This window comes from Perca flavescens, chromosome 14 (assembly GCF_004354835.1).
Source record: "Perca flavescens isolate YP-PL-M2 chromosome 14, PFLA_1.0, whole genome shotgun sequence".
Taxonomy (NCBI): Eukaryota; Metazoa; Chordata; class Actinopteri; order Perciformes; family Percidae; genus Perca; species Perca flavescens.
In genome coordinates this window covers 28,367,610-28,511,788 of record NC_041344.1, presented here as the reverse complement: position 1 = coordinate 28,511,788, position 144,179 = coordinate 28,367,610, and the positions used below count along the sequence as shown (strand labels likewise).

The 144,179-nt window shown below is 40.4% G+C and overlaps 5 protein-coding genes across 8 annotated transcripts; 2 read left to right on the top strand and 3 right to left on the bottom strand.

Moving 5' to 3' along the window:
• Nucleotides 1-42,331: 42,331 nt before the first annotated feature.
• zdhhc18b (zDHHC palmitoyltransferase 18b) lies at nt 42,332-52,936 on the bottom strand. Of its 2 annotated transcripts, XM_028598309.1 has the most exons (8): nt 51,951-52,935; nt 50,970-51,130; nt 47,925-48,074; nt 47,552-47,689; nt 45,486-45,537; nt 45,265-45,367; nt 44,743-44,852; nt 42,332-43,604 (listed from the first exon to the last, which is right to left on the bottom strand). In XM_028598309.1, the coding sequence occupies exons 1-8, from the start codon at nt 52,199-52,201 to the stop codon at nt 43,406-43,408; spliced, it is 1,164 nt and encodes a 387-aa protein (XP_028454110.1). In that variant the 5' UTR covers nt 52,202-52,935; the 3' UTR covers nt 42,332-43,405. The 2 variants fall into 2 exon arrangements, with proteins under 2 accessions (XP_028454110.1, XP_028454111.1); XM_028598310.1 differs by lacking the exon at nt 47,552-47,689 and having other exon boundaries at nt 51,951-52,936.
• Nucleotides 52,937-58,426: 5,490 nt separating this feature from the next.
• Nucleotides 58,427-67,990, top strand: kdf1b (keratinocyte differentiation factor 1b). Of its 3 annotated transcripts, none has more exons than XM_028597991.1 (4): nt 58,427-58,475; nt 61,769-62,718; nt 63,770-63,856; nt 64,000-64,374. In XM_028597991.1, the coding sequence occupies exons 2-4, from the start codon at nt 61,788-61,790 to the stop codon at nt 64,173-64,175; spliced, it is 1,194 nt and encodes a 397-aa protein (XP_028453792.1). In that variant the 5' UTR covers nt 58,427-58,475; nt 61,769-61,787; the 3' UTR covers nt 64,176-64,374. The 3 variants fall into 3 exon arrangements, with proteins under 3 accessions (XP_028453792.1, XP_028453793.1, XP_028453790.1); XM_028597992.1 differs by lacking the exon at nt 64,000-64,374 and adding an exon at nt 67,011-67,990 and having other exon boundaries at nt 58,448-58,629; XM_028597989.1 differs by having other exon boundaries at nt 58,448-58,629.
• Nucleotides 67,991-70,330: 2,340 nt separating this feature from the next.
• nr0b2b (nuclear receptor subfamily 0, group B, member 2b) lies at nt 70,331-72,139 on the bottom strand. The gene is made up of 2 exons (XM_028598346.1): nt 71,362-72,139; nt 70,331-70,572 (listed from the first exon to the last, which is right to left on the bottom strand). Exons 1-2 carry the CDS (start codon nt 71,903-71,905, stop codon nt 70,331-70,333), a joined length of 786 nt encoding a protein of 261 aa, XP_028454147.1. The 5' UTR covers nt 71,906-72,139.
• A 2,293-nt stretch (nt 72,140-74,432) lies between these two features.
• Nucleotides 74,433-82,976, top strand: nudc (nudC nuclear distribution protein). Its single transcript, XM_028597403.1, has 9 exons — nt 74,433-74,654; nt 75,390-75,467; nt 75,581-75,790; nt 75,889-75,969; nt 76,063-76,176; nt 77,505-77,699; nt 78,880-78,963; nt 79,161-79,279; nt 82,657-82,976. Exons 1-9 carry the CDS (start codon nt 74,580-74,582, stop codon nt 82,706-82,708), a joined length of 1,008 nt encoding a protein of 335 aa, XP_028453204.1. The 5' UTR covers nt 74,433-74,579; the 3' UTR covers nt 82,709-82,976.
• A 12,142-nt stretch (nt 82,977-95,118) lies between these two features.
• Nucleotides 95,119-99,654, bottom strand: tbxta (T-box transcription factor Ta). Its single transcript, XM_028597949.1, has 8 exons — nt 99,470-99,654; nt 98,619-98,883; nt 98,106-98,240; nt 97,918-97,979; nt 97,772-97,833; nt 97,252-97,422; nt 96,561-96,684; nt 95,119-95,762 (listed from the first exon to the last, which is right to left on the bottom strand). Exons 1-8 carry the CDS (start codon nt 99,652-99,654, stop codon nt 95,501-95,503), a joined length of 1,266 nt encoding a protein of 421 aa, XP_028453750.1. The 3' UTR covers nt 95,119-95,500.
• Between the last annotated feature and the right edge of the window lie 44,525 nt (nt 99,655-144,179).

Genomic DNA, 144,179 nt, shown 5'->3' with positions numbered 1-144,179 from the left:
TTTGACATGTAAGACATGCTATACTCTGGCGTTTTATCAAATTTTTCGACATGCTATTTTATGACATATAAGACATGCTATACTATGGTGTTTTTATCACATTTTTCGACATGCTATACTATGGCTTTTTAATCACATTTTTCGACATACTATACTATGACATATTCAACATGCTATACTATGGCTTTTTAATCACATTTTTCGACATGCTATGATATATTCAACATACTATACCATGGCACATTTTTATCATATGTTGACACGCTTGTACTGCTATTTTATGCCATTTTTATATCACTTTTTTTTCACATGCTATACTATGGCTTTTAATCACATTTTTGACATACTATACTATGACATTTTAACATGCTATACTATGGCGTTTTTTATCACATTTTTCGACATGCTATACTATGACATTTTTTCAATGCTTTTTCTATGCTATTTTATAACATTTTTAACATGCTATACTATGGCTTTTTAATCACATTTTTCGACATACTATACTATGACATTTTTAATCACATTTTTAATTATCATTTTTTGACATACTATACTATGACATTTTTTTACATGCTATACTATGGCTTTTTAATCACTTTTTTCGACATACTATACTATGACAAATAAGACATGCTATACTATGGCGCTTTTTTATCACATTTTTTCGACATGCTATACTATGACATTTTTATGCATACTATGGCGTTTTTAATCATACTATACATGCTATTTTATGACATATAAGACATGCTATACTATGGCTTTTTAATCACATTTTTGACATGCTATACTATGGCTTTTAATCATATTTTCGATGCTATACTATGACATCATTTTTAATCATGCTATACTATGGCATTTTTTTCACATTTTTGTTACATACTATACTATGACATTTTTTTATCACTATTTTTTATCATGACATGCTATACTATGGCGTTTTTTATCACATTTTTCGACATGCTATACTATGACATGAGACATGCTATACTATGGCTTTTTAATCACATTTTTCGACATGCTATACTATGGCTTTTTAATCACATTTTTCGACACACTATACTATTGACATATATCAGACATGCTATACTATGGCTTTTTTTTTATCACATTTTTTAACATGCTATACTATGGCACAATCACTTTTTTGACACACTATACTATGGCATTTTTCTATTTTTGCTTTTTTATCCCTTTTTCGACATACTATACAATGGCTTTTTTTATCCCATTTTCGACATGCTATACTATGGCGTTTTTATCACTTTTTTTGACATACTATACTATGGCATATTTCAACATACTATACTATGGCTTTTTTATCCCCTTTTCGACATACTATACTATGACATTTTAATCATGCTATACTATGCATATTTTATCACATTTTTCGACTATACTATGGCTTTTTAATCACAAACTCGACATACTATACTATGACAAACAATCACATTTTATATACATGCTATTTTTTGATCATTTTTTGACATGCTATACTATGGCATTTTAATCACATTTTTCGACATGCTATACTATGACATACAAGACATGCTATACTATGGCTTTTAATCACATTTTTTCAACATATACTATACTATGACATAAAGACATGCTATACTATGGCATTTTTATATCGCCAGTTAGACATGCTATACTATGGCATTTTTTTAACATGCTTTTTTATGACATGCTTACTATAACATTTTAAGATATGCAATACTATGGCTTTTTAATCACATTTTTCAACATGCTTTTTATCACATTTTGACATGTATAGATGGCTGCTATACTCTGGCGTATTTATCAAATTTTTCGACATGCTATATTATGACATATAAGACATGCTATACTATGCTGTTTTTATCACATTTTTCGACATGCAATACTATGGCTTTTTAATCAAATTTTTCGACATACCATACTATGACAAATTCGACATGCTATACTATGGTGTTTTTATCACATTTTTCGACATGCTATGATATATTCAACATACTATACCATGGCGTTTTTATCACTTTGTTCGACACGCTATACTATGCCATTTTTATCACTTTTTTTCACATGCTATACTATGGCTTTTTAATCACATTTTTTGACATACTATACTATGACATTCGACATGCTATACTATGGCATTTTTTATCACTTATTTCGACATGCTATACTATGGCTTTTTTTATCACTTTTTTCGACATGCTATACTATAACATATAAGATGTGCAATACTATGGCTTTTTAATCACATTTTTCGACATGCTATACTATGGCTTTTTAATCACATTTTTCGACATACTATACTATGACATATTCGACATGCTATACTATGGCTTTTTAATCACTTTTTTCGACATACTATACTATGACAAATAAGACATGCTATACTATGACGTTTTTAATCACATTTTTCGACATGCTATACTATGACATATAAGACATGCTATACTATGGCTTTTTAATCAAATATTTCGACATACTATACTATGACATATAAGACATGCTATACTATGGCTTTTTAATCACATTTTTTGACATGCTATACTATGGCTTTTTAATCATATTTTTCGACATACTATGCTATGACATATTCGACATGCTATACTATGGCATTTTTTTTAGACATGCTATACTATGTCGTTTTTTATCACATTTTTTGACATGCTATACTATGGCTTTTTAATCACATTTTTGACATGACATACTATACTATGACATCATGCTTTTCGATACTATGGACATTTTATCATATTTCGACATTTTTTCACATGCTATGCTATGGCTTTTTAATCACATTTTTCGACATACTATACATTGACATATCAGACATGCTATACTATTGCGTTTTTATCACATTTTTTAACATGCTATACTATGGCATTTTTATCACTTTTTATGACATGCTATACTATGGCTTTTTAATCACTTTTTTCGACATGCTATACATTGACATATCAGACATGCTATACTATGGCGTTTTTATCACTTTGTTTGACATACTATACTATGACATATTCAACTTACTATACTATGCCATTTTTATCACTTTTTTGACATACTATACTATGACATCTTCGACATGCTATACTATGGCTTTTTAATCACTTTTTTCGACATACTATAATATGACAAACTAGACATGCTATACTATGGCGTTTTTATCACATTTTTCGACATGCTATACTATGACATATTCAACATACTATAGTATGCCATTTTAATCACTTTTTTTGACATGCTATGCTATGGCGTTTTTTATCACATTTTTTGAGATGCTATACTATGGCTTTTTAAATACATTTTTCAACATACTATACTATGACATATAAGAAATGCTATACTATGGCGTTTTTATCACTTTTTTCAAAATTCTATACTATGACATTTTTATCACTTATTTAGACATTCTATACTATGGTGTTTTTATGACTTTTTTTGACATGCTATACTATGGCGTTTTTATCACTTTTTTTGACATACTATACTATGACATAAAAGACATGCTGTACTATGGCGTTTTTATCACTTTTTTCACATGCTATACTATGACTTTCGACATGCTATACTATGGCAATTTTTTATCACTTATTTAGACATGCTATACTACGGCGTTTTTTATCACATTTTTCGACATGCTATACTATGACATATAAGACATGCTATACTATGGCGTTTTTATCACTTTTTTCGACAAGCTATACTATGACTTTCGACATGCTATACTATGGCATTTTTATCACTTATTTAGACATGCTATACTATGGCGTTTTTATCACTTTTTTCGACATACCATATTATGACATATAAGACATGCTATACTATGGCTTTTTAATCAAATATTTCGACATACTATACTATGACATATAAGACATGCTATACTATGGCTTTTTAATCACTTTTTTTGACATGCTATACTATGGCATTTTAATCATATTTTGCGACATACTATGCTATGACATATTCGACATGCTATACTATGGCATTTTTTTTAGACATGCTATACTATGTCCTTTTTATCACTTTTTTTGACATGCTATACTATGGCATTTTAATCATATTTTTTGACATACTATGCTATGACATATAAGACATGCTATACTATGGCGTTTTTATCACTTTTTTCGACATGCTATACAATGACATATAAGACATGCTATACTATGGCTTTTTAATCACTTTTTTTGACATGCTATACTATGGCATTTTAATCATATTTTTCGACATACTATGCTATGACATATTCGACATGCTATACTATGGCATTGTTTTAGACATGCTATACTATGGCATTTTTTATCACATTTTTTGACATGCTATACTATGGCTTTTTAATCACATTTTGCAACATACTATACTATGACATATGCTATACTATGGCGTTTTTATCACTTTTTTCGACATGCTATGCTATGGCTTATAAATCACATTTTTCGACATACTATCCTATGATATATTCAACATACTATACTATGGCGTTTTTTATCACTTTTTTCGACATAATATACTATGACATATTTGACATGCCATACTGTTGCGTTTTTATCACTTTTTTTAACATGCTATTCTATGGCATTTTTATCACTTTTTTGGACATGCTATGCTATGGCTTTTTAATCACATTTTTTGACGTACAATACTATGGCGTTATTTTCACTTTTTTCGTAATACAATACCATGGCATTTTTATCACTTTTTATGACATGCTATACTATGGCATTTTTTATCACATTTTTCGACATGCTATACTATGACATATAAGACATGCTATACTATGGCGTTTTTATCACTTTTTTCGACATGCTATACAATGACATATAAGACATGCTATACTATGGCGTTTTTATCACCTTGTTTGACATACTATACTATGACATATTCAACATACTATACTATGCCATTTTTATCACTTTCTTGACATACTATACTATGACATCTTCGACATGCTATACTATGGCTTTTTAATCACTTTTTTCGACATACTATAATATGACAAACAAGACATGCTATACAATGGCGTTTTTATCACATTTTTCGACATGCTATACTATGACATATTCAACATACTATAGTATGCCATTTTTATCACTTTTTTGACATGCTATACTATGGCGTTTTTTATCACTTTTTTTGAGATGCTATACTATGGCTATTTAAATACATTTTTCAACATACTATACTATGACAAACAAGACATGCTATACTATGGCGTTTTTATCACATTTTTCGACATACTATACTATGACATATTCGACATGCTATATTATGGCATTTTTTATCTCTTATTTAGACATGCTATACTATGGCGTTTTTTATCACATTTTTTGACATGCTATACTATGGCTTTTTAATCACATTTTTCGACATACTATACTATGACATATAAGACATGCTGTACTATGGCGTTTTTATCACTTTTTTGTCATGCTATACTATGACTTTTTAATCAAATTTTTCGACATACTATACTATGACATTCGACATGCTATACTATGGCAATTTTTTATCACTTATTTAGACATGCTTTACTATGGCGTTTTTTATCACATTTTTCGACATGCTATACTATGACATATAAGACATGCTATACTATGGCGTTTTTATCACTTTTTTCAACATGCTATACTATGGCATTTTTATCACTTATTTAGACATGCTATACTATGGCGTTTTTATCACTTTTTTCGACATACCATATTATGTCATATAAGACATGCAATACTGTGGCGTTTTTATCACTTTTTTTGACTTACTATACTTTGGCATTTTTATCACTTTTTGCGACATACTATACTATGACATATAAGACATGCTATACTATGGCTTTTTAATAACTTTTTTTGACATGCTATACTATGGCATTTTAATCATATTTTTCGACATACTATGCTATGACATATAAGACATGTTATACTATGGCGTTTTTATCACTTTTTTCGACATGCTATACAATGACATATAAGACATTCTATACTATGGCTTTTTAATCACTTTTTTTGACATGCTATACTATGGCATTTTAATCATATTTTTCGACATACTATGCTATGACATATTCGACATGCTATACTATGGCATTTGTTTAGACATGCTATACTATGGCGTTTTTTATCACATTTTTTGACATGCTATACTATGGCTTTTTAATCACATTTTTTGACGTACAATACTATGGCATATAAGATATGCTATACTATGGCATTTTTTTACCACTTTTTACTACTTGCTATACTATGGCATTTTTTATCACTTTTTTCGACATGCTATACTATGACATATAAGACATGCTATACTATGGCGTTTTTATCACTTTTTTCGACATGCTATACAATGACATATGATACATGCTATACTATGGCGTTTTTATCACTTTGTTTGACATACTATACTATGACATATTCAACATATTATACTATGCCATTTGTATCACTTTTTTGACATACTATACTATGACATCTTCGACATGCTATACTATGGCTTTTTAATCACTTTTTTCGACATACTATAATATGACAAACAAGACATGCTATACTATGGCGTTTTTATCACATTTTTTGACATGCTATACTATGACATATTCAACATACTATAGTATGCCATTTTTATCCCTTTTTTTACATGCTATACTATGGCGTTTTCTATCACATTTTTTGACATGCTATACTATGGCTTTTTAATCACATTTTTCGACATACTATACTATGACATATAAGACATACTATACTATGGCATTTTCATCACTTTTTTTGACATGCTATACAATGGCGTTTTTATCACTTTTTTTGACATACTATACTATGACATATAAGACATGCTATACTATGGAGTTTTTAGCACTTTTTTCGACATGCTATACTATGGTTTTTGAATAAATCTTTTCGACATACTATACTATGACATATTTACTATGCTATACTATGGTGTTTTTATCACTTTTTTCAACATGCTACTCGCCTCGTCACAGCCGCTCTCGATCCCGTTCTTAAACCTTTCTACCACCGATGTGTTGCCCTTTTGATGTATACCCTCCTGTTTTTACCTCTTATCAGTTTCTCCTAATGTCAGCAATTGATGTTTAATCGACATGTCTGGCGTATGGCGTATTTATCACTTTTTTTGACATGCTATACTATGGCATTTTTATCACTTTTTTCAACATACTATACTATAACATATAAGACATGCTTATACTATGGCGTTTTTATTAATTCTTTTGACATACTATACTATGGCGTTTTTATCACATTTTGCAACATACTATACTATGGCTTTTTCAACCAGCTATACTATGGTGTTTTTATCACATTTTTCGACATGCTATACTATGGCTTATCAATCAAATTTTTCGACATACTATAATATGACATATAAGACATGCTATACTATGGCTATTTTTATCACTTTTTTCGACATACTATACTATGACATATAAGACATGCTATACTATGGCATTTTTATCACTTTTTCAACATGCTATACCACGGCTTTTCATCACTCATTGCGACATGCCATACTATGGCTTATTAATCACTTTTTTCAACATACTGTACTATGACATATAAGACATGCTATACTATGGCGTATTTATCACTTTTTTTCACATGCTATACTAAGGCATTTTTATCACTTATTTAGACATGCTATACTATGGAATTTTTATCACTTATTTAGACACGCTAAACTATGGCGTTTCTATAACTTTTTTTTAAATGCTATACTATGGCTTTTTAATCACTTTTCTTGACATACTATACTATAACATATAAGACATGCTATACTATGGTGTTTTTATCACTTTTTTTGACTTTCTATACTATAGTGTTTTTATCACTTTTTCCAACATACTACACTATGACACATTTGACATACTATACTATGCCGTTTTTATCACTTTTTTCAACATACTATACTATAAAATATTCAACATACTTTTTTCACTTTTTCAACATGCTACACTACGGCTTTTCATCACTTATTGCGACATGCCATACTATGGCTTATTAATCACTTTTTTCGACATACTATACTATGACATATACGACATACTCTACCATGACATATTCAACATGCTATACAATGGTGTTTTTATCACATTTTTCGACATGCTATACTATGGAGTTTTTATCACTTATTCAGACATGCTATACTATGGCGTTTTTATCACTTATTCAGACATGCTATACTATGGCTTTTTTATCACTTTTTTTAAATGCTATACTATGGCTTTTTAATCACATTTTTCAACATACTATACTATGACATACAAGACATGCTATACTATGGCATTTTTATTTTTTCGACATGCTTATTCTATGGCATTTTTTATCACTTATTTAGACATGCTATACTATGGCATTTTATCACTTTTTGCAACATACTATACTATGACATATGAGACATGCTATACTATGGCGTTTTTATCAGTTTTTTCGACATACTATACTATGACATAAGAAATGCTATACTATGGCGTTTTTATCACTTTTTTCGACATGCTATACTATGGCGTTTTAATCACATTTTTCGACAAACTATACTATGACATATAACACATGCTATACTATGGCTTTAAAATCACATTTTTCGACATACCATACTATGACATATAAGACATGATATACTATGGCATTTTTATTATTTTTTTCGACATACTATACTATGGCGTATTTCTCTCATTTTTCGACATGCTATACTATGTCATATTCATCACTTTTTTTGACATGCTATACTATGGCTTTTTAATCACATTTTTTGACAAACTATACTATGACATATAACACATGCTATACTATGGCTATTTGTATCACTATTTGCGGCATACTATTCTATGACATATTCAACATACTATACTATGGCGTTTTTTATCACTCATTTAGACATGCTATATTATAACGCCATAGTATTGTACGACAAAAAATGTGATTAAAAAGCCATAGCATGTCCAAAAAAGTGATGAAAACGCCATAGTATAGCATATGTCATAGTATAGTATGTCGCAAAATGTGATTAAAAAGCCATAGTATAGCATGTCAAAAAATGTGATAAAAAACGCCATAGTATAGCATGTCTAAAAAAAATGCCATAGTATAGCATGTCGAATATGTCATAGCATAGTATGTCGAAAAATATTATTAAAAAGCCATGTTATAGCATGTCAAAAAAAGTGATAAAAATGGCATAGTATAATATGTTGAATATGTCATAGTATAGCATGTCGAAAAATGTGATAAAAACGCCATAGTATAGCATGTCTTATATGTCATAGTATAGCATGTCGAAAAATGTGATTAAAAAGCCATAGTATTGCATATCTTATATGTTATAGTATAGCATGTCGTGATAAAAAAGCACTAGTATAGCATGTCTAAATAAGTGATAAAAGTGCCAAAGTATATCATGTCTTATATGTCATAGTATGGTATGTTGAAAAACGTGATTAAAAAGCCATAGTATAGCATGTCTTATATGTCATAGTATAGTATGTCGAAAAAAGTGATAAAAACGCCATAGTATAGCATGTCAAAAAAAGTGATAAAAATACCATAGTATAGCATGTCTTATATGTCATAGTATAGTATGTCAAAAAATGTGATTAAAAAGCCATAGTATAGCATGTCAAAAAATGTGATAAAAAACGCCATAGTATAGCATGTCTAAATAAGTGATAAAAATGCCATAGTATAGCATGTCGAATATGTCATAGTATAGTTTGTCGAAAAATGTCATAAAAACGCCATAGTATAGCATGTCTTAATTGTCATAGTATAGTATGTCGAAATATGTGATTAAAAAGCCATAGTATATCATGTCAAAAAAGTGATAAAAATGGCATAGTATAGTATGTTGAATATGTCATAGTATAGCATGTCGAAAAATGTGATAAAAACGCCATAGTATAGCATGTCTTGTTTGTCATATTATAGTATGTCGAAAAAAAGTGATTAAAAAGCCATAGTATAGCATGTTGAATATGTCATAGTATAGTATGTCGAAAAATGTGATTAAAAAGCCATAGTATAGCATGTTGAATATGTCATAGTAAAGCATGTCGAAAAATGTGACAAAAACACCATAGTATAGCATAGTGAATATGTCATAGTATAGCATGTCGAAAAAAGTGATAAAAATGCTGTAGTATAATATGTCTAAATAAGTGATAAAAATGCCATAGCATGTCGAAAAATGTGATAAAAACGCCATAGTATAGCATGTCAAAAAAAGTGATAAATACGCCATAGTATACCATGTCTTATATTTCATAGTATAGTATGTTGAAAAATGTGATTAAAAAGCAATAGTATAGCATGTCTAAGTAAGTGATAAAAATGCCATAGTATAGCATGTCAAAAAAAGTGATAAATACGCCATAGTATAGCATGTTGAATATGTCATAGTATAGTATGTCTAAAAATGTGATTAAAAAGCCATAGTATAGCATGTCAAAAAAAGTAATAAAAATGCCATAGTACAGCATGTCTTATATTTCATAGTACAGTATGTTGAAAAATGTGATTAAAAAGCAATAGTATAGCATGTCTAAATAAGTGATAAAAATGCCATAGTATAGCATGTCTTATATTTCATAGTATAGTATGTTGAAAATTGTGATTAAAAAGCCATAGTATAGCATGTCAAAAAAGTGATAAAAACACCATAGTATGACATACTATGTCGGAAAAATCATTGTAAATGATTGAACAAACTGCTCTAGCAGACTTTTCTGTCACATTCAGCGCTTCATAAAAAATTCCAGAGTTGCTCCACATCTGTGGGCTTTAGGGCAGGTTTCAGGTTATTAGCATGTCTTGTTTGTCATATTATAGTATGTCGAAAAAAGTGATTAAAAAGCCATAGTATAGCATGTTGAATATGTCATAGTATAGCATGTCGAAAAATGTGATTAAAAAGCCATAGTAAAGCATGTCGAAAAATGTGACAAAAACACCATAGTATAGCATAGTGAATATGTCATAGTATAGTATGTCGAAAAATGTGATTAAAAAACCATAGTATAGCATGTCGAAAAAAGTGATAAAAATGCTGTAGTATAATATGTCTAAATAAGTGATAAAAATGCCATAGCATGTCGAAAAATGTGATAAAAACGCCATAGTATAGCATGTCAAAAAAAGTGATAAATACGCCATAGTATACCATGTCTTATATTTCATAGTATAGTATGTTGAAAAATGTGATTAAAAAGCAATAGTATAGCATGTCTAAGTAAGTGATAAAAATGCCATAGTATAGCATGTCAAAAAAAGTGATAAATACGCCATAGTATAGCATGTTGAATATGTCATAGTATAGTATGTCTAAAAATGTGATTAAAAAGCCATAGTATAGCATGTCAAAAAAAGTAATAAAAATGCCATAGTACAGCATGTCTTATATTTCATAGTACAGTATGTTGAAAAATGTGATTAAAAAGCAATAGTATAGCATGTCTAAATAAGTGATAAAAATGCCATAGTATAGCATGTCTTATATTTCATAGTATAGTATGTTGAAAATTGTGATTAAAAAGCCATAGTATAGCATGTCGAAAAATGTGATAAAAATGCCATAAAATAGCATGTCGAATATGTCATAGTATAGAATGTCAAAAAATGTGTTTATCAAGCCATAGTATAGCATGTCAAAAAAGTGATAAAAACACCATAGTATGACATACTATGTCGGAAAAATCATTGTAAATGATTGAACAAACTGCTCTAGCAGACTTTTCTGTCACATTCAGCGCTTCATAAAAAATTCCAGAGTTGCTCCACATCTGTGGGCTTTAGGGCAGGTTTCAGGTTATTTAATGGATACATAAATGGTTTACAATATATTAAAGAGTTTTGATTGGTTATCTGTTAAGTGTTTAAGATGTTTTAAGAGGATTTAAGGGGCAACAGAAGGAAAAGACAATCTGTGTTTGAACTTTGTTTCTCTGCAGGTTGACGAAGGTGAAGATGAAGGTTAAGTGTCTTCGTATTCTCTCTGGGTCTTAGTGATGATCAGTTGAGTCATATTTCTCACGGTACCTGCGTTCCCCGAAGGCAACAAGGCCTCAGCCTTTTTTGTTATGCTGTGACTCATGATTCTACGCCCACCTATGCCATATCAGGGCCAAAAGTCTCAAGCTGATAAAAAAGATCTGAAACAGAAAAAATAAGACTGGAAACTTGAAAAAAGATCTGAATCTGAAAACCAAAAATCTGCACAAAAAAAATTTGACCTTATATATCAAAATAAATATGAAAGGGAAAAATAAAAATAAGCCGAGCATTTTAAACTCGCAGGGAAGGTGTAGAATTTTAAGGTACTGTAAAAAAGTATTTCTCATTAGAAAATTCTGAGAATTGTGTACTTGGTTAAGACAACATAGAGATGCCTGTAATTTATTTTCCAAAGATCAATAAATGCCAAACTGATGTTTAAAGATGCTCTATTTTGATATGCGTAGATGGGGACAAAATAAAAAAAATATAAATTTAAATTCACTTTTTGAGATAAAATACTGACATTTTGCACACCAAATCTACAGTCATCTTCAAATGTTGTGATTTTTTTCAGTGAACATCAAAGATTTAGTTTGGAAGAAATTGCAGTATTTTTTTACACTACCGTATGCAGTAAAACTTTTTAACGCACTGTGGGCTAAATTTTTTATAAATCAAAAATTTGTTAAATTTGTGGAGGACATTCTGAAGTTGAACTTGCCCAAATTTGGTGTCAATTGAAACAAACGTGGGAGGAGATAGGTTTATAAGTTTTGCATTTTTTGCAAAAAGTAGAGTGATGGACTTCAACATTGCTACAAGGTAACAGAAGACCATAGTTGCTGCTCTATTGGGGCTACAGTTTGGCATAAGTTTCGATGTAGCATGTACGGCTGATTTGTTATGAATTTTTAAAGTTTCAAATTTTAGATGGCTGTTGTAGCGCCACCATCAGGACAATTAGCACACAAATTGCACTGATTAAGTTTAGCATAGGACTGGACTTATGTGCAAAGTTTGGTGAGTTTTCGTGCGGGAACATGGATTTCTTAGGAAGAAGAAGTTCACACACCCTCCACTATAAACAACACTAGGTAACTTCTGAATGTAGAAGTACCCGTAGCTAACTGGGAGTCACTGTTCTCCTCTTTTGGTAACCGCCACTCTGAAGCTAGTCTCCATAAGGTCCATCTTATCTCCACAGTACTGTGGAGTAAGGTCTGGCTTCACCACAGATACACTCTAGGAAAGGAGTAAAAACGCTGGGTCTCCCAAAAACGTCCCAGTTAGATAGTAAATGCCGTAAACATATTCCTTTTAAATTTTTACGACCATTCCCTGAAAGAACCGAGCAGGTCTGCCATATTGCACAATCAAATTTTTCTTCAAAACTTGACATTTTCAGCGGGTAGCTTGCTTGGTGTTGTTTCGGCGGAGGGATTGTAAGAACATCAACACATAGATAGCAGCAGCTGAGGGACATCAGGCGCATAATGCTGGAAATGTACTTCCGTTAATCCAGACAACCCTAAGGCTAACCCGTCTTGGACAGCGAACAAGCGGTTACTGGGCTTAATAGAGAGATTCTATGAAGTTACAGAAATTGGTGGAAGCTAGTGAAGGCGAGAGGAAGCTAATGGAAGTCATCCGGTCCTCTTGTAACTTTCGCCAAAATGCATCCTAGGGTCTTTTTGTGAAGGTACCCGAGTCAAACTTTCGTTTAAAAGCATAATTAGGACGGAAACACCACTTTTAGGATTTACCATATTGTCGTTTTCGGGCAAATGGCCTTTTGAATGGGAGTGCCATGGGCACTACTATGATCGCATCAAAATCATTATTTTAAAACACTAAGAAGGCTCGACACAACATGAAACTTTGCTCCAAGTATCACCAGGGGCTCTCCAGCATTGAAATCATTGTTGATGTGCACAGAGTTTACTAAAAAGAAAGGTTTTCAACAACAATTCAATTCAATTCAATTTTTTTATAGTAATCATAACAGTTATCTCGAGACACTTTACAGATAGAGTATATCTAGACCACACTCTATAATTTACAAGCCCCAACAATTCCCCCAAGAGCAAGCATTAGCAGTGGCTATTGCGACAGTGGCGAGGAGAAACTCCCTCGGTAGGTGGTGTCTGAGGGTGCCGGTTGGGGTTATAATGAACAGTGGCGTAATAGTCACAATAGAGATAATGCAACAGTGACTACAATGGTAGTTGTGGTAGTTCATGTCATAGCCGGGCACAGCAGGGCGTTACAGGATGTAACGTGGCACAGCAGAGCATGGGTGACGCAGTGGACGAGAAACATAGAAACATAAGGACTCCGGGGAGTTAACTCCCCAGAGCTAGGTTAGTAACAAGTTTTTCTGGGACAGGATGCACATAAAAGGAAAAAAAGAAAGGAGAGAGCAGCTCATTGTGTCATAAGAAGGAAGGAACTTCCCCGGCAGTATAAAATAATAACAGAATAACTAAGAGAGGCAGGTTAAAGGGAGATGCCTGGTCGGGCTAGAACTCTCCCCAACCGGATCGGGCTGTACTGGCCTGCCTCCCTCTACTCTCACTATATTATTGATTATATGATAGGTAAATCTGATGACTATAAAGAGAAGCAGAGAAAAGAAGGGGTGCTGTGTCTGCCCCGCCAGGCTAGGCGTACACTGCAACTCCTCACTCCCTAACTATAAGCTTTATCAAAGAGGAGAGTTTTCAGTTTAGTCTTAAATGTGGTGACGGTGTCTGCCCACCAAACCCAGATTGGGAGCTGGTTCCACAGGAGAGGAGCCTGGTAGCTGAAGGCTCTGGCTCCCATTCTACTTTTAGAGACTCTAGGAACAACAAGTAACTCTGCATTCTGGGAGCAACACACTTTAGCTGTTGGTTTTTCCGGTCACAACCATCTTGCCATTCAAAAAGAGTCTATCTCCGAATGCAACGTAACATGGAGGAGAGTAAAGCTGGAAAGCTCCTAAGCTTGTAGATAATTTGTTGTTTTGTCGATAGTGAAAAACAATTTTGACCTTGTAGTTGAAAAAGGAGCCTCACATAAGAATGACATTTCCTCCTATGGAGTCTGTTCATTCGCATTCGGAATACGGTAAATCTTAAAAGTGGCGTTTCCGTCCTATGCTTTTAAACAAAAGTTTGACTCGGGTATATTCACAAAAAGACCCTATGTTGCATTTTGGGAAGAGTCACGCTTTAATTATTATTATATATTTAATTATGTAGTCTATCGTTTTGGTATCGAGTACTGTGATACTAAACTTGGTACTGGTATCGTGACAACACTACTACAGAGGTGTGGCCATTAAATACGCCTGAACTGACTGAGACAAAAGTTAGCAAAATGGGTGTGGTGGCATATAAGATGTTATTAACCAAGGGTGGGAATTAGTAGTGCTATTGTAATAAACAGGAGCATCACTTTTTACAATATGATAATTGGAGGTTTTAATAGGACATGAAACCAGCACCCATGGCTGTGAGAACACCCTGCTGAACAATGCACATTCAGTTGGGGATTGCATTCTGTTGTGTATGTTCTGCCCTTCAGGAACAATAGTGTCTCCATACCTAAAGAAGCAAACATGTCACTCTCATGTAACTCCTTAGGGTCTGGTCTGCCTCTTCTTTCCACTTGCGACTACTTCCTCCCCAGGAAGGAAAGAATGTGTTAATGTCACAACATTTCAAGCAAGCCCTTTGTTAAATGTGATGAATGCAAATTGCAACAGATCTGCTTATCTTGTCATGATGATTTCAGCTACTGGCACCCTGACATTCAGTTAGAGTCCCCACGTAACATTTATATTAGCAATTCCATTTCCACTGCCCTGCCAATCATATGTTAGCCCTTTTGACCAAGTAACCATCAAAGGAGTCCATTAACAGAATAACACAGAACAATTTAACCCCTAGTTTTAGTGCATAACTGGTCTTCATGCGTCATGATATAATGAAGTGTTGAAGAGACAACTTTCCCTCAGAGCTATTTCCTAAAGTACTCATTTGTGACGGCTGTCACTCAAATGACCCTCAGCTATTTACATTCACTACCTCTCTTACATAACAGCCTGTGTGTTCATGACAGCACGGAAACTTTAAGGCAGCCCCACTGACATAATCACCCTTGTAAATGTACATTTACTCAAGCTGTTGTTACTGCATACTTTGTGGCTGTACAGCAACACTAAATCAGCCTCATCTCATAAGACTGAAGGAGACGATTATGGGGAGGGCTGCTGTGCTTCCATCATGATGGGAAACGTTACAGCCTGAACACACTTGTTACTGGTAGCACACATTCATTTTCCATTGCAGGATCATACCATTATTACCAATCAGATAAAGCAAGATAAATAGAAATATGAAAATATACACCATATGCGATCACACACATATTTTTGTAATGACAGTGGGACAAATGATTGTGTATAATGTAAAAGGGTGTCACTTGTAGTAATGTTTAAGGACAGAAAAACAAAGTTAGCAATTAGCTGGTAGTGCTGAACCAAATAGTTTGAAGCTTCTTTCATAGCATTGACATTGAAATTCTAACAAACACAGGATTTTAATCCGGGAGGCGAGATTCATTTTTATATACCATGGGGAATTGAATCGAAAGCAATGGCTGCCTGGATGGTGGGGAATCTAAAAATGCGCATTTTTTTGACAAAACCATTAGCAGTAATATGTAGAATGCAATTTGTAATTAATGGGGTAAAACATGCAAAACCACCAGCATATTCCTTTAATATGAACCAACCGTAACGCCTCGTAACTGCTACAAGAAATGCTTTTTTTAAACTGCTGTATCCACCATCTACTAAAAGCTAGAAAAGCCAGAGTAGTCTTTTAGATTCAGACTTATATAACCCCTACAGGGGTCAAATACAACACTTAATCTGGAGGAAACTTAATGAGGAAACCAAATGGCTGTCCATTACCGTGTTAAACCATGCGTTTTTATAGGCTATTTAACATGCCTTAAATATACCCAAGCATTACGTTCGTACATTATTTTAAAGTGAGAAGGACATTCTTCTGTCTGTGACAAAAGGGAAAATATGTCTATTCACCAGTCTGACATCGAAGTAACGATCAAATAGATACCTAATTTTGGTGTGCAGGTTTCTGTGTCATTTAATCTATTGTGATCTATTTTTCTTATCTGGTTTGATCTTACCTTTGTCCCTGTCTGTCACTACATAAAATTAAACAATGGACACCGAAATAGGTCTAAAATGTGATTTATTCGTCAACCATATCATCAGTATGTTTAGCTTCAACTTTAAGCAATGTTGCACCAGGCCACATGTGAAATAGGTCAAATGATAATTTGCGAAAATAAAAAAAACCAGACCATTATCAGTTTATTAAGTGTATTTTCATTATAGGGACAATCTACAAAAAAAGATTAATCTCAAATTAATCTCAGATATAGCTACTAGCTACTTTCCATTTGTAGTCCCTGGTTGAAAGGACACAATAAAAAACTGAACAAAACCTATAATTTCCACTACAAAGGGACCAATAATGCATACACAAGCGTCAAATACACACACACAGATGCACATCACACACACACACACACACACACACACACACACACACACATCTCTCAATACAAATATCAAAATAATTTGAAAATACCTTTATTCAGATACTTGTAACAATACATGTGTTTTAATTTAAGATTGGCTTTAGGACCAGGTGTCCTGCCAGTTGAACTGTTCTAAAAGGAAGTAACATAAAGTACATATAAAGTGGTAATACAAAATGACTTAAGAGTTACCGGTATGATGATTCAGGAAGCAATGCTAAGCACATATGTTCCACAGGCATCATACTTGTGATTTATGGCCACGTACTGCAAAAGATGAAACCTATTATTCCAGTTAAAAGGAAGTAAAGAAGCGCGGTGTTTATCCTCAGTGCACTAAATAGTTTCCTTTTATATCTGGGAACATTCTAGCCTCCTAGCCTCTGTTGTGAGGTAATGGCTTCTACTATATTAAATCAAATGATATACTGTAGAAGTATACTGTAGAGGGGGCTTCTTAGAATCGTATCACACAAACATCACATGTTGCATTACAGTAAATTCAATATCAAGTCACATTGTTGCATTTTAACATGCAACAAGTCCAGTATTACACTCAGATCAATTGAAAAAGGGCCAACACACAGAGTACCCATTACTTGGAATTCACACCACATGATCGGTAGAGATCAAGACATGCTTTATGAGGTGCAATGGCAATAAAAACTAATGAATGCACCATTAGGGGTAAAGCCTTTTCCTCGATGGCATTAAACAACCAAACAGGTCTAGTTAGACCCATGGCAGCTCCAGCTCCACCCCAGTGTGGAGGAGCTGATGCTGGAGGCTGATCCGTGCACACCTGCCTGGGCCTTTGAAGCAGCAGAAGCACTGCTTCTGGCCCACTTCCAGGGAATAGGATGTGGCTTGTGTCGGGATTTCCACCCTATTACAAAAACACCTCCGAGGGTTTGATTTTGTATCTACCTGTGGGGTTTGGATTATTAACTACCCAGCCACTGGCTTTGTGGACTTTCTATCAGATTACATCTTTATTCAGATGGGATTAGTTTTATAGTAGCATGTGAAGCAATGTAATCATTGCCAGCCATGGCTGCAAATCTAGTGCTAATCCTGTTCAAAAAGAGAATAGGATTCTTTTCGTCCTCAACTACCAGCTGTCAGCGACATCTTTGATGCCCGCTGCCGAAGCAGGGCCACTAACATCACCCGTGACTAGGATTGGGCATCGAGAACCGATTCCTACTTGGAATCGTTTCAAAAATTACGATTCCATTAGAATCGTTTCTCTATTGGAATCGTTTAGAGGATTTGGTTTCAAATCCGATCATCGCTTCCCAATTTAATATGCACAAGTTTTCCGAAGCAGCCAGGAGCTTGTTGTGTTACAGCCTGGGAGCACAGTAAGCAGCGCTCTAGTGTGGCTTTATTTTACGTTGAGAAAGCCCTGTAAAACTGAAAACCACCACTGAATCAACTCCACCCCTCAAAGAATTGGAATCGAGCATCGATAAGAACCGGAATCGAAAGGAAGAATCGCAATTGGAATCAGAATTGTTAAAATCCAAACCATGCCCAACCCTACCCGTGACCCCACCCACTCTGCCCACCATCTCTTCAGGCTCCTACCATCTGGTAGGAGATTCAGGAGCATACTAAGGCCCCGTCCACACGTACCAAAACAATCTTTTTTTTACCTGTCTTCCCCAAGCCCCCAGGAGGAGCGCTATGTCTATATGCCAACATGGGCTTAGCGGATAACGGTGGTACTGCACCCCATGGCCCAGAAAGACTTTTCACATAGACAATGCATGGCGAAAAAAAACGTCTATATTTCAGCGGATCATTTGTTTCGGGGTATGTAACTTACCAGCTTGAACAATGAAAGGGTCCTTGTTTAAAACGTTACGTTTTTAACATTTTTAACATTCACTAGAAGCGAATCCAGAATTATTAAATTTGAAATGATGAACGCGCATAATGGACGCAAGCAGACCCACGGGACTGCGCACGTCCGCTCACATGACTGTTCTGCCGAGCTCATGACGTTGCTAGCTGTAATAATGGATATAGCTAGTGGTTGTAATTCATCATGTGTTCTATTAATATGTCCATGGTATTATCTTATGAAGTTATGATACATCCGAGGGATGTATGTATGTTGTAAAGCCTGTTACGTGGATGTAACGTCATTAGCGTTTCCCAAACTGGCGGGGCTATCAGCTAGCTAGCTAGTTACTAACATCAGGTTTAGCTAGCATGGCTGTATTAAGATCATGCCTACATAACGTTACTATAGACATAGTGATTACATCGCCCTGGTTCTCTCTTATGATACATCCGAGGGCTGTATGCTGTAAAGCTTGTAACGTGGATGAGAGATGAAGCCATGGATGAGCTCTGTTCACGAAACTGCAGGCTAACTGCTAGCTAGCTAGTAGCACGACATAAGTATTAAATGTCCTTGGTTGTCTAAATACATCTATCGTTTATTTAGCTAAGCATGTAAACGACCGGGAACAACGAACACACAGTGTTTAACGTTTGTGAATATTATAGTATAATATAATATTTAGTGAATATTTTATACAATCAAAACGGCGTGTTCCTGAGTTCGCCACTTGTAAGATAGACGAGAGACACTCATGAACGAGCATGTTGCTACCGGTTGCTAAGACAACACAAACAAATTGTTGCTAGTGCGCGTGTCCATCGTGACGTCAGGGGCCAAGAATGCGGAAGAGCCGAGCTCCATGTTGTCTTAATGCGCTTTTGAGCACTCTCATTGGAATGTACGGGGCTTCCCGCCGATCACTGTATCCAGTTCTCTTAATACATCCATGGTCTTCCCTGGATTCGTTTCAAGAATAGTTGCGTCCAAACGAATCCACTTGTAAATGACTCAATACGCTACTTCATATGCCAGGCCTATAAGCGCTGTTTCTGCTACAGAAATTCACAAAAAAACAGAGAAGAAGAGCATAGTCACTTCCACTTCCCATCATAACATGACTAGCTAGATTATAATTTTCTCTTAATACATCCGTGGACTATAATAACTTTCACCACTGCTCATTTTATAAAGGCCGCCGCAAGAAAATTTGTCTTTGTTTACGTTGTATAATGTGCTGTTGGATTGCTTTTTATTTTGCATGATTGCAGCGCGCTAGCAGCGGGCTAACGTTAGCGCGCTAACATTCGCTAGCTCTAACATCAGCAGTCAAACAAACATCAATGATCCATGAATGATGTCTTTTTAACACTAGAAGTGCCGGAATTCCATAACTACTAGAACTGCCGTGAGCGGTCATTTTGACCGCCACATTCCAAACTCTTTAATCTCTAACAATAAATACCTAATTGCAATATTGTATTATGTATTGTGTTAGGATATCTTTAGAAAAACGTAATAACACCAAAATGTACATTTTAACGAGTTTAATTATACATTTGAGTAGTAATACGTGTTTCAATAATTCATTTCACGGTATAGTAAACCATACATTCATATCTCGAAAAATATGGAGTGGAAATTCATTCAACTTAACTCATAACAGCCAAATAACAATTATAAGTATCTTATTTGAACATTTAGCTATAACCTAATCTAACCTGGCTCTGCTCTGGTGCGCAGCAATGTTCGGACCGTGCCCCGCTGCCCTTTTTTCCTCCATAAACTCCGCTCTCAGCTCCTCTGCCAGTTGCTGCATGAACTTCCTCCGGACAGTTTTACTGCTGGTGCAATCCTTGGAGAGGATGTTTGTAATGATTCCAGCCAGATCGAGGATGTATAAGTTATATGAGATAGTAAACAGCCACCGGCCATCTACGTGTTTCACAGAGCGAGTGCCCGGAGCTTGCCTTCTGATTCAGAACCGAGTCCATCCACGCCGTAGTAGCCTACGTTACCGACTGTGGCTTTGCCTTCGGCCCATCGGTGATGCCCACACTTGTTACCGCTAGTTACGTTTCTCTGACAGAGACTATGGTAGTTACTAAGCAACCAAGATTCAACCGCGCGAAAGATTAAAAACAATACCGCGAAAATCCAAGCGGTCAATATGACCGTGTATGGCCGAAATAGGTAAAAGTGATTGTATTTTTTTTGCCTTTTGTGTAATGTATGTAAAAACAATTTTAAATTAAAATACAGACTAATGTGCATTATGCTGGGACTTCTTCACGTCAACTGCCTTTTATATTGTTTTTTTCACATTTTTAGTGTTTGTTGCGATTGTTGTGTTCAACGTATCAACGTAATTTTGTTGTAATACTGTCAGACAGTGGTGCAATGACAATAAAGCTTGTTATGTCTTGTGTCCTGTCTAGGTGTATAATTGTAAATGCTGGCGTCATCCTTCAGCTTTGCGGGAAGGAAGCTGTAACAACAACAAAAAGAAACTGAGACAGCTGGGCTTCACTCCAGCATTGCTGGAGGGTAGAGTTGAAACTGTAAGAGAAGATTACCTGCAGTTTGACAGCAAGCTTTTTATATACTTTGCTGACAGGCAACAATCCTGAATCTGATTCAACGAACCAAAGTACTAATGCTTGTACAAAACCAAATTCTAATAACACTTGAAAAAATTGATCAGATTTTCTGTATCTGAATTATCGGTGTATAAAGTTTATGAATTGTAAGATGTCAATATTAAATCAAATTACTTTAAGGAAGCAATCATTCATTTGGGGGAAGTGGAAAAAGCTGACACAACATTAAAGGTGCAATATGTAATACTGACTGATAAAATAGTTACTGTAGTACAAATTCAAAATACTGGAGAGAGTCGTCTCCCCCGCCCCCTCCTCCCCAGACTCAAAGTTCACGGAGGTTGCCAGGCTGAGACCGCAGCATCCACAACAATGTTGGTAGACGCTTGTCTCACATAGCCAGACATTATTTCACAGCACAGCGGAGTAGCTAATGTTAGATGCTGGCTATATTGACAGTCATAAAAGCCCGTGCTCACGCGGAGCTCTTTACCCAACCGACAGACACACTTTTTTGGCTTAGAATTACATTAGGAACCGCAAAAAAACCCACAACCTTGCCGTCCTCTCCACACGCCATCCAGGCACACTTCCTCGGCTTAGAATTACGTTAGCGACCGCTAAAAATACCACTACCTTGCCGTCCTTTTCCACCCGACTAAAATACACACTTTATTGGCTTAGAATTATGGCAACAATCGCTAAACACACCGCAAACTCACGGTCCTCTCTTCCCGATTTACAGCCCCCCTTTCGTGGCTTAAAATAACTCACCGCTGTCGGCTACGGCTTTTGAACTACACGTTGTAAACAGCAACAATGTTAGCAGTTAGCAGGGTTAGCATGGCGGCCAGGACCAGTCGGGATCACTTTACTGGCTGTGTCTCAATTGTTGTTGCGAGTAACCAACTCGGGTACTCTAGCTAATTCAACGTGAGTACACGAATATTGAAATGACATAAAATGCCCGTCCCTAGTAGCCGTGATAAATTAGCCTGAAGCTAATGCTTCAATTAGCCAAAATTAGCCAACTTCGCTGTGGAAAATTCATTAGTAGTAGATGTGATAAATGTGTTTAATCAGGTATCCTTTTGGGCTCTAAGCTGTCTCCTTTTTGAAATACATCTCCAATTTCTTCAATTGCTGTTTTTCTCAGATTTTATTCTGTCTGACAACATTATGGAAAGGATCCCTACAGAGATTTCTTTAACCAGAAACCGCTTTCAAAATCACTTTCCCCCAAACCTACAAGACTCCATTTAAATAAACAATACTTTCAGCGTGGATAGAGCCAGCATATTTTCATGTGTAAATGGATGAATTAAGGGTTTATTTCTACCAAACCACAGTGGTGATTGTTTATTTAAATGGAGTCTGGTGGGTTTGGACATAGCGATTTCAGGTTGTGTTTCATGTTAAATAAAAAGGAACTTACTATTTAACAGAAGGTTGACCTCTGTAGGGATCCTTTCCATAATGTTGTCAGACACTAAGAATAAGCCTCAGTAGCAAAACCAGCACTTTTGGTGGATGTAAACTGATGTTAACGTTACTTGCTTGTTTCGCTGAGGACGACTGCAGTGGTCTCGCTTAATACTGGACCAATTTCAAAGATGTTGTTCCCATCAGTCACTAAGACAAAAAAAGTTAGGCTACCCATTAAGTGCAAGGCTCGAGGCTGACCTACTGACCCTGACCTACAGTTTTAGCTGTGAACAAGTTACTGTATATACAAAACTATGTCAGACTCAGCTGCACTCATCTGTGATATCATCTGTGGAAGATTCCAAACCTTTGCCCAGAGCCAAGTCCTGATGATGCAACCACATGGTCTAAAGGCCTCCAGTAAGACCCCCAGTTCAGCAGCAGAGCCTTATATTCTCCACAGCCCTCCACTGATGTTTTCCATTAGCTTTAAGTATACAGGCTTACCTGAGCTTCAGGACCCCTACCTGGCTCCTTCTTTACTCTAGGAGAGAACAAAGACCCTGTGATCGTCATTACACGCCACGCTGAAGATTGAGCACAGATGTGAGGCCGTTTACGCTCAGCCCAAAAGCCTCTTTTACAGCCACATAAATTCATCAGAGTCCATTCGTTTGATGTTAGTAGAAAGCAGTATCCGTCACAGGATTGACAAAGTATAGGTCTTTGAAGTCTTGCATTGATAATCCAGGTATTTCAAAGGTTATTGGATTAAATCATTGCTACCACACCTATATCACATCTACAAGTCTGTGCAGAGAACATTTTTCAAGCTGTTCAACGATGAATAGCTGACATGTTGGATGCAACTAAAATGTACCCCACATGTGTGCACTGTGAAGTGCAACCAATGTAAACAACTGTGGAAAATTCATTAGTAGTAGATGTGATAAATGTGTTTAATCAGATAATCTGAGACAATAGTTGTTGTAATATGCTGCAACAATACACCTTTGTGTAGTTTTACATATGGAAAGTGACTTAGCAGGGTCTTTCAGGGGTGGTCTTCCCTCATTAGAGCATTGTGGGCAGATAATACAGTATGGGCCATGGCATCACACTGTGTTCACAATAACACAGAGAGCGCATGAAAAACAAAATGCAAAAATGTTGAGAATAAAGACCTCCCCAAGAGGCTGTAGCTTGGGGTCAGCATTTTTTTTATAACATTATTTTTTGGGCATTTTTTAGGCCTTTATTTATAGAGGACAGCTGAAGACATTAAAGGGGAGAGAGAGCACAGGGCTGAGTCAAACCTGTGGCCGCTGTGTCAAGGAGTAAACCTCTATGTATGGGCGCCCGCTAGACCCACATCAAGATGTAGGGTCTGGCAACACACCATTGGCAGGGCTCAATCCGAGGGGCGGGATGAACGGCTGTCTTTCAAATTCCCTCTGCACGCAATAGGATAGCGCTACAACCAACCAGAGCAACGAAGAAGGTATCCGGTCGGCAAAACTCCGAACACATCTTCCTTTTTTAAGAATGACTTCACTGCCGTTCTTTGTTCTTTTCTCAAAGAAAAGCCTAACTCCAATTCTCCAGAGTCGCCGATTCGAAAGACCGCTATTCGCCAGCAGCAGCAGCCATCGTCTTTGTTTTCAAGTAGCAGGGAATTCACGCGGAACCGTCGCAACTCATTATGTTAAGCCCGCCCATCGACTCAATACACGATGTGATTGGCCCGTCTGGAGTTTGGCTTTTCCAGCTCGCAAGCCAACGGAGAGTTGCAAGACCCCCTGGCTGCAAATTACATTTGCTGCCGATAAGGTGCGTCTAGATTTCTAGGCTAGGTGCTTGCTCTACCAGGCGAGCTAACCAGGATCCCCAATACAGCATTTTTTAAAGACGATATGCTAAAATCATATCAATATCCCATTAATTTCTACGTAGGGAGATTTTAAAATTAAAAGTTCAGACAAGTAAAATAACTCTGGCTAAAGTTTGGGCTAAGGTTTGGCAACTGAAACAACTATATTTAAAGCTTGGGCGAGGCTATGGTTACGCTTTGGCAACTAAAACAAGTTTGGCTAAGGTTAGGGAGAGGCTGGTTATGGTGAAACAACAAAACCTTTAGGTACAAATTAAAACTTGACTCACAGTGTGTTCTGGGTAAAAGTCATGAATTAAAGGCCAATGTATCTGCCCATCCACCCTTGACCACAACACCCTTACCGCACTTTCTGTCCTGCTGTTTCCGTGCTGGACTGCTCCTACACATTGTCCCTCTACGGATGGATATCATATTTTTCTCATTTTGTGTAAGAATGAATTAGCAATTTTAGATTTTACAATATTTCTCTATTTAACTATGTTTTTAAGTTTTGGTTTATTAGGGTTAAATAGCAGTTGCATTTGTTCATTGTTAGATTTCTGGTCACATTGAATTCCACCTACTTTTCTTCAGCTCTCAACTTGGCTTGAAACAATTCCCTTTTTTTTTCTTTGGTAGGCTATGTGAACTGTGTATTTTGAGCTGTGAACTGTGTATTTTGAGCAACTCTCACCGAATACTGACCGCTGTGGGGACCCTTTCCTCACCCAGTTGTTTTATTTTGACTCGAATAAAGTCAAATAACGATAAGGAGAGGGAGCCCGTTGATTTCCCCACTGGATTATTTTACTTGCATAACACGGCTCATTGACAGAATTGCAGTCCTGTGCTCTATTTTAGGCCTCTTATTTTTAGGCCTCTTATTTTCTCGTTCTTGGTTGTAGCCTTTATGACCAGCAACCTTCCCAACAATCTCCCAAGATCAAAACAAGCCCAACATTATGCCCTCTTTCTTCATAGCGCATTTAAAAACACCTCTTTTATTTTTCAGCAGTTGGAATGACTTTTTGGTAATAATGTTATGTGCTCTTCAAATCTTGTGATGATGATCGATACTTTTCAGTGATTGAATGAACAGTTGTATCTTTATATACATTGTGAATTTATATAAACCTGTGAAACTGCCCTCCAAAAATGGAAAAGGTGACAGAATAGAGGAGGAAATGGCTCGCGAAAAGCTTAAAATGCATTGACATGACACGCAAAAATGTCCTAAAAAGTGGCAAACTAATTTAAAAAAGTGAAAACACAGCCTTATTCACATACACACAGTACAATGTAGTGAAACTCAATTATTGCATTCAAACCATCCTAAGTATTCGGAGCAGTGGACAGCTGACAGCATCAGGAGCTGCAAGAAAAAAGGCTAGGAGAATCATTACAGATCCAAACCACCCAGGTGACAGCCTTTTGTCCCTGTTGAGTTCAGCAAGAAGGTACTAGATACACCAGGCCAGCACTGAGAGGCTCAGGAGGAGCCACAAGGATCCTAAAAGAGTGTGTGTAAATCACTCCTTCATTATAGTTGCATACAGTATATGACATTCTTCGGTTAATGTTGGCCAATGATCGGAGGCCTTTTCTAGCTGATGATCTTGTAATGAACGCTTCTTTTTTTGTGTGGTTAAGGGAAACCGCGCAAGCAATCTCTCACATCTCGCCTGTAAAGTAAAATCAATTAATTTGCAGCAGCAGTTAAGCGGCTGCATGTGACTTCTCAGTGCAGGAAAGAAAACACCTTTCTCTCGCCTTCATTCAGCAGGGTTTCACGCTGGCGGACCCCACACAGCGTTAGAGGCTGAACAGTTGGTGGTGAGGCCGGGAGGGCAATGCAGTGCCAGCCCACACTGTGAGTTTTATAACTTATAACTTATTGTACCACAGAAAACCTGACCTGCTGTTTCTGTCAGTAAGGGAGGAGGCAGGGATCCGAAAGTTGAAGGAAAAAGGTAAGTGAGGTTATCCAGCAGCACCTGGATCTGAAATCCAAATTAAGAAAGCACTTTTTCCTTTCTCATCTATTCCTTCAAAAGTCACAGGTTCACAAAAAAAAATAATACTCTTTCCAGCTCCGATCCAGTCAACACGTGGCCTCCAGGTGCTCCATCATAATTTCCATATGCCAGCTGTCAGACAGCCTGCCTCTGTCTGAATATCAACCAGTGCAGAAAAATATGACAGCAAGACCAAACACTTATCTGTTTTTGGATTCACAGATTAAAAAGACAATGTCAGTGTGTAATGGAATTCAGTCAGCAGTGGATTTGTGATCCGAACTGAGCATGAATCTTCTCAAAGCGGTCGAATCCCGCCAGCATCTGTGTTGACGCTTTGGACATGTGACAAATCAACCATTTCCTTCTGGGAGACAGCGCTGACTGGAGGAATTTCAGAATTGGACTGAACCTTTCTGAATCACACACTCTAGTTAAAACATTCAGTGAAATATAAAAAATAGAACTCGCGGAAGCTTCTTCAAGCATAGATGATGCACTAATCAGTGCCTTCATGCTTGAAGGAAATTATTTAAACACCTGGCCAAACAGGAGGTGCAACTGGCTCTGCTGGGGTTTAACCAAGCGGCAACTTCCAGGCCTAAAAAGTAAAGCCAATGCCAAAGTGCCTTAAACCTGCATTCTATCTAATTTCGACTCCACTAGCCCCCAAAAAGAAGTCAGTCTCCATAGAAGTCTATGGGGAAATGATCCTACTTCTGCCTTGATTTATTACCCCAATAAACATTTTCATTTTGAGTTTATGGTCTCAATCAATAGTTTCAAGTCTTCTTCAATTCAGCTTGACGTTCATTTAGTAAAATGATGGTCCCATTTATTAAAGCAGGGGTGCTTTAGGGGCGTGGCTACACGCCGACCTGTCAATCATGACAGAGGCATAGCAATGCTAACTAACCATGGCCCTGTGTACATAAACATAGCTGTGAACCTGTTTTGGGGTGTTGTCTGTGTTTTATTTAAAGACCCAGTGTGTAACGTGTTTAGTTGTTCATTATCAAAATCTGTGCCCTTCACAAACTTGTCCTTTTTCATGAATATTGACCACCACCATCAATTCCAAGTATTCCTATTAGCTTGGAATTTTACATTTGCGCTTGCATGAACTGGGGTAGACGCTCCATAATGATCATCTTGAAATACGTTAGCCGGTAAGCTGCTGCTAATGCTGCTTATTGGTCATCGTCGCTTCCCGGCCCCGGCAAGTTTGAAGAAGGAAACATGGAGGACCACACGTATTCAAAATCCAAATTTCAGGAACAGGAGTCTTCTAATTATTATTATTATTTTGAGGCGTGAAGGCTACCGTAGCTGCAATACTGCGTGGCGAGAGAGATCTGATTGCGATATATGAACTCAACGCTAGATGGGAGTAATTCTTACACAATGTAGCTTTAAATCGTTGACTCTCTCACTGTGTGTTTTCACTTCATCAGAGTTAACTGTGTGTTTTCACTTCATCAGAGTTAATTGGAACATTTTTCTTGTTTAGCGTTCTGACAACCAAGCTAGCTAGGTACCGCTAGCGTTAGTTGGTTAACTTAAGGAAAAGTCTATTTCCAACCAGCTCTGTGTACTGCCGGTCATTCAGATGAACGGCAACAGCCTGAGGTCCGCGTTTACCCACCAGTAAAACTCAACAGGGTGACTGGTGTTAGAAGGATTGAAAAACGGCAGTCCACAAATCTAACTGATGCTACGTCCACTATTTTTTTACAGTCTATGGGTTTAACAACATCAATTGGCTGGCTACTGACTGCTAGCTGCTCACACCAGCTACCTCAAAACATTTTCTCAACAGATTCACGTATACAGTATAATACACTATAGTTATATTCACAATTGACCTATTTTCAGATCTTTCAGAAACTTACTTTGCACTTGTGTTGTGTCACCATTGTTGACATTATCTAAACAAGACTAAAGCCCCATTCGGGACAGGATTGAAATATTCACTGTGGCTCTCTGTCATTTACAACCATGGCCTCAGACTCGGAGGTGCTGCTGACTTTCATCCCGACCGCTTTTCATTCGACTGCAAAACCACCCCATGCAGCATGGCTCCACCCATCTCACCCTCCAGTTTTCATCACAGTCAGCCCCAGTGTGTCCGGACAGATTTGGGTCTGTCCATCATAAGGAAAAGCTCATCAGGAAACCTTCTCTCCCATCCAATTTTTCCGCTGAAGCCTCGTGATCTTCAGATTTTCACCACCACCAGTCTCTAGATTCTGTTAGGGCATATTCCAGTGAGACACCTGGGGACCTTGGGTCCAATTGCACACTATATTAAAGACATTAATTTCATAATGGCTCTCTAAGCTCCTCTTTCAATTAGTCTTCTCTGATTGAAATGGAAGATATGACGGATAGAAATCTGGCAATCTGGCAGGTCAGTTTGTCACGTCACATTTTCCGTTCCTCTCCACTCTATTACTTTCCAGTCATAAGCTCAAAATGACAGCCCTTTTCCAGCCATATTTCAATGCTGACTACACATTCATTCATTTACTGACTAATACTGTATATTATCTTTTTTTATTTAGGTAAGTCAAAGCACCAAATAAAGTTGGGAAACATTGGGATCACAAATGGGAAAGATTAGGCATTCCAAACACTTGGTTACGTCTGGGGAAGGATCGTGGACTTTGTCACATATTGAAAAAGTCCTCAGTGTCAGCGTTGCGCTTTGTGCGCCGTTACAAAAGAAAATGATCAAGTCTGTTTCCTGTTTTATTTGTCACATGTGACAAATTCAATCCCTGGTGGATGTGGTCCGTTTTGCCTGTAACCACACCCACAGTGACGTCGCAGTGTCACATATTAACACACATATGTGCAGAAGTTAAAAAAAATACATTCCCATTCATGCCTCACTTTTATATTTGTTTATCATCCTACTTTTTTGTATTTTTTTTTTTATCTTTGTAGCGTGTGAGACATTTTTTCTTCCTCATCTAAAAGATTCAACGTTTACTCCTTTTGCTGATTTACATCTTTGTTTTACATTTGTTCTTATCTTTATCTTTGTGAACATGCACTTCCCCCTCAGTTCATACTTGCTCTCTCTAATCTGAAACTGATTTCTGGAGAGACTCTTTGGCACTGTCTGTTGCAGAAGCCCTATACCTCTAAATTAGAGTCAGTCACGTCGTCTGAAAAGATGCTATCGGTGCCAAAAAATGGATGCATATAGTAAAGGGCGATGACATTTTTTAACCTGAAGCCTAAGGCGCAGACAAAGACCCCACTCATTAATCCAATCCAATCCACCTTTATTTATAAAGCACTTTAAAAACAACATAGTTGACCAAAGTGCTGAACACAATCTAAAATAAGGAATAACATATAGTAGTGACACAATAGAACAATAAAATAGCAATACAAAAGAATTCTAAAATTATCCCTCAAACTGAGTTAAAAGCCAAAGAAAATAAATGAGTTTTAAGATGAGATTTAAAAAAGGGAAGAGACTCGGTCAATCTGATGTGCAAAGGCAGTTCATTCCAAAGTCTCAGAGCTGCCACCGCAAACGCACGATCACCCCTGGATTTACGTTTGGTCTTAGGGATGACCAGTAGTGCCTGGTCCGCTGACCGGAGCAAACGAGAGGGGGTATAGGGTACAATCAAATCGGATAAATACTTGGGGGCCAAATCATGCAGACATTTAAAAACAAATAAAAGAATTGTAAAATCTGTGCGAAAATGCACAGGAAGCCAGTGGAGAGATTGGAGGATAGGTGTGATATGATCAAATTTCCGAGTTCCAGTTAAAAGACGAGCAGCTGCATTTTGAACCAATTGTAATCGTGCCATATTAGATTTGCTAATGCCAGTGTAGAGTGCATTGCAATAATCTAAACGAGTAGTAATAAAGGCATGAATTAAAATTTCAAAATCATGTCGCGATAGAACCGGTTTCACTTTAGCCAGTTGCCTAAGCTGGAAAAAGCTGGTCTTCACCACTGCACCAATCTGAGCATTGAGTTTTAAGCAGAGCATGGAGAAGGGGGGGATCTCCTTGGCAACAGCGCTGTGTTTCCATGACAGGGCCATACACAGCAGACAAGCAAGGGGAGATCAGCGATGTTAAGCAGCGGCTCTCCATAAACATTTATTTGTTCTTCCGAGGACCTCATTAAACATGGCAGACTCTTTTGGCCCGGAGCAACCCAATTTGTCTTGACATTCCTGAGAGCATGTGGCGAGAGGGGAGCCCCGCTTCCCTCGTAAGCTGCACACATGTAAGAAAGACAGGTAAACTACCAGTTAGATAGCTGGAAGAAAAAAAAAAAAAAAAAAAAAAAAAAAAAACTTGTTAAGATATTATACTGCTGATGTGCAGTGTTTCAAATGTTTCTAGATTCCTGGCTTCTTTACGGTATCTGATCACCGTTTTAGTCATATGCTGTTTAGACAAACAAGAGTCCTCATACATGACGTCATATGAGGTCAGTGTTTTAAGCTGTAAACATAGGGATACATCACGTTGGCCAAAAATGTGTTTGTTTAAATAATGGGGGGGGGGTTATAGGCAGTTTGGTTTGCAGTAGAGCCTCTGTGATGATTAGAACACATGTTCGCTTTAGCGTCGAGTGTTGCACTTCATATGTCACTAAATAATTTAGAACTCTTAGCAGATTCAGACCCAGACATTACCAGAGGTCCTTTAGATGTCAGATGGCATTATTTTATGTATTGCCAGGGACAAAGCACATTGATCAACATGATATTTGATCAACCGAATACTGTACGTGCCTGTGTTAGCCAAATGGCTAATTCTCAACTGTTGTTACTTGGCCAGATGTAAAAGTAGCCATTTATAAATAGAAATTTATATAACTGTACACCTTATCTATTACAGCATAAAGCCAGGGAGTCAAGTCAAGGTAACTTTATTTATACCCTAAGGTAGATTTGGTTTACAGTGAGTGTTGAGTGGGTATGCCTCCTTTTACACACACACACACACACACACACACGCACGCACGCACACACACACACACACACACACACACACACACACACACACACAATCAGCAGCACACGGTAGGCTGTAACGTGACAAAGAGATAACATTGCTCAGTACTGTGGCCGGGTTAGCTCAATCGGTAGAGCAGGCGCATGTGTATAGAGGTTTACTCCTCGAAGCAGAGACCGTGGGTTCAACTCTGACCTGCTGCCCCTTGCTGCATGTCATCGTCCCCTTTCATGCCTTCACCTGTCCTGTGAAAATAATGGCCTAAAAATGTATCTTTTAAAAAATCACAAAAACCATTGCTCAGTACTACTAATAAAACACAATAAATAAATAAATAAATAAATAAACAGACCAATAAAAAGTAATAAATAAATAAGGCAGCAGACCTGTATTGCTATTAGTTATTGAATATACTGATAGCCACTGGGCCAAAGCTGTTTCTGTATGGCTTAGTTTTACAGGCTGGTACTTTGTACCTGCGTGTAGATGGTAGGAGCTGAAATTCACTATGTAAATAGATGTGTAAATAGATGTGTAAATAGATCCAGCTAGCCTCTGTAACTGTTTGGAATGCAGGGGTTCTGGGTTGAGCTGTGGCTTTCCCATCAGCTTACTGGACCACTTCACAATTTGGTTCAGACGGTTCCTATTTTTAACCCCCGTTGTCTTCCCATGCAACATGTTGTCCTCCCGGGTTAACCCTTTTTTAGAATCTTTTTTCAAGGTTTCTTTCATGTTTTTTTTAAGGTTTCCGCCGCTTTTTTTCTGTGCTATCTTTTCCACTACCACCAGATTCACCACTAACATCAACTTATTACCACTAATTTTACAATAGTTTATAATTCGTGGTCAATAAACCTCATTTATATGAAATTATACCTTATTTTTGAGTTTAAACAAAGCTCAAGTTGTGAATTATTTTGACAAATAGTTACGATTGAGTGGATGATCACAGTTTAGTCAGGATACTGTTTAGAAACCATTTCATTGTTTATTTCAAATGTTATAAAATTTTGTAAAACACCCAAAATTCAAACAAAGTAGTGAACTGATCATTCGTTTTACCTGCCAAGAGCATTGCATGGAACCACGGCTGTTATTTTGGGGGCAATTTGCTTGAAAGAAAACCATATTTCTGATGATGATTCCTGATTTCTGACTTTGAAATCAGGTCAAATTTGACCCGAGGACAACAGGAGGGTTAAGAGACAGGTTCCCGAATCATAACACCAGGCAAAAAGACAAAACGGATAAAAAAAGCGTGATAAAATAGGGAGGGAGGACAGCTTTCTCAGGCAAAACAATCGCTGGTTTCCCTTTTAATACACAGCGTCACAGGTTCCCTCAAAAGTCAATAATCGTTCCAAGATATTTGTAGGTTTTCATATTGGGCAGGGTGGTGCTGGTCAGGGAGGTCTGGTACAGTCGATCTATCAGAGGATCTTTTCTTTTTTGCAGTTTGCAGGCCAGAAACACCACATTTTTCCAGCATTAAACCCACCAGGCAACATGAAGGACAGCAAGGTCATTTATTCTTCCTGTTCATCATTCTTTCTGCATACCTGTAGTTAAGATGCATCATGGAAAGATGGTGTGCAATGCCCACACTCTTTACATGTTATACAATGAGTAACATAATGCCATAAACCCATACAGTATACCTTGAGTAATGAGTGACGACAGGGAGGCATGCCATAGAATAAAAGAAAAACAAATGCAGAAAAACCGCTGTGCTTTCAGAAGAGTGACACTGTAGACAGTTTAATTTTAAGTTGACCTCGACAGTTATAAATACAACACACTACGCCGGCAATATTGAAATGCCAAAAGGTCATAGAACATTAGCTGGTTCAACCCTTTTCACAGTATTAGCATTAGCAGTATTTTTACTGCTAGACCACGACAATCACAAACTGGTTTTGCTGCGTATGCTCAGGGGTGTCGGACTGGGGGGGTGGAAATGGGACTGAGTATCCATGGCCCTCATTGAGGAAGGTCCAAAAAGCAGACTGATGACTGTCATGACATTGCGTATGTATGACGAGCCAAGAGCAAATGAAGCATGAGCTTGCAGATTTGTGTGCTTTCAAGGCTAGGATTTAGTAATATCAGACTCCAACTCTGACAGTCTCAACATGGAAGTTGATTACATTATGTATCATGTTATGATTAGGACTTTTTAATCATATATGATTTATTACTGTGTTACATTAAAAATTGACTGTTGTTGGGTTTCCTAATGTTGCCAGGGAGACGCCATAGTCAATCGAATCGGACCAAACCACCCCCACCTAGTTCTGATAAGGAGGATTAGCTGGGTGTTTGAGTATTAATTACTCTTAATAAAAACATCTGTAGGGTTTTCTTTCTTGCTTATTTAGCCATGTGAAAAAAAACTCTAAGATTTCAAATGAGATTTTCAGGGGCTTTAACAAAAGAAAGCAGCCCACACAACTATTGGATTCTCTAATTTAACATGACGTAGGTCCTAAAGACAACGCAGGAGAGGAAGACAAAGTGAAGCGAAGTCATGAGAGAAGAGGCTCGGTGAGAAAGGGGAAAGTGCTAGAAGCGCTTGCAGCTCGATACCCAGTAAATAGAACACCGGCTGGCTGTGAGATCATTATCTGACTGCAGCTCTGTGTTTATAGGCCATCGCTGTCATCTAGTGGTCGACTGCAAGCACTCCAGTGGCATAAAAAGAAACAGCCTATTTATTTCTCTGAACTTTATTTTACCTTTCCTTCACTTTGACAGGAGCATTGTGTTAAATCCATACAAATACAGTGCAATGTTGCAGTTTGCAATACTTGCATTTACTCTCACCAATTTCCAGAAGGTGCTCGGGTGACTTTTGACAATGGCGACACAGTGCACAGGAAGTGATGTTGCTCTACTCAGTTTAGGTGAACTACAGATGATTGGATTGTTGTGCAGCTAATTGCCATCAGGTTTCAATGTGGATCAACATGGCATATGTCACCAAGAACTTGCATAATGAGTACCTACCCCCTGCAGATTTCCACCTGAGAACAAATCAACACACCCGGCATTCTTAGATCTCTCCAAGTGCACAAAGTAAAACAGTTTGGTTACACTTTACTTGAAGGTATCTACATAAGAGTGACATGAAACTGTCATGAACGTGTCATAAACTTTATAAACAAGTCATAAAGTTTATGACATTTGTTTTTTGTCATGACAGGTTAGGGTTAGGGTTCATCTGTTATGACTGTGTCATGACAGTGTCATGTCACTCTTATGTAGATATCTTCAAGTAAAGTGTTACCAACAATTTGAAGGAGTAGAGAAGAGGGCCACGTTCAGCCCCGACAAAACGTAGCAACGCGTTTTTCTAAACTGAAACAGGGGTGCGTTAAAACACCCCGTTGTGTGTGCAAGCGCTTTGCCTTTTCATTACCACAAGTTTACAGACAAGTCTCTGCTGATTGGCTATCACCTGGTACACAGCCAATAAACCTACCAAACGAGAGAAAACACATCTCGAGGCCGCTGAACAGCGTTGCAAGCCGATTCGAGGAAACACGTCGTTCAACCAGGAAACCGTAGCAAAACTGTGCACACTGTTTTTTGAGATTGAACGTGCCCCAGGTATTGCTGCTGCAGATACAAAGTGGGAGCAGGAAGTGGAAGCCGTGTGATATGTGTGATAACTCAAGCAGGAGGCAATCTAAAATCTAAATCACAGCTTTCCTACAAAAAGTGGCAAACGACCTCTACGGTGTACAAAGTGACATCTGAATTCAATAAACGAAAAGAAAATATGTCCCTAGTCATTATCATGCAGTTGCATTCGCTGCCATTTTTACACCACGTAAATCTGAACAACAGTACACACCGATACAACCGATACACACGGTGCTGTTTGTGCTAAATTAAAGGGAAAATCCACACAAAATCAGAATTCACATGTGCAAGTTTAACATTTAGTTTAACACCTTTAAGCAAAGAAAGGGTATTTAGGGTGGGCCCATTCATGCTGAATAACTTACTGAAGTCAATAGACCTGTATACCTTTGTTATTATTTTAGATGGGCGAAAAAGGAAAACCTGAATAAATGTGTGGAGAAAGAACAAAAGCTGGGGCTTGAAAATGACGTGAATCTTTGCAATGGACTTCACAGTTACTAGAATCAAAGGGGTATTAAAGGTCCCATATTGTAAAAAGTGAGATTTCCATGTCTTTTTTTTATTATAATGCAGGTTAAGGTGCTATATAAATACAGTGAAAGTATCATAACCCTCAATCCAAAGAGAACGGATTGCGATTGTCTGTACGGTTGTGATGACACAACTATACTATATATAGGTAGAAAGTGCCGCTACAGCACCGTTACAGTCATTCCCCAGCTGCGATGACGGTGCAGAGACACCTAGAGTGTTCATGCGGAAGACCCGGAAACGCTGAGCAATCAGAGCAGAATGGGATTTTTCGGGAGGGGGGCTAAAGCCTTAGCGTTTCAGACAGAGGGTGAATACATGTATATTCAGACAGACACTGTGAGGAAAAAAAAAAGTGTTTTTTGGACATTAAAGCATGTAAACATGTTCTAGCAGAAACCCAAAATACAAGTACGAACCTGGAAATTAACACAATATGGGACCTTTAATGGGGCTTAATGTATTTTTGCCCGCTCTCTTTAAGCTTAATGTATCTATAGAAAAATAGCAAAAACAACTAAATGATTGGCCGAGCTAGCCTACATGTGATTATTGCTTAGCTGTTCTTTCAGAACAATGGATAGTATGGTGATATGATAGAATGGGCAGGACTTTGATGCTCCATCGCCCGATCACTACTGCGCAGACTCTGGCTCCAAAATTACAAGATGGCAGCGCCTGTATCCCCGTGTTATGGCTTCATGTGTAGACAGTGTTCTCTGCCCAGGGCCAGATCAACCTGCTAAAGGGGCCCAGGGCAACATAGCTTAAATTTGTCACCCATCTGTACAACCAAAGGAGTTTGATTTGAACACAGAGCTTTTAGATATGAATGGCAAAATGTACGCATATCCTTGAAAATGCTCCATGGCTGCTGTCAGAGTCCAATTGACACCGCTTAGACTATGTGTCTCAAGATGACATCATCGGTACAAACTGTCTCTCTGCTGTTCAACTTAAGGAGTAACTAGCTCACACTACTAAACTGAGCCGCACAATGTTAGAGATGGGACATACGTGAATTCTATATTTGGGGTGGACAATCCCTTTAAGACCATACAAAGCTTTTCAAGCTCATCAAAGCCATGCTGGTAAAATTCATGTTTGACATGAGAATCATCAGGAAGGCATATGGCTCTATCAGTACATCAGTTCCTCAATCTTACAAATATTTCCGTGTGTGTGTCATTCTACACCAAAGTTGCACCCTTTACAGCCAGAATAGATGCTCCTATTTCCACTACAAACACAAATGCATATCTTTGTGACGTTCATCCTAAAACACAATGACTAGACCTGGAGCTTTCAGGGAACCGACACTTAATAACGATTTTTGACATCATACCGTGTGCGTCTGACTGTGTGCAAGCATGCAAGCTTCACACAAAAGTGTGTTTTTCACTTTGGAAAGCTGTCATTTCAGTCAGCGCAAAGGGGTGAAGCTGCCCCTGGCTTTGGAGCTGGGCCCGGCGTCCGGAGACGTCGGGGAGACAGGAACGTCAAAGGAAGGGTTGGGAATATGCAGAGTCTCTAGTTTGCGTTTCTTTGACCGAGTCTTGGCGTGACGTGGTGGAGGGGCATCGCCCTGGGAGCTGGCGGTATGGCGGGCCCCGCAGCTGGTGGAGAGCTGCGGGGAGGGGTCAGAGTTCACCGCGGGGCTGCTGTCTGGGCAGGTATAAGCTGTCTGAGGTTTCATCTGAGGACACGAGGTGGACAGGAGCGGAGGGAGAGCGGCCGACTCCAGCAGATCTTTAGTTCCCTGCATGTGTGCACGGGAAAGAAGAAGGGGAAGGGAGGAGGAAAAAGATAAGAAGTGATGAGACAAGCCAGTGAAGTTCAAATGGGGAACAGCAGGGTATTAAATCACTTCAGTGAACGCAGCAACAGCTGTGCGAGATGAATGACAGGCATACTGGGAGTGTAAGCAGGCCACACGAGTTCCATTCCACAGATCTGCACGCAGAACATCTGAGTGTGTCCAGCTTGATCAGAGGTGCCCGAATATATATTTTTTATATAAAGGGCCAAAAATGTATCTGGATGAAAGGCAATGGGCCAGAAATGAATGTTGATTTTATGTGAAAATGTAATATAGGCCAACTTTTTAGAAAATGAACATTCCAAATCTAAAATACAATTTTGAAATAATAACACTGCTCTTTAATCTGCATATGGTTGTCCCATATTACAGAGCTTGTACTACACACTTCAATGCCTTATAATTACTATTCATCACTTATATACACAATATCAATGGAAGACATGAAGCCGGTCTTTGTTTTTTCAAAAGTCTTTTCAACAGTAGGGTTCCAGCTGATCTACTACATTTCCTTTTAACGCTCCATCTTGACTGGCTGACTCAAAGCCAGTGATGTAGGCCCGGCTCACAGCACATTTATGAGAGAATACTGTAATTTTTTGTAATCCGATGTAGATAACACTTATGTACGTGGGTTTGCCAGAGCTTTTTTCACTGAGAACATCTGTCTGCTGCTGCTGGAAACAAAGCTGATGTAAGTGAACGGTAATGTTGCTGTCCATAAAAACTAAATAGTTAGTTGAAAGGCGCCAAAGCGCTGCGTAGAGCCGAGGGGACCCGCAGACATTTGTAATTATATTGATTAGCGCAGCTTTAAACACAGCTCTTCGCCTGATTTCAGTTTAAAATGTCCTCAGCCTTGAAAGCTACGAGACACTCAGAGCATGAATAATGGATGGGCTTCAGGAGCCTTGAGGTTCATTTTTGTATTCAAATTTAAAACGTTAACTGTTAATCAAGGTTCAAAAACTGCCAGTTCACTATTCCCTGTTTATAAAGCTCTGCAACGTTTCAGCTTTAACTCCAGCTCCGTGCTGTCAGCTTGTCCCCAAAGATAAGCACACATGTCAACAGCACTTTGTAATTTGATTTTCCCTATATGGAGCTGCTCGCCCTAGACTTAAAAATGTGTATCCATCAGATAATATTAAGTAGCTACTGGTTTATTCCCCACAATTAATGCCATTGTCTTAATAGGTTATCAGTAATTCCATGGCTAAAATGACAGTATATACTGTACAGTTTACTTCTCCCATCACAGCCTAAATGCTATTATGAATATGTATATAATTAAACTTCTGGCAGTAAAAATGTCACATTTTAAAGGTACAGTATAGTGGAATTGTTTCAGCCATCTACATGACTGTATATACAGGGCTGCAAGTAACAATTGTTTCTATTTACTATTATCTACTTAATCTGTTGATTATTTTCTCGATTAATCGATTGTTTGGTCCATAAAATGGTGAAAAAATGTGGATCAGTGTTTCCCAAAGCCCAAGATGACGTCCTCAAATGTCTTGTTTATCCACAACTTAAAGACATTCAGTTTTTACTTTTTTCATAAACAAAGGGACTCAAACCAATTAATCGATTTTTATAATAGTTGGTGATTAGCTTAAAGCTCCCCTGGGTTGAAAATTTGACTTTATGAGGTTTTTTAACATTAATCTGAGTTCCCCCAGCCTGCCTATGATCCCCCAGTGGCTAGAAATGGTGATAGGTGTAAACCGAGCCCTGGGTATCCTGCTCTGCCTTTGAGAAAATGAAAGCTCAGATGGGCCGATCTGGAATCTTCTCCTTATGAGGTCATAAGGAGCAAGGTTACCTCCCCCTTTCTCTGCTTTGCCCGCCCAGAGAATTTGGCCCACCCATGAGAGAGAGACATCATGGCTTTCAAACGAGCAAAGCAGTTGGTCAAGGCCACACCCCCCACCCTCCACCTTGCCCCCCCCACCTCTCCTCCTCAATAGCTACAGACACAGAAATGGCACATCCTAAGGAAAGCTCATTGTGGGACTGGCTCTAGTGGCTGTTGTTCTGCACCAAGGCTGAATTTCGGGAAAGAGACTTCAGATACAGTATTAGGGGACCACTAAGGTCTATATAAAAGAGACTTCAGATACAGTATTAGGGGACCACTAAGGTCTATATAAAAGAGACTTCAGATACAGTATTAGGGGACCACTAAGGTCTATATAAAAGCATCCAAAAAGCAGCATGTCATAGCACCTTAAATAGTCAACATCTAATTGATTTTTCGATAAATCATTGCAGCTCTACTGTATATTGTGAATACATTTGACATAGAGTACACACTGTATTGTGTTCAATTATGCATTGTGTATTCAACATGGCAGCAGTATGAATAAAGCCATGCTTGAGTACAGCAGCCAGCCGAGAGGACATGCAGACACAGCAGTGGGCACGGGAGACTCTGCACTCGCGCTTTCCCCCCTTCTCTAAAACAGGCTTACCAAGCGGCACTAACAGTGGCTAATCAGCCAGTGCACGACACCGCAAAGTCCAGACATTTCACCTCCTAGTGTTGGTGGAAGGACACAGGCACAGAGACAGAACGGCAAGTTAGGACCGGGTGAAGAGACACACAGGGAGCGTACTGATAGTTTGGTGCTTTTCTTCCCTTGGAAAATACTTCAGCACTCCAATACGTACATGTGGGAGGGTGGACAAAACTGCACAATGAAAAATGAGTACACACAGATGATGAATTGCATGGACAAAAATGCATGTTTTTATTATTTATTATTTTACATTTCAGATACTGACAAAATAGAAATAATAAAAAAAAAAAAAAACAGGATGAACAAATCAAAAAAACATGTAATAAAAGGCATGAAGGGAAACTATGTTGATTGATTTGATGAGTCAAATCATTTGGCACTTTATATGCAGACAAATAGGACTGTTCACATGAGACAGGAGGAAAAGGGAAACGACACACAATAAAAATAAAAATAACTTTCCTCACAGCTTCAACAGTGCATCAACGGAATTCAAAAAGACTATTTTTACACACTCGCCAAACCCAACAACAAAATACATTTCAGGCTAGAAACACGACAGCTTTAACTGGCTTTCAGTATCCGTACACGCACACACACACACACACACACACAAATAAAAATAAAGATTTTATGGCTGTGTTTGTTATTTTTCGGTGTAAACAAAAAAGCAGTGCCAAACAGCAGCTACTCTACCACTGGATATGAGAGTGGCTCAGACCGCAACTCTAATCTGAACCGCAGTTCACGTCTTGTAAACAAAAACTCTCCAGGCATCCCTTTCTATCGCTTCGCAGTCAGAGAAAACCAGGGAGGACGACGAGCTGAAAACTCTTCACTTCATTCACTTCTTACAACTCCTGCTCTCCTCCTTCCTCATAAAACAAACAAACACCCTGAGTGCACACACTGCACACGAGCAATTGAGGTGTAGATGGTGATAAAAAACAACAAAAAAACAGATAGCATAACATATATAGTTAATAGCATCCCTGCTGCTTATATTTCAAAAGAAAAATGTCCCTAAACCTGATTTGTTCATTTCCACGCGGTAAACATGACTCAGCTGTTCAGAAGCATGAACTGCACGAAGCGGGTGTCTAATCTCAGACTATAGAAATACCGTGAGATGAAAGGATTGGTACCCCTCTCATGTCTGTACTCTAATAGTGCGTTCCATTTGTACTTGGAAGCCGGATTTCCCAAAGTCAAAGTCGGAAACACGCCCCCTGACCTCGGATTTCCGAGCTCGGAACTCGGGCAACCACCGAGTAACCCCGAGCTAAAAATCCAACATGGCTGCCCCGTGCATCAACAGTTGTGAAAGCTGTAGTAACATGCAGTTATTAGCACGTCTGTGTTATTAGTGTCTCACTGAATCAGTCGTACACGCAGCGCTGTCCATATTCTGTGGACATGTTGTTAAGTGGTTTGTATGCACAACAAACAGCCGTAATGCGTTATTAGAAACTGGCATTGCTAACAATGGCTAACCTGGCTAGAGCTAACGAAGACAATGAAAAAAAATCAGACTTGTAAATGGAACGCGTTCAACTCGGATGGGACGTCATCTCCAGCTTCGGCTTTCGAGTTCCGAGGTAAATGGAACGCACAAGAAATATGAAGCTACGGCCAGCAGCCGGTTAGCTTACCTTAGCACAAAGACTTGAAAACAGGGGGGAGAGACTAGCTAGTCCGGGTCCGTCCAAATGGGAAACCAGGCCTAGCAACACCTCTAAAGTGCCTGGTTCGGAAAAAGTTCCAGCTCAATAACTCCATAAAAATCACAAACAAGATGAAACATGTTCATCTGTGAGGTTCTGGGCTGCTGTGGGTTACTTGATTCACTTTGGCCAGAGATATGCTAGCCTACGCTAAACTTGTCCTGACTCCAACTCTGTACTTAAAAAAAGAAATGACAACTCCCTCTCACAAATAACAAGTTGAAATCCTTAGAAATAAAAACACACTGCTGCTACAGCCTTACTTAGTCTGGAAAGACCAGTAGCTTGCTGTGGCTACTGTTAGCAAGCCTAAAAAAAGTGCTATTGCTGCATAATTGACATTACTGAGCCAGTTTCACTTGTCCCCATTGGTGCTACTGTTGCACCGTGTTAGCATTTACCATTACGATAAAGTACTGCCGGTGGGCCCATTTGTGGAGCCTGGGCTGTTTTTTACAGTGTGTTCAGGGGACAGGCAGCTCGCGGATAGTGAGATGTTTGCTATATGTGACAAAAAAAATGTTGTAGCCTAAAAACAAACGCATGACTTCGCTTAGAGCACCTTTAACCTGCTTTGCAATTTGATTCAAACTAATTATGATAGTGTACACCAAGTTTTCAACATATTTTGAAAAATGCTTTTTAAATCTAGTTTGCGCTGAGGGGAAAGTAATAAATGCTGAAGCTCTGACTGCAGTGTAAACACAGTATATGTAGGGATTAACCCAGTCGGCAGCAGGCAGCAGACAGATGCTGGGTTGGAGCTACAGCCCGGCAACAAGGCTTCAGTCAGACAGAGGAAGAGTTTTGGTGGGAGTGGGGGGGTGCAGGCACAGGGGATGGGGACTCCGGCAAGCCAGAAGCCGGCTGGGAAGACCCTCCTACCACGTTTATCTCGCTTTTAGCGGCCAGAGCGGGCAGCTCGATGCCCGCGCCGGCTGTCTGGACAGATTCATCTGTGGGCAGGAAACCCCGTCTGTCGATCAAGCTGAAAAAGACCGAAATAAAGAAGATACATGTCATTACACTTACATACATAGCCATATTCTACTGCTCTTCATACTATTCATCCTGCACATACACTTATTCTTACTACTCTTATAATATTACGGTTTCTGCACTACAATGGTACGGTTACCACACTGCATTGCACTGTACATATCTGTCTATATGGTTCATACTGAATATCCATATTTATTCTGTTTTTCTTTTTCTTATAATATATTCTGTTAACACACTGCATACAGTATATCTATATTATTCTTACTACTATTATAATGTTACTGCTACTACATTGCACATATCTGTACATGTTGTTCGTACACTGTTCATAATACATAGCCATATTTATTCTGCTCTTATAAGGTAACTGCTAATACACTGCACATATTTATATTTAATTTATAATATTAGGTGTGCATGTTCATCTTTATTTTTTTTTTAATAAAGACATCTAATGAGTCTCCATTCTGCGCACAGAAACTGTCGAACTACAACTCAAACTTCTTCCTGCATCCCATAACACATGCAACTGAGAAACACCTATTTGAATCACTATCATAGAGCCGGTTGGGGCTTAATGATGATAGTTGAACATTTCATACAAGTATACATTTTCAACAAATTATAATTTGTTAGTCATAACAAATGGCTGACAGATCAGCTGACAATGAAGCATCTAAAACATAAACATCAAGACATGATCCTGTCTGATTTCTTTTGTCATGCTAAAAACAGAAATATGATATTAAAATGCACATCTGATACATCGATAAAACCAAATGTACCAAATTAATTGATGGTAAATTTATCAATTTACCATCAATTAATGACTAACTACACTTTAGTCATCAGTTCTTTCACTGTTAAGCAATGTGATGATGTTATTATGTGTGCATCAATAAACTGTTAAAATAAAATAAATGATAGCATTACTAATAATTAGTAAACATTTGTCATCATTTCATTGTTTGTAAACAGTAAAATGACTATTAACGAGTGTGTAATTAACTATCAATTTACCATTTATTGGCGATGGTTATTCCTGGAGCCCGTGTCTGGATGGGACGCGTGTATGGAGGAATTCCTTTGGTAATATCAAAGCGTGTGTGAGATTTCAGACTGACCTGGGTGGCATGGGTCCACAGAGCACAGAGCAACAGTTGATGAAGATGTTTTTATGGCTGTATGGGTTGGTGACACCTTCTCCACTCTTCCCTGACCAGGAACCTTTAATCTGGAACAGAGAGATGTGTAAAACCTAGTAATTGTGCAACATTTCACTGTTTTTTTTGTTTGTTTATTCAACATACATTTCATTCGATTTTCGGTTGAGAATCTCTTCAAGGTGATCTGATTTGGAAGTATTCATTAACTCCTAAAAATGTAAAGTCTTTGTATAATGTTTGCAAAGAGACGCTTCCCTCTGCAATAAGCCATTCGTGCGTATTATTTTACACATTTTTCATGTGCATTTCTTGAAATTCTATTCAAATGTGATATTAGTGTCGTATTAATATAAGTCAATTAACACTTTCTTTTACAAATATTACAAATTGCCTTACTGTACAACAAGACACCGAGAAAAATCACTTTCACAGCTACTCTGTAATAGCAGCGTAACAAACTCAACTCAAGGCAGTACTCACATCTTCATTAGTGGTGAGGTTGGAAGCAACCAGGTACGTATGGAAGCCTGAGAGGCCCAAGATGGACCAGACTGAGAAGAAACATATCACCAGCTCCACTGCAGTGGAAAGTTGAGTCAAGGAGAGCATTGGCACATTGGAGGAAGAAGAAATCAATAAAAACAAAATTAAAAATAAAAAGGGGACAGAAATCTTAAACACGTTTGTGATTAAAAGGATATCTGCCCGGACTCTCTTGCAGAGCAAACACCAGGCCTTTTCCACCTTGAGCCCCTGAAAGAGAGGAAAGAACAACACGGACACAATGCCCAAAGTGTTTCCAAGGCCATGAATTGTTGGGTCTATCTGTAAATTATAGAATGGGGTCTAGACCTACTCTATCTGTAAAGTGGCCTGAGAAAACTTCAGTTATGATTCGACACTATCAATGAAACTGAATTGAATTAAAGAGAAAAAAAAAAAAAAAAAAAAAAGAGTGAGTAGTTCCAACCATACCAGAGTTGAGCTCAAATGTGTTCAGATCGCCAGACACTTAATACGGTCACAAAAAAAACTGAAAACAAAAAAACTGTCTGTCAAGGAGGTTATGTTATTGGCTCGGTTTGTAGCCTGTAGTCTGTTAGCAGGATTACGGAAAAACCTTCTAGCCTGATTTTATTGAAACTTGGTGGAATGGTGAAGCATGATCAAGGAAGATCCCATTAAATTTTGGAGTGGATACACAAATCATTTTTAACTTTTGTTAACATTGCGAGATAGGGTTAGGTATCGAGATAGAGACAGGTTATTCATCAGGGTTCTTGCAGGTTTTAGTAAGTCAAATTTAAGACCTTTTTACGACATTTTAATTGAAATTCAAGACCTACACGATGCATTACCAAAGAAATATTCAAATCAAAGAAATTCTGAAAAAAAAAAAAAAAAAAAAAATGTAAACAAAGTTTGCAGAAATCTGGCCATTTTAAGGCCTTAAATGTAAAGTTCAGAATTTTAGACTTGGTTAGACCCCGCGGCAACCCAGATTCATGCCGTGTCGGAATAAACGGAAAAATTTGCTCCCATGAAAATACACACTGCATTAACATTGTGAGATAGGGCATGCACCCTCAGGGGCCATCCACACGGAAACGTTTTTTTTGTGCAAACGCACGTTTTGAATCGTTTGGACCGAATCTGAAAACGCACTTTTTTTTTTAAACCTGGTCCCAGGGTGAAAAAAAAAATCGAAAACGGCTCGTTTGGCTTCGTTTGGACGGTGAAACCGCATACCTTCGTATCAATGATGTCATCGCCACACCCCTCGACCTCTTTTACACCCTCTCTTACCCACGGCCGCTGACACACACAACTGTGGTGAAGCTAAGCGAGCATATCCCATCTCCATGGTCAAACCAGCTCACTTCATCTAAATACTTTGTCTCTGCTCCCTGACCCTTCCCTCAGCTACACAAGATATATTGCTAACGTTATGTAGCTAACATTAAACATCGCTGAAGTAGCTGACCGCTCCAGCAGCAACGTAGCTAACGTAGCTGTTATGGGTAGCCATTTATAAAGTGGAAGTAGACAACTTAGCAACTAGCTAGCTGATCTGTCTGCTTATCAACTCCTTGAACGGATTATAGTAACTTTTACCACGGCTCATTGTAGAAAGGCTACTGCAAGAAAAAAGTATAGATTATAGATTATCAAAAAGACATTGGATCATTGAGGTTTGTCTGCCGATGTTAGCTAGCAGAGCTAACGTTAGCGCGATTCTAGCGCGCTGCACTTATGTCCGAAGGCAGACAGAATTGCAAAATAAAAAGCAATCCAACAGCAAATTATAAAATATAAAACAGAGGTTTTCTTCTTTATAAAATGAGCAGTGGTCAAAGTTATTATAGTCCATGGATGTATTAAGAGAACGTTAGTCTAGGTAGTCATGTTATGATGGGAAGTGGAAGTTAACTATGCTCTCCTTCTCCGTTTGTTGGTGAATTTCTGTGGCAGAAACAGCGCCACCTAGTCATTTACAATGGATTCGTTTGGACGCAACTATTCTTGAAACGAATCCAGGGAAGACGGGTAAAAAAAAAAAAGATTGTTTTGGTATGTGTGGACGGGGCCTCAGAGTGCCCTTCTAGTTTCCTTATCAGACACCTCACCCGATCCGGTGTGGTAAAACCCGCCTGGCCGGTAGTCCCAGCGACACAAAACAAACAAACACTTACAGTAATAATGCGGGTGCTGTTTGAGCCAGGTGTGTTTTTTCTCTAAACATGCGAACCAGAGCAAAAACACGTACTCAGTGCTAGATGTGTGGTCACACAGCCGAAGATGAACGCCGTCAGGAATGAGAGCGACACGATGAAGGTGTAGAAGAACCGGTAGTTGCGTTTTCCCACACAGTTCCCCACCCAGGGGCAGTGATGGTCGAATCGCTCTGAAAGGGGAAGAAAAAAAATAAAACAAAACGCACCAAAAAAGGAGAATTCAGCACTGACATTTCGATTTCGTTTCAGGGAATACTTCCAACGGCTTGGGAAGTGCCAACCCCGATACGTCAATAAAGTCAGTCCAGCCTGAACCAGAGTCACGGGATGACGTTCACTGAGGCCTCTATTTATTATTTATCATGTGTAAATGTCAGCGTGTCAGCGTGTGTCCACACAGCTCACCCACACAGTTGTCACACAGGCTGCAGTGGGAGGTGCGCGGAGGCCGGAACATCTTGCAGGAGAAACAGTACTTGAGCTTCACCACCTGCTGGTTGATGAGGACTTCCTTGGTGCGCGGCGGAGGCCGATAGCTGGCATTTCCAGTGTTGTCTGAAGAGGCGAGGACAGTTAAAGAGAAACAACGGGACAAAATTAAAAATCGGGGTCGCTGAGCAACTGATCTTTAGCGATTGTGGGCTGGCCTTTTATTATTAGCACCTAAACATTTGCCATTTAACATAAACCACTAGGGGTGTGAATCTTCGATTTGATTCTCCTGTCAACGATTCGAATAGATTCCATATAACGATGCGTCACCTCCTCAATGTTATTATATATTGCTACACACGGTTTTCTTTGGCAAATTCAAGCAGTGATAGATATATAGATAGATAGATAGATAGATAGATAGATATACACTTTTCCCGCTTCAGTCCCTCTACAGGTTGGAAGCGGAATTGTCCATTACATTGTGCAAGTTTGCCAGATCGGGTAGCGGATCTGTAGTGCGAATGAGACATTAATGGACAGTTCTGCTTCCAACCTGTAGGGGGACCGAAGCGGGAAAAGTGCTTTAGTGTTGCTTTAAAAAAAAAGGAAAGACTAAGATACTTCTTGAATGTAGCAGAGTCTGAACACAACAGACACAGAAGTCATATGCCAGCTGATTGAAGCATCATTCCTATCAGACGTACGCACCAATCACAGCCCCTCTCACATCAAGACGGTCCTTTCAAAGACTCCGTCCTCACCTGCTACACCGACGCTGCTTCACTCACTGCTGCTGGCAACACTCTGCCTCCACCACCCCAGCCTCCGCCTTTCTAGCTCAGAGTAGAGCTGTAATCGGGCCTTAAAAGTTAGGACCGACAAGGCCCTAGCCCGACAGAATTCGGACCGAGCCCGACAAGTACATTTTGATTGACAGCTTTTTAAAAGCCCGAACCCGTTTACAGGCCGACATTATTCAAATGTGCGCACGCACACAGCTCTTTTGCCAAGAATGAGCCATTTATGCATTTTTTAACATGATTTATTCATGACTAACGTAGGCTACATAGGCAACTTGGAAGTTGGAACAGAGAAATAAAATAAGTCCTCCAGCGGCAGGCCTCCATTTCACCTCCTCAGCATCCATTTTCGCGCTAATCGAAACGCATCACACTTTTTCAGTGTGGACACACTATGCGGTAGGCTACACAAAACCTGCTTAGAATCAGTATGAAACTGCTGTGCAGCTCTAGTTTACGCTTGGGTTTCCCCAATTTCCACATCACACACACTGTGCCTTTTAAGTGAAATTGTATTGGGCTCCGTGATTACATTCAGCCGAACACTAAAAAGAATACGGAGTCAAACTAAATGTCCAAAGCATTTCCTTAAGATAGTGTGGTAAGAGGTAAATAAATATGTAATGCTTATATCAGAGTCTCTGGTTCAAAAATAGCTGGTACAGTTGGGTAATATGAACACCTTACATCATCACTGCCAAAACTTTGGTGATGAGTAGGAGGCAACAAGGTGCATGCACAAGCCAGCTTCAGACACAAAGGTCATTAATTGAATGCATGCCATATAAAAAGCAAAGATACCGTTGGCAAGACTTCAAACTGAAAATTGAGGGTGACGAAATCTTCAGCTCCCAACTTCAAAACTCATACAGGACACACTCCTTCCACAAAAGATCCCACTAATGGCTGCCAGCGCGACATTCATGACACAAGATTCACGGCAAATGGGTCTTTTCAAAAATTCTACTCAGGCCCTTTAATGTGTCGAAGGATTCACCATCTCTAAACTGAACTGGCAACACAATAACTGGTGACTGCTCATTAGAATCTGCCGTACGTTCCAGTTTCAGAGTAAAAAAAGTAAAAAGCCGACGCTAGCAGAACAACGCTTTCAATCTCAACTGTGACTTGTGCTCGAAAGCCAAATAAACGGTGTAAAAGCTAGGACAGTGACAAAAATAAGATGTCCTTGAAGTTTGGCATAATTGATGCCACTGAGCGGAGGGAAACTTGTGAAGAAATGAGCTCAGCTTAATTAGGCGGTTTGAGTTTAGGGATCGCATTTCTTTTAGGAAATATACAGGACACATGGAGAGTTCTCGTGCCAATGGTGGTCTACATTCAAGGCCGTAAGCATGCAGGAATATCAAAAACTAACATTTTCGTGTATATATATATATATATATATATATATATATATTTTGAGGTGGTGATGGCGCAGTGGATATGACACATGCCTTTGGTGTGGGAGAACAGGCAAGACTTAACCCCTAGTTGCTCCAGAGGCGTGCAACCTCATGACATATATAGCAATTGTATGTCGCTTTGGATAAAAGACTCAGTTAAATGACATGTAATGTAATATCCAAGTCAAAAGCACTTGAGACAACCATAGTTCTGACTAGGGGTGCATGATATATCGACTCAATATCGTTATCGTGATATCACTTTGCGCAATATTATAGCAAAAGTGTCACGATAAGTATGCTACATTTTGTGGAGCGCTGCGTCCCGTCCGTTGGCTGTGTGGCTTAGTTGGGTTCGATTTAGAGCTCCCTTAAAACGCTATAATGATCATCATTTCATTGGCCAGTTACCGTGCCACTCGCACGTTAGTGCACATCAGCTCACGGGTCCACTACGTGACAAACCCTATGGAGCGTACCACATGTGTGCATATTTCAAGAGAGAGATGGAAGATGGTGTAAGTGAAGAAATAGATAAGAGACCACAAAACAGAACGAATCAGAGAAGTGAAAGAACAGTTGTGTCCTGTTCTCTTTATTTATTTATTTTATACTGTCCAACCAGTAAAACATGTCCTGTTCTGTAGACATGGTCCGTGTGTTGTAAGAAAACTTGTTTTATTTGTTATGAATCTATTTTGATGCGTTTTTTTTAAATATTTTAATTAACATTGATATCGCAATATCACATATTGTCTATATTGTGCAACCCTAGTTCTTACCCCAGTTGTGACTGAGTTGGCCCTTACCAATCTGCTTCTCAATGTCTGCAGCCTCATCTGGTGTTGCTCTGGGCAGGATGCCGGGGTCAGTGAGGCTGGTCTGGAGCAAGGTGATGACCACAAATACAAAGAGGCCTCCTCCGATAACAGGTATGCAGCTGGTCAGGTGTTTGACCAGGAAGGGACAGCTGTGACGTGGGGCAGCCACAGACAGAGAGAGAGGATGAATAACTAAGAGATGCGGAGCAGATCAAAGGCTGCGAAAGGATAGACTAAGCCCTGTCTCATACCCACCAGGGGACGTAGTTTTAATTAACATTCTGTGCCTTTAATCACCATTGGAAATCCATGGAGACAGAACACACTTTACACTACACTGTAGAAATAATGCAATTTTCATAGAAATTTCCATTCCAGACAGAATACCAGCTGAGATCAGTTGCATTGTATTTTTTAATCAGGGCAGCAGTTAAAAGGCTAACTGAGAAAACATTGGAGAACCCTTTTGCAATTATGTAAGCACATAATGTAATCTGAAAACTGCTGCCCTGGTTAAAAAACAATGCAACTGATCTCAGCTGGTGTTCTGTCTATAATGGAGTGGAATGGAAATTTCTAAAAGACTCCAAACTTTTGACTGGTACTACCGGTCCGGTGTGTATCCACACATCGTCAGGCCAATTGTAAATGTAAAACCTTGTCAGGCTACATTATGAAATCTGACCTTTTTCTGTTGATCTGCGTATTAGTAAATAAACTGTTCTTGTGAAACATGAAAACAATACTTTTTATGAATCAGTAGAACCTACTCTACGGCTCGGCTTGGACCTATACCGGTAATACATCAGACAGGAGTTAAATCTAATAAAATGTTAATTTAACGTTACTGTTGTAGAAGCTGGGATGGATGGATAGAAATTTTGTCCCTTGGCTATATTCCCCAGAAAAAGGACTGAACTCACAGGTGAAATGACATTATCGCTGACCTAACATGAAACACGAACTCACTCAAATATAAAGAACAATCCACTTGTGATGACAATAAGGCCCAGAGTGAGGGGCAAGACCCCACTCTGCCGGGCCACCATGATCCGTCCATCGCAGTAGAAACGATTCTTTCCGGGGAAAACTTGCCACTTTCTCCTCGGTCTTTTCGGCTCCTCTCTCTTGTCACGGTCGTTTCCGTGATGAGGTGGAGGGGCCGGGGTTGGCGTCGGAAGTGCCTGGGGGTCGATTTGTTGATACTCGCAGCTTGTCATGGTTTATAATGAAGTTTGGGTGCTCTGTCCCAATTCGGACGAGCGGGGCATTTGGCCAGCGGTCGACAGCATCACCGACGCCCGTGTTTGAGGCAGCCGAACGAAGCAAACGTCGTCATTCCACGGAGCAAACAAGCGTTGCCCTATACATATATCGTTATCCAGTTGTAAATAACGCTAGGAGCCCGTGCTCGAAATTACATCCCTGGTAACTTACTTTCCACGCCTCTTCACTTATTCTTTAAATCCCGGCTCCAGAAAGTCTAACGTCATGCACATATTCAGGCGTTATATACTGTGTATGGTTGAGCCGCTGGTCATCGTTAGCTTGTTCAGTGTGCAATTCCAACTAACGTTAGCCAGAAGCCAGAAGCCAACTGCAGACTATTAAAACATCAGTGAACCCAAAATACCGTTACCGCTGCTAGCTTGTTAGCTCGCTCGTCTTGCACATAGCAAACATGGTGCTACTGTCCAGAGGTCCTATGCAGAAACTAAGAGGAGCACTAAAACTTCGTAATTATGATGAATAGTGCTCCCATAGAAAGAGTCCCGACACATTCGTGATTAGCGTTATATTGGTTAGGGTTAGCATGTCAACTAACCTTAGCTGTTGTCAAGCTTAACGCAAGAAAAGGTGTATATCCGGTTTCTTTCAAAATAAATCTCCTAATAAAGCATCCCGTTTAAGGCATGATGATGATGATGATGATGACGACGACGACGATGACAGTTATATGAATGGCCACATAATGTATTATTTCTCGCACTTCATTATTATATTTTTTTCCCATAAATGTCAAATGTCTACAAACTGTCAAATGCTTTGGCAACATTTGACAATTTAACCCTGATATTGCAATGTCCGGCAAATAGGCCTACAGCCACTGTGGATTACTTGCTTGAAGAAGGTTCTACAAGCAGGAAAGCTGTAGAGTTATCATGGATGTATAAAAACGGGAGTTATCAACAATAGCCTTTATAGAGGGGTGTTATGCCGAGTGCTGCCTGTTTGCCGATTAATGCATAGCTACACCTTGCTTATAACCTTATAACCTTAACAATGGCTCAATTCCATCAAGTGTCCCAGTAAGCTATTTCAGTGAGTCAGCATGAACAGTACCAGGACCTCTCCTAAGTGGAATGCAGCCATCAGTAATGGTTTTGAATACACCTGTGCTTTTCCTACTATGACAGGGGTGTCAAACTCAACTTCCCTAAGGGCCACACTAGAAAATGAGAATCACATCATTATTGCATGTTTCATGTAGTCTGCTCACTTACAGTTTGATCGACAAAAATGACGAAGAAAATACCCAAAACGCCAAAAATGTCGAAAAAAAAACGTTGTGAAAAGTGACAAAAAGTATTTGGGCCAAAATGTATTGTGAACCTAAATGTATATAGGGGCCGGAGCAAAATTAGCAAGGGGCCTGATTTGGCCTGCGGGCCTTGAGTTTGACACGTGTGTACTATGACATGTCAACATGTCTGCCGTGAAAAAGGTCTATAGAGCTGGTCGGCACATAAGCTAACTACGCAGGTTAACTTCTCCCTGCCGGCCCTTGATGCAGGCTGATACAAAGCTTCTCCTAGGAGATGCAGGCCCTGTTTACACAAAGGGAAGACACAGATATTTTCCTGCGGTTTGGCCTCTCATTTACACGAAAACCCCGTTTTTATCACAGAAAACGATTATTTCTAAAAACTCCGGCCAAAGTGGAGATTTTGGAAAACAAACGGAGGTTTAGGCAGAAAGCGATTGGTTGCTGTTGTTGCTATTGTCGGGATTCTGATTGGCTAACGTGGGCTTGAGCTTCTCATTACACCGCCACCTACAGGTCTGGCTTGCTCTTGACTGCATTGACGGCATATATACACGGGTACATATAAACGAACACTTTTCTGAAAAAGGAGAGGTTGAAATGTCCGTTTATGAAAATAGCCGGCCACATGTAAACGTAGCAACATTCTTTAAAAAAATGAACTTGTTACATGCCACAGCTTTCTATTAGTCAGAGTAATAAATAGACTCCTTTAGTAGCCTAATTAACGACTGCTATAGCCTATAGACCTACATTATATTCATTTTCAAATGTAATGCTCATATGACCAGAATCAGATAGTTTACAAGCAAAGTATGCTCGTCAATTCACTTTTACACTTTCATATTTTTTCACGAACTTTGCAATTGAGGGTCCATTATGACGTTATTTTAGTACCAAATGTTGAAGCTCTCGACATTTGGCACTAAAATAAGGCCTGTGGAACGATGTGACAGTTATCGAGGCATAGTATCGCTTTTTCTTTTAAAGCCAACCCCCCTTCTTCCCCCCGATAACCCTCGCCCTCTAAGCCCTCTTCTGCCGTACAGCCGTTACAGATACTGTCAGCGGGGCGGATGGTTAAGTCTATATTAGAGGAGTTGTTTCGGATACTTCCCTATATTTAATACTGTAGCGATTAAAATATTAGAGGTTCAAATATTATAAATATTGTATTATAACTATTAATAGGTTCAGATGAATTAATTGAGATACTTCCCTATGGTTCTTAGATTATTTTTAAAGAGACACACACACCCCCGCACTGGCGGGTTCTCGCTACAGTGGAAACCCAATGACGAGACAAGAGGCTTTTGATTGACAACCTAGATGTCTCCCGTATGTGAAATACACAGCACACAGCAGATCTTTATAACCAAACAATTACAATTGATTACTCCCACTCGGACAGCTGCCTCTGCCGTGGTCACAGAGGTTTCCGCTCAGCTGGAGAATCAAAGGTCTGCTTGTCAGGTCGGTCCCCGGGGTTGCTGCAAACCGCACGGTTAAAGAGGAGGCCCCCACTTCCCCTTTCGGGGGGTCCCCGCTCACGCGGGCAAGTGGCAAAAAAGAAGAAAAAAGGAAAAAAGGAAAGAAAGTCTTCTAAAAGAGCAAAAAAAGACTCACAAGGTTTTTTGGGTCACCTTCCTCAAGACGAACACAGGTGGTTTTATTACTTTTTTTTTAAAAAAAAGCAAAAAGTTAACAAGCAAACAAAATAAATGAAAAAATGAACAGAGTTCAATCACTCAAAAATGCTCTAAGACACAGGAGGTCCCTACTCGTAGAGTCTTGGTCAAAAGAGCAGAAAACGAACCCAAGGGAGAGAGAGCGCTTTTCGGCAAAGCACCCATTTTTAAATGTACATTTCTTGGGGTTCAACCCCCCATCACAGCAAGGTGTGTTTTATCGCATTTGTTTCACCTTACATGGTAATACAGTCTTAAAGCAAGCATCAGGTTGGATATACGTAGAATACATCTCATATGACGATATTTCCTTTATACATATGCATGTTGCTATCTAACATAGAATCTAACGGCTCAGTTCGACTGCATTGATCAATAGGTCAGAGCAGTAACCTTTTCACCTCTTATGTGCACCCAGAGTCTACCCCTGTACACAGGGCCCCAACAGCACTTCCTCTTTCCAGCTGTGCAGGTTCAGACAGACAGTTACGCAAAGCAACTTATGCATCTGACGCCTCTTGCAGACACTTCCTCTTTCCGACTGCAGGGTCAAATAGGCAGCTTCACACCGCAACTCACACTAAAACGTCTCTAAGCATGTTTATAGTAATATCAGTAACACAAAAACTTAGCATGATTATATTTCTAAAGGCACATTAGCACTCATAAACCAAAATCAAAGGCAGTATTATAGTCTCAAGAGCAGAAATATATTTTAGCTGTTTTTGGGTTAACTCATGTCAAAAGCAGAAGCACAGTCTCCACTGTCCTTGAGCTGATACATTTCAATAGCAGAAGTATAGTTTTAGCTGTCTTTTGGATTAATACAAATACATTTCAAAAAGCAAAAATATTTCAAAAAGCAGGAATATAATTTGTAATTGTTTTTGGGATTTTCACATACTCTCGTTCAACAGGCCATAGTCCATGTTCCGAGAATGACGACTAACTGGTTAATTAGCAAAGCAGCCAACTAACACGCATTCACTGTGACACAGCTGCAATTTACTCTAGTCACATTTATGCCACACCTATGCCTACTTGGAAAAATCAATGTCACACTTTAAATTATTTTGTGATGCAGGGTGTAGGCGCAATTATAAGCACAGCATGATAATCATAATAAAGATGAGGCCGAGATGAGGATGATAACATCCTCAATAGCGTTATAGGCTATGCCTGATCAAGTTAGTGGTATAAGTATAATCTCATTCTGAACATTTTTAATGTTTGTTGTTTTCATTTATTTCGACTCCTAATTGCCCAAAGCTATACATTGTTAAAGAAAAACGTCTTCATGTGTTTTATTTCTGCACAAATAAACCTGCTCCGATTAAAGATAAAAGTGCTTCAATGCATTATTTAGGCATTAATTGCATATGCTGCTGGGAAAGGGAGAAGAGACCATGCAGGCATACAGGAAAACCATAATCAAAAAAGGAAAATAGACAATCTGTCAGACACTGGCTGTGAGCTGCCCTATACTGGGACTGATAGCTGATGAGAAGCAGCTGCAGGCAGGTGACAGAGAGAGTCAGGAGGAGGTTCACTTATTGGTGACATTGTGATTGGTGACAGAATCAATAAAAGACAGGAAGAGAACGCAGGATGCACCATAAAAGGCAAAAACCCACCTCTGTGGAATACTGCAACCGCTTTCTCTCTAGACACCTGGGAGTCAAATGGTTCTAACAGCACATATTTTGGTCTGCTTTGGCTTAGCCTAGTGATCATTGCATACATGTAACACTCACCTTGTCTGATAAAGGACGGGATGCAGTTATCAGCAGGTAACAAAAAAAACGCTTGACAGCTTGGATTTCATACATATTTACCTAAACTGAAATAATGGGAGACCCACTCCTCGGCAGGTAATCAGTACGCCTACCTACTGCCAATAATACATTGACTCTTTAACAATCAGTTGGACGCTTCAAATCAAACTGTGATAGGATGGAAATGGTAATATATACAGTACAGGCCAAAAGTTTGGACACACCTTCTCATTCAATGCGTTTCCTTTTCATTTTCATGACTATTTACATTGTAGATTCTCACTGAAGGCATCAAAACTATGAATGAACACATATGGAATTATGTACTTAACAAAAAAGTGTGATATAACTGAAAACATGTCTTATATTTTAGATTCTTCAAAGTAGCCACCCTTTGCTTTTTTATTAATAAAGGAAAAGAATTCCACAAATTAACCCTGACAAAGCACACCTGTGAAGGTAAAACCATTTCAGGTGACTACCTCATGAAGCTCATTGAGAGAACACCAAGGGTTTGCAGAGTTATCAAAAAAAGCAAAGGGTGGCTACTTTGAGGAATCTAAAATATAAGACATGTTTTCAGTTATTTCACACTTTTTTGTTAAGTACATAATTCCATATGTGTTCATTCATAGTTTTGATGCCTTCAGTGAGAATCTACAATGTAAATAGGCTAGTCATGAAAATAAAGAAACACATTGAATGAGAAGGTGTGTTCAAACTTTTGGCCTGTACTGTATATTTACATATACATTTGCATATAGCCTACATATTTGATCGACTTTTAGTTAAGTGAATTTGATACCTGGCGTTTATTTTTACGAATTTAAAATCCTTATTTTAGAATAACACTTTAGCACAGGCCTGAAATGCTTAAAACACATGGATACATTACACCAGAGTTGGCCTTCAGAAATATTGACCAATCACAGGCCATCAAGGAAACATTACTTATAGGCCTACCGAATCTAATAAAGCATTGATGACTCTAAACGTTCAGTAACTATACACTTTTTATCATATGTCATCATTGATGAACAAAGAAGACTATATCGTTTATTAAACAGTACTTTGCCTTAGAAATTATAGAATCATTAAAATGTCAATTGTAGCCTAGCTTTCGCTTTTGCCGTGCGCGCTCCCTCGATGGCTATGCGGTCATATCATATCATATTATGCTATTCTCGGAAGGCAGTCAGAACTTGGTGTAACACCGGGAAATAAATGTCAAAATAAAAGTCTATGTTGACTTTGGTTTTGGAGGGTTATGTTATGAAAATGTTGTATATTGGCGAGCTTCTCGGCTAATTGCTACATGATGCAAATGCCTTCACAGTGTGTTATTACTATTGTAAATACGTAAAATACATAATTCTGTGGTAAAATCTCAGTGGTGATTTAACTTTTGTTTTATTTCTGAAGTCATAACCGGAAGTCCAACCTCTTGTTGTAGCTACCTGGGGCTTTCCTCTACCTTGACGCTCAGGTACGGATCTGGTCGAAACTTTACTGAAAGGGACATTGTTCAGCGGAGTTGATTTATGGGACCTTCAAAATGGATTAAAAACAGAAATGTTTAACGTAAGGTGGCGAAGACAACATTAATTCGGAAGTCAAATTGTGGACGCACCGTGTATACTGTGAGTAATGTTTACTGTAAGTCCTCTAATGGAGGAAAGAGACGCGATGAGAAGTCGCCATGAAAGTGAAAATAATTTGTATACGCTAAAGGGTTTGTGGCTTTGTCGAACGGTAACGTGTACCTTGATATTAGTGGAAATAAAAGTGTGTGTGGGGGGACAGCAAAATATAATTTACTTCTCACTTTTTTGTTCATTAACTATGGCTCATACAACTATCCTTCACTACTTTAAACTATGTTTAGGCTACTACTGTAAACATTAGTCCCAACACATGACGTCATGTCACGGAACGCCATTTGTGAATACGGCAATTTTAAAGCTTATTATGTTTTCAATGAATATGTATACATAACTTCAGATTCATTGAGACTTTATCTTGAACTCGGTATTCATGATGCAACCTACAGGCAGGTGCATGTTTTTCTTATCTCACAAAAAAAAGTGCGTTTTTACATAAGTTTCCTGCAATAATAACTGCCATCAAGCAAGCAAGGGTGGCATTAACTTCCTATGGTTATACATTTAATTTGGTGTGATTGGTGTGTTGATTCAGCATCACAGTGTAAACACAGGAGATGGGTACTTGGCATGCAATACTTGTCTTTGACTGTGTGCTCACACATCCTCCAGAGAACCAGTTGGGTTACTTTACCTGCCACCTGGGGATAGTAGTTTCAGAATTGTCTTGAAGAGAGATGCCCTCAGGTGGCTTCAAGTGATTGTAGGTTTCGCAAGCGTTGATATCTTTTAATTATGCGTTTAATTATGCGATTTCAACTAGGGATGCACCAAATCCAGATTTTTGGGGTTTGGCGGAATACCGAATCCACTGGTTAAGATTCTGCCGAATCCGAAACCAAATACCGAATCCTACTCCCATCCTCATCCACAGTAAACACATTAATGGAGTAAACAACGTCCACAGTCTCTAAAATAGTTAAAGGTCCCATGACATGGTGCTCTTTGGATGCTTATATATAGACCTCAGTGGTCCCCTAATACTGTATCTGAAGTCTCTTTTATATAGGCCTTAGTGGTCCCCTAATACTGTATCTGAAGTCTCTTTTATATAGACCTTAGTGGTCCCCTAATACTGTATCTGAAGTCTCTTTTATATAGGCCTTAGTGGTCCCCTAATACTGTATCTGAAGTCTCTTTTATATAGACCTTAGTGGTCCCCTAATACTGTATCTGAAGTCTCTTTTATATAGACCTTAGTGGTCCCCTAATACTGTATCTGAAGTCTCTTTTATATAGACCTTAGTGGTCCCCTAATACTGTATATGAAGTATCTTTTATATAGACCTTAGTGGTCCCCTAATACTGTATCTGAAGTCTCTTTTATATAGACCTTAGTGGTCCCCTAATACTGTATCTGAAGCCTCTTTTATATAGGCCTTAGTGGTCCCCTAATACTGTATCTGAAGTCTCTTTTATATAGACCTTAGTGGTCCCCTAATACTGTATCTGAAGTCTCTTTTATATAGACCTTAGTGGTCCCCTAATACTGTATCTGAAGTCTCTTTTATATAGACCTTAGTGGTCCCCTAATACTGTATCTGAAGTCTCTTTTATATAGACCTTAGTGGTCCCCTAATACTGTATCTGAAGTCTCTTTTATATAGACCTTAGTGGTCCCCTAATACTGTATCTGAAGTCTCTTTCCTGAAATTCAGCCTTGGTGCAGAATTACAGCCACTAGAGCCAGTCCCACAATGAGCTTTCCTTAGGATGTGCCATTTCTGTGCTGAGGAGAGAGGGGCCACTTTGCTCGTTTTGAAAGCTATGATGTCTCTCTCTCTCTCTCTCTCATGGGTGGGCCAAATTCTCTCAAAGGCAGAGCAGGATACCCAGGGCTCGGTTTACACCTATCACCATTTCTAGCCAGGGGACCATAGGCAGGCTGGGGGAACGCATATTAATGTTAAAAAACCTCATAAAGTGAAATGTTCATGCCATGGGACCTTTTTAAATGTAACAACTTAATGTTGAATTCACACGCTCTTTTCACATCGTAGGAAAGCACAACGCTATCGCCAGATGAGTGACAATTTAGTTTGGCAAATTTTCGCTAACCAGTGTATGATGAAGGCATGTTGGGTGGGTGAAATTAGAAAAAAGCCTACGCTAGCTAACGAGCAGCAGCCATTTTTAGCTGTGACTGTCCTTCCTTTTGCCGTACCTGGAGTTGCTGCTTTTTGGCTGCTGTCTGTGGATTCCTTCATGCGCATGCAGTTACGCTCGTATTCTTTCGGAGATGTTTCACATGCAGGTGTTTTGGCAACGCCGATGTTGTGTGTTGTTTGGGGTCCTTGCCACTGCGGGACGCAAAATTACGAATCCCACTATGGCCACGCCAAGACCCGCCCTACGAAGCATCTCAATTGCTTGGGGTTAGGCATTTGACCTCGAGTGGTTAAGGTTAGGATAGCCGATAGTTCGGGGGATAGGACCTGAACAAATGGGGTTACGTTACCTTGCGTAATAGCCAATAAATGCTATTTAAGGGCGGGTCTTGGTGTTGCCTCGCCTTCTTTTGGCAGAGATTTGGCAGAAACCGAACCCCGTCAAAAAGCCCAATATTCGGCCGAATCCGAACTAGAGATGTTCCGATACCGATACCAGTATCGGTATCGGCTCCGATACTGCCTAAAACGCTGGTATCGGTATCGGGAAGTACTGGAGTTTATGCCCCGATCCGATACCACGTAATAAAGCCCTAAAGAAAATCTACATTAAAGTAGTTTATTTATGTTCTTTTTCTGACTGTCAAACTGGAGAATAAAAGAAAGTTCTATGGCATTCATTGTTTGTGTTTGTTCATGTTCACAAAGAGTTTAACCTGAGCCAGACCGACAACAGAGATAAAAATCATATCACATCCATACAGGGATAGTAGTATACAGCTGTTAAAACATAATAAAATATATGACACACTGGTATCGGATCGGTACTCGGTATCGGCCGATACGCAAGTTCAGGTATCGGAATCAATATCGGGAAGCAAAAAAGTGGTATCGGGCCATCTCTAATCCAAACCCGAATCCTGGATTCGGTGCATCCCTAATTGCAACGCCATTTAGTTACACCCTCGATTGACCTAATTTTGACCTAATTTTCTCTCCTGCTTGTCCAGATCTTGGAGGCAGTAAGTCATGTCCGTCGGCAGCCCTGGCTGTCTGAGACAAAGCTCCGGGCCCGGCAGCTCCAGGTATGGACCCAGCCGGAGCAGCAGCCAGCGCTCGTCCTATGAGGAGCGCTGTGTGGACCCAGTGGAAGACAGGCTCCCGACTCCAGAGCCAAAGACAGTCCACAAAGCTCACCTGAAAGATGCTAACGGGAAGGAGTCTGAGACCATCGGCTTCATCCCTGGCTCAGCTGAGCCTCCCTCTGCGACCCAAACCTGCAATCCCTGCGCTCCTCCGAGTAGCTGCAGGACCTTTGTGTGCAGCGTGCTCACCTGCGGCCTGTATAGGGTCTGCCAGCGCTCCGTCCTCGCTCCGAGCCTGGCGCCAAACGAGAGCTCCCCAGACGAACCGGAGAAGGTGAGCCTCGGGCCTGTAAAGCCAGGAGACGACAAAGAAGAGGACTGCGCGGACTGGCTAGGGGACGTCCGCATCGCCGGAGTCAAAGTCGACAGTCCGGGAGAGTATTTAGATGTTGAAGCCAAATCTCCATCGTACGCGCCTCCGCGCGGTGGTCAAACACCGCCCAGGCACGCGTCCCTGCACGACTCCATGCGGTTTGAAGACTGGGAGGATGGCGAGGAGGACGTGGATTCTCTGATCACGAAGAAGCTGCTGGAGCTCTACTCGGAGTATCAGATCGAGGAGTTGGCCCGGTGCACCTCGGACTCTGTGTTTCTGAGAAAGAGCAAGGCCATCAACCAGCTCATCAACTCCCTGGCAGAGGAGCACAAAATGGGCGAGCAAGAGGCCGAGTGCCGGCTGGTGCGCGGCATCATCCGCATCAGCACCCGGAAAAGCGCGAAGAGGAGGCCGCACATCTCCAGGAGGGAGAGGACGCTGTCGGACAGCGGGAACGAGACAATGAGGGAGAGCGATTCCTTTTCGTTCAGCAACAACAGTGAGTTACAGTTCTTCACATCTTGAATCCAAGAAAGATCAACGTTGCCTCTGAAACGTCATAGAAGTGCTTTACTGCCATCTGGTAATGCAAAAGCAATTTCATTTATAGTGTCAAATCACAACAGGAGTTATCTCAGGACACTTCAGAGATAGAGTAGGTCTAGACCCCACTCTATCATTTACAAAGATCCAACATTCATTTCAATTACCCACGAGCAAGCATTGGCAAAGCGACAGCGGCGAGGAAAAACGTCCTTTTTACAGGCAGAGACCTCGGACAGACCCAGGCTCTAGGTGGGCGGCCATCTGCCCTGGGCTGATTGGGACACAGAGACGCTGAACCTGCGTGAAGCTGGCCCCCCCCCATGTCATCCAAAAATGATGAAAAACACTGCTATTCGTTTGTGCCGTAACAATGATCGTTTGTGCTGTTAAGGGTTTTAAGTAATTCAACTTTACATTTTCTGGCCAGTGACATCACCCAGCCCCCCCATTAATGTCCAAATCTCCCCGAAATGGTCTCAATCGTTTGTGCTACGTTTGCGCTGATTTGTGCTACTACGTTTTTTAAAGGTGCTCTAAGCGATGTTTGGTGACGTTATTCTTGTTGACGTTGAAAGTATTTTCAAACAAAACGAGACTAGCTCGCTCCTCCTCATCCCGTCCCCTCCCCCTCCCTTCCGTGCTTCAGCACGCTAACCTCCCCCAATCGTTTGTGCTACATTTGTGCTGATTTGTGCTGTTTAACGGCACAAATCAGCACAAACATAAGACAAACGATTGAGATTATTTTGGGAAGATTTTGACATGAATGGGGGGGCTGGGTGATGTCACCGGCCAGAAAATGTAAAGTTGAATTACTTAAAACCCTTAACTGCACAAACGAATAGCAGTGTTTTTAATAGCAGTCATTTTTTGGATGACATGGCAGCTTCACGCAGGTAGACACTGATGCAGTTAAATACAGAAATTTGATTCATAATAATTATAGCAGTTTGTACCATTACATTACAAATAACCATTACTCTCTTGTACTCCGTCACCTCCAGATGACTACAAATCAAATCCGAACATCCAAATATCCGAACTGACCTCCTCCGACAAGTATGCCAGAGAGATGTGGAGGACCAATGGAGGTAAGAAATCTGTCTTTATTATGTTATTAAATGCACGGTATACTGTTACATTCATGCTTCATTCTGTTTTTAATGACAACAGGATGTAGTAGTAGTTGGGTTGGTGGCTTTGTATTGTTTACACAACTTGTCTGTTATAACAGGGGAAGTGGCTGCCCACATCTCAGTGGCTGCCCACATCTCGCTGATCCGGCTGATACCAGTTTGTATGAAGATGCATGCTTTTGTCGGGATTCGATTTTACATGGGTGCCGATTTAATTTGTACTGCGATTCTGGAAGTATTGAGTGTTGCGATTTTCTTTTCCTTCTTCAACTAAATTCAAAAGTTGAATGATACACTTCTAAAGACAAGATATCGTGAGGCATTTCTAAAAACCAATTGTTTTCTAAAAAGAATGCACTTCACATCTGACATTTATTTCATAGCTACGTACTTGTAGCCGTTACAAGTACATAACGTGGATTTTCTGAATTTTCTGCTTTCCGTCTGTTTTGCTGGAAACAGATATGATTAGGATTGAGTACCGAAACGCGGTGCCAATAGGGCACCGGTGCCGACGTTACGGTAGTAACGAGACCGAATAAGAACAAAACTTTCAGTGCCTCATTTCGGTGCCTGACTTTACACTACACTTGACAGCAGGTCACGTTAGCCTACCTTTAGCTAGCAGCTGGATTAAACACAGTTAAAATGTTGACAGCTAACGTTAAGATGTGTAAATTCAATTCAATTTTATTTATAGTATCAAATCATAACATAGGTTATCTCGAGACACTTTACAGATAGAGTAGGTCTAGACCACACTATAATTTACAAAGCCCCAACAATTCCAACAATTACAGTAATTCCCTCAAGAGCAAGCAGTGCGACAGTGGCGAGGAAAACTCCCTCTTGGGAAGAAACTTCGGACAGACCCAGGCTCTTGGTAGGCGGTGTCTGACGGGCCAGTTGGGGGTGTGATGAACAGTGGCAATAATAGTCACATTAATACGTAATACTTTTTAATATAAAAAGTGTGACTGTATTTCACTGTAGAGGATTCCAACACCGGGACCTAACAGTCTGCAGCTGCCGTTGTCGGAATCAAACAGCACACAAGGTGCGTTCACTTAAAACAGGTAGCCTCGTGGTGCATTAAAAGTTATTGTAAAATACCCTTTTCCCATCTGGTGGTTGTTTTTGTCGTTTAACAGCAATTTACTGGTGAAATAAGTTATTGTTTTAGTTATTACATTATTATTAAATCTTTAATAATTGACCATGGCCTTAGCAATAAACAAGTTGCCGAATGTTGTCAGTACCCTTCTTTTTTTTTTCTTCTTCTTCTTTTTTTTTACTTTATTAAAAAGTATTGGTTCAAGCACAGTTTAGGCACCGGCACCGTTTTAAAGGGGGCCAATAATATTTGAGAGGGGTGGCGGGTGCCACCCCGTGCCCCCGTCTAGCCCCGCCCCTGCTGCAGCGCACTGCTGTCCTTCACAACTGAGAACGGAGAAATGTCTGGCTAAGTGGCGTTCTAACCGAGCAGTGTGATATGTATAGAGGTCGGTGTGGTGATACTGGAGCAGCCTGGTGTCGTATTTTTTCAGGAGATTTAATAAAGGTAAACACAGTGAACTGCCGTGCGTAATGCCACTGCCCTCTGGCTGAGTTCCTCCCAAGTCATGCAACACACACACACTCAAAACATTAATAGAGCAGTAAACCAATATTTGCTGTGACAAGATAGAGTGTGGCGTCCTGAGCAGAGAATAGGTCACACTCCCTCCGTGTGTGTTGTAACGTGTTCTTTGGTTCGATAGCGGGTCCGGCCACGCCTGCATCGGTGTGCCTTGTGCAACGGTTTCTGGTTTCTGACACCGAGGGCCGCGGCGAGTTGGAGAACGGTCTGCGAGAGCCGTGTGGAGGCAATCCCAGCCCACTTTTTTTTTCAGTGATTCGAATGCAGCACCTTTTGGGGGAAGGAAAAAAAATTTAAAATAAAAAGGGTTCTGTGCATTGGCGTTGTACATATTGACTTGTTGAATGAGGTTGCGTGGTTGTAATGCATGATATAATGTGAGGTAGGGCTGCTCAATTATTCCGATTTATTTTGGTAAATAGTGAAATCACGATTATTTAACATAATGATTACTCATTGACTTTTGGAAAGATGTTGCATTTATTGAACTAAAAAAAAAAAGCTATTGAACAAATGAATAGCGAAAACACCTCAAACTGCGAAATTTCCCTTCATACGTTTCACGTTTGAACTTTTTTTTTTTTTTTTTTTTTTCATCAGAACACGAGACAAAATAAGAGTTTACTTGCGAAACGCAACGTGCAAAATGATCGATTACTCTGTGTTTGTGATCGTTGGCAGCCAAAATCTTAATCGCAATTAAAATTTGATTAACTACACAGACATGCCTTTATGGGACGCTTCACACTACCTTTACCTGAAACTAATGCCATAAAGAAAACTCTAATGCATAGGGCGATGTCAAATTGGATGCATTACCACTGCATTTAAAGGCACTGACACACCAACCCGATAATCGGCCGTCGTACAGTCTGGCGAGGTAGGTGACTCGATATTATCGGCCGATAACAACAGGCATCGGTATCGGCATTTATAAAGGCCGATAAATTAATATTTAAAAAATGAAATAAAAACAGACGAAACCCCCAAGTTTGTATTTTTTTATATTTTATTTATCTGAACTTTAATATATTGTGATTATCATTATTTTAGTGAGGACTCCTAAATAACTACAAATAACTAATGTTAAGGAAGTCTGTTTATGTTTTGTTACGCGTTTCTGGATTTTTTTTTTAAATATATATTGGCCGATATATTGGAATATCAAATTTTTAAATCGCCAAACATTTGTATCGATATTGGCCTTAAAAATCCTTTATCAGTCGGCCTCTATTTTAGATTTTGTGTGGACCACAGGAAGAATAGTTGTTACGACGGTAACAACTAATGGGGAGCCTTAATAAATAAAATAAATCAAATAAAAAATGAGCAAGCATACATTTTTGCCCCAAGTGCCCTCTTAAAATATCCCAGGTGCGAGGGTGAAGTGATTTCTAGTTGCAGTGCTCTGAGAACAGAGTGTGAAGCATATTAATGCTAAGGAACCCTGTGTTTTTTTTTTTCCCACAGGTCATACTTCTACTTCTCCAGCTTCCTACTCGTCCTCTCACAGAGAGACTCATTCTTCAGGTGTCCCGCTGATGCGCACCTCTGTGAGAACATGATTTTGGCCCACCGATGGCGATCTACGCTCAAAATGATTTCATGTCGTGCTGTATCCACGAGGTCCCGTACGGGACATTAAAAGGCGACACTCCTTGCACATTCGTCTCTGGCTGAGCCGAGCTCTTTGTAGAGACCGTGGCTTTGCCGTGGAAAAAGAAAATGTGAATGTTCCCGTTGTCTGAAGGACTTCAGGGATCTCATGGCTCTGTGTGTACATATTTATGCTCGATACATAGTGTGTGTGTACGTTTTGAAGGGTTGCTTGTTTGAAAGCTTGCCCTTGCAGGCAGATGTCGCCAGCTGATCTTTGTGGCTCTTATTGTACCCCGATTAACCGTCCCCTCGACCTTTTTTTTGAAGGAGAACTGATTTATGTTCATGAAACCCGACTCATTTTGGCTGTTCCGATTACTCTGCTGTTGTTATGCAAAGGGCATTTGGATTTTTGGGAGGGGGCACATTTCATCATCTTGTCATCATCATAGATTTGATTTTAAACTAATTTGTGTGATTTTGATTTGTGTGAACTGTATTCATTGCTTTCAATTCAGTGGTTATTGTTTCAGATCAGAAATGATGTTCTGATAGTTTTCAGAATTTGCCATAAGAGGTGTAGTGGCAACACTGTGAAAGGATGAAAGAACAGTTGTCAGGAAGAGAAAGGCAGTTTTATATTATGGCTCAAATCCGGTAATATTGGGTGGAGTTCTTTATGTGTGCCTGGTAGTAGACTAGAAATAAGAATTATGTCAAAGGAACAGTTTGACCTTTTTGGGAAATTTGCTTATTGGCTTTCTTGCAAAAGAGTTACACGCTACAGCTTAGCATAAAGACTGAAAGACTTCTGTTGCACGACTAAAACAACTTTTGAACGTACCACCAAAACAAGTTCCTTCCAGAGGCTATTTTGCAGAGGCACCGTTGATCCGTCCGGCGCTCAGCACCGCCCAAGACGATTGTGATTGGTTTAAAGAAATGCCAGTAAACCTGTGAAGCTGTGTGGACTAGCCAGACCTTCCTTTGCGGCGCTGTGGAGGAAGGTCTGGCAATGTGAGACCGGTCCGAAGGTTCCAAGATCTGCCTAGCAAAGCCTCAAAAGCGTACTAATTAACACGTGATATGTTGTTTGTTTATTCCACACAGAAACAAAAGTGTAAAACCGACAAGATGTGTTTTTTCAGGGAGTTATGCACCAGACTATTTCTTGGTCCCAATTTGTTGTTTTTACAATTTTGCTTCTTTACATATTTGAAATGATATACAACATGTTAATAAGTGTGCTTCGAAGGCGCTAATAGTATTGTGTTACCTTTTGACTGAGCCAGGCTAGCTGTTTCCCACAGTTTCCGTCTTAATGCTAAGCTAAACTAACCGCTTGGGGGCGTTAGCTTTGTATTTATACCATCCGGTTTTTGATTGTAGTCTGTTTGTAGTTTGTGGTATTGACCATTTGCGTTTGAGCGGGATTTGGCTGCACGCAGGTAAACCGTCTGTGTGGAGAGCAAAAGAGCCAGAAAGCATTAGCCGAAATGCAATCTCAGAGCCCGTCGGCTATCGTCTTTAGCTTTCTATTAGCATTTTTTTTTTTTTTTTTTTTTTTTTTTCTGCATTCATATGAAGATATCTGTTTCTTTTTTACCATTACCGATAGCCGACGGGTTCCGAGATTGCCATACAGATATGAGAGTAGTATTCTCTTGGCAAGAAAGTTAGTTTTTTTTCCCATGAGAAAAGACGAGCTGAAAGCTACGGAAAAAGTTAGCAAGCAGACCTTGAGTTTAGATTTGTTTAGAACGTTAAAATGTTGTGCTTATAATCATACAATGTGAAGTGTGATGTGTGATTTTTTTTATTTTATTTTTTTCTTCTCTTCATAAACAGATTATTATTAGTACAATAATATGAAGCCAATAGCTCTTTACATTGACCAGGTGTTTGAGGCATTCTGGACGCTGTCCTGTCTGTAACTCAAGTCTCCGATTGTAAGATGTTATGAAAGCTGGTGTGGACTGCAGCTAAACTTCAGGTCGTACCATGTACTGTACAGTTACAGTACATAGTGACATTACCCCCACCCTCCCCCAACCTGACTCATGAAGTGAATGTTTTCTTACCCCAGCAGCATGCATGCTGTGTTTGCTCCTGGGCACTGATGGGAATTTGGCCAGCTGACTCAGTGGAATTTATTTAGGTGTGTGTGTGTGTGTGTGTGTGTGTGTGTGTGTGTGTGTGTGTGTGTGTGTGTGTGTGTGTGTGTGTGTGTGTGTGTGTGTGTGTGTGTGTGTGTGTGTGTGTGTGTGTGTGTGTGTGTGTGTGTGTGTGTGTGTGTGTGTGTGTGTGTGTGTGTGTGTGTGTGTGTGTGTGTGTGTGTGTCTTCTTATCAGCATTCTCTTATGGCCCATATTGTAATACAATGGCTGCAGCTAATCCACATAAAACCTGTGGCTTAACTCTCCCAGGATCTATCCTCTTGTGCCCCATTTTAATTCAAAGTATCTTGTGACAGATAATAAACAGTATAGTTTTAGTGCGTCAGAAATTTGGCTGCAGCACCAGCGTGGTTGTAATGAAATGGTGTGAAACTGGTTGCTCGGGTTCCGACCAAAAAGCAGAAAAAGCAACTAGACTATTGATGAAGTGATTCATGTGTTTGTGTCATATACAACTGTAATTGTCCTAACATTCTTCTTAATTTACTAAACTGGTTGAATGATCTGCTGAAGTTTAGCGTTTTGTTTTCATTCGCACATCAGATTTCTCTCAGGTTTCCTAAATTCCAAAGTATAATGCTTGGGCCTCTCGCCAAGGTATGTTACTAATGGTACTTCCGGTATATTGACAGTAACCCATTGTTTAACTGATATCTCATTGTATAAACAATAAAGTTAATGAAGTGAAACAAAAATAAGTCATTTTTTGCTTGTTATTTGCCCCATATGGCCACATGAGGGAGTCAAAGTACGCACCTTTTTTTTAAGGTCAGGCCCTGCTGCTTTGAAAACCCCACGCTCCGTTAGGACACTTGAAATAATAAGATCATTTATTCACAAGCGTTGCTGATTTTATTTTATTTTTTTTTTTTTTTATGCTTTCACAGGAGTCATGAAATTCTCAAAAACTATAACTTCATCAAGCCGAAGGAGATACTTACAGGTTTATTTTGTGTGCTTTTCAACCAAGTGCTCACTGTATAGTAAGTCTACATTACAACACGTTCTGGTTTCTCATTGCACAAACAACATGTCTGTTAATAAATGTAACATATTGGTGTTGCCAATAACTGGCTTGAAGAAGAGCTCTGTGACCATGCCGTGGCTGACTGCCTGGATGCTGGAAGCTGCTAGAAGGACGTGGCTGAGGCGAGCGGGGTCCTCTGGGTGCAGGAGGTGGACGGCTTCTCGGAGAGCTCTCTGAGCTTCCTGTTGGAGGCCTTCGACGGACAGCGAGGCGCTCAGTCCTTGCACAGCTGCAGCACATAAAAGAGAAGTTTCTGTTTAAGCTCATATCTGACAACTTCATCATAAGGGCTATGGAAACACAACTAGGGCTGGGCAATAATGAATTGTAATTTTATCGAAATCGCAATATGGACTAGTGCAATATCCAAATCGCAGCAGGGTGCACTATATATTAAAGGCAAAATATGTGTCAAACCATTCTAAAATAAAGTATTGTGTTGCTGCAGAGAACAAAATCACACTTCAATCATTTTGATATATATATATATATATATTCTTTTTTTTTTTCAATGAAAATGAGAATAATGATACAAAAACGATCATTCCCTCCAATATCGTGAATCATATCGCAATTGCAATATCAGTCAAAATAATCGCAATTAGATATTTTCCTCATATCGTGCAGCCCTACTGGGCCATATATCAATATAATATCGACATCGATATATGAGGCTGGATATCGTCTTAAATTAAGGATATCGTGATATGACACAAGCATGTCTTTGCCTGGTTTTAAAGGCTACATTACAGTAAAGTGATGTCATTTTCTGAACTTACCAGACTTACACGCTGTTTTTCATTTCATCATTTGCCTTTACCCACCTAGTAATTGCTTTCACATTATTGGTGATTATTTATCGAATCTCTTATTGTGTTAATATTTTGTGAAAGCACGAATAGTCAACCCTACAATTTCGCCATTGATGTATTTGGTCAAAAAATACCCTGATATTTGATTGTTTTTCCCTACCGCCCAGCGCTAAACACTACTAATAAAAATTATTTTTTTTTTTTACCTGGGTTGAACAACCAAGCACCCTTCAGGTAAGCATATTCCTTTGGACTGAGATCCAGATTCCACAGCTGATGCAAGCAAGATCTTAACTTGTGGACTCCAGCCAGAGTTGGTTGATCAGCCTCCTTTCCAGTGAGTCCTGGTCCAAGCAGAATCTGTCTGAGGATGCTTGAATTTGGCACGTCGGTCACTTCAAACACTATCTTTTCTTGTGCAAGACCCAGGACCAGTAAAGGAACCCAGCAGTGTATCAACAACAACGACTGGTCTTGCGATGGAAGCTGACCGAACGATGGTAAACTTCTCACGAAGCAGACGGTTTTCTCCAGCACGCCGGAGGCCACTTGGCCGGTGGCCTTTGGGTCCTTGAGGCAAACTGTCCTCCTCTGCCCACAGTGGCAGTTGTGTGCCGTGGCGTTACCCTTCAGTTTGTTGTCGAGGTAGCCAATCTCCCTCCCGCTCAAGATGTTATAAAGGATAGCGTGAGGATGCTGAGTCCGGTAACCAGAGCACGTCCTGTTTGCAATCTCTTCCAGGGGAAACATTATGAAAAAGTAATCCGCAAAAATGCTCCAGCAAAGACAAAAAACAGGCCAGTAAGCTCCAGAAATAATGAACAGCGTCACTCCAGTGAACTCCACAAGCTCCAGTCCTCGCAGTATTTATCCAGGATGTCACCTGCCATCTACTGTACAAAGTCAGTCTTGGCCCTCCTTTTAAAGACCCTGCATTAAAGGAAAGAACAGGGACGCTGGACTTGCCATGCAGATGGGTCTTGGTTTCCCTCCACGTGGCGGCGATAAGGCTAGTTAAACTCTGCAGCTGCACAGGGAAGGGAAATGCAGAAGCTGGTGGGGTGAATGACATTTATCATGTTTACCTCAGTCATTAACTCAGCCTGTACCAGTCTATCAAGGACTGACGGGGTCAACGCACAGGCTGCCACCTGACCTGTGCCCCAGTTACACCTTGGAACTGCATGGAACGGATGCAATGATTGTTTTTTTTTTTATAGGTTATGAGGACTAAAACAGTTTTCTGTTTCAGAAATGACTTGGATAGGTCATTTATTTCACTGACACATCTGACTGTCTTAATCAGGTTTACCTGACTGAAATAATTCAATGTTTTCTGACATTTTCAGAATTTTTTTTCTTTCTGTATTTCAAGATGAAAGCACCAAACTCTTAAAAAAAGAAAGCTTAATTAAGGTTGAGTCAGTTCATGTGAATTGCCCTTGTATGTTATCTGGGCCCAAGACAAAGAGCTGTGAACCCCATGGATATCACTCCCTAATAATATCTGTGGTCTCTAGTGGCACTAAAGTCATCGTCAGTGAAAATACTTTTTATGATTTATAACAATGTTAATAATACTTGTAACATCTTTAAAATGAGAGCTGGTTTATTCTTTTACCTAACCATTACAGTGGCATAAACTGCCCAGCTGCCTTTGTTGACCGCATCCATAATTGTTATTTAGGCTGCACAGTATGAATGTACAAAATCTGATCTCAGACATTGCAAAGTGGCTGGTAGATTTGCTTCACTCACCGGCCAAAACAACAATGGTAATACAACTGGGTGGCTAGTACAACTTGAACATTCACTAGCTGGTGGACAAAAAAAATATTTTTTGAACCCTGTATATGTGTCATAACAATAAGCACATAGTATACCCCTCTCCACAGTACAGCCGTTCAGATAAAAAAAACATAACATATCTATACTAACCATTTTCTCCCACTTGCATACGACAAATTTATTTAAATAAGAAATGTATAGGAACTATGAGAATTATGATACACTATGATCCTAAATGCAATGTCAGCGAGTGACCAGCAATTATAGAGTATTATGATACTTTGTACCTTATGTTGATTATGTTGATAGTGTTCAAATCATGATGCATTATAGACACAGGCTTCATAGAAAATGCTAGGTCAATATAAGTATAGGTATAAAATTGCACTACAAATCATTGTTGCTATTCATCTGGCCAACTGTTCACCTATTTGACAACCCAAGTGAGGACAACATCAGCGAATGAAAAGTTATGTCCCATTCTTTTTCTTTCAGAAAACACATACATTACAAGGCTTGAGGTAACATTTTAAAATAAGACTAACTTGACTACTACTCACAACTACGTGCTTGGCATTTAAATTTTAACATTTAACAATTGACTTAGGTTGTGGAAGTATATGTCTTGGGGAATAAAGCCATTTCTCTTTCTATATTATTATTACTATTTTGAAATGTGCATGGACAAATGTGTACAAAACTATGTAGCTTTTAGAGAGTTCTTGACTGAATTCAAAAACAATTGATTCTCACTGTTTGAATATTGTCATTACTGATGTCTTTCCTTTTGTGTACTTTCAGAGATAGAAGATGACTGCCAGGGGGAGCCAGGCATTGTGACAATGACACTGCTATACAAATTATTTATTATAAATATTAAATGTCTATTTTTATATTATTATGAATAAATAATGTAACTGTAATTCCTTGTGGTTGGGTTTGTTTTGAGGTCTCTGACATTTTCCATTACATTTTTTGCATTACTTTAGGTGGTACAGTTTTCTCCAGCAGTGAAAAAATATATTTTCAAAGTATGGAAGTATACATTGTGTGAAATAAAACAAATCAAAGAGACGGTAAGTGGTACTATGCTGTACTCTGGTCCTGACCTGTATGCATATGTGGTGTCTTGTAAGCCCATCCATCCTATTGCTATTGTTAAACAATTCTATTATCTCTCTCTCAGTGACAGTGTAACCTATGTACATCAATACAGCTACTGCTATTAATATGTAGCTAGTGTTATTCGGATGTGCAACAAGTAGTAGTCACAGAGTCAAAATTTCTTGCGGAATTTTCTAGTCTAATATTATTGTCCACAATTACACCAATGTGTGTGGCGTTTTATAGAGGTTTAACATTATATTTACAATAAAATCATATTTCTTTTTTGGTTTCTGGAATATTCTTCCTGGGCGCCTCTTTCTCGTCTGAACAAATGCTCTCACTTCATTGGATTTCTCGCCTGTCATTTAAAATCTTTTGTTCCAATTGGTCAAATCTAGAGTGGGCGGGGTTTGTTTCCAGGAAGTGAGTGGCGTGACTCTCTTGTCTATGGTGACTAGGGGCCTGTCACACTTTTTGCTTGTCATTCGCACAGCTAACATTTAATTCAACGGTTTCTTAATCCACCAATATGGGTGATGATGAGGAAAAGTATGACGGCATGTTGCTTGTTATGGCGCAACAACACGAAGGAGGGATACAAGAGGTAAGTTAGTGTGTCGCTTAGCTACATGTTAACGCTAACGTGCTAATGTTGAAGCTAACAGTAGCCTGTAATGCTAGTAGACACGATGGATGTAGCTAGCTATAATATGACCGTACACCTCGCCTTAAGCTTTGACGTTAAGAAACGGCAGATGTTTTTAACTATTTACTACAGGTTTCAGCTAATATTGTTATCATTATTAATACTGGACCTTACGTCTTGTATCAATGGACTGTTCTGTTGAATTCGGCATACATGTGACTTAACAATGCAGCACGAAATGTCAGTCAAATCACATTTTAGTTCTTGCTAAAGTCATTTTCTAAAGAAGCTATTTCCCTAGAAGATGTTATGAATATTCGTTACTCAATTAAATGTTTGTATGTATGCAGCACTGAGTTGCTGGGCCCAGGCTGTGTGGGTAGTGTCAAATGGCTAAAATTTCTAGAAGAATCAGAGTTTTCCTTCCACATAGGTTTCTAATAATAAAATATACGTTTAATTATGAGAAGGCTGAGACAGTTGAGTAAAAGGAAGGATTATCAAGCAATAAATAAAAGGAGGGTGTGGAGGATTGGAAGAAAAAAAAAATATAATGTTCACATGCAAATCAGCCATGAAGCTGATAAATATATCCACGCAAACAATGCTCGAGTCCAAATTAAACTGGGATGGAATTTGTTACAGCCTCTACTTTTATTTTTTATTTTTATTTTTTTTTCTTCCCCTCAACAGTTAGTAAACACATTTTTCAGCTTCCTCCGCCGCAAAACTGATTTCTTCACCGGTGGAGATCCAGGTGCCGCAGAGAAGGTGAGCGATGTTATTGTCTGCAGCTGCATATTTAAGAATATGTACTGTCCTATGTCGTGGCAGCAGCGGCGGCATACCTCATTTCTGTCTAACTCTTCTTTTTTTTTCTTCAGCTTGTCAAAGATGCTCTCACCCACCACAGTCAACTGGCGCTCAAGTCCCACAAAGAGAAGCAGATGAAACAGGAGAAGGAAAAGAAAGAGAAAGCCAAGAGAGCTGCCAAGCTAGCGGAGGAAGAGAAGAAAAAGAAAAACGACGACGGCCCCAGAATTCAGGAGCTGACTGACGAAGAAGCGGAGAAACTTCAGTCTGAACTTGACCAGGTGAAATGTGGGAGCCTTGATGTCAGACGTGAATCACTGCTGCTGTTCTTAGTACGAATGTCATTAATGCATTCATCTGTGGTGTTTTGAAATTGTAGAAAAAGAAAGAAGAGGAGAAGAAGGAGACCGCTACAACAAACCCAGAAAAGTCACCCGACAAAGTAGAAAAAGAGAAGGGGGTGAGTGGACAAATTTCGGTTGGACAGTTTGGTGTTGCTGAGAAGTAAAACCCGCTCCTGCCGACGCGCTCATCTTAATTTCCATTTCCCCAGTCCGACTCCGATGGAGAGGAGGATGAGAAGGACAAAGGTAAACTGAAGCCCAACGCAGGAAACGGAGCTGACCTGCCAAACTACAAGTGGACACAATCCCTGTCTGAAGTTGATGTGAGTGCCTTTTGACCGATTGTTGATTTCCGTGGAATGCTTCGGCATCACCAACTTGTCTTTCCCCAAGCGCCTCAGAGTAGGTGTTTTTTTTGATCATCCTCTCCTTCTTTCGTGACTGTTTTTGCTGTAACAGCAGACCCAGGTGTGCTGCAAAAAGCTTCTGTTCTGTCAAATATACAATCATCGTCATCATATCATTGTCATGCGATTTGATAAAGGTGCAATGTTGATTTTTTGTAGTGGCGGCCTGCCGTGGCAAAATTTCTGCCACCACGGTATCAGAAATCGGGCAGGCGCGCAATGTAGTCGCGGTTGCCTTTTCAAATGATCCTGCCGACATAATGCACCCCTCCCATTGGCTGCCGCTCACATTGCAATTTAACAACAAGTAGAACTATTCAGTGGTTATTGGGCCCATCCAATTTACCTCCACATACTGTTGTGTTGATGTAGTTTATCGTCAAAACGTCCGCTTTCTTCCGAGTCGACTTTTAAACGAACTGCTCCGCCAAAAACATTCATATCAAACATTTGGAAACGGTGAGTCAGTGTAATATAATATCAATTGGAAATAGTCTATAGAAGAATTTCTTGTGAAATTCATTTTGTAGACCTATAGTATATATAGACCTATAAGTGCCCTATAGTTCCTCCAAAAAATACAGTTCAATCACAACTGCAAATATGCCTCGTTGTGTGTGAATAGAGGTGAATGAATATATTTTTTTGTGTTGCAGCAAAGTGTTAGTTCCATTTCATATGTAAAACATTTGGCGGCGCGGTGGGTGGGGTGTTGTTCGGACAGACCTGCCCCCCACTGCTAAAACAAATCCTAAAGGAAACACTGAGTTAAAGATAGTAGCGTTATGGCCATGCACGATGCCAATACAGTGAGGCACCGGCTGGCTGAGCATTTATTCACACTCGCTGTCCCCTGACGTTACAGTGACGGGGAACATCACTGCCTCTTATCGCTGCTACGAAAAATAAGTTTGAAACACTATGAAGGTAAAAAAAAAAAAAAAAAAAGCAAGTACTGAACTGCCCAGGAGTTTGTGTAACAACAGCTGACGGTTTCCTGCAACCGTAAAGCATTCGCTTCGTCTCTTCTTTTTTTTTTTTCCTCTCTCTTTTGTCCGTGAAATAAAGCTGCCTTCAGGTGCGGTTGGAAATGTTGGTTTCCCGACGCCGCTGCCCCGGAGCTTTGAATATTCGCTGTTGAAAAGCACCGAAGCTTCGAAGCTCCAAAACTGGTATTCGGTACAGCCCTGCTGTAAACAAAACCGAATCTAACAGCAGTGTTCCGTTTGAACATCCTCCTACAGCTGGTCGTGCCTTTTGACGTGAAGTTCCGCATCAAAGGGAGAGACGTAGTGGTCGACATCCAGCGGCGCTCCATCAAGGTGGGCCTGAAGGGCCACCCTCCGGTCATTGAAGGCCAGCTTTGCAATGAGGTGAAGGTGGAAGAAAGCTCCTGGCTCCTCGACGACGGCAAGGTTGTTACAGTCCACTTAGAGAAGGTGAGAACCCGGTTAGTGTGGCTCACTGTAGGTTGGAACCAGTGTTGTCCTCTTAGCTCAAGTCCCAAGTAAGTCCCAAGTCATTTTGTACAAGTCTTAAGGCCGTTTTTACGGTTGTGCGTCGAATCGACTGCGTATGCCCGCAGACCCCTCTGCGTCTACGCCGTAGCCTGACGTGCACCTCTCGAAAAATGTAACTACACGTCGCAGTGACTCACGTTGCTCGGCCGTGGCTCGGTAGCGCTGCATTTCCCCCCCCCCCAACTCATTTCCTGGTTCTCCTTCTCCATAAACAACATGAGATCAAGGAGAGGGTGAACGTTTCCTGCTCCAGATCTCCAACCGTGGACAGAAAGAACAGGGGAGAAACTTTGTTTCTCTCACTATGACTCTAGAGTTGCTACTCTTTCCAAAGCTAATCGCCGTCACTCTCTCACTTCTCCCTCGCTCTATTACCCACTCCCCACACACACACACACACATGCCGGCTCGACGCACACACCAACGCACAAGTATAAACATCAGGCCACTTACGTAGGCTACAGCGAAAGCTCTGCGTGGAGCCTACGCAGAACTGTAAAACAGGCTTTAAGCAAGTCTCTAGTCCTTTTTTTTTTTTTTTTTTTTTTTGTCAAGTCCCAAATCTTTGTTATATGTTGCCATAGCAAGGAGTTTGACTGTCAAATCATGACAATCGCATCCCGGAGAGCTTTTTTTTGAGTCGTCCAATCATGATTCACAGTTTGCTCTGCTGCCACTGCATAGCACACTTGATAGTAAGACAGCACACGTGAGAACCTTAAAGGACAATTCCGGCGTAAAAATGAACCTAGGGGTTAATAACATAGGGTACCGAGTCAAACCTGGAACTGGTCATGACTGTTTCCCCGAGATGGCGCCCGCCTGTATATGTGAACGGTACCGTCTTTATAAACTAAACTATCTTTTTAATAAACTGTCTGTTCACTTATCAATGCTTCGGTTTACATGTAGGGACCCTCCTTATGCTACCGTGGAAGTGTGGTGCTATTTGGAGACTTGTTAGTGGTGTAGAAATAGCGTTTTCTTTTTACTTTTATCCGTGCCCCGACGACTAGCTTTATAAAATAATTAGCGGTTTGCGCTAAAACTGGTCCCATTCAAAGTGAATAAAAGCACTAATCCTATTCTTTAATTTCAGATTAATAAAATGGAGTGGTGGAGCCAGATTGTTACCACAGATCCAGAAATCAACACGAAGAAAGTCAGTCCAGAGAACTCAAAGGTAAAGTGTGTGTATTCCGCCTCCCATACATCTGCAGCAACACCTTCCTGCCTCATCCTCCTAAGTGTGTGTGTGTGTGTGTGTGTGTGTGTGTGTGTGTGTGTGTGTGTGTGTGTGTGTGTGTGTGTGTGTGTGTGTGTGTGTGTGTGTGTGTGTGTGTGTGTGTGTGTGTGTGTGGTATTTCTCCTGCTGAGCAGCTGTCAGACCTGGACGGAGAGACTCGCGGTATGGTGGAGAAGATGATGTATGACCAAAGGCAGAAATCGATGGGCCTGCCTACGTCCGAAGAGCAGAAGAAACAAGACATTCTTAAAAAGTAGGTTTCCAGTCGTTGCGTCAAAAAATCCGGCGGGTGCAGTTTAGCTCGGTAATCGTAAAAAGATCTGACGTCAGCTGACATCTTTTAACGATGTCGACCGCCTCTCCAAAAGCAGACGCTGCATTCGGTGTCCGTTTCACAGCAACTTTATTATGTATGAAGAGTGAATTCGAAAGCTGCCTTTCAAGTTTCGCCCCCGCCGTTACCTATTTGTGCTCAAGGCCAGGCTCGTCTGCTGTAACAGAAGGTAATAAAATATAGAGTGGTGTTTGGACCAGCCTCTGCCGTGGTTCAAGGAGAGAGAAATAAAAAGGAAAAGCCCAAATGAGGTGTGAACTTTCACTCACTGTCGAACAACAAAAGTAAGCAGTGCCTTGACCTGCCATATTATCTTTTTAATAGTTTTTATACACTATAGACCATCCCGTTATGATGGTGGTGCATGGTAACTAGGGTTGGGTATCGTTTGGTTTTTTTTCGATTCCGGTGCTAAATCGATACTTTTAAAACGGTGCCGGTGCCTGAACCGGTACTTTTCAATAAAGTTAAAAAAAAATAAGGGTAGTAAACAACAGTCAGTGACTTGTTTATTGCTAAGGCCATGGTCAAAATTAAAGATTTAATAATAATGTAATAACTTATTTCACCAGTAAATTGCTGTTGAACCCCAGATGGGAAAAGGGTATTTTACAGTTACTGTGAATGCACCACGAGGCTACCTGTTTTAAGTGAATCTGTGTTGTTTAATTCCGACAACGGCAGCTGCGAGTGAACGCACCGTCTGTGTTGTTTAATTCCGACCATATAAACATACTGTATATCTATGAATTGCGACAACGGCAGCTGCTGCGCAGACGGTTACATCCCGCTGTACAGTCACACTTTACACTGTTTAACGTTAGCTGTCACCATTTTAACCGTGATTAATCCAGCTGCTAGCTAAAGGTAGGCTAACGTTACATGCTGTCAGGTGTAGTGTAAAGTTGAGCACCGAAATGAGGCTTTCCGTGCAAAAATATGCGGGGTTTGCATGATTTCATAATCCCCGCATTTTCGTTGCAAAAAAGTCACATATATCTTAGCAGAAAGTTGAAAAATGTTGCGTTTACTTCACACAAGAGCAGCCATTTTCCCCTGTTGCCATGGGAACGTTATGAAGTGACGTAATTACACGACGTGAACATCATTGAAAAGCAGGGTGTTGGGGAATCACTTTTTTTCTCTCTCTCTCTTTTTCATCAAACCGCAGTTTTTTTTCAAGTTCCTGCAGTTTTTGCAATATCCCGCATAAAATTGCATAAATATCCTGAATATTCCATCGCATTTTTTAAGAAAACATGCCGCATAATCAAGGATTTTTGCCCGCAACAATCACAAAAAAACTCAGCATTTTTCTGGAACGACTGATATGTTCCTCTCAAACATGCTATGCTAAAATGGAGCTTTTCAGTCAGCCATATTCAGACGGACAGTATGAGGGGGGGGGGATGTGAACATTAAAGGTAAACGTGTTCTAGGAGAAACCCAAAACGCAAGTATGAACCAGAAAATGAGCATGATGTTGGACCCTTGAGTGTCTGCAGGGCAACAACTAGCTGCCTCTGTTTTTTTTTTTTTTTCCTCAAGGTTTTGACAAATGGTTGTAATACCGTTTGGAGGTGTTTAAATTAATCAAATAATCCATTCATTGAATCGTGGACATAAACGATGCTGCATCGATAATCGGCAGGCTCGCAATCGATTATTTAACAACATTTCTGTTTACATATTCGGTTAGGTTTTGCACATTCAGGAAGTGCCATGTGCTCAGTGCTGTAGTTTTATGTATCCAATTCATTTAGTATTAGAGCACTGCAGAATGTTTTGTTTTTGAAGCTTGAAAAGCTATGAATTGCATATCCTACATGGCTTTAATAGAAAAATGTATTTGACGCATCGAGATATCGAATCGAATCGCTGACATGATAGGCGTAATCGAATCAGGAGATCAGCGAAGATTCGCACCTCTAATAACCGAAGAAATAAATACGACGTCTTTGGTTCTGCTGTGTGGATTTTGATCCTTTTTTTTTTTTTTTTTTTTTTTTTTTTTTTTTTTTTTTTTTTATGTTTTTGTTTTGAACTGTCCATTGTCTAAAACATATATAGGAGAACTCTTAAGGATTGTTTCCGTTGAATATAAATGTAAAATATTACACAGCAGTAGTTAACTGCGATAAGACCTGGATGTGAAGGACGCGCTCTTATCACTGCTGGCTCAGTTCACACCAGAAGAGACCTGCTGTTATGTTGACCTTCCACTTCCTCTCCGCGCTTGTTAAAGCTGCCTCTAAAGATCTCGTATAGTTTTTATAAGGGTTAAACCATATTACTGTGGTGACTGTAGTCGGGATATAAAGTTGTTTTTATAGACACAAAGTTCACACTGTGTCTTTCCAATCCAATCTGCTATTGTCATCTCAGAGGGATTACGGGTCTTTTCCCTGTTCACACGTTTAAAAAAATAAAAATACAATTCACTCCTCGGCCAGATGGAGGTGCAATAGCTAAAATTAGAAGAAATGTTTTCTGTCTGTGCCCTGCAGGAACATGCGGACTATCCAGAAACCTACCATATCTCAGACTAGGGCTGCAACTAATGATTATTTTCATTATTGATTGGTCTGTTGATTATTTTCTGGATTAATCGATCAGTTGTTTGGTCCAACAATTTGGTATACAATGACCAAAAAAAGCCTAAGATGCCGTGCTCGAATGTCTAGTTTTGTCCACAACACAAAGATATTCCGTTTACTGTCAGAGGAGTGAAGAAACCTAAAAATAAATAAATATTCCCATTTAGCAAGCTGCAAATCAGAAGGTTAGACTATTTTTTTAAATTTTTTTTTTTTTTTTCTCCTTATGAAAAATAACTCAAACCGTGGCCGGGTTGGCTCAGTGGGTAGAGCAAGGCGCACGTATGCTTCGGGGCTTGTGCCTCGACGCAGAGGTCCGGGGTTGGGTTCCGACCTGTGACGGTGTTCTGCGTGTCTCCCCCCCCCCTCTCTTTCGCTCTCTCTCTCTCTCTCTCTCTCTCTCTCGCTCTCGCTCTCTCCCCTTTCTCACCTAGCTGTCCTGTCAATTAAAGGCAGAAAAGCCCAAAAATAATCCCAAAAAAAACCCAACTCAATCTCGATCATCAAAATAGTTGCCGATTAATTTAAAAGTTGACATTTTATCGATTCATCTTGGCAGATCTATCTCAACCAGCTCTGATATATGTAAAACAGGGGGAGAGGATTAAACAAATAGAAAATGATGCTGTAAGGTATGTAACAGAAAGTAAACCGATAAAAGACTGACTGCGTGTGGTCGTGTTGTGTCCGTCTCTGCAGGTTCATGGCTCAGCACCCAGAGATGGATTTCTCTAAAGCCAAATTCAGCTGAGACTCGCCGCTGGCGAGTCCACATCACTGTTCACGTGCATCATATCCGAGTCGACGTCAGGCACCAACGCCAGCTTCATCTCTACTCTCCATACTGGACATGGTTTTGCTGACCATCGCGTCTTAAGTGCATAGGCTTCTGTTTTAGTTATCATTATTACACGGTTGATGAGTGAAATGCCCACGTTCTCCCTTTGCATGTCGTCTCAATATTTAAAGATGTCTGGATTATTTTTTTGTTTTTTTTAATAAAGGAATTTAAAATTAAAGTGATGTGATGCATGAGTGCTTACAACAACAAAAGTAGTGAAAAAAAAAATCAATATAGAATGTAACGGAAAATGATTGTAAGCAGTGAGATTTAATTGTTTAGCCTTTTTTCCTGCTCACTTTTGTATTTTTCCTGGCTGTGAATTATAACGTTAGCAACCTTGAAAGAGGTCGAGGCCAAGGCTAGTGATTTGACCAGCCCTCGGAGTCACTGAACTCAGCCATGTGTTGGGTTTGGATCCTATCCAAAGGCTACTGGCCTACAATGAGAACCGGTTTAGTTAACCCTCACGTTGTCCTTGGGTCAAATTTGACCCGTTTTCAGTTTTTTTTTTTTTTATATCAGAAATATGGGTTTCTTAACAACCAAATTGCCCCAAAATAACTTGGATGAATGCATTTATGTTGAATGGAACCCATAAAACATATATACATCCGTGTATCCATGTTCTTCGCAGGTAAAAATTAATGATTACTTCCATTGAATTTTGGATGTTTTGTTTTCATGGCTTTTAGGAAAAACTTTTTTTTTTTTTAAATAGTTTCAAAACAGCATCCTGACCAAACTCTGACATAAACCAGTCTGCGATTCACTCAACATCCTCTGGTCTGAACTATTGTATTAGAATAATTCATAATATCTGGGTTTTTTTAACTCAAAAATTAGGTATAATGTCATTTTATTAGGTTTATTGACATGATTTTAAAAAAAACATTGAAAAGAGGTATAAAAACGTTTAAAAAAGTGCCAAAAGCATCAAAAAAGTTCCAAACGGCGCATTTGTTTTTCAATTTTGACCTGGAACGATAAGTTCATGGACGACGGTGAAGACAACAGAAGCGTTAAGAGTTGTCACTATTCAGGGTAATTGTAACATACTGTCCTGATGTGGATGGCAAAGATTTCTAAACGCTTTTGGTGTAAACATATTTGCAGTTAATTTATATTACGTGTATGATGCACCTTGCACAGGGTGGAAAGGTCTTTAATTTTGAACCACAAGGTGGCAGTGTTTTCCTAAAAGTGGATAGAGTGCTGCTGGAAGGTTGCATGTCATATGTATGTATAGTTTATTTACAATGATTACCACACTTCTACAACTTCCCACCATATTTATAGTGTACGACTTTAATTAGGAACTTGAAGAAATCAGTTTATTTCAGCTTTAGGTGTATAATTCAAGATCAGGACGGCCTGTGAAGTCTAAAATAACTTGAAAATGCACTAGAGAGTCAATTTAAGAGTAAAAACTTTTTTGTAAGTTCATTTTATTTGTATGAAAGAAATATTTCATGTTAAAATAACAATAATGGAACATACTGCATGTATGCACTATCACCACCTATGTTGGTGATAGACTGGCCAAATCAACCAATCAGATCAACGAAGCGTATGAAAATACAACCACAAGCCCGCCCCTGCTGCTGCAGGCAAAGCATAGCTCGTTAGCTCAGCAAGCAAGCAACATGTCGGTAAAGGATATTTGCCGTTTGTGTAACGAGAATTTAGGAATAAAAGACACCCTTTCAGGTTCCCGGTCCATATTCCAAAGAAGGATCCAAGAGAAAAAAAGCATTAGCGAGCAGCTAACAGAATTAGGGCTACCGCCGGCTGAAAATACTGGTTAGCTGATTGGATAAACCATCTGTCTATCACCCCCTACACCCGTCTCAAAACCAACGCTGATTGGCCCGGTCGTTTGGCCAACGGCTCCAAATTTTCTCTATCTCAAGATGCCAGACTGATCTGCGAGTGGAAAACTGGAGCTCGCCAGATCAGGACGGTGTCACGAGGCTAGTTTAGCAGAAGCACCGTAGCTCCTTCTGGTGCTTAGCACCGCCCAATGACGATTGTGTTTAAAGAAATGGCAATCAACCAGAACACGTTTTCCTCCCATCCCGGTAATGCTGTGTGGAATAGCCAGACCCTCCTCCGCAGCGCTGTGGAGGAAGGTCTGGCAAAAGCGAGACTAGGTTGACAGTAAAGCAGTGTTACAGTCCCTTTACAGTGAAATGGAAATGCTGACCAATAGCATTGATTCATGAAAAAGAATTAAAATAACAAAATATGGTGATACAAGGTTTTTGCCCGGCAGCGATATCTACACACATACTAAAGCGAAAAATACATGCACACGCACACACAGACAAACACACACACAAAAAGGGTCTCTGGGTGTTGTAATGAGCTTGGATTAGTTAGATGTTGTGTTTCTTATTCCACATGTTCTTCAGATATAATGTAGCCTCTAGCCTCTAGCAGAGATGAGCAGAGGGCTACAGAGTAGAGCTGTAATCGGGCCTTAAAAGTTAGACCCGACAAGGCCCGAGCCCGACAAAATTCGGCCAGAGCCCGACAAGTACATTTTGATTGACAGCTTTTTAAAAGCCTGAACCCGTTTACAACCCGACATTATTCAAACCACTCGCCATTTACGATATTAAAAGTTTTTGCAGCAAAAGCTGACACACTTCTTCGTCAACGTTTGTTTCACCGTTGCAGGGACGGGTTTTGATGCTGTATAAGAAACGATGTGATTATAGGTTGATCCTGGGCGCTGGCGGGTGTTGAACAGCTTCGATCAACACGCCTTATCGGCGACGAAATCCCTGTCGTTTTGCTGTCGTACTTTAACAGAACGTCGCCTCTTTTGCATTTCACATAACCCGCTGGCTCATCATTCTCATTACGCACCTCCGTTTCACCTCCTCAGCATCCATTTTCACGCTAATTGAAACACATCACCCCAAGCCCGGCACCAAGCCTGTGTAAAATGATAGAAATTGGACAAAGATCTTCAGCTCTACTACAGAGGTCTGGCAGGCTCGCTTCTTTCTAACTCTACACCTCCAGATTTTGATTTGTTTTTTGATTTGCATTTTCAAACTTTGCTGACTGCAAGTAACATCACTTGAGCTTGAGGCAACTCGTTAAACTCCACGCAGCTCCCTGTGGAGACACAAAAGGCCTTTCCACATATGTAGTAGTAGTACTCCCCAATAGTCTACGTGTATACATACTTTAATGTGTAACATCTGTAATGCTGTATTTTCACTTTAAATTTGAGGCTAGAAGTAAAATATAAGGATTTCAGGTGAAGTTTGCTGCAATCGTCATTCAGACATATTAATTGTGTGAGTGATTTACTCTTTTCAAATGGAACTGTGTGTGAATGCAGTGATTGACACACCGGCTGAACACTGGGGATAATCAGCATGCTGCTACCAATGAGTGAAAGACACACTTTCTCACTCAGACCACACTGGATATCATGCACCTCTGCTAAATGTTACTTCAGTGAGGACCAGTTTGCTTACAAGTCTTTTCTGCTCGTGTGACTGTCCACAGCTAACTGGACTGGCCTGTCAGGATGGTGAGAGGCTGTCGCCATCCCTGTGGTGACCAGAAGAAACATACATTAGCTTATGCTGGCTAGCAAGTCTTCCTAATGTGTGAAATTGCTCATGTAGTTCAAAAACACTGCTCGGACATCTGTCTCATTGGGGCAATATGTGTTTTTGCAAAGGCTGCGATTTGCCGATTGCAACGTGCAGCTTGCCATGTTTGACGTTGGATTTTTAGGTCGGTATATTACCATATAGTGCGTGTCACAGGGATCTGAAGCAGTGGTTCCCAACCTTTTTTTGTTATGAGGTGCCCCCAGAGCTTCCCAACGTATGTTCCAAATGTATAACACTTTTCATGATATAAAAGTAGATATTGTTAATTTTTTTATGTCTGTTGAAATGTCAATATTTAGATTGCTAAATGTTTGAACTGTTTATCCATTTCTTTTAGCTAAAGATTTGAACTGCTTAGTCAGTAGGCCTACTTTCAGATAACCATTTCAGCTGCTTATGCAATACTTTTAGCTAACTATTTCAACTGTTTATCCATTACTTTTAGCTAAAGATTTGAACTGCTTAGTCAGTAGGACTACTTTCAGCTAACCATTTCAGCTGCTTATGCTTTCTACCATTTATGCATTACTTTTAGCTAACCACCTGTTTAAATGGCTGTGCTTGCTTGCTAACTAACTAGATTTCAAGCACTCATACATAACTGCAACATCTAGTGTTCAGGTGATACAGTGGTACAGCTGATATATTCTTTTCATAAAATCATTTCTATTTATTTTTTTTTTAATTAGTTGAGCTGCTCCACAATCTTTCCACATACCCCCTGGCAACAGCAGAAGTAACCCTGGTTTGGAATCATTCTTCTAAAGCACTGTGGTATCTGTAAAAATGGTCCCACTTGATGATTCCAACCTGTTCTGAACACATTCTGGTCCCAACAAAGTGGCAGGTTTGGGCTCAGTTTCGCTTCGGGCTCAGGTTGTGTTTGAGTAGGTTATTTTCAAATGTAATTTTCTAACAAAGTTTCTCCATTCCTCTCTCTGACTGTGCCAATCAATTCCGTCCATGCGGGTTATGTGGTCAAAAAAAAGCCCAGAGGGAAAAGGAAAAGATACAGAGCCAGACAGAGAGCCAATGTGTTGCGTTAGCCTGGCAAACTAACAGTCAATAATGGACATAATAAAGAAAATATATAGATTCGGTTAGTTTTTGGTCTCAAATTTGGCATTACCAGTCATTTCTAGTCAGTCTGGGTCTCTGTTTTAGGCCACTGCAGAACATTAGTATGAGTTGATTTGCAAAGTACAGAAACTATTCAAAATCCAATTTGCCTCTATGGCAACCAACATCTAATAATCACATTAACAACCACAAACATGTTGTCAGCCTTCAGTTGTTGGCTACTATGTTCAACGTACTGAAAATATGTGAAATGCAAGGATTCTGCATAACCCTGCCACAGATTAGGAACATTGTAGCTTCCATTAACTGCAAGGGAGGTGAAGCCAGAGGCCTGATGGGATTGCGTATGGGTGGGGCAGCCGTATGACTGTGCAGGGGTTGAGGGCACCGAGGAGGCAGAGTCTGCTCAGCTGAGAGCAATGTCTCACCAAGGTACCAGAATTTCTTCATTAACGAAGACACACAGACATCAGAGGGACGGGGTTGGGGTTTTGGGGCGGACGAGGGGGCGGTCTGCAAACACACCTCCCTGCCGCTGCGCTGACTCGCTGTTCCAGACTTGACAACTTGTTTTTTGGCAGCGGCCCCTCGTAAATCACCCGCAAGGCCTTGCACAATGTGACTCACCATCATAATCGTGGTGTTTGCGGAGGCCGCTTCGCCCTTCTGTCGTCTTCCGTGAGGCTGCTCGGTGGCTTATTCCTGGAAGTGGAGGGAGGGATACGTGAGGGGACACCAGGACGAAGATGAGACAGGAGACTGGCATCTTCCTCATCTGTCAGATTTAGATTTTCCCCATTGGATGAAATCACAAGTCTAACTTCACTCCCTGTCAGTGTCTGCTTTCTTTTTCTTTCTTTGATACTTGTCATTTATGTAATGAATAAACTCCAATTCTGTCACTAAAACAGATGGAACATGTAGTTTCGCTGCCTTTTACCCTACATTACCCCTCTGCTACAGCTAAAACTAATAACTACACTCACAATAAGGCAAGAGTGAGCCAATCCAACATCTGCATCTGCTGTTTAGAGTCCTCCGTCCTCCACACCTGGGTGCTGGGCACACTCTGTAAAGCGTATTTGGAACACACACTTCCAGGGGTGGAGAGAAGGGCCAGTGTGCAAAGTCCATCTCCAATTGTCAATTAGTGAAGGCCAACACAGGCTGCAGTCTGGGGTGTACAGAGCAGATCAGCCATCTTGAAGAACAAAGGCTTCAGTGAGCTCAGGGTCCTCAGATTAACACACACACACACACACACACACACACACACACACACAAACACAAGTGTAAGTGAGAGAGCAGAGATGGCTCTGGGCCCAGCAGGACCTGTTTATCGCTCCAGACTGAGCAAAGACCATCAGCAAACATCCTCCCCACTAAGTCTGGACAACTGCTCATAAACAGGTACTCTCACACAGACACACACACGCACACACACACACACACACACACACACACACACACACACACACACACACACACTGGAAGGTCTCAGTGACTCTTTTTGGCTTTTTTTGGTTCCTGAAGTCATTCCACTTTCCATATCCAACCCTATGAATAATAGCTATAATAAAAAAAGCTATAGTCACTGTACTATATCTGGTAGAGCTTGTAGACACAGCAGTGTTACATACTAGTGATAGCCCGGCGTGATTTACAAATACTGGCTAATACCAAAATAATGTCAGGTGTTCATTGGTCCAGTGAATCAAATATTACAAATATGAGAGGATTGAATACATATGAGATATGCATAGAAAGACATGTTAAATACAAATCAGTTGGATTGGTGTGCAGAAACTCAAGATGATACATATGCATACTGTACATATGTGTAAATGTATGAAAATACATGTAATGGGGTCAGTGATATCATGGCAAATGCTTTGCATCAAGCCCAACAACTGTTACATAAAGTTAAAAGATATAAAAGACATAAAGATTGACCTTATTTTCATTTTCGGGTCAAATGGGAGTGCTACTATGATGATCACATCAAAATCGTTATTTTTAAAACACTAAGAAGGCTCGACACAACATGGAACTTTGCTCAAAGTATCACCAGGGGCTCTACACATGAACTCGAGCATTGAGAACATTGGTTGTGTACACGGACACGTTTTGACTCGCAAGATGGCGGCGAGCGGAAAAAACAAGTGCTAAAGTGAGTTGTTCAAAACCTTTCTTTTTATTAAACTTTTAAAAATAGTGATTTTGATGCAATCACAGTAGTGCCCCTAGCACTCCCATTCAAAGAGCCATTTGACCGAAAACGAAAATACGGTCAATCTTAAAAGTGGCATTTCCGTCTTAATTATGCTTTTAAACGAAAGTTTGATTTCGGGTACATTCACATAAAGACCCTAGGTTGCATTTTGGCGACAGTTATGTTTCAACTGTGTTTATTATTGAGATTTTGAATTTAAGTACAAAAAACTACTACAGCTGGAGTATGTGACAACGTTAGCTGTTCACTTCGTTTCACATTGCCAGACCTATTTCCACAGCGCTGTGGAGTAAGGTCTGGCTACATCACACATACATTCCAGGATAGGAGGGGCACAATCTGCGGTGGCTCTGCAAAATAGTCTCTGGAAGGAACTAATGAACAAATGATAAGCTTAATTTAAACGCAATATAGTCTCGCATTGCCAGAACTATCTCCACAGTGCTGTGGCTACATCACACATACAGTCCAGGATGGGTTGTTTGCATTTCTTTAAACCAATCACAGTTCTCTTGGAGCAGCGCTAAGCTCCGGACACAGCGACGGTGGCTCTGCAAAATAGTCCCGGGAAGGAAGTTTTTTTGGTGGAACATTTGCACCCCGCAAAAGAACACGCCACATACAAGACTAAATGAAGTTAACTGATCACACAATACAGTAAGGTGAGCTATATAAATTAGCTGGATACATGGTTAAACCTCATCTACTTTTACCAGTGTATCGCCGTGTGTACTTCGTCCACAGCAATCCCACCAATCGGTCCCAAACTGTCCCATTTAGAGAGTAAATTGCGTAAACATATTCTTTGTAAATCTTTACAACCATTCCCCGAAAGAACCAAGCAGGCCTGCCTTGTTGCACCGTCCAAATTATCTTCAAAACTTGCTAGCTCGAAGTTTGTTGTTGTTTCCCGAAGAGATCGGAGTAATACAACGGCAACACACGTCACCGCCGGATGTTCCGGCGATCATCCTGGAAATGAACTGTCGTCGCCAAAGTATTACTGTAGGTAATACGCTGACTATGGGTGAGTACCTCATACTATACATTTTCGTGACAATATGTGGTTCAATATGATGGAATTACGATACTATTTTATACATGAACTACCCACGTAGGTAGTATTGACCTCAACCGCAACCCACGACAAGATTAAAATGCGGCTTGAACATCAATGCACCTGTATTGATAATACAAATGTATGATAAAATAATAATACAACACTTACTGCTTAATGAGTACTTTTGTACTTTTGTTCTGTACTTTTACCTCAGTAATGTTTTGTGTACAAGTCATTATAACGCAAGTAAGAGACCACTGCTAAAAAGGACCACTGCCTTCTTCCAAGTAGAAATGAATACTCTCAATGTTAATTTGCTCATCTGAATAAATATCCTTAATCCTCAAAGGAAGGGTATCACAGAAGTCCACATCTCATTTGACAGTTTAAACAAAGACAACTACTGTATTTTGCTTAAGCTAACGGAGATAAATTGCTACATTTACAGAGGCAGTGAAAGGGAGCTTTTCTGAAATGTCAGCGTTTAATGAGGGGACCTTTGCACGGCCGTGATCGGCCCCACCAGCTGCAGGTCACATTGCTGCTTCATTACTATTTGCCCGAGGCCCCCGTGACCCTCCAGCCTTCATTTGCACCTGGGTGAGGACCACTCCATCACTGCTCAGGGGCCGAACCTCTGTGGGCCTGACACACACACACACACACACACACACACACACACACACACACACACACACACATCACACCACTGACATCATGAGTGCACGGCCAAGCCGCTGGCCTCAGGTATGAGCTGAAGCAACCATAAAATACTTTTGCTGTATATTTTAGATTTTTTTTGCCTTTTTGTTTTCAACTCTTGTTAATGGAGCTTGGTGCTGCATTTTATGATTTTTATTTTATTTGATGTGTTTTTATATGCTCTGTAATTCCAAATATAAATATGTATGACCGTTTTTAAAAATGAAACTTTTATGTAGCTTTTATATGTGTATGTGTGCTTTTGCTTAGAATAGAATAGAATAAAATTGAAAGAATACACTTTATTGTTCCCGAGGAGAAATTGGTCTTGGTCATAGTGCTACAATATGTTACTTCACAACACAAACATGTCACAGAGTAACTACTCTAAATTACATCAAATCAACATAAAATCCACCTGAGAACAACGTAAGCTATACATAAGACATCTTAGGACATGAAGGACACATCTGACTATACAGACATTAAACTTAAACCAACTTAAAAAGTGACTGTTAGAATGAAAGTGTATGTATTGCACTTGCTCTGTTGTGCTAAGATTTAGTATTGGAGTTCAGCTGCTTGATAGAGCTTGGGATAAACGATAACTTGAGGCTGTTTGGGTAACATCTCGGCACCTGGAATCTTCTCCCTGATGGCAGAAGTTCATATTCAGGAGAGAGAGAGGGTGTTGAGGGTCTGCAGTCATTTTGTCCCGCTTGTTTCCCCACTGCTTGCTCGTACAGGCTCTGTATGGGCTTGTACTTGTACTCTTTCCTCCCTGTTATCCTCATAGCTGTCTTGTGTGTGCTGACCAGCCTGCTGTGATTCCATATCTGATGATGCTCTCTGAATTTTCTGCTTTCCGTCTGTTTTGCTGGAAACGTATATGATGAAGTTGCTGTCGGCGGTACTGTATGAACAGAAAATATTTAGGTCAATCATTGGTAAAAAAATAAAAAATATTGAATCTAGGGAAATTAATCAATTTTAAAAAGGTTGCCAAAAAACTCCTAATATATATGATTTTCATTTTTTTTCTTCTTTTTTCTAATTATTTTTATTATTTCCATCAAGAAGCAATACATATATCAGCATACTGTGTAATTTCATACTTCAAACAGGATACATTTCCTACTGGTATCAGTATTCTTTTACTCCACATTTTTGACACAAACACACACATTTTTACACAAATCCACCCACATATCCACCCACATATATGTAATATATATGATTTTCAATCTATATATATTTTTTTTTTTCACCTCTACTCTCCAGGAACGCCCGGTAATCTGGCTGCTCACTCCGTCCAGCCTTCAGCCTGATGTTATGGTACTTTTTGACTAGAATGGAATACTAGAGATGTGTCTGTATACATTTTTAGCAAATTAAATACATTCAAAGTTGTGTAAACTGTGGCCTCAAGTCAGTGGTGCTCAAAAGTTAAATAACCACTTGGCACTATAAGCTAAAGTCTATTACTTTTTGAGTCATTTTAAAACCTTGTGAATTTTTCCTTGAAAGATCCTTTCTTCATTTAACTTCATTAAACACACGTTTCAGCTCTCTTCATAATAATATGTAGAATGAATAATCACATGATAACAAGGTGTTTGAAAATAAGAAAAAAGTGTTGCACACTCTTTTTTTTTATTGAAAAGATGCACTATACATAGAATCAGATGAACAGTAATAGCACATGAACATCAAGTGTACAGGCTTATGATGATCAAAATAAATAAAACATACAAAGCAAAACAAATGATAATCATTACATAGAATACAAATAAAAAGTACATGAAAACATAAATTTACAATTAGTCAGAGGTTTTAGGGGACAAAAGCTCTACAGTTTCCACAATTTTAATACTTTTGTTGTTATTCAACGATCTAAGTGACTTCATTAGAGATTTAAATTCTATGAGAAAAGGTACAAAATTAAGAGATGAATTAGAACATTTCTGCTTGTGAATATAATATTTGGCATTCAATGTTGCACACTCTGCAGAAGGCCTGAGGGCCGAAAACGGCGTCAGAATGAATAGAGATATGCATATGGAGCCAGAGTGTGTGACACTTTTTTCTTATTTTCAAGTCAACCCCCAGTGATCAGCACTACAATGCTACAAGCCTTGGTGTGCGTTACTTTATTAATAATAATAATAATGTATACTTTATTAATCTCGCAAGGGGAAATTACAGTGTTTTTCTCTCTGTTGTTATTACACACAGGCCTGAATGACACACACATGCTCAGTACCTATACACGCACTAATGGAGAGATGTCAGAGTGAGGGCAGCTGCCCATGTAAAGGCACCCCAAGCAGTTGGGGGTACGGTGCCTTGCTCAAGAGCACCTTGGCAGTGCCTGGGAGGTGAACTGGCACCTCTACAGCTACCGGTCCACCACCATACTTTGGTCCGTACGGGGTCTTGAACCAGCAACCCTGTGGTTCCCAACTTAACTCCCTACTGACCGAGCTCCTGCCACCCTAACAAGGCGTTTAAAGTCACGGCGTGCAAATAAAAAGGTCGGTAAACTGAACTGGGTTTGATTTGCGTCCACTGTGTTCCTGCCAATAACGCGAACCTGACTTTGGAGTAACAAGCTGTGCTAAATGCGCACACTTAGTTTACTCTCTTCGGTCCCAGGTGTTAGCATTTTGGGTCCGTATTCAGTACCTTTTGACTTTCCTCGCATGAAGATCCGAATGTGTTAGCCGTATGTCGCACCACAACGCAGATTGTAACAAAAGGGTGCCGGTGATGGAAAAGCAACCCCGAAAGATTTCTTGAACTGGACTTTTCTCCATCACCTTGTTATTTCAATTACATGTCAGAGAAGCCACGTTCACTTAGCGTGGCCGTGCGGACGCCGTTATTTAAAGAAAGCTCATAATGTGGGGCCAAACGTTTGATGATTGAGGTTTGATGCCCGAGGGCGACGTGAGAGTTACACCTCCACTCTAAACCCGTGCGGTTCGAAATGAGAACGCACGAGATGTTGTTACCGTCTTTCTTGTTGATTAAACCGCAGTGGCCCTTTGTTTGCCCTTTGACCTCACAGATTATAGGGCCTCGGTGTTAATGTACATGGCGCTTTATTTTTATTTTTCTCTCTGCGTTTGAAAAGCTCTGCGTAAACTTATTATAAAATAGTGAGTCAATACGTTCCTGGAGTTCAACTCATCTGAAAAGGTACTGAGCGACAGACAAACAGACAAAATGCAGCCCATGTTTTTTTTTTGAGAAAACAAACAATTTTAATTTATTATTAAATGACATAAATAAAACTCACAGCGAGTTCAAATACAAATAGATAGTTATGTACACTTGTTTGTGCATGGGGTGGGTGGGAGGGAGGGGGGAGGGGGGGGGGTCTTGACAGAACCCTGCCGGGACGCAGAAGGCACTTGTGTCTCTCAGTCCGATCTTGGAACATTTATTGCATTATCAGAAAAGGCACATTTATATGGAAAACACTGGACATTAATTTAGTCTATTTACACACATATACACATTTATGTTAGCAGAACCACTTTTTTTTTTTTTTTTTTTTTTCCATCTTATATATTTAAGACTAAAAAGAAAAGATTGCTCAGTTGAGTTTGGTGGTGTAATAACATGTTTTAAATGTGTAATAAGCATGTTGGGAAATTCGAAGAGCAGAGGCGTTGAGTTGTGACCATGCAGCTATTCTAAGGCTTAACATTCTACGTGGGAAAGTGTCCAACATGGAAGGATATGGATTGTCTTTGCACATCAACTGTTCTGTTCAGTGTGACTACCGCTTAACTTTACACCTTTGATAAATTAGAGGCTCTGGAACAAGTGATCTAAGCGAACAGGAGCCAGAGGAGATCCTTGCAGGTCTTGTGACATCTCATCTTCTTCCCCGCACCTCCAGCACACATACATTTCATACATTTCTTTGTATGTCTTTAGTCCTGCTCCTAAAGCCTCCGGAGAGTCGCAGTTTGAGCTCAGTAGCTCTGAGCCACCGGAGCCCAGGACGCGGTCAGCCTGGCGATGGAGCTCTCGAACTGGGCCCCGTCGCCGACGCCGACCTCGCCCAGGCTGGGGTCGTACATGGAGGAGGGCGAGGAGACGGGCAGCGAGGAGGTCAGTCCCGTGTAGGAGGAGCCCCTCAGGAACTGGGAGGTCAAGCCTCCGGGTATGGAGCCGGAGGCCGAGCCTGAAGGGGTCAGGGTGTTGCCGGTGACTGACCACAGGCTGGGGTACTGACTGTGGACCAGAGGAAAAAACAGAGGGTTATTATTATTATTATTATTATATTTTATTTATTGATATTATTTATTTATATTATTATTGTCCCATTCTCGGACCCATTTGTTGTTTAGATGTACTGTACGTGATTCCTAAAAAGCAACCTGAAACACGTGTTATGTTTTGAATATGCAGAAAGTTATGAACAATACAGGAGAACAATTATTTAACCCCTATAATAAAACAAAAAAATCCCCCAGATCCCCCGGTAATAATGTGTCCGTGAAATTGTTACTTATTTAAAAGTATGATCAGAAAAATATACTTAAAGTATTAAAAGTAAAAGGACTCAATGCAGAAAACTCCTCACATTTTAGAAAGTGGAAAGGATCCAAACAGCTATATAGTTGGGTCGTTTGATTTATAATAAAACATTTTTTGTGTGCAAACATCTTAATGTGTAAAGTAACTAGTAACTAAAGCTGTAACAGATGAATGTAGTGGAGTGAAAAGGACAATATTTCTGTCTGAAATGTAGCGGAGTAGGGGTAGAAAGTGGCAGGAAAAGAAAAGACTCAAGTAAAGTGCCTTAAAATTTGTACTTAAGTACAGTACTTGTTTAAGTCTACTTAGTTACATTCCACCACTGCCACGGGGACACTTTGGCCACCATCACTGACACATTAACTAATAAACACAAGAGATGCAACATCTCATGCTGATGTAATTCAACCTCAACTCAATCGTAGAGCAAGGCTTTGTGCAGCCACTGCTTTCATAGCACTGGTTTCAACTGTATGTGGTTGGGAAGCTCACCCGGAGTTAGATGTGGAGTTGGTGGTGTGGGACAGAGTGCCCATTCCTGTGGAGTTGGGGATCTGAAGAGCAGACCAGCTGTCATGAGTGGGCAGAGACCCTGAACTGTTGTCCATGTAGTTGTCTGGAATAAAAAATAAAATAAAAAATGAGGTACAGACCACAAATTAATGCAAATTCTCCCCGTTCGTTTTTGACTCCTCGCGTGATACTAGGGGCGGAACGATGCATCGATCTGGATCGATATATCGATATATAGTCCTCCACTATCCAATATGATCGATACAGGGTGAAAATATCGATACATATCATCTGTAATATTCCCCTTCTATTTTAGATTCCCACTTTATATTTATTCTTTTTATTAAAAAGAATAGTTTGTTTTTCATTTAAATGTGTTGGAAGATCTCAGTAATAAAGATGTCTAAACGTATTTTAGGTGTTTTTGTGGGGGGGTTGCTTTAAATGTAACTGTGTTAAATGGGCATATGTATATCGCCTCATATCGGCTGCGGGCCCCTGAATTGAACCAAAATCCTATCATGACAGACTTAGATAGAGATATCAGTAAATATCGTGTTGTCGTCCAAAGAATCAATATAATATCGTATCGCGATACAACCCGTGATTTACACCCCTCCGCTAGATTTTGATACATGGATGTGTTTTTTGAGGCTAGAAAAGGTCTTACTTGTGCTGGAGGTGCGGTGGGGGTAGTGGCTGGGGTACGGGGCCGCTCTGTGGCTCCTCAGGCTGGAGTAGCGCTCGCAGTAGGAGCCCGAGTGGCCCGCCGAGCCGCTGAACTGAGGAGGGCTGCTGCTGGGACAGATGGGACTCTGGCCTGGGAGGAACCAACCTCCAACTGTGGAATTTAACAAACCAAAATAAGTCTTATAACACAGCACAGTTCTCCGTATGAAGAAAAAAACTTTTATATAAAGTGTACAATCTACAATTGCACTAGCTGTATATCTTTTGCATCCTGCACTCAACCCATTCCGCCTCCTTTCTCTTATGCTCATGATGTATTGCTTATTTCTTATTTATGTCTAATATGTCTGCGTGTGTATGTACGCAGCAACCACCAAGGCCAATCCCTCGTAGGTGTAACCTACTGTGGCAATAAACCCTTTTCGGATTCGGATTCGGATTGGGATTTTGCCACCATGCCACTTCAGAAACGTAGAAAGAAAATGAGGAATGAAACTCACGCTGAGAGTAGCCAGACTGCTGGCCGTCCGCACTGTGATCGGGCATGTCTTTGTGGTCGCTCCTGCCAATCAAAAACAACAACGTTAGATGCCATGCTGCCAGTAACTCGGCTATTTGTGGAGACATTCGAGCTTCAGGCCTCTACCTTTCTTTGGCGTCCAAGAAGGCTTTGGCGAAGGGATTGTGCTTGATCTTCAGAGCAGTAATCTATAGAGAGGACGTGGCAGATGTTAGCGTTATCCAATCAATATCACCTCCAGACCCTCACCTGGGAGCGTTGATATGTTTCATGTAGAGCATATACAGTATATGCCCCGTGCGCACAACACTGACCTCTTCGTTCTGGTAGGCGGTGACTGCGATGAACTGTGTTTCGGGGAACGACTGGCTGCTGATCATCTTCTGGATGCCTCCAACCTTCACGATGTGTATCCTCGGCTCGTATTTGTGCAGAGAATTCAGCATGATCTATGGGGAGGGGGGAATCCCAACATTATAACAAACTGCAGGACTATTTCACCCAGTCAGTATATAGTACTTTTCTCAGATTCAAGTGGAGGTCCAACAGGAAAGAGACATAAATCCATAAATTGTTTTTCTCCTGATACTTTCTCCTGAGCCACCTTATTTGGCCATGTTTCAAAATAAAGGGAAAAAGAAATCCAACAGTTCCTAAAGGAAGTGGAAGGATATTTCATATTCCAATGGTAAAGTTGAAAGCGTAATTTTACATTGAATAGCCTCTTTAAATGGATATATCTTTTCTTTTCTTTTTTTTTAAGTGTCAGAAACGCTTTTCATATCACCCTAATTCCTGATATTCTTCCCATCTAACAGTCTCCTCACCTGTCCGCCCCCGTTGAGTTTATTGGAGAGTTTGACTTTGCTGAAGGAGACGGGCGCTTTCATCCAGTGCGCTCCGAAGTTGGGGGAGTCCGGGTGGATGTAGACGCAGCTGGGGCTCTGGGGCTCCGGTTTGCCACCGGGGACCCACTCCCCGTTCACGTATTTCCACCGGTTGTTGTCCGCCGCCACGAAATCCAGCAGCACCGAGTACATGGCGTTGGGGTCCAGGCCGCTGACGCTGGCTCGGAGCACCGGGAACATCCTCCTGCGGAAACAACAAGCGCGGAATCGGTGAGGATTTGTTTAAGGGCGTCTGCGAGAGCATTCTGTCATTCAAGTTTTTTCTAAAACACGTCGTTGTATTCGAGCTCAAACACAGAACCAAGTTTCGTTAGGTGACCTATTTTATATATATATATATATATATATATATATATATATATATATATTAACCTAAAAGGCCGCTCAGGCCTCGCGAGCAGACAGAGCACTTGTGTATTTATAGTTTATTTATTTGTATTTTACTTCATGCTGGTTGTGTTGTTCTTGGTTATAGTTTTTTTCTGGAAAGCACTTTGTAACCTTGTTAGGAAAAGTGATATAGAAACAATAGTAATAAAGTAATAGTAGTTTATTATTATAAATTGTATTATGTGCGAGCCTGCAAGATATCAAAATAAAAACCCGCTTTACGGCTATCACAATTAAAAACATTTTTATGAAGTCGTTTAAACTCATCACACTGAAAACCCCCGTGCGTAAAATGTGCCCGGCCTGTGCGCAAAAAGGACAACCATCGCCGCCACGGCTTCTCCACAGCCTGCTGCTGCTGCTGCTGCATCGGGACCTACCTTCCAGTTTTGGTGACAATCATCTCGTTGGTTAACTCTTTGAACTTGTTCCATAAGTCTGCATCATCCAGCGTCAGTTTAATATCCCTCTCGGACGCGTCTCCCTTCTCGCTGCCCTTCTGGAACTCGCTCTCCACGGCGCTGAGCAGATGCTCCAGGCGCTGGTCACTGTTGGAGGAAGTCATATTTCCGAGCAGTTTGTAGATCGATCTAAAAATCCAAGAGGTCTGGTGCAAACGGGTTGGGGGACGGGGGTGGGGGGGTGGCTCACTGACTCAGAGACAGCCGCTGGCAGAGAGAGAGAGAAGGCCCGAGTGATTAGGACTGCTTTCTAAAACCCTGAAGGCCTCATCATTTAACGGCCCCCAGGGACCTCATGGGGATGCGGGGGCGTGGTTTGTGCGCACACATCTCGCCTCTTTGACCTGGTTCGACGTCTCCAAACGCCTCCCCGCCCCCAGTCTGAACCTCTCTCCACAATATAACACAACTTTAGATGAATAAATTAACAATAAAACCTTTTCAATTTCAAATGATTTCCTCTCCCAACCAAACTCCCTCAAAAAAATGTACTTTTTACAGATGTCCTAGATCTTTAAAGAACTTCGCTGTAGGACATGCTGCTGGAGTGAAGTTTGGTGATTTCTATTTTTTGATACTTACAAATCAAGTGTGTTGCATTTGACGCCCAACACATTCAAAGCTTGGCGTCGAGACAAAAGAAGGGAAGCGAGGCCACAGAGCCGTGCCTTTGAACTCAGTTGTATATTTGCAAATAGTGCTAATCTTTTGTTGTCTCAAATCCACATGGGAGAGGGCTTGTGTTTACTGAGCATGGGCCATTAGGGCAGACTCTGTGTTCCTGTTGTGCCAAAGTGTGGACGGCCCACAAGTGATGCCTGGATTTACATAATGGGCCTGCATGAATCCCTCTGATATTAAATATTTCGGCCAGTTGGAGGCTGAGGGCCTCGGCACAGGCCATTTCTCCTATTCAAATAGAGACATTAACTCACTAAAGAAAAGCTGTGGAAAAGTCCCTAAACTTCTCAAATCTGCTTCTGTTTACTGGCTTGAGTGCTCTGTAAATAAAGATTATGGTTATTATTACTGGCTACACTTCAGTGTAGTGGGAATGTGACTTTTTTTTTTAATAGATTCGTGCCCTCTTTTGCTCTGACTGAAAACAAAGTTGCTTATTTTCAGTATTTGCACGCTATGCAGCTTTATACTTCTACTCCAATACATGCCAGAGGGAAATGTAGTTGAAATTGAAAATAGAACACTCTGCTGCTCTTTTAGTGGCCGTTCTGTTTGTTCTTTTCAAATGAACAGAACCACAAAGAGATAAAGCCATTGAAGTTACAGAAATATCTACACTTACCGGTATTTTCTATTCCAGTCTAGTGAATACAGTTTTTTTTTCCAATTGCTAAAACACAATTTTGCAAAATTCAAATTCACAAAACCACACACCCAAACTGCAAAATACCTCACATATATCCTGCAAAATGAAGCACTGCGACCAAAACTACATATAGCATGATCAAAATCAAACTTTTGCACCAAATGACACACACTTCACTCATATTACCAGATTTTTGTCTAACCAACTACACACTGTTGGGCATAATGAAGAGCACTCTAAGTGTGCTTTGCCATAATACTAAAATAGTTCAAATTGTAGAAAATTCTTCAGATAATGTTTTTTATTATTATTATGATTTTTTATGCACAGCAGATATATTTACATTGCACTGCACAAAAATATGCTCACCAAAAAAACTGTAAACTGAAAAAGAAAACTGCAGAAAAAATGTGCAGAAAAAATACATAGAAAAAATATATAGAAAAGAAAAGGTGCTCACCTGTGGTCTTTGCATAGTGCTTACTTCCTGATTGAAGTGGTAACAATGAACCATTGAGGTTTTTGGCCAGGTGGCACATATGTTGGCCAACTAGCTCATGTAGTGTCATTTTGAATGGCAGTGTTTTTTGAAATGGAAAACCTTTGTGACTTTATGTCAGATTGTTGTGTCTCATGCAGAGAACCGTGTTCAGTGCATTTAAAAAGTGCCACTTTGAATTGCAAAATGTGTGTTAAGCAGAAAATGTGTTTCGACTATTGGAGACTTGAGAGGGGCTTTTGCTCTCTGTGTGTGCAGTTGAAATAATTGTGCTATGCATGTCATTTTTATGTCATCTTGGGCTTTAAACATGCCCTGCCACACGTATTTCATTACTTTGTGGTAATGTCTGAAGTTCCACCATGGACTCTGTAACATTTTTTGTGGAAATAATGCCTTGGTTAACTTGTTTCAAGCCATTCTAGCGTGGTATAGAAAGCCTGCAGGAAGACTCAGCTCGATTTCTGCCAGTTCTCATTAATATTCAACAAGCTAAGCTGTTTGAATATGATTGGCTAACAGCTAGCCAATGAGAGCCTGGCTGTCAGAATCCTTTACCCAGCCCAACTGGGCGAGCTAATGAATAGTAATGAGCTCAGGCAATATGATGCCAGACTGACCAGCTTTTGTAATTGGCCTGATTTCTCTGCTTATTTCTTTTCAGTGGCTAGAGCTGACAGAGGAGGTAGCAGTTCATTTTCACATTCACAACATAACACAAACACATATGGACCTAACATATTTTAAAAACCCTGCTGATTAACGTTTTTCGCCGTTTTATAGACCAAAAAAAACTAATTGATTACAGAAAATCGAGAAGAATAATCGTCAGACTAACCGACAATGAAAATCCTGGTTACTTGCAGCCCTAGAATACTCCCTCCTCCAGTTGCAGGCCACTGTGTATTAATACTGAGCCGATACAGTATTCACTGTTCACACTCACGTTGTGCCCGTTCCGATCCTGAGAACGTTTTTTTTACGTTTCACGTGTGAGCCGTGTGGCTTTCTTCCCGTCGCCTGCTTTTCCACTGTCTGTGATGTACTTGGAATTGAGTGAGGGCTTTGGAGCGCGACTCCACTTTACTACACCACTTCCTCCACTTCTACAGAGGCCATAAATGTAAAGGGGTTCTCTCACACCTTTCCATCCCGTATCATTCAGTAGCCTCTTCCTTTTCCCTGTGTGTGTGTGTGTGTGTGTGTATATGTGTGTTCTTGTTTAATTATATTCGTGGAGTCCAATCACCGGGATTCCAGTATACTTGTGGAGTCCCGACAGCTTTGTGGGGCCAAAATGCTGGACCCCACAAGTTTAAAGGGCTGTTTGAGGGTTAAGACTTGGTTTTAGGATTAGAGAAAGAATTAGGCTATGGTTAGGGTGAGGGTAAGGGTTAAGGTTAGGCATTTAGTTGGTTAGGGTAAAGGGCTAGGGAATGCATTATGTCAGTGACGGGTCCCCACAAAGATAGTGCCACAAACCTGTGTGTGCGTGCATGTGTGTGTGTGTTTGTTTTTTTAAATTTTGGGTCTGAGAGAAAGAGACAGAGAGTTTTAAAAAAGTGTCTGCATGTAGGACCTAACCCCCGCAGGCCGGGCCTACAGGCCCTGCTGACCCCCGACAGACAGTCCCAGTCACAGGAAGCCGCCTCAGAACTCCAAATTAAGATACAATCCACTCATCGTGCCTGTTTGATAAATCAGAGATGAGTCGCCTGTAGCCGCAGCAACAAAAACAGCGGCGTGTTGTGGTTGTCAGGTGTTAACTGGTGATCGTTATTAAAGCACGAGGCAACACAAAGCGAGGCACAGGACGGGCGCCTCGGTCCCGTACGGTGAGCGAATGTCTGCTCTGAAATGTGAAGTTTACTTGGAAAAAGAGCCGGCTGAGGTTTCCCACAGCTTTGTCTCTCCTCAGGCCGCTCAGTGCTGCCGCCCGGCGAGCCGAGGGTTAACCGACCGAGGCAGGCCTCGCTCTGGCATCGGCACACACTCACCTAGGTGAGAAATATTGCAGAGGTCTGGTGCTTCACAAAGAGACAGTTATAACGATGCATATTTTCCAGAGGACTTCGCCGGGCCTAAATAAGTAAACACAAGTAGGCGGGTGAGTCAGCCCTGGGAAGAAAAAACACTCACGCACGCACACACACACTCTCACAAAGCCATTTTTTCATGTATTATGACATAGGCTGGTTATTAGAAAAAACAACAAGCTCAAATTTTACTGATAAAGACCAAAAGTAAGAAAGTCTCAGAGCTGTAAGCAGCCTAAAATGATAAAATACATCTGATAATGTGTCTGATATTAAAGATCAAACAGCCCAGTGATGGATTATATATATATATATATATATATATATATATATATATATATATATATATATATATATATATATATATAATGTGATGTGAAATGTGACATGCAAGCAATCTCTTATATGATTTTTATTGGCTTTTTCTTAAGGAGCTTTTGATCACACTGTTGTTTAATTCTCATATTGCGGCCTATTTTGCGTTATCTGTGTTGTGTATGATATTAGTGTGTAACTCACTGTTGTTGCTGTCAGGGTTATAAGCAGGGTCACTTCTTATACCACTCAAAAACATTTAAAGTGCTCATATTATGCTCATTCTCAGGTTCATAATTGTATTTAGAGGTTGTACCAGAATAGGTTTACGTGGTTTAATTTTCAAAAAACACCATATTTTTGTCGTACTGCACATTGCTGCAGCTCCTCTTTTCACCCTGTGTGTTGAGCTCTCCGTTTTAGCTACAGAGTGAGGCATCACACTTCTGTCCCATCTTTGTTGGGAGTCGCACATGCGCAGTAGCTAGGTAAGGACTACTAGCCAGTCAGAAGCAGAGTATGAGGGCGTGCCACGCTAGCAGCTAGGCTGGACTACAATAGAGCTGTTTGGAGCAGTTGGTGAACAGTGTTTTCTCTTGGAGATGGTAAGTCCCTTTGGGGTGGACTTTGGGCTTTTTCACTTTGTAAACCTACAATGTGCACAAAAAGGATATATAACACAATAAAGTAAAGGGAAAAAGCCAAAAAGCATAATATGAGCACCTTAACCAGACATTGGTTTTTAATGTTAAATTATTCTGTTATATTTTTTGTTAATATTTCTTTGAATTCTGGTGAAGAAATACTGAATTCTTTATTTATTATCGGCCTGGAAGTAGTCAAATACAAAACAAGTTGAGGCTAAAAAATACAGTAAAATAACCCATAAAATATCCACCATGTGTATGTCTGTAATTGCACAATGTAAACTCCATCCATCCCTTGTTAAAAGAATTACATAAATAAAAAAGGACATGAGTTTGTGTCCTAAATGGTAGCTACAGAAAAGAAGGCACGCTTTAACTTCTCTGCTTAAGTAAAGGTTGAACCACAAATAAAGGATCAGACTGAAAACGATTATGCAAATGTCAAAATAAAAGCTCTTTCTGCTTCTCTGTCGCAAGCTATCATTAGATCTTAGACAGTTGTGGAAGACGTACTCAGATTATTTGCTTTAAGTGAGACTATGTAACTTTTATTAACCAATGTCACAAGAGGCCATTGCAGAATAACATTGTGTAGAATTTCTCTTCATTTCCAGACTGATCTCATGAATTGGCGTATGTATGACACGCCAATTTGTATGCCGTTTTTGCGTGTTATCAAGACGCATAATCGCATTTTTGCGTGTATATCAACGCAAATCGGCCGCCATTGACCTACACTGCGATTGAATTTCCGCCGTAGCAAGTAGTATAAAGGAACGTGTGATTGCGTAAGGAAGTAGTTTCTTTCCTAAACCTAACCATTTATTGTTTTCCTAAGTGTGTTTTTGTCGTTATTTTCCGTGTGTTTGTCACTGTTTTCTTACTAAAGCCTTTCCCTGTGTTCTTTTCCTAAACCCAACCACTTTTTTTTTTTTTAACAGGCGTGTGACGTTGTTCTCGCGATAGTACATCGCTTTCTCGCGATAACACGCAACTTGGCGAGGCCAAGTGGTGGGTATGTTTACATCAGCTGTATACAGCGTAGACATACACGTGGATAGCTGAAAATGCGTACAATAACACGCCATTTGGCTTTATGAAAGTGGCGTGTATATATACGCAAAGTTATGATGCCATGTTGTTATTTCCCAACATTTTGGAAAGTCAGTTGCTCTAAAAGGCGCCATCATTAGGCCACCTGACTGAGCTAAAATGTTGTGTAACAGCAGCACTAATGGAGAAGAGCCATAACATCCAGCTACGTGATCCAGAAATAACATTCACACAGCGATATCTGCAGCAGCTAACGTTAGCTAACATTAGCTACCGTGAGTTTCTGGTCATACCAGACCATGTAACTGGAGCAAAGTTGTGTTTTGTTGCGTAAAGTCTGGATTACAGGAATTACATTCCCATGACGTCCGCTCTCTGTGCACAAAATCCCTTCGCTTTGGGGGGCGGGGGGGGGGGGAGGGTGAACAGCCTCCAAGCTAGCATGCTACACGCTGAAAATGTCCAGTTTTGAAGACAATTTGGATCGTGCAACAAGGCAGGTCTGCTTGGTTCTTTCGGGGAATGATTGTAAAGATTTACAAAGAATATGTTTATGATATTTATTATAGAACTGGGTCGTTTGGGGACCGGTTGGTGGGATTGCTGTGGACCAAGTACACACGGCGGTACACTGGTAAGAGATAATGTTGTTTAACCATGTATCCAGCTAATTTAAATAGCTCACGTTACTGTATTGTGTGAACAGTTAACTTCATTTAATATTGGATGTGGCGTGTTCTTTTGCGGGGTGCAAATGTTCCACCAAAACAACTTCCTTCCCGAGACTATTTTGCAGAGCCACCGTCGCTGTGTCCGGAGCTTAGCGCTGCTCCAAGAGAATTGTGATTGGTTTAAAGAAATGCAAACAACCCATCCTGGACTGTATGTGTGATGTAGCCACAGCACTGTGGAGATAGTTCTGGCAATGCGAGACTATATTGCATATAAATTAAGCGTTTAATTTGTGTAAGGAAGATTGTGTTGGGTTTTTTCTTCTAAAAGTTACATGGCCTTGCTTTAAGTAAAAGTATTAATACCGGAGTGTAAAAGCATGACAGAAGTAAAAGTCCTCCGTCAGGTTGTAATTATTATTACTTATTATTACGATAAGTAAAAAAGTAAAAAAGTAATTGCACTCTTGTAGCTAGTGGAGCTAATACTAACTCTTGGCCAGTTTCATCTATGGCAATGCATTATATTTCATTTAATTATCATGTGTTTGTAAAATCTCAATATTTGAAGAACGATAGCTGTCATATTCACGTGATGGAGTAAAAAGAACAATATTTCCCTTTGAAATGTGCTGAAGAAGTATAAAGTAGAATAAACTGGAAATATGCGAGTAAAGTGCAAGTGCAGTACATTTATTTTTTTCCGTGACCTTTGACCCACGGTTTTTTAATAAAATGTGTGTTGTATTTCATGTTCATTTTAACAGAAAGAAAGAGCAGCAAGTGAAACATCCACCAGCCACTTACATCGCGTAGTAAGCCTACCAGACACACACACACACACATGTGCGCACACACACACACACGCGGCCCCTGCCCTCCATGATGTGGATTGAGCCCTGAGCTTTCGTCTGTCACTTTTGCGTTTCCACTTCAAGTTCAGGAAATCTAAACTTTCCTCTTCTAATCACCCGTCCCTTTGAAAGGGATAAAAAGAATTAGCGGGGACAGTAATTGCCCCCCCTCGGCCCCCACCGGCCCTCATCTAGGTGCCCTACAGTAGACCTGTGGACCTTTGGCATGCTAATGACGGCAGGCTCAGCTTTGACACTACAGGGACAGACCCAGCCAGGAGGACTGCTGGGAGGAATCTGTTATTATCTCAAAAGAAAAAGACAGCTCCTGTGTGAGAGACTGTTTAACTGTCACTCTGAAGCAAAGCATAGCTGGTCTGAATGAATAAAGGTTGAAACATGTCAGGATTTTAGAAACCAACTTAAGAACATTTAAGAAATGATGATGAATTAGAGACTTTGGAAATATCCTCATTAAAACTCTTTCCATTGGACGATTGATAGAGAGATAACTTTATTGTCTGTCCCAAGCAGTCACAGACATTTTCCTTCAATAAGGCTTATTAAAACACACACATTTATATTTTCATAAGGCCTAGGCACAGCACCCAAGCCGTTTTGGGGACCAAACTAAATTACTTCATTAAATGACTCTGATGATTTTACTTGGTCCCCAGTGGACTTCTTTGGCAACATTTTGTCTTTATTATCTTTTCTAGTTTTTCCAACGTTGTATACACAGATGGTTATAATATATTTATATAAATAATAGTCCAAAATGATGTCAAATTGCATTTATTTTTTTATTTAAACCAACTATGTGCACTTAAGTCTTCCCCAAACCTAGGGAAAACCCTGTATGACTTTACACTACAAATAAATTCAATTCAAATTAAATATACAGCCATACAAACACAGAAAACCATTGTCATTAATTCATGGTTTCCCACCCTACGAGATAGTGAAGTTTTATTTCACACACTTTTTTCTTTCTTGCAGGTTTGTTTTTGCCTGTTTCCTACTCTCTCTCTCTCTCTCTCTCTCTCTCTCTCTCTTTTTTTCCACAGCGATCAGTGTTGCCTGATGTAAATATGAGCAGCTGAGGTCAGCAGACACCAGTGTGTGAGAAAACAGTTAAATCTCCTCGCTGCAGCCCCCAGCTGTGTGCACATGCACCCACACACACACACACACACACACACACACACACACGTATTAACAGTAGACTCTGCGGAGTGAGATCACACTTCAGACTATCTCCTTCTGACGTGAAGAGGGATCGACTTTGGCTGTGCTGCCAAGCTGCGAAAAGACATTAGCAAATATTAGCCGATATTAATCATGACTTTTGGGTGGATCATCATAACCGGGGCCCGCTGTCTGCTCGGGGGAAATACTTTTTATAACCACCTCAGCCTCTGTGCTCTGACCTGGGTGGGTGAGTGTTTTTTAGTGGGAGGGTTGAATGGGCAGGGGAGGAGTGGGGGGGGGGGGGAGAGATCAAAAGAAGCGAGGCCAGTTTCCACTGACAAACAGTAAGTGTTAAAGACAGAGGATTAATGATAGGTGCAGCCAGGAAGATTATTTACCCAGAGTCAGAGGACGTGTGACTTCAGAGCTCATCACCCTCTTCCTCTGTCGGCACTTCCTCTCTATAAATGCACAATTAAAATGAGATGGTCACACAGCACCGTGTCACCTTCCGATGCGTGGCCAATGAGCCGTCAGCATACTACTTGCTTGTCATGTTGCCAAGCAATAATATGGATGGCTAATAACAGCCAAACAAAGTGCTTTGCTGTTTACTACAGGTGCCATTGTTACTTGTTTTGATGCACTTAGTGCTGTCACTGCAGCCACAATCCACAAAAAGGTTTCTCTTTAAATCTAACCCAGCGGTTGTCAACCTAGGGGTCGGGGGGCCCTGCAAGAGTCGCGAGGTGAATCTGCAGGGTCGCGAGATGATGAACATTCTCCAAAAGATGTTCCGGTTCCACTCCTTTATCCCGGTCGCCATGTATCCTCCCCGTTTTCGAGCTAACCCATCTTCAATGTTTTGTGTTACAACCCAACGTCAGCCAATAATCTTTCGTTCCATTACACTCCGTGGTCCTCATTGTTGGGACAGTTTACCAAGTCATGTTCTCAGTCAGTACTATAGTCATCTTCTGACAGAAATGTTATTTCCTACAGTTTCCTGCCCAGGGGACTACAGATGGAAATTAGCTTAAAGCTAACTCTGGTACTGCTAAATGAAATCAATTCAAACCTGCACGAGTCTAAATTGATATAAGAGGCAAACCGTCTCTGTTGTCCCAGTTAAAGGGAAATTTCACCGCTGGAAAGCTGAATATATCTTTAAATTGGGTCACTTATGTAGTAGAAATGTGAAGAAAAAAATTGAAATTGGTGCCTTCTATGCCAAGATAAGACAGAAAATGTGTTTTTGGCTCATATGGATGAAAGACACCAAATCCCAGAATGCACTTGCTTTGCTGCTGTATGAGGCCACTCCCAAGCCACGCCTGCCCTTTACAGACAGACAGTGAGACGATCAACTCAACAAGTGTGTTTTATTGTCATTTCAACCATATACACGAAAAAAAAACGTTTCACCGTGGCTCAAGTGGTGTTACACATTTAAAACATGCTTTTTTTTGGCCACAGCTGATACATTATCCGCACTTCTTTCAGCGGATTGATAGCTCCAGAGTGAACCGAACTGTGTCCATGGCAACGCTCTGCTATGCATGGCAACGGTGTGTTATCCTTAGCAGCAGTCTGTTGTCAAGAAATAACAGACCGCATTCTACATTAGAATTCAACCAAGCCAAGTAATAAAAGAAGGCTAACTCATAGCTACTAGCATTAGCTCTTGGTGGGCTGTGGTATAAACATTGAGTATAAACACAGCCGTACATTTGCGTGGGATGTAGCTAGAATTGTATGCATTTTACAGTCACAAACTCCACCAGCAGTTAGCAGTTAGTTGGATACAAATCACCCTATTTCTGCAACAGGCAGTCCGGGGTAACACAGCCCACCTCCACTAGTAGTCTTACCCGGTGACAGCAGGCTGGAATGTCCACAGCAATAAAAGTCTCTGAACTCGCGTTGGGAGTTTGGTTGAAGTTGGATGTAGTCCAGTTTGTTTAATGAGCGGACACTTGCAAGCACGATTGGTGAACAGATGGCTGGCTAGCGTTAGCTTTCAACCGGCACACTCATTCAACGCTCCCCACTGATGAGGTCACTTTAACGGCCACAGGAATCGAGCACCACCGCTGGTCTCCATGCAGGCAAAGCTCGCGTAGTGTGTCGAGTATTGCATCCGTAATAAAGTGTCCTGCATATTCTCCGATGTGTTCCAATGTATCCCGGTGGTACACGTGTGTGGTAGTTTGAATGCACATAATTGTTGTTCTAAAATTTCCAAGACTGTATGGCTGCAGCCTGGAGCGTCCCATATCATGCCGTCCCGTCTACTTTTCAAAATAAAAGCTCGCGTCCCAAAATTTCCGTCGGGATGAACAGTTTCTGCTCCTGCTGAGAAGCTAAGCGAGGATTTAAGATGGCTGGCACTCGTTTTTTCCTCGCCAATCTCCGGAAAAAGCCGACAGTCCAACCCCCTTTGGGCTATGCGGAAGTGGCTCCTAATACACAATGAATACAGGTTGTAGTCTTTTGCCTCTGGGCAAAAAAGCCTCAGATGACGCAAAAATTGTCATTTTATAAATATCTGAGGTTTTTTTCCAGACCCTCAATACAGAGATCTCCCCTCTCATGGGGACATGAGGGAGGGAAGCATGGTCATTCAAAAATACTACCGGGGTTCTACTGATACAAAGCTTAATGCTAATCGGTGAAGTTTCCCTTTAAGCAATGCAGCATCCTAATTATTCTCTGTCAAAATGTATCCACCATTCATATTTGAATACCGGATTAATGGACCTTTTTCACAGCAGATATTTTGACTTGTCGTAGAGGGAAAAGCACAGCTGAAATTGATAACCTTAACGATGGCTCAGTTCCATCAAGTGTCCCAGTCAGCTATTTCAGTGAGTCAGCATTAACAGTACCAGGGCCTCTCCTAAGTGGAAAGCAGTTTTGAATACACCTGTGCTTTTCCTACTATGATATGTCAACATGTCTGCTGTGAAAAAGGTGTACTATGCCTTTTCTTTAGCTGTGTTACATATGTTTGTACTGCTTTGCTTGTATTTTAAATAAATGTCTTACAGTAGGAGGTTCACCTGTCAAGCCCCTGTGAGTTTATTTTTTTATTATTTTGCTCCTCCTGCACATTATGTTTTATTTTCTGCTATATACTGTATGTGTCTTGTTCTTTCTGTTTTTTTTACTGATCTGTTATGCATTTTCTTAGGTGCAATAAAAAATCTAATCTAATCTAGTGATTTACAGGACAGGATAGAATTTATTTAAGTATTACATTTTTTTCTTGTGGATTACTGCCTGATTCTACATCTTCAGGCCTCTAAAAAAAACGAATTCAAGTTAAACATGCACAATGTAGTAAGCTGCTTTTTTTAAAGATTTTTTTTGGGCATTTTACGCCTTTATTTTTATAGGACAGTTGAAGATATGAAAGGGGAATGACATGGAGGATGTTAAAAGACACTTTCTAAATCGTAGAAAATCTCCCATTTCTGTTGAAGATTTTTAAACATTATACTATTATATATATTTTTTTTTTAAAGATTTTTTTTAGATAGTCAAATACTCTGCTCTGATTGATAAATTGAGTCCGATATGGTTTCATTTACAAAAAAAAGTTCCAAAAGAATTCTTAACATTGCATCACATTACAAGAGAAAAGTCAGGGAACACACAACCTTCCAATCCCTCGCCATGGTCGACTCACAGGACTGTACGTGCTCTAGCCAACGGATCCAAAAAATAAAAGGTTGAAGCCATTGTTATCTGGCCGAAGCAATACCATTTACGGTTCTTGATTAGATATTTTGAATCTTTGACATTCTGGTGTATTTGTGTTGAAATACATGTCCATTCTCAGTTTCCATGTAAGTTGCATATTGGACAATGATTGTCTTCCACTAGTTGGGATGTCATTAGACGTACACCTGTTAAACTTACCCCCTTCAGCAGGGCCACGTTCAGCCCCGACAAAACGTAACACCCCGTTGGGTGCGCAAGCGCTCTGCCTTTTTATAACCACGAGTTTACAGACACGTCTCTTCTGATTGGGTATCACCTGTGGCACGAGAGACACACCCACCAAACGAGAGGAAACAACTCAAAGCCCGTTGCGCGCCGTTTCACAGCGTTCCCAAGAAAACACGTCGCTTAACACGGAAACGGTAGCAAAGCGGTGCATTTTTTCAAATACGCCGCACTTTCGACACATAAATTGCCGATTTCTGTGCAAAATATGCGGGGCTTGCATGATTTCATAATCCCCGCATTTTCGTTACAAAAAAGTCACATATATCTTAACAGAAAGTTGAAAAATGTTGCGTTTACTTCACACAAGAGCAGCCATTTTCCCCTGTTAACATGAGAACGTTATGACGTGACGTTATGAAGTGACGTTATGAAGTGACGTAATTACGCGACATGAACATCATGGAAAAGCAGGGTGTTGGCGGAATCACTTTTTTTCTCTTTTTCATCAAGTTCCCGCAATTTTTGAAAGTTCCCACAATTTCATTGCATAAAATTGCATAAATAGCCCGCATAATCGCAATTTTTTAAGAAAACATGCCGCATAATCAAGGATTTTTGCCCGCAACAATGACAAAAAAAACTCTAAAAAAACTAATTCTCTATATATAATTTTATGAGTGATGGGGGACTTTAATGTAGAACTACTGTCTGTAGCGTTTCTGTGTGCTCGTCCCATTCGTTGTTGTGCACAGGTCCCTCTTCAAAAAGAGCTCTTGGTTTAAGTCGTATATCAAATGCGGTATTCAACCGTAACAAGTGGTTATAAACAGATATTGTTTCTTTTAAGGGGTCTCCAGCCAAAAGGATTGGCATCCACTGATGTTGTTTTAATATTCTTGTCAGAATGGAAGCTTTCTTAAAGGGCCAGTTCACCCACAACACAACAACATGTCTCTCTTACGTCTCGTGGTAGCCATGCAGATTGCTTTACCCACAAAACCAAAAAACTTTTTTTTCAAACATCTCATCACTGTTTACCAGCAGTTGTAAGGCAAATCTCATTTCCTGTTCTGCTGGAAGGAAGCATCGTTACCTGTGAGCCCCGGCATGCAGCCGTACCTCTATGGGTGTCCGGGGGCCCCCGGAGAGGCAGCCAGCGTCTGCCTGCAGAGTCTGGAGGCCAGGCAGGACTACAGGAAAGGAGTGGGAGGTGTGTGTGTGTGTGTGTGCGTGGGGGGGGACACTGTACCGTAAACTCAAGGGGGTAAACAAAGGAGGCCGGGCAGCTTTTACTGCCTTCCCACGCCAGGCAGCAGCAGCAGCAGCAGCAGCTGACTGGAAAGTGTTACCTGGAAAATGCCGAGTCGCCCCCCCTCTCCTCCACCAGCAGACAGCCAATCTGAATGCAGGCGCAGGGACCCAGGTGTACAAACAGCTAACAGTGGGGCCACATCAAAGGCTCTCATTAAAAGACAATAGATGCAGCCCGCCTCGTCATCTCGCCTGCTTCTCTCCCCCCCCCCAAGTCCTGCCAGGGCTTTTAGCCCAACACACAGCCCCCCACCCCAGCTGCACTGCATCCTCCATGACACCAGCACACTGCCCCCTTCTGCCCAGTGTGCTGGGGAGGGACTAGGGTCCCGGCTTCATCCAGGCTCCAGGTCCCTTTATGGCGAGAAGAACACACATGAGAATTCTAAAATGTTGTCTGGAACATCAGTGTGCGGAATAGATGTCACTGCCAATGAAAAGAGAGCAAGAATACAGTATTATTATATATTTATGAAAGTTTAATGTTAATTATTTCTCGAGGCTTGGGTCTGTTTGTGCCTGCTGTTTTTATCAAGTTCATCTCATCAACATCGCAATCCAGTTATAATGTCTAAGTCATGCGTTTCATACAATTTCTGTAATAAAAAAATATATTATATTAAAAATATAATAAAAAAATGAACGTTCTTCACATTGAAACTACCCGGTCAAATATAGAAGAAACTTAAATATGAAACCACTAAATGCAGAGCTCTATCCTTTCATTTTATTTCTTATTACGACAATATGAGGATCACTCCCAGCTGGCAGTGCCAAGGCGTGGCAGATGTGCAGTCGATGGTAATAATACACAAAGTTAACACCTTTGGGTCATTAATAGAATTTCTCTCTGAGCCGTCAATGCTCATTATAGGTAAACAACTTCAAAAAGCCCATTACAGTAGTACACCAGCCTTCCCCGTCCTCATGACGACCACGTCACTGTGCGCCTACGTCTCTGATGCAAGCCTTGAATTACTAAATTATTGTATTATATTATGTCCCCATTATAAGGCTTAGGTGCAGCACCCAAGCCATTCTGGGGACCACCTAAACCGAATCAATGCAAAACCAATGTGAGCATCAAAACTAACTAAATGTAATGTTTAATATGTAATATGTACCTTTCACCCGAGCAAATTCGTCATAAGTGTAACTTATCGTGATTTTGATGACTTTTCTCAGATCTAATGATAGCAGTTGGTCCCACAGTTTTACTATTTATTTCTTGATTATCTGCTCTAGCTTTTCCAATGTTTTGGACCTAAGCACCTAAGCTGAATGAATGTGAAATGCGGCAACAACAACAACAACAAAAAAGCGCCCAAATCAGTGAAAAAAAGCAGCAGACTAACTAAAGCCTTTTCTCAGATCTAATGATTGGAGTTGGACTTCTTTAGCAACATTTGTCTTTAAGTTTTTTTGAGTGTTATCTATTATCTGGTCTTTTCCAACGTTTTAGACACAGATATGGTTCTAGTATTTTGTCCAAAGTGACGTGAAATTGCATATTTATTTAGAGAAAAAGGTAACAAAATCTTGAGGGAGGACCCCCTAAACCCTCCGTCAAATATGTGCACCTAAGTCTTATAAACCTAGGGGGAAACACTGCCTAAAGTCACTGGGGATTACTTGCACAAGCATTTTTTTTTCTGCAACAGTCAGAAGATGTGAAACGCAGGAAGACGCCATTGGGAAAATAACACACACACACACACACACAGACATGGCCTGGCCTTGCCTGGCCTGGCCTGGCCTGGCCTGGCCTGGCCTGGCCTGGGAAAAGCCTATCTGGACTCCACAGACAGCAGCAGCCTCCAGCTTTGATGGGGAGGCCTCTTTGTAGTTGGCGTGGAGATGGCTTGTTAGTCAGTAAAAGTGAGGGCTAAATGGCTCCCTAACAGGAAGCAGTTTACACGGTGACGCTCAACCTGCCTGTGGCCCTCTATTGTCCCGAGCCCCATGTCCCACTTCATTACCATTTCCATAAGAAAGGAACAGTAATTGCCCCTTTTCTTCTGCTGCCCCTTCATCTTGGAGTGTTTCTTCTTTTTTCTCCCCCCCCCACCGCCCCCCCCCCCCCCTCCCCACGCCCTCTCCCCCCTCTTTCTTCTCTGTCTTGCTCAATCCCTTCTCTATCTATCTGTCTCGGATGGAGTCCCAGCAAATCGGCTGGGGGAAAAAAATACCTCATTTGATACACTTTAAAATTTAAAAGTCTTGATTGTATGTGTGTGGGTGCAGACACCGAGCTCTCATTTCCTTCATGTCCTCCTTTCTCCACTTTATGAAGCGCATGTTTAAATAGAAGAGAAGGGTGTAAGTGAATCATATAATATATGCAATAATATCATTTTTCAGTGTCCCACTACCTTCCAAAAGTAGCCCCGATATGGTCCAAACCATGAGAGCAGTGTTTGTTCGTTGTGGAGGTCCTGAGACTCTGCTGACCTTTGACCTGACCTGTCTGATCAGTGCAGAGAATAACCGTCTCCCTGGGTTACTTGGAAAGTACACTACAAGAGGGGAAAATGCCAAGTTCAGCAACTGCGCATAATTGTGTGTCACAGTAATACATAGTGTGCACAGTATGTGTAGTATATATATTTAGATTTTTACAATTTCATGGCGGCCATAGTTCATATTTTTGTGTGTTTTTTTAAATATTTGACACATTCTACATTCGTGTTTTTCCTATGATTTTACAGCTGTTATCGTAGCACACTTTAATACACATCAATGCCATGCAACAAGCACTCACGTATTTCTACCTAATTCCTCTGATGCCATTTATGCATGTTTGAGTCAGCCCATTTTTTACAGGTATTTATATAGGCTATTTGCTACTGAATACATTATATACATTATGTGTACTATATTTGTCGCTGTGCTGTGAAAACATGTAGCTCCAAAATATCAACTTCTCTCATCAGCTGGGATGAAGCGCCTTGTTTTCAGCTTTGTGACAAATGTGTTTTCCAGCTTAAACCCAACACGATTAAAACGGTTTATTTAGCAAATGGTTTATTTTGTTTATTCATGTATAAGTCAGAGACGATCTCAAACCATAAATGAGCACTTAAAGTGATGGTTTGGAGTAATTTCACCCTAGGGTCCTTTGCACCATGACCTCGAGCCAAACACCCCCCCAGAAGCTTTTTTCAGCTGGGTCGAACATTGGGAGAGTTAGCGTAGAGTAGCGTTATCAGCTGAATAGCTTAGCACAGGGGCTAATGGAACCACGTTTGTATCTGGTAAATGACCCCACTAATAATGCCCGAAATGATACCAAACTTCTACAGTAGTACATATAGGTTATGTACTCGATGGATGCAGGATTGGAAAGTTTGTAAGTACACCAGAAGTTTATGAACACTTGCCTGCTGGCTTCTGTTCTCTGTTGTTGTTGCTGCTGCCGGCTGTAAGACGAGTGCTTAGGGCCGTCTACAAATTACTACACCGAAAAGAGATACAACAAAAATATTTTTTAATTTAACTTTTTTTTTTAACTAAGTGCTGTAGTATAACTAGCAGGGGTAATAACTAATAATAACTGAGATAAGTTTGGAGACATTACCTTATTTAATCATTAAATTAATAAATATTTTTGTTGCATCTCTTTTCGGTGTAGTAATTTGTAGACGGCCCTAAGCACTCTTACTGCCCGGTAGCAACAGCAGCAGCTGCAGCAACAGAGAGCAGAAGAGAGCAGGCAAGTGTTCATATACTTCTGGTGTACTTACAAACTTTCCAATCCATCGTTTTATGAGTGCATAATCTATTTGTACTAGTGTAGACGTTTGGTATCATTTCGGGCATTATTAGTGGGGTCATTTACAAGATACAAATGTGGGTCCATTAGCCCCTGCGCTAAGCTATTCAGCTGATAACGCTGCTACGCTAACTCTCCCAATGTTAAACCCAGCTGAAAAAAGCTTCTGGGGGGGTGTTTGGCTCGAGGTCATGGTGCAAAGGACTCTAGGGTGAAATTACTCCGAACCATCACTTTAAAGCTATAGTATGTAGTTTCTGTCGACCCCCCATGAGGAATTCTAAGTAATGACAACAATTCTGTCGGCGCGTCCACATGATACAAGCCTCCCGTGATCGTGCTTCACCCCCACCCCTCCTCCACCTAGTCGCTAGTAGCCAAGGAGAACACGGAGGATTAAAAAAACAAAAACATGAAGGACTCTTAAGAAGAGGTCATTATCTTCACTCAAGTTGCTGAGCGCGATGTACATCTCAGCACAAGTTAAAAAAAAAAAACTTTTCTGGTCCTACCCCCTTTTTCTTCTTTTATCCTTTAGTTAAATAAAAAATAATTTGTTGGTTGACTTATTTATACATCTATCATCAAAAAAATCAAAATGACCAAATTGTTTTTGCACAGTGACGAATAACAAATGTATTTTTCTCTGTGTAGTTCAGTCTGTAAAGTAAAGGCTTTCCTGCTGCTGATTTTTGACAGCAGTATATATATATATATATATATATATATATATATCCGTCAGTAAATCATGAAGTAAGTTATGAGGAGAACATTAATAGTTCCAGTGGGGATGGATAGATAGATAGATAGATAGATAGATAGATAGATAGATAGATAGATAGATAGATAGATTTTTATTGATACCAAAAAAATTACAGTGTTACAGCAGCAACATATCAGACACACAGCACACATACAGAATACACATGAAATAATAGAATACAATATACATGAAATAATAGATTACAATTTACATGAAATAATAATAGGATAGAATATAAGAACAAATAATTGAAAATATATACAAGTTGGGAATAAAAATGTACAACATCATTGCAGCAAATTTGGTTCATGCCAAGAAAAATAGACTATGAATAAAGAGTCACACACATCGATGGGGTAAGAGTGCCTGGAATCCACACTTGAGAAACCGTCCTGGAGAGGATACACACACACACACACACACACACACACACACACTCTCTCGAACTCTGACATCACAGGCCTTCTTTCTTTGCCTCGTGTTCCTGAAGGTGACAACAGACTGAATCTATGCGGAGAGAACGATCGACAGCCTCGGCGCGTCAGTAATCCTATCAAGAGCAGCGTGGATACATGCAAACACGCAAAGGCAAACATGTCGTTTCAGAAGGCTGGGATCCAGCTGATCCCTCCACAGCTGAGGCCGCTCCAAAAGCCCGGCTCCTTTAACCCCCCGTGTTGTCCTAGGGGCAAATTTGACCCGTTTTCAACGTTTTTTTTTTAGATCACAAATATGGGTTTCTTTCATCTAAATTGCTCCAAATTAAAATGGATGCATGGATGCACGTCGAATGGAACCCATGCAACGTTCTTTGCGTGTAAAATTGATGATTACTTTCATTGAATTATGGGTGTTGTATTCAATTTTATAGCATTTACAACAATGTTTGAATGGTTTCATAACAGTATACCCTGACTAAAGTTGGACAAAAGCTGTGATCCACTCAACATCCTCTGATCTTGACTATTGGTCAGAAATAATTCATAATTTCTGCTTTTTTTTATCAAATAAGTTAGGTATAATGTCACATAAATTAGGTTTATTGACCATGAATATGCAAAGCTTTGGAAAAAGTGACAGGATAAAAAGTTAATGGTCGACTGGAAGACAACACGGGTTAAAAAACAGAAAGAACTAAGAGTAGGCTCTGATTTATATCATGAGACAGGGATAAGGCTTGCCCAATCAGTGACTTCTTTTGAATCACTTCTTAAAACACACTTTGACACACAAATGTGTGATGCCGTCTTGATATCGTCTTTCTCTTTTCCCCCTATCACTTGTTCATTGATTTTGGTTTGTTGAATCGTGGGTTTTTCTTTCTGTCCTTTAGAGCTGCCCCAGCATTCCTTTTTCACTATTACAATGTTGCAGCGGTGGAATGTAACTAAGTACATTTACTCCACTACATTCATCTGTTACAGCTTTAGTTACTAGTTACTTTACACATTAAGATTCCTGCACTCAAAACACACGTAGTTTATAAAATCTGATGTTTTATTATAAATTAAACTACCCAACAACATAACGGCCTACATTTACGGCTGAAACATTAGCCGATCTAACCCTTAGTTGGTTGACAGAGTTGTTTGGATCGTTTTCAGTTTCTAAAATGGGAGGGTTTTTCTGCATTGAGTACTTTCACTTTTAATACTTCAGGTACATTTTCCTGATGATACTTACATACCTTTACTTAAGTAACATTTTCAATGAAGTGTGATAGTAGTACTTTTACTCAAAGGAACACGCCAAAATAATGCCAACATGTTCCTATTTACATGTTGTGATTTGTATAGTCACAGCGTGTACAAATATCATGGTCACTATGCTTTTACTATCTAGTAATTGTTGAGTCTATTACTCCAACTCTGAGCCAACTCTCTGCTCCTCACCACAGGGCTTCAGGTGCTGCTAGCAAATCACTCCGCCCAAGTAGCAGAAGTAGCCTTTCTGAGAATATAGTTCCCAGTTTGTATACGGTTAGAAGACGGCTGTGTCTCATGTGACCTTGTTATTTGTACACGCTGTGACTATACAAATCACAACATGTAAACAGGAACATGTTGGCGTTATTTTGTCATTTATTGGGAGCAGTAGGCTAGTTGGAACCGGTTACCTCCAGGATCTGTGCTAGGCTAAGCTAGCGCTGGGGGCGTCAGACAGAGTTACAACACGCACGGAGATAAGAAGGGTATGTATGGACTTGTCTAACTCTGGGGGTTACTGTGAATAAGCTAAAGTCCCAATAAGTCGGCGGATTCCTTTAATGTGTGTATGTGAATTGATTTTTGACTTACGTTTGCTGTTTAGGTTTAATTACTAATGTTAACTAGTATTTTAGTTAGCAATAATTAGCCTGTGCCTATGTTATCTCCTTACATATACCTACACTCTCCTGTAAGATTAATCAGGAGTAATCTGTAAGATTGGGAATGATTGAGATTTCTCTTGGCCCAGCTACCAGAAGACTTCCCACTTTCAGACACGTTGCTCACGTCACATCTACGTCTTCAAGCTCAGTTGGAGGCTGCTCAGTAACGCTCAGCCAGCACCGGAAAAGTGACTTCTAATAGACTTCACTGGTCTCCATCCAGAGACACAGGATCTGTTGGTCCTGTTTATATACTGTCTATGCTGTCAAAGCACTTTGTAAGCTCTTGTCTTTCAAAGGTGCTAAATAAAGTTATAATTTTTCATTTATTATATGTCATTTGTGTGGGTGTCAACGGCTTCAGATATTCTTCCACAAAACTCTTCTTTTTTTTTTTTTTTTTTTTTGACAAAATGCATCATCCAAAGAATCAGGTAAACAACGACAATGGGTAGAGCCGGTGCACATATACTTAGAGATTTATGTCTCGACACAGAGGTCCAGGGTTCAAATCCAACTTGTGACGATTTCCTGCATGTCTTCCCCCCTCTCTCTCTCCCCTTTCTCAACTAGCTGTCCTGTCAAATAAAGGTGGAAAAGCCCAAAAAATTATCTTTACAGTAAAAGAAAATATGCATGCATTTACTAAACCCAACAAAACAAAAATGCAGAGAGACTTCAAGAGAAACTGCAGTCCAAAACACAATCTATGATCAATACAATATACTATTGTCTGTTGTATAAGGGCAGACCTGACTGACACATTTACGATGCAGTTTCTGTAATTCAATCTGATGTTAGTGTTTTTATGACATTGTGCTATGATTGACTAAATGTTCCTGTTGGGAGAGAACATGTGTTAGTGTTTTGGAAGAATTATTTGATTTTGAGACATGATTACATTGTTTTGGTAAACACAGTGTATTGTGTTAGTGAATTATTGTATTTTGAAAATCGGTGTTGGAGTTTAGTTTACAATGTGTGATTTTGAGCATGAAATTAACTGTTTTGCCAATCGTGTGTTGTAGGTGTGTTGGTGCGTTAAGAGTTTAGGAAAGTTGTTAAAAGTATTGAAAAAATTGTCATAGCGATTGTTAAAAACTGTAAGTGACTCGAGTAAAGATTTTAGTTCACAAAATGAGGAAGAGAGTTCTGCTTGTGAGTATCCAATTTGGCATATAGAATAATGAAATGAATGAAATATTCCAGATCTTCCACAAAACAGGCAGACCCACTCCTTGTGTCTCCCCAGTTTCCTGGGGGCCGCTCCATGGGAAGGCCACAGGTAGTGCTGCTGTCAAGGGGAAGGGGAGGGGAAGGGAGGGGAGGTGAGGGCCACCAGACCCCCTTCGGTGACTTGAACTGTTTTAATCATGGCCCCATGTGGACCCGGACAAAAGAGCCAGGTCGGAATCACCGTCTGCTCCTTTGTTGCGGGGGGAGCCAGCGAGGCTGGGAGTGGGCCGCGGGGCCCAGTCACCGCTCCCGTTACCACAGCAGGCCTCCTGTTTATTTGCTTTGGAGATTGTTTTATCCCAGGTGACAGTAAAGGCAGCCTACTTCCCGGAGTGATGTGTGTTGCCCTGTGACGGTTCTTACTGTAACAGTAAAGGCTATCAACTCCTCCAGCCCGTTACATACACAAAGATTCCAGTTATGACGACACATAACAAGCTACTAGTGACATTTATGAGCAATGTGTATTCAGATGTAATTCATGTCTCACAGTCCATGTTCCAGCAGCATATATTACCTTGATATAACACCCCAGATGTTTATAATAATGTCTATTATTATCGATTATAATCAATTCTACTTATTTATTTATATTACTCCTATTTATTTCTCTGTGGTTTATGGATTTTTTTTATTTTTTTGGGGGGGGGGGGGTTGTTATGTGTGTGTGTGTGTGTGTGTGTGTGTGTGCATGTGGTGGGGGGTTGTGTGTCTGTGTGTGTGTGTGTGTGTGTGTGTGTGTGGGGGGGGATTGTGTGTGTGTGTGTGTGTGTGTGTGTGTGTGTGTGTGTGTGTGTGTGTGTGTGTGTGTGTGTTGTACATGTATGAATATTGCCATATAAATAAAGTCTGATTGATTGATATCAGTGGTGTTTATTTATTGATATATTGTTTAGTTTAGTGATCTAAATGTGCAGTGACCTGAGATAAAGTCAACGTAGCTGATAAATATCTAAATATATAGCAAATCTACTACGTTAAATATCAATATGATCTAAATATACATTATAATTATCATTTTCTTTTATTAGTAGTTTTCCATTAGTCAAACTACAGAAAAGTGTGTGTGTGTGTGTGTGTGTGTGTGTGTGTGTGTGTGTGTGTGTGTGTGTCTCAGCAGGGGGCGTGGCTCAGCAATCACTATCTGGCCCACCTGACTCTCATCAACCATCAACAGAACCTGAAATCATCTCTAGCTGTGACTGGGCTCTAAATGTTCTCACCTGTGACTCGTCTACCTCCAGTACCTTCCAGAACCGGAGGTAAGCCTGCCCCTGCTGATCACCAAAAAAAAGAAATTACATTCTGGGTAAGACAATACGCCAATTTCTCAGAGTTCAAATCAGAGTTCTCTTAACCCAGTTAAAGTGGCAATATTATGCTCATTTTCACGTTCATAATTGTAATTTGAGATTGTATCAGAATAGGTTTACATCAGAGATGTTCAACAGGGGGTCCGGGATCCCTGGGGGGTCCTCAGAGTTACTGCAGGGGGGCACCAAATTATAATTTTTTTTACATGATTTCCAACTTATTAGCTAATTTAAATCAGCCTTTTAAAAAAAACAAAAAACAAAAACATTGATAGGCTTACTGGCCTATAGGTAAAGTAGTCTGTATAGTATCCACAGATTCAGGTAATCCTAAGGATTCACTGTGCCACATTTAGTATTAAAACATGATTTATAAAATTATGCCAACAATTATTTGAATAGCATTGTATTCTATGCACTAAAAGGGTATGTATAAAGGCTTTAGGCCACCTACACGTTATTGTAGGACCAGTTTAATATGCAACTTAATTTGATACAGTATATGTAGTAGAGGGTCCCTGATCCATCTCTCTCAGTTAAGGGGTCCTTGGTTTAAAAAATGTTGAAGACCCCTGGTTTACATGGTTTAATTTTCAAAAAACACCATCTTTTTGTTGAACTGCACATTTCTGCAGCTCCTCTTTTCACCCTGTGCTGTGTCAGGTCTCTGTTTTGAGCTACAGAGTGAGACCTCTCAACTAGCTAGGTAAGGATTACATGAGCTAGCTAGCTGTTTCTCCAACTTCGGCCTGTACAAGGCAGGATTAGCCGGGAGACTTCTTCTAAACGAGGGCGCACTTCCAACTTTGTGTGGAATACCTGCAGAACAGGGACATGTGAGTAGTTCTATACAATTTATTTTGTAGATTAGAGTGAATTTGTGTGTGTTGTAGCAGTGTTTTTCCATTGAGAACGAGCTAGCATGCTAATGCTAGCATTCTAACGATTAGCCCCCTAGGCCCCTCGTTTCGGCTAGTGACGTAGAAAGCCGTGCAGACACCCGTAGACTGAAGGCAGGACACATTCAGAAACCCGAAAAAGATGACTTTTTTTTCATAATATGGCCACTTTAAGAGAGATAGAGAACTCCTTCAGTAACCGGGTCATTCCTCCATGTATACACCTTAACAGGCTACGATCAGCGGTTTAATAGTGTGATTTAATACCGATCACCGGCCCTCTCCTAACTCCCCTGTCACTCCCTCGGCTGCTTTTAAGAGACCCAGCTGCCGACCCTCTTTCGACGTTTGGTGACATGTTCCTTGATCACCGCAGTGATCTCGGGCAAAATGGCCCCCTGGTGTTTATGACAGAGGAAAACATCTGTACAAATGAAGGCTTTGGATAGGGCATCTACATAATCCTTTTTGCTTTTTTCAACTTTTTGTACATCACTCTACATTTTTGTACATCTCTCTTTGTGTTGTCCTCCATTCCACCATGCGCTTGTCGTCCTCCCGGAAAACACAAATCGACACTTCTTCTTCTGACGTTTTAGTGTCTTTTTTTTTTTTCAATATTTTTGGCACTTTTTTTTTACATTTAGCGCTTTTTTTCACCACCGTATATAAACACCAGTCAACCACCAGTTTAACACATGATCCATAAACCTCATTTATAGGAAATTATAGCTAATTCTTGAGTTAAAAAAGCAGAACATATGCATGATGGAAGGAAGGATAACCACTGAAGGTCAACATTCAGCCGGGATACTGTTTTGAAACATAAAAAAAAAAAATTATAATTCAAATGCTAAGAAATTCAATAAAACACCCCAAAATTCAATGAAAGCAGAGATCCCATCTTTTGTTGTACTCGCGAAGCCATTGTGAGGAATCATCCATGTTATTTTTGGGGTCATTAAAATTGGGTAGCTAAAAAGAAACCCATATTTCTGATATAGATATAGGGTTTGCTATGAATGATGGGTCAGATGTACTCGGTAAGTGCGTGTGTGTGTGTGTGTGTGTGCGTGTGCGTGTGTGTGTCTTTGCAATGAATGTGTTGTGAGATGAGTTTTACATATGTGTTACAATGATATACCTTACTAGAGTGGCTCTACAATTTCATTGTACTTAAATGCAATGACAATAAAGGCATTCATTCATTCATATAGTCATTTTGACATTTTGAAAGACAGCACATGGGTTAATGTTAAATAGTTGTATGTGTGTGTGGTTTTTTTTGTATCTGTTGTGTTTATTTTATATTGTCTTTATGTACCATCAACCAAAGCAAATTCCTAGTACGTACTACTTACCTGGCAATAAATCTAATCTATGTAATATATGTCTAATATATTTAATGTCAAAATCTAAAGGGAGTTTTGAATAGTCGTGTTGCAGCTTTACTGTGACATAATGCTAATTTGCAATAGGTCTGCCTGTTGAGTTTTTGCCTCTTCCACACACATTGGCCGGGGCTTTAAATAATGCATGGTCACCCTCTGGTGGCCACAGTCGTTACCACCATGCTCCATGTGCTAGTGCACTTATTCTCATACACCAGCCTTCCATAATACCGGGCCCTAGGGCTGCTCTGGGCTGGGTATCGCCACGGATTTCCCCCAATCAATTGCGCTCCGATTCCCAAGGTGATGATGCCATTACATTTCCGATTCGATATCAATTATAGGTTAGGGAAAGAGAGAGAGAAGTCGTGCTTTAAATTGTACAAGCAAGAAGATTTTATAATGCACCATATATATGTGTACATTAAGAATTGCCCCCTCCCCCCAAAAAAAAAGTTTAACCCTCGTGTTGTCTTTCTGTCGACTATGAACTTGTTGTCTTTCCAAGTAAAAAAAATGTTGGCGCTTTTTCAGACGTTTTGATGCTCCTTTTCGATGCTTTTGATGATTTTTTAAATTCAAGGTCAATAAACCTAATTTAAAAGACATTATACCTCATCTTTTAGTTTAAAAAAAAAGCAGAAATTATGAATTATTTTGACTAATGGTTAAGATCAGAGGATGGGGTGGGGGGGGGGTTGGTTTTAAAACATAAGGGTTTGGCTTTCTCGATTCAATTCTTTCTTTGGGAGAATTGACCCGAGGACAACACCAGGGTTAAAGCACTTTTTACTTAACAGGACTAACATTGTATTAACATATTAAAAGATCGATTTTTAGGATGTTATGAAGCGATGTCAGATCGAACAAAGATCGATTTAATTGGAGAATTGGTTATTTTAACCCAGCCCTACTGTGCACTATGTTGGATACAATAATGTAATCTTCTCTGAATGTGAACCCCCAAACAATGTACAGTACGATGTGTACCGATGATGAATATGCCTCAAATCATATAGAGCGAGGTGACAAAAATGCACGTCTCCACAGTTTCACTTTTCCACGCACCCGCTTTTGCTGCCACGAATATTACACTGGGAATCAAATTATAGGCCCGGGCTTTGTGAATGATTGATATAATGCAACAGCATGCGGTAAAAATGACTACGGCGTGTTTTATTCATGAGGGGGTGAAATAAACAACGAAATCTGGGCTCAGACGTGAACACCAACACAACAATGGATTCATGAGAATATAGCAAACATATTAGACTGTTGTGCAATTGTTCCTTCTTAGCGTTATCGCATGAAAATGTATAAATTTAGTCTGTAATTTGAATTCTGATGTCAGCAGCATCAGCAGCAGCAGCATCAGCAGCAGCAAAGTAGCCCTCTCTGCTCTGAAGATTTGAACTTCAGAGGGGAACATTTCTGAACACATCTCATCAGGCTTTATGGAATTTATATAAGTGAGTTTGCATTTGTGTCGGACCTCTTTCCCCGCTCTTTGAATTGGACACTTTCATTTGCACCAGTGTCTTTCACTCGCTCCAAACCATGACAAACAGATGCATTAGCTCCCTAATTGCCGAGATTATCAATGAGATGCCTTCTGAGTTACCAGGGTTGCCTCCTAGAAATGAAAGCCCCGGCCAATTTGCATGGGAGGTAATTGAATCGCCTGCAGTGAGGTGGGGGTGGGAGGCGGGGGGGAGAGGGACATGCTATGCATTACAGCCCAATTGGCTTCTCTGAGAGTGTGGCATGAAAAGCCATTGTCAAGCACTGAATGCCAAGGGTTTTGCTCTCTCTCATTCACGCAGAGTCCACTTCTCGCAGCTTTTCCCATCCACTCCAGTACTTCTCCGGCCCGGTTGATAGCTGTTGAATGAGGTTGCGTTCAGGGGCTCTCTCTCTCTCTCTCTCTCTCTCTCTCTCTCTCTCTCTCTCTCTCTCTCTCTCTCTCTTATGGGGAAATGACCAATCACTCCTTCATCTGGAAATCCTGAGAAAAGTCACGAAACGGAGGGGGAAGCGAGGGGAGGGGAAGATGGGAGGAGGGGAGAAATTACAATGTTTGGGAATATGGAAAAAGATGGAACTATTGCTGTATAATTCTCTAAAGCGGAGGTAGAGAAATGCATTGGGACAGCGGTGAGATGGACTTGTCATATGTTATCTGCATGTGCAAACTGACTGTATTGATGAGGTGAATAGTGGCTACACACACACACACACACACACACACACACACATCTACACACCCAGACGCCGCGGACATTTGTATTCCCCGTTAATGCGTATATATCACGCACTTTTATTTCTATAGGGATCCCTGTGTGCTGCAAGTAATCTGTTTTCTGAATGCTATTCATTGACATCTTTATACACTGAAATAAATCTCCAACTTAATTCTTGCTGCAATATTTCATGTTTTCAATCTGTTTGTCTTTGCCTCATATCACAATACTCTCATAATGCTTGTCTTATACTCTTATACTTTTTCAGCCATTCCTTCTACATGTTTGGTGTTGAAATGACTGCACTATATGGCCAAAAGTATGTGGACACACATACCTACATACATACATCTGAGGCGGTTCAGATTAAATGAGATTAGATAGACTTTATTGATCCCAAATTGGGAAATTTCAGTGCTACAGCAGCAGCAAAATATCAGACACACAGCACACATACAGAACATACAATAAATAATAAATCGGATGGAATACAAGAGCAAATATTCAAAAAAATAAAGATAAATATTTGTTCTTCTGTCCTATTTATTATTTCTTGTGTACTGTGTGTGTGATATGTTGCTGCTGTAGCACTAAACATTTCCCAATTTGGGATCAATAAAGTCTAATGTATCTAATCTAATCTAAACAGCCTCAGATTGAAAGTATGTTGGTATGTGTGTCCACATACTTTTGGCCATATAGTGCAGTCATTTCAACACCAAACATGTTGAATAGAATGTCATGGTTTGTGCTCGACCCCCTTAGTTCCAATGAACCCCTAATGTTGTCCAAAAAAGTTTCTATATCAGACATTTTGGGTTTCTTTCAAGCAAATTGTCAAAATCAGTAACGTGGATGGTTCCATACAACGCTCTTCACAAGTAAAATAAATGATCAGTCCACTACTTTCATTGAATTTGGGTGTTTTATTCAATTGTCTAGCATTTGAAAATAAATACATAAAAGAATGTTGAAAAAGGTGACAAAAATGTCGGAAAAAGCTTAAAAATCGTGGGGAAAAGTGACAAAAACATTGGAAGAGGTGACAAAAACATCAGGAAAAGTGACAAAAGTGTCGAAAAGTCGACCAAAACGTTCAAAACAAGTTTGAATTTTTTGACCCAGAAAAACAAAATGTTGCATGGTCACCGGGAAGTCAACACAAAGGTTAAGACAAGTCTTTATGTTACAGCATTGACATATGAGACAATAGTGTGCTTCCAAATTAGTGGTAACAGTTTGGGGAAGGCACAAAAAGAAATGGTTAAAGGACTCAACTGGCCTGTACAGAGCCCTGGACCCATATATAGTACAGGTCAAAAGTTTGGACACACCTTCTCATTCTAATGCATTTCCTTTTTATTTTCATGACTATTTACATTGTAGATTCTCACTGAAGGCATCAAAACTATGAATGAACACATATGGAATTATGTACTTAACAAAAAAGTGTGAAATAACTGAAAACATGTTTTATATTTTAGATTCTTCAAAGTAGCCACCCTTTGCTTTTTTATTAAAAAGGGAAACACTTCCACTAATTAACCCTGACAGAGCACACCTGTGAAGTGAAAACCATTTCAGGTGACTACCTCATGAAGCTCATTGAGAGAACACCAAGGGTTTGCAGAGTTATCAAAAAAAGCAAAGGGTGGTTTATGGGATGAGTAGTTCCTTTGCTCGATAATGAAAATGTGTACACAATCTTCTACCTTTTGACTTTTTTGGGGATTTTCTGTTCGTTTTTTCACTCGAAATTATATGCTGTATGCTTACGAGTCGCGTCGTAGCTTGTTAGCCTAAGGCGTGGTCTAAAACTCTTTATATACGGATTTTCCAGATGTCAATGGGAGAAAAGAATGGGAAATTTACTTCCGGAACCCAAGGTCTCTCGGAGAAGGGGCGGGACTGTTGAGCTCTATTGGCTAATGAGTTTTTGGAGTTTGTTTGAGTGACAGCTCACAGCCTGGCCTGACGTTTCAGTGCAGCTAACAAGACTTTGGAGGACACACAAACCATTCTACACAGCCGATTCCTACAAGATTAATAAAGTGTAAGTATTGATCATACTGTATATAATGTCTGTGATGTATGTTGCTAGCATGGTTACTAGACGTTTGTTGTTTTGTTGTCTTAAGTTACTAGTTAAGCTGTGGAAGTTATAATACAGTGACAATACACAATGCTAGGGTATTGGTTAAGTTGTACAATGTAGAAGCTGTGAATATAATGTATTCTATCTAGAGGTTGACACATACATTAGATAATGTTCCATCTGTACACACTGTTTCTTCTTGTATTGTATTGCTGCAAGATGGCAGATAACTGATATATTTTTGTATTTTTTAACACTGTAAATTTCAACAATATTTTGAATGAATGCACACTGTAACTACTGTCCAAGCTATGCACTATAACTAATAAACCAGGCCCTTGACAAATACCTTGCCAAGTGATCATTACTGTTGTTATAGAGATGTGCGTGACCGGTCCTGCTGGCTGCCCTGGACCACCTTGGCAGATTACCCAAGCGAAAAGCAGATGGATCATTTGAATAAGTTCGACATGAAGCCATATTGTGCTTTACACAAAGTGTGATCAATAATATTCCAAAAATAAATGTTCCAGTAGTGATTATGAAAGCTAGAAAAATGTTCCTTAGAGTGCAAAAGCTTTATTAAAAACGTTTTTTGTTATTGAGCTAAATTCAAACACTTCAAATAAGGTCTAATAAATCTAATACGGACTTTCAATACTACTCGCTACCGTCATCGTTCTGTGATCACGAGTAATACGTAATATGTCTCCATAACAGCAGGCGGCGTTAATCTGTATTGTTGCCCCAAAAAATGAAAACCAGAAATGACAAACCCGTCACGTGGGTCTGGCTTCTCCCGAATTTCAAAGCCAGACCATTATGGCGGCTCGTTCGGAATGCAAGCTCGTATTTTATGAAAATGGTTCACCGAAACGTGTTTCTGAAAACATTTTAAGCGAGAAACAGGCCATACAGTTATTGAATCGGTCTGTTTTTTTGATCGACAAAGGTCAGTGAAAGATTTTCATCAGATTTTGAGAGGCGTTCGTCACGCTTATCCCAATCGTCATTTCCGGTAAGTGTTTTTAAAATAAGTGCACTGATTCGCTAGTCAAGGGTTAGCACTCCACCAATCAGATTGGTCATTGAGTGTGACTCCCACTGGCCGATTCAACAAGTCAAATCGGCCCAAATTAAAACCAACAGCTCCTCTGACTGACGACGGCATGGAACGCACCTAACAGACTCGAGTCACCGACCTCGCCCTACTGTCCGATGGCCGATTATTGGGTTGGTGTGTCAGCGCCTTTAGGTGAATAGCAGCAGATTCATCCTGTGGTTTTGTGTTTTCAGGTGTCCACATACGTTTTGGGGATATACTTTAACCCTCATTAGTTGGGATCTCGTTGATACTTTACTTTTCTTTGCAGTATCCTCCCAGTTTCCCATAGTGATCATTAGGTTTCATTTGATCTTATGTTACACGGGGCTCATTTACTGCGTATGGATGTGTCTATGAATGCACAATGCAACATGAGATAAATGAAGGCTTTTATCTAGATGGCTTCACAGCAATGAAAGGCAGTAGAGCTATTATTTATTTCCTGCACTCGTGCTGCCAGTCAGCGTGGATGGAGAACAGATGAGGGTCTCTCTGCTTCCCATTCGCTGCATGTGCATCTCTTTTGGCTTTAGACCGCAGAAAAGAGAAACATACCCCGCTCTTAATTATTTTTTTTAGTCCTGGCCTCGAATGGGAATGAGGCCGATTACACTTCCTAGATTGACAATTTTATGCTGCCAAATTAAAAGAACCCCCTGAATTAGCGAGATAATTGCATGCAATCTCCCTTTAATGGACCTGTCAGTGATTACTGGCTGCCTGGTCCAACCCTATCAGTGGCAGGGGAGGGGAAGGCGCTGGAATGAAATGTCAATCATATTAGCATAAATGAGTAAATTAGTGCGAGTGGCTCATTGTCAGAGCGAATCAGTCGTAACGTGTCACCCTCCAACCCGCGGTGCCTGACTGACACTGTGAGGACGGGTGGATGAAGAAGAAGAAAACGGAATCAGAATCAGAAAGGAGTGCATTGCCACAGTAGTTACCCTATAAGTGGAATTTGCCTTGGTGATAGGTGCATACACAAACAAACATGTTAAACAATAATAAGAAATATGTATACAATATAGCTGTTTTGCATAAGAAAAAGGAGGCTGTATGGGTTGAGTGCAGAATGCAAAATGTGTAGTCCAGGACGGAGTGTTAGTGTAAAGTGTAGTGACTAGGGATGGGGGAGATGAAAGGGGGTGGGGGGCTTAGAGAGAGGGGGGGGGTTAGAGAGAGGGATGGGGGGGTTAGAGAGAGGTAGGGAGGGGTAAGAGAGACAAAGAAATGACGTGCGAGCACATGGTGCTGACAGCTTATGAGATGTCTCAATGTGCTTGTGTGTTCGTTTAGTCAGGTGCGATTCCAGGATTTTATAAGTGGGGTGGCACGGGGGGGAACCAATAATAGGACAGGGAAGGGGGGGGGAATACAGCATAGAAAATCTGCTTAGAAATATAGGAAGTCTTAGATAGGATAGAACACCATAATGTAATGCTGCTCACATTCATTATTAGTTTTAACTTGTTTTCATTCTAAATAAATTGTATATCCAAATAAAATACACATTTTCTATCAACTCAATCTGTCACTTTAAAAAAAAATTCCAGTGCTGGCTCCATTGTATTCGAATTTTGCATGGTCATCATGGAAACATGATCAGATGAATAACTTTACATCTGAAGCGTTTAAAGACTATTTGTCCGTTGTTTAGTTCTAAAGAAACACGACAATGTATAAAAGGCTCCATTACATTGTACCTCACGTTATGGCTAAAATAAAAAAATAGGCTAACGATTGTGTCACATAGTAGAGGAATTACCGTATAGTACAGGATAAGCTTGCAGGCAGTTTTGACTTACATGAGCTGTTATGAGTTTAATTACTAATGTTAACTAGCATTTTAGTTAGCAATAATTAGCCTGTGCCCATGTTATCTCCTTACATATACCTACACTCTCCGTCTCTGTAAGATTGGGAATGATTGAGATTTCTCTTGGCACAGCTACCAGAAGACTTCCAACTTTCAGACACGTTGCTCATGTCACATTCTCTCAGTTGGAGGCTGCGCAGTAAAGCTGGCCATCACCGGAAAAGTGCTTCTAATAGCCTTCACTGGTCTCCGTCCAGGTCTATTGGTCCATTATATACTGTCTATGGTGCCACCCTGTGCCCCCCTTCTAGCCCCGCCCCTGTGTTTAGTCCTGCAGCGCTCAGTTTCACAACAGCAGAGAGGAAGACTTTTGAGGAAGTTCTGAAGAAGGCTTCACAGTTCAGTTCTCCAATATTTGCTTAAGATTAGCCTCTTCTCTCACAGGCCTCTCTTTGTTTCTCGCAGAGGAATTTCTCAAACACAACCTTACCGTACAAACACTGGTACAATGCAAACATAAATAAAAGAGGGACTTTCTTCATGACTTACTTCAATAAATTGCTTTCAAGTCTCAAATATTGATTTATGCATTTTGGCTGTAAGCGTGTTAATAGCACAGTCTATTTTTGCACACTTCTGTTTTTGAGATAAGGCCCCAAAAACAGAAGTAAGAAACATTCCACAAGAACGTTATCTGCGCACGTGCATTGTCTGAAATGTTTGCTTCACAGCTGCATTTATAGATTTGTTTGGCCTCTTGGGGCTACGTAAGGACTACAGTATAACATCTGGCACATTATATAACCCTATGTTGCGTTCATGTCATATCGTGCAGACTGTAACTATGAACCACCTTGTGGAGGCCTGCTGCTCCTATAGGTAGCTTCTCTGTCTCTCCTCCCCCCCCCCCCCTCTGTCCGTCTCTAATTGCAGGAGTGGAGTCTGGTGTGCGGGAGTCAGGGTTCCAGCTGCTGCTCATCCACCGCAATCAACCTCTGCTTCATATACCCGGTCACCCTTCCGCTCTTCGTCAGATCATTGTCAAGATGACCACAGTCCGTATCGCCGGCCGCCTGTTTGCCAGTTGTGTTTTTTGCCTTGTTCTGATCTGTGTTTCTAGTGCTTCAGTATTTTTGGAACCTGGTTGGTGAAGACAAAACAGAAGCCAGGCGTGTGGTGCCTGCAAATCCGATGCTGACCTGGCGTTCTCGCTGTTGCACTTCTAAGTATCTTTGATCAGAAACTTTATCTGCCACAGAGTTTCTTGTCAGCTTGATGTTGGCAAACGCATGTTTCTTCTGCTCCGACAGCGTTCTAAGGTAATCGTAGGAAAAAGAAAGAATAATGTTACGGCCCCGGGAGAGAAGGGAAATATTTTGAGGAAAAACCTCAGTGGACATGGCTCTGTGAGTTCGCCGGCTTCTTTGAAAACAAATGCACGTGACCAGAGGGAGAAGATGGGGGGGGGAGAGGCGCCAACAAGTTTTTACTACAGCGTTGCCAAATACCTAATCCGAAGCTGTAGGGGGAGCTCTATAGAGAAACCTGCGAGAAAACGGCAAAGAAATTGCCAAAACTGCATAGCGCCCCTTTAAAACAAAACGGCAAATTACATCCAACAATGATAAAGCATTGGTGAGTAACATGACATAGTGTATACATTTAGTGTCAAGTAAGCCCTTAACCCTGTTTTTATAACCTTCCATTGTAGTAAAATAATCTAGTTTAAGGTGACGCTGTAGCTCACACAGAGATGAGAGTGCAAAAACTTTAAAAGTACTACTCACCAAACACGGTACGAGTTTGAGGAATGCCGTACACATTTTGTCCGTGTGACTGAAGGTTGAAACTATTTGTACTTAAGTTTTGGATGTCCGTAGAGAACATACAGCAAATAAGCAGGCAAGTTTGTGTAATGTGGCTTGATGAAGAGAAATGTACCAGTGTTCCCTGTATGAGAAAGTTGGGTTAGTCTTCCTTATACCTAAACTGCTATGTGTACAACTGTTAACGAACCTTTGCAAATACGTAATTAGGGTTGGGTATCGTTTGGGTTTTTACCGATAACTGTGCTAAAACAATACTTTTAAAACGGTGCCGGTGCCTGGATCGATACTTTAAAAAAAAAAGGGGAAATAGGTTATTTTACAATAACTTTAAATGCACCACGAGGCTTACTAGTTTCAAGTGAACGCACCACGTCTGTGTTGTTGTTCCGACAACGGCAGCTGCACACTGCTTAACGTCCCGCTGTTGGACTCCTCTCCAGTGAAATACAGTCACACTTTACACTGATTAGCTGTCAGCATTTTAACCGTGTTTAATCCAGCTGCTAGCTAACGGTAGGCTAACGTTACCTGCTGTCAAGTGTAGTGTTAACTAGCATCACGTGCAGCGATGCTCCTGTTGCCTCGAACGTCTGTTTCGGAGCATCAGAGAGCAGCACAGAAGGCATTTAAGTGGCACTGAAATGAAGCACCAAAATCCACGTTGCAATTCGGGTCCGGTAGATACCGGTCGTTTAGGCACCGGTGCCATATTAGCACCGGGTTTCGGTACCCAATCCTATATGTAATAAAATAAAAGCCCTAAGACCAGGTAAATAACCTATGCTATTTATCTGGTCTGACCCGTTTATGTGTTATGAGAGCTGGATATGACGCTGCCACTCAGGCTAATTTGTCATATTCATGGTACTGCAATGAAAAGCATTTCCCCCATAGACCACCATTATAAAGGAAATGTCTATGAAAATGGTTGGCGGGACAACTTATACTGCAAACAAGGTATTACTCTTTTCTTTCATGAAATTTGAAACCACTAAGGTTTTATATTTGTATAACTTTCACGACACCTTTCACATTACACAGTGATTTGATCCTACTGCGAATCTAAAAATGTTGACTAGTGCAGCTTTAAGGAGCCTGGAAAGGAGATTTTCTAGGCTCTATTCAGTGTTTGTGACATCATCCTCCTGTAATCAGCTGAGAGGGACCACACAGGCGAAAGGGTTTTCCGTGACAAATAAAGGCTGAACAGCAGCAGGTTTTTCCTACACTCCTCATTTTGCCGAAAGCGTGTGAACGCAGACACATAAAGTTGTTATGGCAAGCATGCTAATTGCGTATCTACACATCAAGCAGACGCATATGGTGCAAAATGATTCATCTGGAATCATGTTTTTTTTAACCACCTCACAAATGTAAGCCCAATATTCGGTTACACTAGAAGGTATCTACATAAGAGTGATATGACACTGTCATGAACGTGTCATAAACATTATAAACAGTCATGTTTATGACATAACACGTCTTTTAGTAAGTGCCATTCGGTTTTTCATGACTGTGTCATGTGTTCATGACAGTGTCATGTCACTCTTATGTAGATACCTTCAAGTAAAGTGTTACCCAATATTCTCCTTCTAGCTCGGTTGATTAGAGTGCCGTTTGTCATTTTGAAAACCAAAACAAGGTGCTAAAAGAGGCTGAAAGGCTCCATATAGCTCAGGGGAACTGAAGTGACGATATTAGTCTGTGGCTTTGTCACTACGATTGACCCCTATTACATCACACGTAGTCATTCAAAGCCATTGTAAATATGAAAATTTAAGAATCAGTTTAGGGTTAGGGTTAGAATCTGGTCAATTTCACGTAAAGACATAACTGAAAAGTTGGGGGGGACTAACAGGACACTTCCTGTCTGGTAAATAAGAACTCAAACTCCTCCCTCCCAGTGTGTTGCAGGAGCTGTTATTAATGTGTAGTCTCTAAGACCAAAATGAGATAACCCCAGTGGTGGAATGTAGCTGTACTTAAAGGAGAATTCTCCTTTAACCCTTGTGACATCTTCCAGTCAAACATGAAAAAAAACACTTTTTCTCAACATTTTTGTTGCTTATTGAAGTCGTTTTTTATTTTTTTGTGTGTGTGTTTTAGTCACTTTTTTTCCACATTTTCTAATGTTTGTATACTTTTTTATTTTATTTTATTTTTGACATTTTGTCGCTTTTGCAGGCATTTTTGACGCTTTCTTTTTTTCAACTTTTTGATGCTTTTCCCAAAGTTTTAGGCGGTTATTTCAACGTCCCGTACTTCTGATGTAAAAGAACTTTGAAAACGGGTCAAATTTGACACGAGGACACCGTGATGATTAAGTCCAAATGTTGACCTACTTGTACTTTACTTGGGTCTTCTCTTTTCATGCCACTTTCTACTTCTACTCCGCTACATCTCAGAGATATTGTCACTACATTCATCTGTTACAGCTTTAGTTACTAGCTATTTTACACATTAGGATTCTTGCACACAAAACACATGTAGTTTATAAAATCTGAAGTTTGATTCTAAAGTAAACTAGCCGACAATATAACAGCCTACCAGTCCAGCTGAGATGATGAGACCATTAAACGCACAACTGGTAGGATCCTTTCCAGTTTCTAAAATGGGAGGATGTTTCTGCATCAAGTACTTTTACTTTTTAATACTTTAAGTACATTATCGTGATGATGCTTACATACTTTTACTTAAGTAACATTTTCAATGCAGGACTTTTACTTGTAACAGAGTATTTTTTTTTTTTTTACAGTGTGGTGTTAGTACTTTCGCTTTAGTAAAGGATCTGAATACTTCTTCCACCACTGGATAACCCTAATGACATCATCAGGGGTTATTTTCTCCGAAAGATCCTCCAGAGCCACAGGAGACATTCTATGGCTGAGGATCATGACAAGTAGAACTGAGCTTTCAGTGTAAAGTTGGTGCCGTTCTCTTTAAGACTTTTTGTCGTTTTGTATTTTTGGCTTCTGGTGAACAAAATATCTATGCACTCTAACTTCCATCACTCTGCTTCTGTCTTTCTCTCACACACACACACACACACACACACTTACTCACTCAGCCCCTTCCCATACAATTTCCCACAGGCTCTGGGAACAGAGTGTAAATCAAGGCAAAATTCCTCCAGTTCGACAATTCATTTGTCCACGGGCTTGTTAGGCAGGAAGAAGGAGGTGAGGGGAGCGCGTGTCAATAAATCATCTGACGCCTGGCTATATTTATGCCCACAGCAATGAGTTTAACAAGGAGAGCAGTCCTTGAAGCAATATCCTAAGTGGCACTTCATCCCTGTCTCCTTCTTCTCCACCCTCCCTTCCTCCCTCTCTTCCTCATCCCTCAGGAGGCCTCTGATTCTGAAGTGGCAGAAGATGCTTCAGCTATTAGCGCGAAGCCCAGAGAGGAGACAGGAACCCGAGACGCCCCGCTGCCGTCTCTCTCGGCTGAAATTATCCCATGAGCCAGAGATTTGGAGAACTTCATTTCCTTGTTCATAATTAAAGTCCTCAACCTTAATCTGACCCAGTCGTTCTCCTGCCGGAGCCGAGCTGGGGGCTTCCTGCAGCGCCTTATTGAGCCCTACTTATTACAGGGCTCAGGATCCATCCTCCACTTCAGCTGCCAAGTACGGGTCACCCTATTCAATTATTTTGGCCGATAGATCCGTGGAGAGATCAGGAACGGGGGGGGGACCCTAGGGGTTCTGTCGGAACCGTGCACAATATCATTGCACAATACTCGGGGTAGGGGCTGCTGCACGATATGAGGAAAATCTGCAATATGCGATTGGCTATCGCGATAACGATATTACTCGCGTTAAATAACCAGATTATAAGTGCACTCAGTTCTGCACTTCTGCTGCTCTCAGCATTCTGCTGAAATGCGACAAATTGCGCATCGGATTTAAAACAGAGGAAATCATTTCCAACATTCTTTTACTGAACAAATGAAACGTTGAGTTGGATATAAAAGGCACCACTAAAAGCAGTTACATTATAAAGTTCAGTTTTCTACTGATATTTTCTTTCAGCAATCACAAAAAAATCGCCTGTTGAAATAGCAATGACAATAAAAAAAAAAATAATAAAAAAAAAATTATATATTGTGCAGCCCCAACTCAGGGCCAGTGATGGTATGTAACTAGTAGTACATTTACTCAAGAATAGTACTTTTTTTTGACGTACTTGTACTTGACTTGAGTCTTTTCTTTTCGTGCCACTTTCTACTTCTGCTCCGCTCCATTTCAGAGAGAAATGGTCCTTTTTACTCCACTACATTCATCTGACTGACGGCTTTAGTTACTAGTTACTTTACAAATGAAGATTTTTGCACACAAAACGCATGTAAACAATATGATGTTTTTATTATAAACTAAACTACCCAACAATATAACGGCCTACAAGTCCAGCTGACACGATTAGACTATTAAACACACAACTGTTTGGATCGTTTCCAGTTTCTAAAATGGGAGAACATACTTAAGTACTTTTACTTTTTTTTTTACTACTTCCCCTTTCCTTTATTGTGTTATATATCTTTTTTTGTGCACGTTGTAGGTTTACAAAGTGAAAAAGCCCAAAGTCCACCCCCCAAAGGGACTTACCATCTCCAACAGAAAACACTGTTCACCAACAGCTCTGTTGTAGTCCAGCCTTTACTTCAGAGACAAACGTGGTCACTTTGTAACACACGTTATAATGCTCGCCTAGCTGCTAGCGTGGCACACCCTCATACTCTGCTTCTGACTGGCTAGTAGTCCTTACCTACCTACTGAGCATGTGCGACTCCCAACAAAGATGGGACAGAAGTGAGATGCCTCACTCTGTAGCTAAAACAGAGAGCTCAACACACAGGGTGAAAAGAGGAGCTGCAGCAATGTGCAGTACAACAACAATATGGTGTTATTTTGAAAATGAAACCATGTAAACCTATTCTGGTACAACCTCTAAATACAATTATGACCCTGAAGATGAGCATAATATGAGCACTTTAAGTAACATTTCAATGCAGGACATGTACTTGTAACAGAGTATTTTTTTACAGTGTGGTATTAGTACCTTTACTTAAGTAAAGGATCTAAATACTCCTTCCACCAGTGCTCAGAGGCATACTCCACAGAAAAGCAATAAAACAAAGCACTTTGCAGGGTTTTTTTCCCCTGCATTACGCCTGTCACACCACTAGGTGGCAATCCCGAGCCAGCCCTCTTCCACTCTCTCTGCCTCTTTCCCACACTCTTCCACCCACTGCTGGTGTCATTAGTGGCATGAAAGAGGGAGCTGTTTGTTCTCTCCGCTCCTCGTGGGCCATCATCGTTCCTCTGATTGAGATAGACACTGTTGTTTTGCTGTCAAAGCCATTTCCAAAATCAAGAATAGCCCCGGGTAAACAGTTTCAAAAATGGAGCTTATTGCAAAGTAAAAAAATAAAAATAAAACACTGAAAATAGCAGCTGCCCCTTTTCTCTTCTGACCTTCTTTGCTAATTATCTTTTCCCATCAAAAGTGATCTTATTGTGAAGACTGAAAGAAAATCAACCCACACCTCTGTGGGCTTATCTCATTTGAATACAAACCGCTCTCGATTAGGTCACAGTTTCCACTCCAGGAGAAAGCTGTGCAGCGCCCGTTAAGTCCTTGTTATTCCTTTTGCAGGTAAACCAAAGGTGTCCCAATCACCGGGCCGCTGCCGCCGCCGCCGCCGCTGCCGCCGCTACACCTTTTGACCCGCACGTGCACCGTAGACAACATCCGAGACGAAAGGGAGCATGTAGGTTATCAGGCACTTTCACCAGCTGTGACTGAGAGATAGCCTGGAAGTGTGTCTGACACCGTGGCAGTATTAGTAGATTTGTCAGTGTCAGCCCCTGCTCCCTCAGCGCCAGTTTAATATCATGGGGAGAAAAAGGAGGGAAAAAGTCAGATCCGTTAACCTTTAGTGTATATCGACAACATTTCATCTACGGGATAGTTCCGGTGCAGCCGGAAGTTCCGCCGGACGTCCCTCGTTTTCGGCCGGATGTTCCGTCACCTTCCGCTTTCTTGTGTGTTGGCGTTCTAACCTCCGGTGGATTTCAGAGGACTATGGCTGTGGACTATAACTGTCTCCTCAGATCTCTGCAGGGTAAATCCAGACAGCTAGCTAGACTATCTGTCCAATCTGAGTTTTCTGTCCCACGACTATAACAACCTTTAAACGTACACATGTTCCACCAAAACAAGTTCCTTCCAGAGGCTATTTTGCAGAGGCACCGTGGCTTAAAACGATTGTGATTGGTTAAAAGAAATGGCAATAAACCAGAGCACATTTCTCTCCCATCCTGTAATGCCGTGTGGACCAGCCAGACCTTCCTTCGCAATACTGCGGAGGAAGGTCTGGCAATGTGAGACCGGTCCGAAGGTTACAAGATCTGCCAGGCAAAACCTCAAAAGCGTACTAATTGACACGATATACTTTGATTTTTCTCTCGCGCGACTAAAACAACCTTTTGAACGCACACACGTTGCGCCAAAACGAGTTCCTTCCCGAGGCGATTTTTGCAGCGGCACCGTTGCTGCGTCCGGAGATTGGGATTGGTTTAAAGCAGTGCCAATAAACGAGAGCACGTGTTTTTTTTTTTCTGCTGGGTGGAAGGGCCAGGCCTTCCTCTGCAGCGCCGTGGAGGAAGGCCTGGCAATGCGAGACTAAAGTTAACCCTACTAACTTGCGCGGGGAAGTGGGGATTGGGGGTGGGTGGGGGGGAAACAACAGCAGCCAGATGATCAGCTCTGTTTCCATTGTCGCCGCAGCCTTTATGAAGCTGATTTAGTGTGAGCTCAGAAGTGTGTCTTGTGCTTGGCTACATAGATCTGGAGGTGGGGAGAATGGGATACAAGCAAGGCTTCCATACAAAAGCCCCGGCGCTCGGGTCGCGGCGGCGAGCCTCTGACCTCTCCCTCTCAATGGGCATTGTGTGGCTTCGTGGATCGGAGGGTGAAACAATCCGTATAGGTTTAACAGGCATGAAGCGGGACGGATAAAGCTGGGGGGTGAGGGGACACTGGAAGGAGAAGTTGTCTCCCGAGCCAAAGGGCCTTTCCCTCAGTGTGGCGCGGCGGGTCAGGGGCAGTTGGGTAATCTGCGGGAGGGGGAAAAAGGTCACTGACATGACAGAAGAAGGCTGAAGCTCAATTCACCTGCAGTCAAGCGTTGCCAGACCTATCTCCACAGCACCGTGGAGTAAAGTATGGCTACGCCACACATACCAGGATAGGACGGGAAAAAGAAAAAAATGCTCTGGGTTTTTGGGGGATTGCTTTTAAAGCAATCACATAAGTCTTGGGAGGCGCTAAGCTCCGAAGGCCTCCACGGTGGCTCGGCAAAATAGTCTCGGGAAGGAACTTGTTTCTATATATATATATTAAATGAAGTTAACTGTTCACACAATACAGTAACGTGAGCTATTTAAATTAGCTGGATACATGGCTAAACGCAGTTTGCTCTTACCAGTGTACCACCGCGTGTACTTCGTCCGCAGCAATCCCACCAATCGCTCCCGAAAACGTCCCAGTTAGAGAGGAAATGCCGTAAACGTATTCTTTGTAAATCTTTCCAATCGTTCCCACGAAAGAACCAAGCAGGCCTGCCTTGTTGCACGATCCCAATTTTCTTCAAAAACTTGCCCATTTTCAGCGCGTAGCATGTGCGTTAGCTCAGAGGTTGTCGTCGTTTGCCGTAGCTACGGGATTTTTGAGAACGCCAACACACAGCAAGCAGACGTCCTGTGCGTGAGCCGCGTGTCGGGCTTTATCTTTGAAATGTGCTTCCGTAAATCCAGACTACCGCTCACCTTGAATCAACTCGGAGCGGCGATCACATTGGTGCAGCTTTTAGCCTTGGCTCTGTCTTGTCTATGTATGAATATGGCCAGCAATCAAGGAGTTAACAGCCCAGACAAGGGGATTAGTATCTATGACCTGCTTTACAGCACAAACAATAGCTTCCCCTTTGTTTTTCATTTGTTTTTCACACGTCAAAGTTTTCGTGCATCCCACCTTTGTGTGTTTTTCGGCAACGTATGACCATGGCCACTGTGCTCTTCGATGTGACCTACTTACCTAACTGCCTACTTAGCCCTTACCATTTTTTTTTTTTTTTTTTGTGGGTTCTTCTGGTCCAAAAAAAAAAAATATCTATCTACAGCTGAATTTTAGGATTAGCCCCTGTGTCAAATGAATTCAGTTTTACCGCGCTATGGAACAGATGGCTGTTTCATTCAGGACTCGGGGTAGTTATGTTGCCTGGCAATCTCCAGCCAAACCAAATCAAAGACCATAAAGTGTCACTTAGGGGCCAGTGGAATCTGGTTTTGCACGCAGTCTGACTGCGAAGGCATCGGTCATCATACGACCACATCACGCTGCTCACAACCTGGTCAGAAATGAATTGATGGTTAAGATGCGAAGCCAATAAGGAGCTGCTTCTTTTGGGTGGCTCCCAAGAAAGAAAAGAAAGGAAAAAATAAAAAGTGTACGGCTATAACAGATTCAGAGCAGCAGAACTATCTATAAACCCTGTGTTATGGGAATATTTTAGTGACAATGGTGATATAATATAAGACAAAAGGCACTACGGACCATGTTTGATTGGCTCAGATGAACTATAAAGGGCCTACAGGAATATAATGGAGTGTCTTTTTAATATAGAGCCTTATTTTACATAGCCTACCTGCTATGTTCAGGGTTTAGTTTCCAAAATTGAACAAGAAATGAAATGATTTCAACACCAAATAGCTACAGTGTATGTTTAAATATCACTTGAAGGACATGTTGACTGTAAAAATTGGAATTAAAATAATGTTCTATTCGATTTCCACTATATTACATTATGTATTCTCCTTAAAAGTCACATATCCCTGTTAATAAAGGGGGCCTTTTGTTTATATGCACTACTCATTTTGTAGCCTACACTTCATAGTGGACAATGAGTACTGAATACTTTGTTATGTAAGCAGTTTTGTGGAGTAAATTGGTATTTCTCCACTCTATGTGTGAGTCATTATTTTATTATGTGATTACTGTGTTCATTATGCCCAGCAAACTTGATGCACGCTCTAAAATGGAACATGAACTCCAGTGTGGGTACTGTGGGCCTGCTGCTTGTTTTATAGGGCTTTTCCTCTCTCTCTCTCTATTTCTCTCTCTCTCTCTCTCTCTCTCTCTCTCTCTCTCTCCGTCAGTTCGTGTCTGTGTCTCTGCCTCGCTCGCTCATTGAGTCAGGGCGGGAGTTTACAGGAACAGCAGGCAGGCAGGGCCTTGTCACACCGCGGAACAACACAGGAATGTATTGTATGCTTTAGAAAGACAGGACAGCTGGAGCAAAATAGTGCACCAAGTTCCCTAAACCTGACCCGTGGACGTCGCGGCGCAATTTTATTGGCTAACCCGCGAAAAGACGATCAAAATGAACTATTACAGTTCCCTTAACGTGAACGTTACGTGTTGCGTTACGTGTCGTTTTTGTGCTGTAAAACAAGAGTCACATACACGCACACACACATACACACACACACACACACACACACAAGTGAGCCGCGGAGGAATCCTTAAGGTTGCCAGTGAGTGCTGCGGCGCTGAAAGCACACACACAGTAAATTGAGGCTCCGGCTCCGTGGAAAACCCGGACCGAAATCCGATTTTAATCTGAAGCAAAAACACATTTTAAAAGTGGGGAAAAGCATGACGGTGTTTTTACTCTGCCTGAAAACATGTTCTACCAAATCGTGACAGTAAAATCTTTTCATATTTCAATACATTTTTAACCGTTTTTTAGCCTTTGTGTGCTAATGGAAGTGCCTCTGTGTGAGAGGGAACGCTTGCTTGTACTGTGACCTCTATCTAGACTTGACAATCTGTGGCTCAACTGTGAGAGCCCAGACACACCAGCGACACAGAGAG

What these genes read in the sequence shown, in the direction of transcription:
- zdhhc18b (XM_028598309.1), bottom strand. Translation starts at nt 52,201, where the DNA reads ATGACAAGCTGCGAGTATCAACAAATCGACCCCCAGGCACTTCCGACG. An exon ending in GGATTGTTCTTTATATTTGA is followed by an intron (nt 51,131 to 51,950) that starts GTGAGTTCGTGT and finishes CCCACGTCACAG; the next exon opens with CTGTCCCTTCCTGGTCAAAC. An exon ending in ACCTCACCACTAATGAAGAT is followed by an intron (nt 44,853 to 45,264) that starts GTGAGTACTGCC and finishes TCTCTGTTCCAG; the next exon opens with ATTAAAGGTTCCTGGTCAGG.
- kdf1b (XM_028597991.1), top strand. Translation starts at nt 61,788, where the DNA reads ATGTCCGTCGGCAGCCCTGGCTGTCTGAGACAAAGCTCCGGGCCCGGC. An exon ending in CTTTTCGTTCAGCAACAACA is followed by an intron (nt 62,719 to 63,769) that starts GTGAGTTACAGT and finishes CGTCACCTCCAG; the next exon opens with ATGACTACAAATCAAATCCG. An exon ending in GATGTGGAGGACCAATGGAG is followed by an intron (nt 63,857 to 63,999) that starts GTAAGAAATCTG and finishes CTGTTATAACAG; the next exon opens with GGGAAGTGGCTGCCCACATC.
- nr0b2b (XM_028598346.1), bottom strand. Translation starts at nt 71,905, where the DNA reads ATGTTTCCCCTGGAAGAGATTGCAAACAGGACGTGCTCTGGTTACCGG. An exon ending in TGCTTGGTTGTTCAACCCAG is followed by an intron (nt 70,573 to 71,361) that starts GTAAAAAAAAAA and finishes TATGTGCTGCAG; the next exon opens with CTGTGCAAGGACTGAGCGCC.
- nudc (XM_028597403.1), top strand. Translation starts at nt 74,580, where the DNA reads ATGGGTGATGATGAGGAAAAGTATGACGGCATGTTGCTTGTTATGGCG. An exon ending in ATCCAGGTGCCGCAGAGAAG is followed by an intron (nt 75,468 to 75,580) that starts GTGAGCGATGTT and finishes TTTTTTCTTCAG; the next exon opens with CTTGTCAAAGATGCTCTCAC. An exon ending in TCAGTCCAGAGAACTCAAAG is followed by an intron (nt 78,964 to 79,160) that starts GTAAAGTGTGTG and finishes CCTGCTGAGCAG; the next exon opens with CTGTCAGACCTGGACGGAGA.
- tbxta (XM_028597949.1), bottom strand. Translation starts at nt 99,654, where the DNA reads ATGACTTCCTCCAACAGTGACCAGCGCCTGGAGCATCTGCTCAGCGCC. An exon ending in ATTGTCACCAAAACTGGAAG is followed by an intron (nt 98,884 to 99,469) that starts GTAGGTCCCGAT and finishes TTGTTTCCGCAG; the next exon opens with GAGGATGTTCCCGGTGCTCC. An exon ending in CCGCCTACCAGAACGAAGAG is followed by an intron (nt 97,980 to 98,105) that starts GTCAGTGTTGTG and finishes TCCTCTCTATAG; the next exon opens with ATTACTGCTCTGAAGATCAA.